The 104,721-nt window shown below is 36.1% G+C and overlaps 8 protein-coding genes across 8 annotated transcripts in view; 4 read left to right on the top strand and 4 right to left on the bottom strand.

Annotated features, from left to right (window-relative positions):
• The first annotated feature begins 31,596 nt into the window (after positions 1-31,596).
• Positions 31,597-32,786, top strand: LOC131658496 (F-box/LRR-repeat protein At3g26922-like). The gene is made up of 2 exons (XM_058927782.1): positions 31,597-32,541; positions 32,625-32,786. The coding sequence occupies exons 1-2, from the start codon at positions 31,597-31,599 to the stop codon at positions 32,784-32,786; spliced, it is 1,107 nt and encodes a 368-aa protein (XP_058783765.1).
• A 3,854-nt stretch (positions 32,787-36,640) lies between these two features.
• LOC131658495 (uncharacterized) lies at positions 36,641-37,564 on the bottom strand. The gene has a single exon (XM_058927781.1). It carries the CDS (start codon positions 37,562-37,564, stop codon positions 36,641-36,643), a length of 924 nt encoding a protein of 307 aa, XP_058783764.1.
• A 6,124-nt stretch (positions 37,565-43,688) lies between these two features.
• Positions 43,689-58,356, top strand: LOC131658494 (uncharacterized). Its single transcript, XM_058927780.1, has 6 exons — positions 43,689-44,037; positions 44,150-44,209; positions 45,759-48,004; positions 56,757-57,454; positions 57,763-58,062; positions 58,177-58,356. Exons 2-6 carry the CDS (start codon positions 44,175-44,177, stop codon positions 58,354-58,356), a joined length of 3,459 nt encoding a protein of 1,152 aa, XP_058783763.1. The 5' UTR covers positions 43,689-44,037; positions 44,150-44,174.
• A 1,269-nt stretch (positions 58,357-59,625) lies between these two features.
• LOC131658493 (uncharacterized) lies at positions 59,626-60,575 on the bottom strand. The gene is made up of 3 exons (XM_058927779.1): positions 60,209-60,575; positions 59,892-60,118; positions 59,626-59,793 (listed from the first exon to the last, which is right to left on the bottom strand). Exons 1-3 carry the CDS (start codon positions 60,573-60,575, stop codon positions 59,626-59,628), a joined length of 762 nt encoding a protein of 253 aa, XP_058783762.1.
• A 1,327-nt stretch (positions 60,576-61,902) lies between these two features.
• Positions 61,903-63,092, top strand: LOC131656301 (F-box/FBD/LRR-repeat protein At3g26920-like). The gene is made up of 2 exons (XM_058926044.1): positions 61,903-62,847; positions 62,931-63,092. Exons 1-2 carry the CDS (start codon positions 61,903-61,905, stop codon positions 63,090-63,092), a joined length of 1,107 nt encoding a protein of 368 aa, XP_058782027.1.
• Positions 63,093-76,027: 12,935 nt separating this feature from the next.
• LOC131658492 (uncharacterized) lies at positions 76,028-77,095 on the bottom strand. The gene has a single exon (XM_058927778.1). The coding sequence runs from the start codon at positions 77,093-77,095 to the stop codon at positions 76,028-76,030; it is 1,068 nt and encodes a 355-aa protein (XP_058783761.1).
• A 14,430-nt stretch (positions 77,096-91,525) lies between these two features.
• Positions 91,526-102,937, bottom strand: LOC131658491 (protein MAIN-LIKE 2-like). Its single transcript, XM_058927777.1, has 3 exons — positions 102,884-102,937; positions 101,915-102,500; positions 91,526-91,773 (listed from the first exon to the last, which is right to left on the bottom strand). The coding sequence occupies exons 1-3, from the start codon at positions 102,935-102,937 to the stop codon at positions 91,526-91,528; spliced, it is 888 nt and encodes a 295-aa protein (XP_058783760.1).
• A 1,393-nt stretch (positions 102,938-104,330) lies between these two features.
• LOC131658490 (uncharacterized) overlaps positions 104,331-104,721 on the top strand; it is a 959-nt gene continuing 568 nt past the window's right edge. The window contains exon 1 of the mRNA XM_058927776.1: positions 104,331-104,721. This exon is cut by the window's right edge and continues 458 nt beyond it. Coding sequence (XP_058783759.1) covers positions 104,331-104,721 — 391 coding nt within the window.

Genomic DNA, 104,721 nt, shown 5'->3' with positions numbered 1-104,721 from the left:
TCTCTAAAGAATGACGGTTTCAACTATTTCATTTTCTTAGAGAGAGAAATGTTTGTGCTGGCTATCTAGCAAAACATAAAATTAATAATATTATAGTGTGCCAATTCCTTTGAAGAATCTTCTGTTAGAAGCATCACTCTATTAGCTTAAAGGGAGTTTAATATAAAATCAGAATCATAGAGGAAAAACTCTAAGTCACCTTCTACAACCAGAATAATATGTATTTGTGGCACACTTCAACTAATTAAAAGTAACTACTAGTTATTCCTATAAAGTTTCTCATTTGTAAGACTCTTTCATACATATTCATCACATTCTTGGCTAAAATCAATTGTCTAGTACGCATGCCACAGCATTTTGAAATACACAATCAAGCACAGTCAAGCCAAACCAAACGCTCAACAATAGTATGGAAAAACACCACTTGCAGTATGAAAAAATCCTTTATATTGACCTTAACATCAATTAATAATAGTTGATTAAAATAGAAAAATGAAGAAAAACACAGTTGCAGTCGTAATAGACAATTTGTTTTGCACTAGTCACAATATCTGCTTTATTTGTGACCAAGGGTGCACCAGGCTGTAAAACATGAAACAAATATAAAAATAAAGTTAGAACTTTTTACACAACCAAAAAATCTATAAACATCTACATTATTTCTGTTAAATTAGTTGTCAGAGCTCTAATAGTAAAGAAACAATCTCTTAGAGAAATAAATAAATAATTTGTTCAAACTTTGAAGGCATGCAAGTAACATGACTTAATCTTCTCATCTATTACTATCTATAAAGTCTAGTAAACTTAAATTCTATATAGCACCGACACCTCTAAAAAAATGTGTGTTCATGTGAGTGTAAGTGTCTCAAATCGACACCGACACTTGAGATTATGTTTACTTTATTTATTTTTCAAATTATCTCCGGTGTCTGCACTTCATACCTTAAATTAACATTTCAGGTAACCAAAACTTTAGATCTCTTGCTGTCATATGTTTAATAACACTGTTAGCTGGTTCATAACAATTAACATATTGCTACATATTTGGTAGGCTCATCTTTAGCATGGATCATTATCAAGATTTTTTCAAAGCATAATGACATCACACAAGATTTTTTCAAACATTCAATAACTATATTTTCACAGTGTCAATTCAACTATACACAAAGGTTAGGGGGAAACAGAAAATAGAGAAGGTTATTTTTAAAATGTTGAATGCACACCTGACCTGACCTTAATTAATCAACAATGTTAACCTTTGCTGAGGGTGAGTTTTGAAGCAAAAACTCCACTAATCCATCATCGAGTATGGATGAAGAATATTTCTTTTTTACGTTCAGTGACTCCATGTTACATAATGAAGAGAACTCAGACTTCAATAAACGGGGAGCATGGGAAAGAACCTACGCAATCAGGACGAATTAGTATGAGTTCAATAATATTTTTCATAATTCAAAATAAAACAATTTTATTTCTCAAATCAAACATGCTCTAAAGTACCTTAAGAGTAGATGAAGTAAGTGTCAATGATTTGATATTAGCAAGCTCATCCAGCCAGTTGAGTAGAACCAAAGGAGTATTAGCCTCATATATCCAATACTTGACATCAATACTTACACGCTTGACCGTGGAGAGATTGCCATTGCTCTGACAGAGTTTCTGAAGAGGATGACCAATAAAATGAAAGGTAATAAGACTTGGGGTAGATAGCTCAAATCCGAAAGAGGCTGTAGGTGCCCTATCACTCATTATTATAGTTAAATTCACAAGTGTGGCACTTGATATGCCAAGGTTTTTGGCACCCAAAACTTCACATCTGTTAATGACCAAACTATTCAACTTGTTTAAAGCAGAAAAAGGCTCAACGCGTCCGTCATCGCCGACAAGAAAGGTGAATGACCTTAGAGACAAGCTGGTTAATGCCGGCAAATTCAGAGAATTAGGGAAAAACAATCTCTTAGTAAACATTGAAGGGAGGAAAACAGAAAGTTTAAGAGAAGTTAAAGTGCCACATGAAAATAAGCAACTGGGAAATTCTTGAAAACGACCTTTAAGATATATATCTAAATGCCGGACATTGTGTGAAACTGCATATTCTATTATCCATTTGACTTGGCCAGGCTTCCTAATTGCATAGCTGTGAAAATCAAGAGTGTGTAGAGTCGCTGAGGAATCCCGACAAGACAAGATTTTAGACATGAATTGGTTGGATTTCTTGACCGAACCTAATGTAAGGACGGGAAGAGACTTCCAAAGATTGTTCCATCTCTTGGAGAGAATGCAAGTCCGAACAACTCGTTCGGCATTCAAAAAGGAGAGTATGTGTAGTAAAAGGCAGTTTGGAAGGTCACTCAGTCTGTCTTTGTTTTCACAGTTTGGAAGACAGTAATCATGATTATGGCATCGTCTCTTCATTGTCTCAGAGAAGAAGAAGAAGAATCAAATTTGAAGAAAACCGGGGGTTGTGTTCTTTTATGAAGGGGAAGTTGAAATTATGATTAGGGGAAAAGTGTACCTTGTTTAGCTTTTGATTCTTCCTCTTCCTATATCTCCATACTGACGTAGTACCAATAAAACCCTAACTATAAAACCCTTTAACTCCTTCTATTATAAAACCCTCTTAATAATCCCTTCCTTCCTCAATCTATTTTTTTTAAATATACTTTTAATTATATTACATCTTTTTCAATAAAATATACTCTTTTATAAATATTTACTATTTCTCTCTCCTAAAATAAATTTATAAAATTATACAAATAGTTTAAAAAATCATGGTAATCAAAATTATATTGGATCGTCCTATTCAACTTGTTGATCTAACAACTAAAACTTTGACCGATTTATTTGGACCTAATAACCGACATGCAAAAGAACATGGATTTAAATCAGAAAATTCAAAAATTGGAAAACACAATGTTTAGAAAGTTAGATCGGATTTGACTTTTAATATTTTTTTTTACTAAAGGATAAAGGATGTCGTTTGGAATCAAAATGTTGTTCGATTTAATATTCTTATATTAAGTTAATTAAGATTTTTTTATTGAAGTTGATTTGACTTATCACACCTTTTTTTCTTATATTATATTTATAATTAAATTTTTTAAAATATTTAGAATTAATTTTAGAGGAATATAAGAATGAATAAAAATTAGGATTTAGACTCTGATTGTTCTCGATTTTTTTCTCTTATAGATACAATATTGAGTTGAATTGGTAAATAAATTTAAAAATAATTAAAATTTAATAAATAAAATTAATAATTATAAATTAGTATTTATAATTAACAAGGTAAAGAAGATTTTTTTTATATTATGTAATGAAAAAACTAATAATTAACTCATATATTTGATATATAGATATACACCATATAAATCAAATTATATTCAAAAGAAAAATTGTAGGTAATAATAATATCAAATATTTGGTCCAAAAATATATCAAATATTTATATAACTAATATGCAAATGTGATACAAATAATTTTTCGTTTCTAATTTAAAACATAACTATAAAAAGAAAACTCATTTATGTGACATTGTTTTAAATGTTTCCTTTTTCTATGTGAATTTTCAATATAGCGTAAAAGTAATTACTTTTGTAATTAATATTAGGCAAAATACCCTTTTTCGTCCCTTAACTTTTACTCGGAGTCCATTTTGGCCCCTCAATTTTTAAAAAGTTCACATAACTCCCTTATCTTTTAAAATGGTCTCACGTTTATCCTTTCGTTTGGTTCCGTTAGTTGTCTCATTATTTTATTATCTACGTGGCCTTTTAAGAATGCTTATGTGTCAAATACAGTATTATATAGTATTATATGTTTATATTCTACAAGTCTCATTTCCACAAAGTACCATTTTCCACAAAATCTCATTTCTCTTTTCCACAAAAGACGAAAAGCTTCAAGAAGCTCTGGGAACAAAACCATTTGTACATTGCAATTTGAAGGAAGAGCGAGGATTAACACCACAGAATCACAACAGGTTTTTCATTTAGGGTTCGTATTTATGGTTCGTTTTTAGGGTTCGCTTTTAGGGACCGATTTCAGTGACCGATTTTAGTGTTCATTTTCATAAAATAAAATTAAAAATTGTGATACCTAGGAATCAAACTTATGACCTCCGAGTATTTTGTTAACAACTTGCCACTACACCACTTAACAACTATTGTTATGTTTTATATTTAAACATATATACATATAATTTTTTATAAATATATTATAGGTTAAAACAATAAAAATATAAAAATTTTAGTAAAAATTTAGATTTGAAAGAGAATTAATATCTTTAAAAAAAATGGAAAGGAAATAGTAAAATAATAAAGAGGATTAAAAATTGAAAAAGAAAACAAAAAATATTAGTGACCAAAATTTTGGTCTCTAATTTATATATAAAAATTAAATTGTATATAAAAAAAAATTTTGTGACCGATTTAGTGACCACATAAAATTGGCTCATGAATATTAAATTTTGGTGGCTAATTCGGTCACTATAGTGACCAAAATTTCGGTCACAAAATATTGGTCTCTAAATCGGTGGATGATTTATTTTAGTGACCGATTTAGTGACCTCTTATAATTGCGCTCATGAATATAAAATTTTGGTGGCTAATTCGGTCAGTGACCAAAAATTTACGGTCACTAAATCAGTCACTAAAAGCGAATTTTTAGTAGTGTTTGAGGACACTCTACAAAGAATTAACATCTTATTTCACCTCTCAAAAGCACCAACCGAAGACATTGGTCGTACTGATAGCCATTCTGAAGAAAAAAGGAGAGTGTATTGAAGGATTCACCATTAAAGCCATAGAGGTTAAAGGGTCAAATGGCGAGTTAAAGTGTTAGATCATTAAAAAAGATTTGAGGCTCCTGATGGCCATGTTTCGAGAATGAAGAATTTTAAGTCATAACGAAGATAGTGATTGCTGAAACTAGTAGGAGTGTATATCTTCGAGACTTAGACAAATTTTACGAAATATGTTAAGTACTGATGCTTAGTGTATTTCCGTGGTATTTTAATGTTAAGTTATATTGCCACGCGTCGAAGGAGGATTCAGGCGGGAAGATTTGAAATTCGAAGAAGTTTGCATAACTGTCCAGAGACAGATGGCTTTCCGGGGATTCTCATGAGAAACGTGGCATTAAATTAGCGTAGGACCGTTAAGGTCGAAACTAGTATAAATAAGGGTTCTAATGTTAGGATTCAGTGTGTTCATTTTGTACAAATCACTCACATATTACTCAAGTATCAAGCGTTAAGAGAAAGAGTTCGCTGAGAAATGTACGTATGACACCACCACCATTTTAATACATGTGTATTTTCCTTTATTTTCAAGTATCTTTCGATATTATTGCATTTCGTTTACTTCCTGCCATTTGCATTCCTGCACTCTTTATTTTCATCTTATTTATCTTTGAAGTATTTAACATTTTTGCATTTTAAGATTCTTGCACTTTTACAGTTTTTATCTTATGTTTTATCTTGACTTACCTTTCGCTGAAGTTATATTTACGTGTATAACCAAGTGACTACTAACCTTTATTGTTTCGATTGAGTAATTCTTATTTTCAAGGCAAAATCATAAACATGGTTCGAATCATCATAAATAACAATCTTTTTGACTATGTCCTAGGATCAATATAGTCGATCCTGCGAGTAACCAAATCATATTTATTAAAATTTGGAAGACTAGCGGTTGTTTACCGGAAATCACCGTAAACAAAATGGCACGCCCAGTGGGACAGTGTCAAGAAGATTGTTTTTAATCAATTGTTTTATTTTGTCTAGACAATATCAAGACCTTGTATGAACCTTAGGAACGGTAAATTAACAAACAGTGCACAACCGATTCCCAAGCGAAGGTACAACAAGAAAATGGTCGTCACGACCAGTACAGGGGGAGATCAAGATACCCCACAAGGCTCAGGATCAGGAGCGGCAAATTCTATGCATGTTTCGTCTTCTACTCAAGGAGCGCGGGATACACGGGTCCAAATGGATCGAGGCCCACGGATAGTTCCCAGGCTATACCTGAGAATAATACAGAACCATCAGGGACTATTCCAGTTTCAGTGTCGACTACCGCACCTTCATCCACAAGCGCAAACGAGATACCACTTTTCTCGACAAATGCTGTAAATAACTTATTCAACCCAGGGTCGAACTCTGCATTCGAATGGAGGCCAAACTACCCATACGGAATGCCATATCCATATGGAACAGGCGTACAGGGGGCAGGACCTACATATGCTACAACTAATAATGCGACGTTTTCGCCAAATGTTGGTTCAGTGGGTCGAAGTGCACAAAATACTGGCTTCTCTACCCAAATACCCAATTTTACCACAAGTAATCAAGCAGCATTCCGACAAGAAATGGATGCAAGCAACCATGATATGTTAGGGGTCTTGGCCAAGGAACTGGCTTCAATTTTGAATCCACTAGCAACAAATATTACTAGTACGAATCGAGAGAATATGGAGATTTTCCAAAAGATATCATCTCAAATGAATCGAATGGCAGATTTCATGGGAGTTCCATACCCTAAATGAAAGGACAAACAGCCCTTGTATCGAGAAGAAGGACCCATTATGGAACGTATTCAAGATGTGGTCCCTCCGTCTAGGAAAAACTAATAATGTAGTTGCCCCACAAAGAACAGCGGCAATCGAAGGGAACCAAGTAATAGATTTGGAGGCTTCGAATCAAAGAGCTGTTCCCGTTCAACAGGAAATGGAGGAAGTAAGACCCAGATTAAGGATAGTGGGTAGGAATGAACATCCGGATGAAATCGTTCAGAGAGTCAGAAGAGAAAATCTGGCTACGGAAAATAACTTAACCGCCATGATAGAAAGGGTTATGGCCAATAACGGCCTTAGCACTGGACTTCAACGTCCAAATTATACATCCCCCATATCAGATTATATCATGCAGACAGAGTTGCCTAGAGGCACTAAAGTGCCCAAGTTCACAAAGTTTTCAGGCGAAACTAGTGAGTCAACTGTGGAACATATTGCCAGATATCTGACAGAAGCAGGAGACTTAGCAGAGAATGAGGATTTAAGGATCAAATATTTCCCTAGTTCGCTAACAAAGAATGCTTTTATTTGGTTCACTACTTTACCACCAAATTCGATAGATGCTTGGGCACACTTAGAAAGGTTGTTCCATGAACAGTTCTACATGGGCCAAACCAAGATAAGTCTGAAAGAATTGGCCAGCATTAAGAGGAAGTTTACAGAACCAATTGATGACTACCTGAATAGGTTCCGACTATTGAAATCAAGGTGTTTCACGATAGTCCCAGAACATGAATTGGTCGAAATGGCTGCCGGTGGTCTAGACTATTCAATTAGAAAGAAACTAGATACTTAGTACCTTGGGGATATGGCCGAGTTGGCAGATAGGGTTCGACAAGTCGAACGCTTGAAAGCAGAAAAAGCTAGAGCAAACAATGGATATAAAAAGGAAAGGGTAGCATACGTCGAGGCGGAAGACGCCGATGACGAATCTTTCAGCAACTCATATGGCATAGAAGAGGTCGAAATAGATTTAGCCGAACTGAAAGAAGCGCCACCTTATGCTTGCAAATTACTCAATCCTGCAAATGGAAAAAACCCAGTAGAAAACGATAAGAACGATAGATTCCCTAAGAAAACTTACACATTCGACGTCACTAAGTGTGATGAGATATTTGATTTACTAGTAAAAGATGGCCAAATGATACTGCCTCCAAATTCCAAAATTCCTCCGTTAGAACAACGGAAGAAGAGAGGTTTTTGTAAATATCATGGTTTTTTGGGCCATAAAACCTCACAATGTTTTCTTTTCAGGGATCTAATTCAAAACGCTATCAAGGATGGACGTTTGAAGTTTGCTGACAAGACTAAGAGTCACATGAAGGTCGACACAAATCCTTTGAACATTGCTGACGCTAGCCTTTGTGAACCACTGGATGTCAACATGGTAGATGTATCTGAGGTAGACATTGCGAAAGCTGATACAATGTTAACCGGAAAGCAGGCTACTGAAAGCCTAAATGACGATGCGGTCTTCAATACTGTTGTTGAAGAATCCTCTAAGACAGAGATAACTGAAGTTTCGAGAGAAAAAACCAGTGAGGCCACTGAAGACCTCAGGGTAAAACTTCAACAAATCCAAATTTCTGAAGCCCCCCCAGCAGTTGTTAACATGGTCAGTGCCGGACGACCAGTGTCTGAATTTGGCGAATTGGAGACATTGTTGACAAGGCAAAAGGGAAACATTGAAATCCCTCCAAGAGGGAAAAGTCTCAAAGATTATCTCTGGAATTTCCATGAAAGGAATGGCGGAAAACAATGGATGTGTCCAAGGTGTTCGAACATGCTGAATCGAAGGGTCGAAGCCAACTTCGAAAGGGCTCGACGCGAAAGATGGGAACACCCCGGGAGAGAACCAAACCCTTTGCTACAAGTATACCCAAAGATGGAAGAAAGCTTAGTAGGATTTTTGGTCAGATGTCACAGGCAAAACACTGAAGTTGCACTATGCCCCAGATGTGGGGCAGTTTATGATGAAATGCTGGCACGATCATTCGAGAGGGTGTACTGCTACATGGGTCGAGAAACTCAGGGATCACGTCCTAACCTGTATGGTTTCGATATATGGACCCCAACGAAGAGACCTGACAGCCCACATCCTAGGGCTCGAAGGGTAACATTCAAAGTCCCTGCAGAAGTACCTAGGGACAGATGGGTGCAAGCTGGTGCAAGAACCAACAAATGGCGAAGTTGGGACCAAGGAGGAAGGACTGCAATGGCATATAGGAAGCAATTTCAAAACTCAAATCGAGAGATGTATCGGTTGGAGAATTACAAGGGAAAAAATCCTATGTCCAGATCCCAGTGGAGAAGGCACCAGAGAATGAAAAAGGCTCAAAGAGAATACAGACCAAGAGAAGCTGGAGAGTCTAGTAGCAACCAAGTCCCACACCAGGGGGCGAAGGCAAGCAAACCTCCGGTGGAACGCAGACTATTCGAAGCTGAAAATATTTTAGAAGAAGAAGAAAAGATGCATTCCAGTCCTTGGAAGGAAGAGGATAGAATGACGAATGATTTCGATTCTGACGGGGTGTCATCTATAAACCTCAACTGCAACGTTGTATCTGTACTCCTTCATGAGTTTAATCAGGAAACTAAATTTGAAGACTGCGAAGAGGCTGATATCGAAGAAATGGAGAAACACAAACCTGTGTGTTACTATGTTCTAAACAACGGCGCAGTTAAAGAGCAGAACGCTTTCTTCGAGAGGCCTGATGAAGGTATGCGAAATCATTTGAAACCACTCTACATAAGGGCTAAAATTGAAGATGTTGGCATTAATAAAGTCCTAGTAGATGGGGGGCAGCAGTGAACCTAATGCCCCAATACATGCTGAAAAGAATTGGTATGTTCGATACCGATATAAGGCCACATAACATGGTTTTATCTAACTATGAAGGCAAGATAGGACAGACACTGGGAGTTGTTCAGGTAAGTTTAACAGTTGGCTCAGTCACGAGGCCAACTATGTTTATGGTTATACCAGCAAAAGCAAACTATAACCTTTTGCTCGGAAGAGAATGGATCCACGGGGTTGCCGCTGTGCCATCGACAATGCATCAAAGGGTAACCATTTGGAGGGAAGATGGTATAGTAGAGAATATTGAGGGAGATCAGAGCTACTACATGGCTGAAGTTAACCAGGTTAATAAAACTAACTTCGATAGGAACTTGGCAAACATAGGACCTTGTCATGCTGCAGAAGAGATGTATACCCCAAATAAAAATGCGTTGTACTACTTAACTCTACACCCAAATGGTTTCCAGTGGAATAGGGAAATAATGGATGGCCCAGAAGACACCCCATCAACGGAACATTATCCAACAATACGGCCAACAGGCTGGGATGACGAAGTTGATGATGTCTGAGTCATCATTTTTCAGAAAGATTTCGGCTTATGTAGCCGAGAATAAAAGAATGACGGCTCTCGAAGCCGAATTGACAAAAATGTTGTTTAATGAAGGGCTAAAAAAGGAAGAAACTCCAGATTTGGGGATAGATACGATCCCTCACCTGCCTGAAGATTCAGTCCAAGTGAAAGAGGTTTCAGGAGAAGAGATAGGTCAAAGATTGGATGCAATCTACGACGAAGAGCCTTTGGGATTCGAGAAGGACCCAATGGGATCAAATATCAAGATGCTTGCCCAAGATCCACTCGAAGAGGTAAATCTTGGAGATGGAGATCAAAAGAGGGTAACATACGTCAGTGCGAAACTAGAGCCACCGCTGAAGTCAAAAGTGGTCGCGTTGTTGAAGAAGAACAAAGATTGCTTTGCATGGGATTACGATGAGATGCCTGGTTTAGGGCGCGATTTGGTCAAATTGAAGTTACCCATAAAAGAAGGAAAGAAGCCCATCAAGCAAACTCCTAGAAGGTTCGCACCAGAAATTCATTCGAAGATTAAAGCAGAAGTCGAAAGACTCCTACGGTGTAAGTTCATCAGAACCACAAGGTATGTCGAATGGATTGTTAATATTGTACCAGTTATTAAAAAGAATGGTTCATTAAGAGTATGCATAGATTTTCGTGATCTAAATGCAGCAACTCCTAAGGATGAATATCCTTTGCCTGTGGCAGAAATGTTAGTGGATTCAGCCGCAGGTTTTGAATATCTAAGTATGTTGGATGGATACTTGTTGAATGCAATATAGGGCAAGCAACAAAAAAGATTTGGAAATATTGATCCAGGAATTATCGTCCTCAGAGATGGAGAGATGCCATTCAACAGTTTCTACGGTTTCGAACTTTGGATTGAATGTGAAAAAAGTAAACAAAGATATAGACAGAAAAAGAATAAACACATTCTTAGAAGAGAAATAACTTATCAGGAATGTAAATATATTCACTCTTCACAAACATACACTTACCAACCCGTTATACTCAACCTACGATACTCATCTATGTTATCACGTATCTCTCACATAAGCGTCCATCTCTGGAGCACAAACGAGATCATCTCACAACTAAGGTTATCTCTAACACGAAGTCACAAGAACATCCGTATTCTCGCGTCGGCAATCTCTCGCGCGCCGCTCAAACACGAAAGCATTAAGTACAGATACCCACAGTGAATGCTAGCTCTAAATCTATCTCTAGAGTTCAGAACCAACAGATTATCATCCTAGATAAGGATTCAAGATGTTTATCTCTAAAGCAACCCAAATCCCTAGCATAGAGCAAAAATCCAGGATAACATCAACACAGATTTGTAAAGCAAGTTAAACATAACATTATAATCGGTAAATATACATAAGATTCAAGTAACTATACAAACAAACCCAACACAAAAGAAATACCTAAAGAAGAGAAGAGATAAACCAAACATCTCGCGGGTTGTCAGCTCCGGTTGATGAGAAATCCACCTCCGATCTTCCAAGTGCATGACCCGGTGTTGTTTTCTAAGCTAATCTTAATCTAAGAATGAAAATGATGGAGTTAGAACCAAAAACTCTCCAAAACCATACCCTAGAAATGTTACAAATGAAGAAATATAAACACAATTTCTGCTACGGCCGCTTAGCGGCCAAACCTCGCTGAGCAGACTACACGTATTTCAAAAATATCTAAAACAGTAAACAGGGCTCCGCTTAGCGGCCAGAGCTGCCGCTTAGCGGCCAGGAAAATTGGTTCGCCACTGGAAAGCGCGCTTAGACGCCGCTAAGCGGACCTCTCTGCACAAATCTTGCTTATTTGATCCAAAATCGCGCAATCGGAGCCGTGCCTTCGACACTTTATTCCTCGAGGCTCCAATAAGCATGAATACCTATAAAAACAAAGGAAAAACTATTAAACACTATATAAAACATATGAAAACTAAATAATGGGAATATATACACAAAAGTGGGGATTTTATTACAAAAACGGAATGAATAGAATCGATAAGTGCCACAATTATATACTCAAAATAGCAACATTTTGGCACTTATCAAACTCTCCCCAACTTGAAACTTTGTTTGTCCTCAAACAATGTCAAATAAATTAAAGTATCAAAAGTAATAAACCAAAGAATTGTGAATCAACAAGTTTTGAAAACCAAAAACAAATGTATGGCTCAATACAAAAACGTATAAACAAAGTAAATACTTACCACTATCCTACAACGACAACATGTAAACGAAACACATCCTAAGCACAAAAAGCATACAAAACATTCTAACACAATACATGCTCACATCATGAATCACACCTAGCAAAAATTCATCAATGGATGAAGAACACACAAAGGTGAAGGACTTTTAACACTCATCCAACAATCTTGCAAACAAAAGATTAAATTATGCATTCATCCAAAAATCACATTGAAGATATAAAAGCAAGAATCACAAGGGCTTTTCAAGGTTGTAATGTGGCTTGGTTAACAAACAAGGGATATGTCCTAAGGCTAATCAAAACAAAAACTTGCATAAACCTAAGGGGGTGATCAATCCACAAAGTTCTAAGCAACAAAATCTCGATTAAACTTCTTCCTTAACCACAAGTTTCTCAAACCAATCACAATACTTATTAGAACAATTATTCATTTCTCTTTTCTTTTTGTTTTTCAAAACTTTTTCACTTTTTTTCTTTTTCTTTTTTTTCCCTTTTTTTTCTTTTTCTTTCTTTTCAACCTCATAGCAACAACCACATAAGTAGCAACCATTTCTCTCCCCAACTTGAGTTCAACCACACCATCATATGAATACTCCCTACTTTCTAAGCAAGGTAAAAATTCATACAACAACATAAAGTTGAGGGTTCAAGAAAATAAAGAATCAATCATCCATGCAAAAATGAGAAATAAACACTCAAAGATAAGCATTTAGCAAAAACAACATGGATATTGATAAAAAGGCTCAAAAGGGTTAACAGATGATCACACACTCACAAGGTGAATTGACTATTTGGTTATGGTGGTTGTGCTCAAAATGAAACAAAATGCCTTGATCCTTTTCATGCTTTCATAAAGTCAACATAAACAAAAGATTAAGCATAATGAAATCCAGTTAAAACAAAGATTGTGGCCTCCAGCATATGTAAACAATGGAAAGCTTCCTCATATTTATGGTTTGGGAACTAAAGTGATTCAATCAATAAGCAAGTAATGCAAAAGAATGAATGGTATGGTAATTGTACAAATAAAAAGTTTCCTAAACATGTTATGCTATAGAAAGCGATAAATGAGTACCTTGAATGATACAACTTCAAAAACAATATCCTACCATACATCCGCAAGTTGAAACACTCAAGCTTTGGAAAATCACCTTAAAATTACCGAACAAAATTTGAGTACAAACAACCAACAAAAGAATTAGAAAAACAAAACTAGTATATACTACTAATTAGCCTTGGTGAGAGTGGGAAAAAGGAGTGAACTAAGTGGAATAGGAATCCCACTGATACTAAGCAAGAAAACAAAATTTTACTGTCATCGCTTAGCGGATGACAGAAAAACCTGAAAAATCAGAACAGAAACACCTGTTCCAATTTTCCTCCACTTCACCTAAATACCTCAAATACTGAAATATAGACAAAAATTTACAACCGTTGGGGTGCCTCCCAACAAGCGCTTGTTTTACGTCGTTAGCTCGACGCCTTTATTGTTTTGGTGTTTGGAAAGTAGCTTCCTCCTGTCATGCCATGGTGACGTCTCACCGCACAAGCCTAAAGAAAGTGTCCTAACCAAAGCACTCAACAAACGTTACGGGTACAAATATATACAACAATTATACAAATATAAAAGAAAACGCAATTATACAATTTTGTGCACAAACCAACACATATGCACAAGTATGGAACACAAACAACTATTATCGTACAAAAAGAGAAAAGTGGTGAATGTAAACAAGTAAATATATACAAGTGAAAATATACAAGTGAAACTATACAATATATACAATATATACAAAGATCAAGACCACAGAAACTATTGCGATGCAATTCAAACAACCATCCCCGGCAACGGCGCCATTTTGGTGAATGCAATATAGGGCAAGCAACAAAAAAGATTTGGAAATATTGATCCAGGAATTATCGTCCTCAGAGATGGAGAGATGCCATTCAACAATTTCTACGATTTCGAACTTTGGATTGAATGTGAAAAAAGTAAACAAAGATATAGACAGAAAAAAAGAATAAACACATTCTTAGAAGAGAAATAACTTATCAGGAATGTAAATATATTCACTCTTCACAAACATACACTTACCAACCTGTTATACTCAACCTACGATACTCATCTATGTTATCACGTATCTCTCACATAAGCGTCCATCTCTGAAGCACAAACGAGATCATCTCACAACTAAGGTTATCTCTAACGCGAAGTCATGAGAACATCCGTATTCTTGCGTCAGCAATCTTTCGCGCCGCTCAAACACGAAAGCATTAAGTACAGATACCCACAGTGAATGCTAGCTCTAAATCTATCTCTAGAGTTCAGAACCAACAGATTATCATCCTAGATAAGGATTCAAGATGTTTATCTCTAAAGCAACCCAAATCCCCAGCATAGAGCAAAAATCCAGGATAACATCAACACAGATTTGTAAAGCAAGTTAAACATAACATTACAATCGGTAAATATACATAAGATTCAAGTAACTATACAAACAAACCCAACACAAAAGAAATACACAAAGAAGTGAAGAGATAAACCAAACATCTCGCGGGTTGTCAGCTCCGGTTGATGAGAAATCCACCTCCAATCTTCCAAGTGCATGACCCGGTGTTGTTTTCTAAGCTAATCTTAATCTAAGAATGAAAATGATGGAGTTAGAACCAAAAACTCTCCAAAACCATACCCTAGAAATGTTACAAATGAAGAAATATAAACACAATTTCTGCTACGGCCGCTTAGCGGCCAAACCTCGCTGAGCGGACTACACGTATTACAAAAATATCTAGAACAGTAAACAGGGCTCCGCTTAGCGGCCAGAGCTGCCGCTTAGCGGCCAGGAAAATTGGTTCGCCACTGGAAAGCGCGCTTAGACGCCGCTAAGCGGACCTCTCTGCACAAATCTTGCTTATTTGATCCAAAATCGCGCAATCGGAGCCGTGCCTTCGACACTTTATTCCTCGAGGCTCCAATAAGCATGAATACCTATAAAAACAAAGGAAAAACTATTAAACGCTATATAAAACATATGAAAACTAAATAATGTGAATATATACACAAAAGTGGGGATTTTATTACAAAAACGGAATGAATAGAATCGATAAGTGCCACAATTATATACTCAAAATAGCAACATTTTGGCACTTATCAATACTCTAGTTATAATCAGATTTTCATTGCAGAAGAAGATGTGTCTAAAACAACTTTTCGTTGCCCAGGGGCAATAGGCACCTATGAGTGGGTTGTGATGCCTTTCGGTTTAAAGAATGCTGGGGCAACCTACCAGAGAGCAATGAATTCAATATTTCATGATTTTATAGAAACATTCATGCAAGTATACATAGATGACATCGTAGTTAAATCTGTCTCAGATTGCGATCATCTCGATCATCTAAGCCAATCATTCGAAAGAATGAGAAAATATGGCTTAAAGATGAATCCCCTCAAATGTGCTTTCTTTGTGCAGGCTGGAGATTTCCTGGGCTTCGTGGTTCATAAAAAGGGGATAGAAATTAACCAGAATAAAACGAAGGCTATTATGGAAACCAAGCCTCCATCCACGAAGAAAGAATTGCAGTCCTTGCTGGGGAAGATAAACTTCTTAAGAAGGTTCATCTCTAATTTGAGTGGACGCACACAAGCTTTCTCCCCTCTACTTTGTCTAAGGGAAGGAAAGTTCGAATGGCGTGTCGAACATCAAGAAGCTTTTGATAAAATCAAGCAATACTTGATCCATCCACCAATCTTATCTCCCCCAAATGGGAAGAAACACATGCGCATATATATTTCAGCTTCAGATAATACAATAGGCAGTATGTTAGCACAAGAAGATGAAAATGGCATCGAAAGAGCCATTTATTATTTAAGTAGAGTACTCAATGATGCAGAGACTAGGTATAGCGCAATAGAAAAATTCTGCCTTTGTTTATATTTCTCTTGTATCAAACTCAAGTATTATATAAAGCCAGTTGATGTTTATGTTTCGTCTCATTGCGATGTTATCAAACATATATTATCAAAGCCAATATTGCACAGTCGAATTGGCAAATGGGCTTTAGCCCTTACTGAGTACTCACTGATATTTCAACCTCTCAAGGCAATGAAAGGTCATATTGTATCAGATTTCATTGTTGACCATGCAGTGGTTGAGAATCCTCAACAATATGTAGATTTGAAGCCTTGGAAGCTATACTTCGATGGTTCGACTCACAGAGAAGGAACTGGTGTTGGGATATTGATAATTTCTCCTGATGGAATTCCAACAAAGCTCAAGTACAAGATTGAAGGTCCTTTATGCTCCAACAACGAAGCTGAATATGAAGCACTAATTGCTGGACTTGAAGCTTTGTTAGAATTGGGGGCAACCAGAGTCGAAATTAAAGGAGACTCCGAACTAGTGATCAAGCAATTAACAAAGGAGTACAAATGCATCAAAGAAAACTTGATCATGTACTTTGTCATAGCAAATAGGCGGCTTAAAAAATTCGAATACGTAGAGTTAAACCATGTTTCAAGGACCAAGAATCAAGAAGCAAATGATTTGGCACAGTTAGCCTCAGGATATAGGGTATCAAAAGAAAAATTAGAAGAACTGATCAAAGTTAGAGGGAAAGCAATGGCTACCAAACTTTCCCCAAGTGACCTGGAGAATTCAAAATTAGGCTTTGCTGGCAAAGAAGAATTCGAAGTGTTATATATAGACTCGTTAGCAGATACAGATTGGAGGAGCCCAATTGTGAACTATTTAAAAAATCCTTCGACAGATACAGATCGGAAGGTGAGATATAAAGCCCTGTCATATTTCCTGATGGGAAACGAATTGTTCAAGAAAACTTCTGAAGGGGTCTTGTTAAAATGCTTGGGTGAAGCAGAAGCATATTTGGCTCTTTCAAATGTACACAGTGGAGCATGTGGTGCACATCAAGCAGGACACAAAATGAAATGGCTTCTGTTTCGTTATGGAATGTATTGGCCTTCCATGTTAAAAGATTGCATAGAGTTTGCGAAAGGGTGTCAAGAATGTCAAGAACATGCAGGTATCCAACACGCCCCAGCAAACGAATTAAGTTCAATAGTGAAACCATGGCCTTTTAGGGGATGGGCACTAGATTTGATTGGAGAAATTCACCCCAAATCATCTAAAGGTCAAAGATACATATTGGTAGGAATAGACTACTTCACAAAATGGGTCGAAGCAATACCACTCGCGAATGTGGATCAAGAGGCCGTGATTGAGTTTATTCAGAAACATATTATATACAGATTTGAAATCCCAAAAAGTATAACTACTGATCAAGGATCAGTGTTCACTGGGCGAAAGATGCAGGACTTCGCCAAAGAAATAGGGTTCAAATTGTTTACTTCTACACCTTACTATGCTCAGGCAAATGGACAAGTTGAAGCAGCAAACAAGATAATAATTGGTCTTATCAAGAAACATGTGGGGAAAAAACCCAAGAATTGGCATAAAACTTTGGACCAAGCACTTTGGGCTTGTCGAACATCTCCAAAAGAAGCTACAAATACTACGCCTTTCCAACTGACGTTTGGTCACGACACAGTACTCCCAATCGAGATATACCTGCAGTCAGTAAGGATACAAAGACAGGCAGAAATCCCTCCCAACGTATACTGGGAGTTAATGATGAATGAATTAGTAGACCTGGACGAAGATAGACTTCGAGCATTGGAGATGATAAAAAGGCAAAAGGAAAGAGTATCCAGAGCATACAACAAAAAGGTGAAAGGTAAAACGTTTATCAATAATGACTTAGTTTGGAAAGTTATTTTACCTATAGATCGAAAGAATCAGGCACTTGGTAAATGGTCCCCACACTGGGAAGGACCCTTTCAAATCTTAAAGGTATTTTTAAATAATGCTTACGAAATCGAAGAATTAGCAGAAGATCGCAGGATCTTAAGAGTAAATGGGAAGTATCTGAAGAGATACAAACCAAGCATGCATGAACTGAAGATTGCAAAAACGTAGATATTTAAGGTACTACGTAAGCCAGAATGGTTGAACTAATGCCAAAATGGCTTTGTGATCAAAATATACGATAAATAAAGTAAAGAGACAAAGAAACAGCAAAATATTTGTCATTAGAAAGTAAAAGATTACATGCATTACAAAATGAAGCCTAAAAGCATGACCCAAAATGTTGAAGAGTACAAAAGAGAAAACATAAACCAAAACACCTCCTAGTTGATCCTCTGGTCTAAACCTTCCAAAGCCAGCAGGGGCAAGCTCTCCGCTTCGAACATATCCATGGATCCAGAGCTGCGCATCCTTCTCACTATACCCTTTTTGAGGAATATGTAAGATAAGAGTCTCCCATATGGAAGACATGTCACAACCCCTTGACGAGCAGCAGCCATAGAAACTGCCTCAACAAGCCCTTTGAAGATCATCAAAGGAAAGTTGATTTTCTTCCCACGAAAGCCACAGAGTATAAACTCTAAATCTTCCACCATGATGCTATTTTGATCATGGTTTCGTGGACGAAAATTACCCACAAGGAGTTGATGCCAAATCCTGATGACCTTGGCGCTGAAAGGGTCATTATCCATGAGAGTCCTCAACAGAAGATGAGTGGTCATGTTGAAGTTGTTATCATCAAAGGTCTCCCCAGAGTTGTTGCATCTCATAAGGTTAGAGATAGTGGTGGGAGTGATCCTAATGTGGGCACCTCGAACCTCAGAGATTATGGTGGTTCTACCTTCTGGATCTATGCGTAAAGACGCAAACATCCAGAAATCAGCCAGCATGTTGGGATAAACTGGTCCTTCCAGGATTTCATAATAGAAATCAAGCTCTTGGTTAACAAAGAAAGCACTAATGCTTATGGAATTGCTTTCAAAATCTTCTTCAGAAACTTTGAATTCTTTTTTGATGCAAGCTCTGATATTGTTATAAGTGAGGGGTACTGCCATTTTGTAGAGAAACATTTGGAAATTTTTTTCTGGTTTTGTGTTGAAGAAAATGCAAAAGGAGGAACGAAGTTTCAAGATAAGGTTTTTTGGAACAAGAATGAAGAGAAGAAGTGTGATGCTAAGCCCTTATATAGACCTGGGGGCAGGAGTGGAACGGTTTAATTTTTAATGTGTGATTAGACTGCGTTTGGTATTCCAAAGAGGAGTTATGGCTTCCGCCATTTCCCACCCTTGAAAGTTGAGATGCAATCATGAAAAACTGATGCACGCACGTCTTAAAGAGATGTTTTGGAGAAAGTGACGTCATCAATTAATAATGATTACGGCTAAGGGAGTGGAAACGTCAAGTCTAAGTTAAAAGGTGCGAAGGATGGTCAGATCACGTGTTTTACATTAATTAAAATTACTGTGGCAAATCAGGAAATAGATTTTGGCGAAATCTGGAAGATTTGCTAAAAATACTGCTTGCGAGGATTGCAAAAATATGAACAAAGTGGAAGATAAAAGCTAAGCAGATAAAAGTTGAGCATACATATATATTCTACGAAGAGTTTGATTACAAAGCAAAAGTACAGCATGATAATGAAGTACAAGGTTTGAGATAACTAATTAAAATCTTTAGGGAGACTATCTTTTAGCTTCGAATATTGAATCTCCCAGGAAGACATGCGAAGTTCAATCAGGGCCCTTTGTTTCTTCAGTTCGTCAATTTCAGGAACTAGTTTTCGTGCAGCCTCGAAATGTTGGATTCCTAAACGTGCAACTTCAGTCAATTCCTGCTCACTGGATTGTTGAAGGGTTGCCTTACGAGATTCAGCCTCCTTTATCTTCTCTTCGAGCATTTTTATCTCTTGCTTCCAAGAGTTGATGCTCTTCTCACATTCGTCATATGCTTCCTGGTTCTTCGAATATTTAAGCTTAAGGGCTTCACCCTGTTTGGTTGCATCAATAGCAGGTTTCCATGAAGAATTATGAGAGGCCATTTTCGCAGTCAGCTGTTCGTCGACATTGTGTTTTCGAAGAATATTGGCCTGGAGTTGTTCGATCAGGGAACCTAGCAAAACAATCACCTCTGAGACTTCTTTCGAAACTAGGAGTAGATCCACCTTTTTCAGAAGTTGATTCAAGCTGTGACTTTTGATAGGATCCTTGCTAAGAGTTTCGACGAGGTTGGTTTCGAAGAACTTTTCCTTTATCTGATGAAGAAGGACAGAAGTATCCTCTTTATTACCAGATTCTGGCTGTACAGCTGGAGAAGTTTCGAGCTCAGAAGGTGAAGTATTATCAATATCCATCATAGCCTTGAGGAAGCTGAGAGGATTGGTTTGTTTAAGCCGCTCCAATTCTGAAGGAGTAGGCTTTGTTGGGGCAGGAGTCGAAGTAGTTTCAGGAGAAACTATGGTCCCAAAAGTTGTGGTTTCGTGAGGAACTACTGTGGTTAATTTGGAGGTTTCTTCCATGACATCTTGTTCAGATAAAGTGTCCTCACTACCAGTTGGATGACCAGCTGCATTGTTGCTACCTGAACATTGTTGGTCTGCTTTTTCGCTCTTGTGGGTAGGTGGAGAATCATCAGTTGAATGGCTCCCTTCGACTGTTGTACTAGGAATGATAGTCGCAAGAGGTTGAGCGTCTTCGATCACTGGTGAAAGCACATGAGATTTACCTGCATGGAATAATTAGAACATGTCATGGTAAGGAAAGTTGCAAGAAATTTCTTCGCTGTAAAAAGAATATGCATTTACCTTGGAGTTTATCAAGATCAATATTAAGAGTGAAGGATTTGAGGTCGGAAGTGGCTGTGCCAACATCATCCTACAATCATAAGGTAAAATGTTAACTTAATTATTTTAAGTTAAAAATTTATAAAGATGAGCAGGTTGGGAAATCCAAATACCTTAGTTAGGACGTTATCTGGGCTCGAATTGTGGCTCTCGACAACGAAAGCGTTACTACCACCTTTCAAAGGTGATTCTTCAGAAAATACCTTGTCACCCAGTGAAGTAAGTTTCGAAGACCCAGATCCCTTTTCTTTTCTTGAAGGAGTAGCGGCCTTCTGCCTTTTCTTTAGGGCTTGTCTGGTTCGAGGTGGAGATTTGTCATCCTCATCTGAGACAACTACTGGAGAGGTTTTTCGCTTCGAATGTGGTGGAGGTTTCGAACTCTGAAAATATAAATTGGGTAAGGTAAGGATGATTCATGTAACATACAAATGAAAGATAAAGTATGTATATACCGTGGTTTTCTTGTCAGCAGTGAAAGAGTCACTCTCACTGGGCTTGTTGCTCTGCGAAACTTCAGAAGCTTTCTGCGTAGGGAGCTGTTTAATCTTTCTCCTTCGAGCGACAGCTGTAGTTGGAACTGGAATTAGTATTTCACCAGAAAAGGAACGTTAGTCAAAGAATTTTGTCTGAACCCAAACCTTCAGGTATTGGAGTCAAGACCCGAACACATTCAAGATCTATATGGAGATGTCCTTTGAAAGTATCCAGGGTATGCTTAGTCGGGACCACTCGTTCAACGCGTTTTTTAGTACTTTCCTGAAGAATTTTAAAAGCATTCCCACACACAAATCACTCTAGGAAAGGAGGGCTTAAAGCCACACCAAAATCAGCGCTTGGCAGTGGAGGGAATTTTGGAGGATTAAGTTTGAAAGCCATTTCATAACGCAGTTCTGGTCGAACAGACGAGGGCAGTTTCAACTTATCCAGTTTAGCAGAAAACTTTTTGCGCAAAGTGACTGCAGCTTCACGAACGGTCCGACTAAGGTCATCAGGCCTGTAAATGGTTTCAAAGAACTTTTGAAAGGCTTGTATTTATTTAATATGAGTCGAAGTACCTTTTTGAAATTTTTCCTGCACATCAGCAAAAGCTTCAGTTAGTTCGCGAGTAAGGCTCTCAGCGTCAAAGATTTGCGTGGTGTAATAGTCCGTCCACCATTGTTGAAAATCTGGAGTAGAGTAAAATACGGGATTGAAAGGGATAGGCGAAAGATTGGTCACATCAGCATATCTAGCAATTTTTGACTCACATTCTTCTTCAGTCAGATATAAAGTGTGCAAACACATGTGGTTCCTTTTCTCGTATAGACACTTGGGTTTTATTTGAACCAATCCAAATTGCCTTGATACCAGATTTAGTTGGTAGCAAAGGAGAACATATTGGCTTTTGGAGGGGCGAAGACGGTGATAGAATAACCTTGGGGTAAGGAAAGCTCCCCAAATAGTCATAGATTCAGTCTCTTAATCTTGAGATGTTGGTGGAAACTTTCGAGTGAACCATTCGGGACCCACTGTCCTGTTTACGAACGGAGCCATCGAAGGGCTGAATTGATGACACCGAGCAAACATCATGACATATGCTAGAAAATGCTCGCGAAGTTTACCAGTCTCTTCTTTTGGAGTTAGCGAACCCAACCTGGTTCCTTCTACAGTTCGATTTTTAATATTTGGATCTTCTTCGTTCGCAACACCTCGAAATGGGAGTTGAGCCTCGAAAGTAGCATTGAGCCATAGTTGTAGCAGCCAGAAGGGGCCAGCGAAAAGCAAAGAACCTGTTTTATAATTCTTTACAAGGTTTGTTGCTTCACCTAGGTTCTCGTAGAGAAACCCTAGAATTAACTGGCTCAGGTTTAGTTTTGTTCCAGCATGGAGTTGATTAGCCATACAGAGATATCTTTTTGCTACTTGTATGGACCTAGAACAGAAGACGCACCTCGAAAGCCATAAGGCTAAGAAAGCGATGTGTTCTTCGTCTGAGACTACCTCATTATTTTCGTCATGATACTGTTGAATGAATGCAGTATAAGTAACAGTTGCTTCATTGAAGTTAATAGTATCAGTGTCCATGACGTTGGGGTCGAAGGGTTCTTCAGTTGGTCGAAGCCCCGTAATGGCAGCTATGTCGAAAAGCGTGGGGGTGACCATTCCACATGGAAGATGGAAAGTGTTGTGGGAAGCATCCCAAAAAGAAACTGACGCAACTAACATGGTTTGGTTGTATTCTAAACCAGTCTTGGACAGTTGGATTAAATCATAAATGCCCAGTTCTTTCCAGAAAGCAGCCTTGTGTTTCTCTACTCTTGGCAACCAGACATAGTATAGTTCAGGGTCTTTTGCTAAGGGAATTGACCTAAAAACTTTCACAAAATTGGTTACATAGTCTAACCTAATTTTCTCTAGGGCTGAAGGGTTTTCGGTCGAAGATTTTTCCGTATCATCAGGCTTTGCTGAAATAGGACGGCCATCTTCATCTATTTTGTTCTTACTAACTAACGGCCTAGTTTTATAATAAGCAGGAAAGAATTTATTCAGAGAAGGGTTAGTTTCTCCTGGTAACGGACCCATGAAAGCATGAGTTTTCCCAGAAAGTTCAAAAGGAATGATTACCTGAGAAGCGTAAATGGCGCGCACTTCCGCAGAATTTGGGTTTGGTACGCACTCTTGATCCCCCATCTGTGTAAATTGTTGAAGTTTCAGAGCTGGTTGAAGAACATTTGAGGAAGACGCCATGAGTAAGTTTGATTTTTTGGAATGGGTTTTGAATATAATCAGGAGTGTTCTTTTCTGTGGAGAAATAAGGAAATAAGAGGTGAAAGTTATGTGAAGGTTAAAGTTTCGGTATTTAAAGGTCTAATGGAAACCCTTTCAAATCTTTTGGGTAAAAGCCAAGAGACACGTGGCAGGCGTTGATTTCATCCAACGGCGGTCGAATAGTTATTAGCTTTACTCCTAGTATATAGGAGTAATGATCAGAAAGTAAGACCAGAACGTGGGAATGTAAGTTATGAGTAGACATCTTTGAAAATGACAAGACGTTTTGGAAATAGGGTCATCAATGATTATGACGTCAGTCAATGATCTTGGAACTCTAAAAACGAAATCTTATTACAGCAAGATACGCCTATTTCTCTTGTTTTTCGAAACAGGCATTTATTGGGGGCAATTTGTTAGCTGAAGATTTTGTTTAAGAAGAAATGTCCTTCGAAGGTCTGAAATTTGAAGGAGGTGGTTATTGATGACCATCTTTGAAGATAAAATGGCTCCTGATGGCCATGTTTCGAGAATGAAGAATTTTAAGTCATAACGAAGATAGTGAATGCTGAAACTAGTAGGAGTGTATATCTTCGAGACTTAGACAAATTTTACGAAATATGTTAAGTACTGATGCTTAGTGTATTTCCGTGGTATTTTAATGTTAAGTTATATTGCCACGCGTCGAAGGAGGATTCAGGCGGGAAGATTTGAAATTCGAAGAAGTTTGCATAACTGTCCAGAGACAGATGGCTTTCCGGGGATTCTCATGAGAAACGTGGCATTAAATTTGTAAGTTTAAGAGTGCGCCTAAGAGGGGGGGTGAATTAGGCTTTCAAAAAATTTAATCGGTTTTATGAAAATACTTCTAATAATTTTTGGTTGAATGTATGAAGGTTTTTGAGAGGTTCTTTTCTTTTCTTGGTAATGGTGATGAAAGAAATAAAATGCGGAAAAGTAAAGAACGCAAGGATATATACTGGTTCCCCTCACAATCCGAGAGTACTCCAGTCCCCTTTCCAACACGAAAGAGATTTCACTATAGTTAGAATTATTGGACAAGCCTATGCTTTACTATCTAACCTATAGGGTGATCAAAGGTTCTCAAACACCTTTAAGATCAAACAACATTAATGTGAATGAAGAACAATCCTCTTCAAACACAAACAACCCTTGCACCCAACAATCCTGGATAGCAAGTCAATACAATCTTATTTTCAGCAATCCTGAAAATAAGATATAACAAGAACTTTTTGAATAGAGATTTGAATAATAGTGATCACTTTAAGTGATGTATCAATTAAATTGATCTTCCCTTCCAATGACAATAATTCTCAATTCTTAAGTAATAGATTGCTCAAGACTTTTTCTGTTTTGGATAATGTGAAAGTATGCACAAGAAATCTTGAGTGAAGGTTGAAGAATGTAAGAAATGGATTCTGAAAATTTCTAAGAGTTTTTATTTATTGGAAGAGGTAATTTGTGATTTGAAATTCTTTATATTTATATGTGCATAACACCCTTTTGAAACATGGAAAATGAATGAAGAAATACCATGAACAATTGTCAAATTGAAATGAAATGGTTCCATGAAATGGTGTATGAAAGGGTGTCTAAAAAGTTGCTGGTTTTTCAATTTCGTACAGGGTGCAATCGATTGCACAAAGACAGCAATTGATTGCACAAGGGCTAACAGCTATATTTTTTTGAAAAAGCTTCAGCAAGCAATCTATTGCACCAATACAGCAATCGATTGCACTAATAAGACAAAAAATCTGCAAAGTGTTTTTAGGCCATATTTTTGAAAAAGCTTCAGGGAGAAATCGATTGCACCACTACAGCAATCGATTGCATGGTAAGGCAGAGACAAATTTTTGGCTTCTGGAAGAGGGAGCAATCGATTGCTTGAAGTGTGCAATCGATTGCACATAATAAAAAATGGAATTTTTGTCTAAGTCTTTTGTGTTATGGTTATGGCAAAGGTATGTAATGATCTTTGATGATTTGAGCAACCAAGACTTAAGTATTTTATGAGAGTTATTGTTATACCTTCTTTTTGATGCTTGAACCATAGTCTTGACTAAAAAGCTTTATGATTGAATAACATCTTTTCCTTCTTGATACTAAGAGTTTTGTCTTCATCAAAACAAAGTCTTTCATTGAGAAGCTTGAATTTACAAAATTAGCGTAGGACCGTTAAGGTCAAAACTAGTATAAATAAGGGTTCTAATGTTCGGATTCAGTGTGTTCATTTTGTACAAATCACTCACATATTACTCAAGTATCAAGCGTTAAGAGAAAGAGTTCGCTGAGAAATGTACGTATGACACCACCACCATTTTAATACATGTGTATTTTCCTTTATTTTCAAGTATCTTTCGATATTATTGCATTTCGTTTACTTCCTGCCATTTACATTCCTGCACTCTTTATTTTCATGTTATTTATCTTTGAAGTATTTAACATTTTTGCATTTTAAGATTCTTGCACTTTTACAGTTTTTATCTTATGTTTTATCTTGACTTACCTTTCGCTGAAGTTATATTTACGTGTATAACCAAGTGACTACTAACCTTTATTGTTTCGATTGAGTAATTCTTATTTTCAAGGCAAAATCATAAACATGGTTCGAATCATCATAAATAACAATCTTTTTTACTATGTCCTAGGATCAATCTAGTCGATCCTGCGAGTAACCAAATCATATTTATTATAATTTGGAAGACTAGCGGTTGTTTACCGGAAATCACCGTAAACAATGAGATATATTATATTGTCTTTAAGAGTAGGTTTAAAGATTTGCTCTAAATCTTAGTATCATATTTTATTTTAATCTAATGGTTTTATTGATAATTTATATTCTCAAGTGAGCAAAATGTTTCTACAAATGATCATACAAATAAAATTAACATCATATACATTTCAATCTTATAACTTTTATTTTATTTCTATATTTTTATTTAAAAAATATTAATTTAAAATGTAAAATATATGTTTGTTCAAGTGTGGGGAAATTTGTTCAGTGCATTTTAATGCACATTCTCCTATGTTTGTTCTTAAGCATTTCTTTGATTTTCTTTGTTTACTTTTATGTTTGATAATGTTTTTCTAATTTACTTTATTTTTTGTTTAATTTGATTTTCGCACTTTATTTTCAGCATTAGCAGTCTGCACTAAAATGATCATAACTGGAGCTCTGGGAATCAGATCGGCGCATTTTAATAATCGTCGGAAAGCTAAGAGAAAGAGCTACATCTTTCATGTTGGAGTCAAAGTCAGAATCGGAGCGCATATTTTTTAGAATTTAGTTTGAAGTTGCAGCATTAGTTTTATTTAGTTTTGGGTCGTTAGTTTTGGACATGGGTTATGTTTGTTTGACCCAGTTGGATTATGACCCGAATTATTGTTTCTCCCATTTACCTAGGGCTAGCCGCTAATGTTCATTGTTACATTTTTACTATTCACGAAATTATGAGGCAAGCTTGTACGAACTCCATGGAGAACTAATTCCTTTGAGACAATTTGCTGTATTCAGGTTCCGACCTTGAGGTTATTATAATTATAATTCAGTTCTATTCCTTTCAATATTAATCTATGTCTCTTGTTTGCTTAATTCGATTTGCATAGAATATATTGATTTAATTTGATTGGTTGTATGATCCTAACTATAGTCACGTTATCGTTTGCTTAACTCGTTATCGTGTCCGTTTAATTCATGTTTGCTTAATTCATGAAACTTAATCCCGTTTGCTTAATTCAGATAATAGGAACATACAACTTATACTATCAATTGCGCTTGTCAATGGATATTATAATCGAATAGGAATGGATAATCCGCTTAGGAGGTTGGAATTACAATAATCAATGATAGATAGGAACCGAATCAGCAAATTGTCGTTTCAGCTTATTTTATAATCACTTAATTCATTTGCTTATTTTGTCTAAAATTCCTAAATCAAATCTTAAAACCCCCAATCGAAACTTCAATTGGTTGATAATTTTACAAGAATCCTTGTGAGAACGATATCCGAGTTGTCGTTACTGTTAACTACAGTTTTCAAAATTACTGGTTTTTGATCCGTGTGCAACAACGAATCAAAATTGGCGCCGTTGCCGGGATAAATGATTCTCTCCCCCACACTTAAGACATACATTGTCCTCAATGAAAGAACGTAAATATAAAATAAGAGTGAGAGAAAGGAAAGAACACACCCGAGTAGTCAAGGAGGATATGTGATCACATAAGCAACCTTTCCCAAAGAGATATATTCTACACTTTCTTCTTCCAAAGTGGGGATCTCATGGAGTAGCTTTGGGTAATGTCCATTGAACTTGGAATTTTTATTAGTGCCTTCGCCTTTTATTCCAGGATCCAAGAAGAATCTTCGATAAGTAAAAGTGTCGAATTGGCACGTGATCTTCTTTTCCACAACATTAAAGCTCAAAAGATTGAGGGGCTGCCTCACTACTTTTGCTACATCTTCAAGTGAGATCCTATGCACACACATGGACGAACTAATATCATAAATGTCATCCAAGGTCCATCCAATTCCTTTCTTATGCTTCTTCAAAACCTGCAAAAACTTACTTTCTTGATCAAAATAAAGTTTAGAAGAAATTATAACCGGAAGTTTTTCATTCATCTCTAAATAAGCATATTTAAGATTTTCAGGAATTGGTTTCAGCTCTCGGGAAGGTGGTTGTTCAATGGATGGTTTGTTCTGGGCAGCCGGGATATCGAGAGCTTCATCTACATGAACAACTTCATTTGCAACCTCATCTGTAATAAGAATATCAACTTGCAAGGCAAGCTCAATTTCATCACAAACAGAGCAAATTTTAGTGTCAGTACAAACATCACAAGAGTAAACATCATCAAAACCAGACAATGATGGAAAATCATCTGCAAACAAATCAGTACAAGTATCATCAACAGTTTCAGAAAGCAACTCTATTTGAAAAACGGATTGCTCTTCCAAGGGTTGTTGGTTTGATCCTTGAGCTTGCTGCATGGCATTCATCAAAGAGGCAAGTTGTCCAATTTGTGTTTGCAAAGTATGAAGAGTAGAATCTATTTGTTGTTGATATTGGAAATTATTTGCGGCCATTTGTTTGACAATATCCTCTAGTGAAGGTTCGGAAGGTGCAGAGCACACAACCTGAAATTCATTCAGATGCATATGCAGATCCTCACCTGCAAAACCATTAAACCTAGGCAACAAATGTGTTAAACCATATTTCAATTCAAAAGGTGCATCAGCCGCAGGATCGTCAATACATAAACCATTATAGTTCACATTAGGGACAACCAACTACGTCAAAGTTCTTTGTTCAGCCATGGTTTCAACAAATACAAAAATACCAATTATGTCCTAAACAGGCAGAAACAAATAGAAAGAAGGAAAACGATTAAATTAAATTCAGAAAAATATAAAAACACAGAATTTCATCTAATTAAGACAAATAAGAATTTTGAGAATTTTTTTGGATTTTTTCGAAACCGAAAAAAGCAGTAAACAATTATTTAAAAATAGAAAAAAAGAGGACTTTGGAAATTTTGGGTTGAATTCCCTTACTCTAGGGAGTATTGCTTGCACGACTTTTCTACCTTCAGTTGGCAAAAAAGATTTACAATCGAACACAATTTTTCCAAAAATCGAATTTTTCGACTCTAAACGCGGATTGGCCAAAACCGTGAGGAACCTATGGCCTAAACGCACAAACACTAAACCTAAGACTCTAAAATCAAATAATAACGACAAGAATCCCCGGCAACGGCGCCAATTTGATCCGCTGTCGCGCGCGGATCAAAACGAGTAGTTTTTCAAAAACGTAGTACAGCGACAAATTAACTCCGATTATCGTTCTCACAAGGATTCTTGTATTGTTATTAACCAATAGAAACGTTATGAGGGGGTTTGGTTTAGGATCGGTTTAATAATAACAGAGTCAAAAGTGATTAAAATAAGTGATTATGTAAATAAGCTACCGATTACAACACCGATTAACAAGCGAAATTGACATTATAAAGTTTCATTCCTATTTTCCGAATAAAGCAAACGGACTAAGCACAATCACGAATTAAGCAAACGTGATTCTAACATACACACTTTAACGATTAAGCAACGATAAAGTACGATAAAAGTCAAGGAACATAAATTAATCGGTATAAATCAATAATATTCTATATAACTCGAATTAAGCAAACAAGACATATAGATTAATATCAAAAGGGAAAAGAAATTGAATTAAAGATTAAAAACCTCAAAGTATTGAAAACTGTAACCAGCAGAAATTGTCTTCGGGGATTAGTTCCTCATCATTCGTTCAAAGCTTTCAAAATTATTTGGTGAAAAGTAAAAAGTGATAAACAGTTTTTTTCGGCTGCTAGGGTATTAGGGAAAACAAGACAACCCGTTTACAACCCAACTGGGTCAAAAACATATTCCAGGCCCAACTAACGACCCAAAACTAAAGTAAAAAAATAATGCAGCAGCTTCAAACGCGATTCTGGAATATATGAGTAATGAATTTGACTTCGACTCCAACACGAGAATTGTAGCTCTTTCTCTTAGATTTCCGACGACTACTAGTACGCGTCGATGGAATTTCCGGAGCTTCAGTTATGATCATTTTAGTGCAGGCTGTTAATGCTGAAAATAATGTGCGAAAATCAAATAACAATAAAAATAAACTCAAATATATAAACATTACAAAATAGAAAAATAAACAAAGTAAAGTATGAAAATGCATAAGTATAAACATAGAGGAATGTGCATTAAAATGCACTTATCACCGCTCATTTGTTTTGAGTAGTAGACGTTTTTCGTTTTATATGTGGTTGGGGTATCCCCTATACTCCGGTTATATATCAATTGCCTATTAGAAAAATATGTGCGAAAAGTAACGTATTTTTACTTTCGCGGCCTTTCCATAGTTATTTTATATAATATTAAGTGTTTTCTACTAGGCAACAAACAATTTTTACCTCCCCAAACCAAAATCCAAATTCCTAAACAATTCGCATTTCTCATCCCAATCTTCAACAAGGATGAAAAATTAAAATTAAAATTCATCACAAATAGGTTTTGATTGGATTCGAGTTTCTCCGCCCCGCCACCATCTATTAGTGAACTCGATTTAATTTAATGAAATTTTTGATTTTTTTTATATTAAATTATATTATAAATAAAATATTCAAACAATCTTAAAAATTTTCATAGATATACTTCAAATATTTTAAATAATAAATACAAATCAAAATAACAAAATATTGACCAAATATCTAATACTATATAATTATTAAAACTAAATAATAAAAGGATAAAACTTAGACATACTTTCTTCATTGTGCTTTGTACTTTTTTTTCAATTGAAAATATAATAAGTGTATATTTTTCTCGTATATTTTTCTCCTATTTTTACTCTTTAAATAATATTAAAATAAGTTTATCATATTTTAATTGAACAAAAATAAAAATGACGTCTAAGAAATTATATCTAAGTTTTCTCCCTAATAACATATATAAAGAATAACCAGAGTGGGTTCAGGAGAAATACTTGTATGAATACGAACCTAAATCCATATTTTTAGGAACAATCAATTTCCTGTTGCAATGTCTATTCTCTACCGGCATGAATTCACCGTATTCATCTAGCCTTTCGTCTTCACAAATAATAAAAACAATTTCAACTTCTTTGAGTTATACTTTGATTGCAATTATTATTCTCACAAATTAAAGTGGTATCATTTTCTATATGAATCAGTGCATTAATTTAATGATGCAATGACAATTATGAAAATAATCTTATCTCTAAATTATTATACAAATTGCAAAGAAAAATCAATTACTAGTAACATCATAGTTTAGATCAAGGAAGAGGAAGGGGCATTTCAACTTTTCCTTCATAGAACAACCACTCCTCTTTTCTTCAATTTCGCTGCTTCTTCTACGAGACAATGAAGAGAGCAAGGCATAAACACAATTACTGTGAAAACAAAGACAGACTCAGTGACCTGCCCAATTGCCTTTTACTCCACATACTCTCCTTTTTGAATGCCAAGCGAGTGGTTCAGACTTGCATCCTCTCCAAGAGATGGAAGAATATTTGGAAGTCTCTTCACGTCCTTAGATTAAGTTCTTCAAACTTCAAAACAGCCCGGGATGCTTCAAACGTCGAGGCTGTTCAGAATTTCAACAAATTCATGTCTAAAATCTTATCTCTTCGGGATTACTCAGCCTCACTCCACACTCTTGATATTCACCGCTATGCAATTAGGAAACCTCGCCAACTCAAATGGATTATAAAATATGCAGTTTCGCATGATGTCCAGCATTTAGATATCTATCTCAAATGTCATTTTCAACAATTTCCGCCTTGCTTATTTTCATCTCGCACTTTAACCTCTCTTAAAATTTCTGTTTTCCGCTCTAGAATGTTTACTATGAGAGCCTTTTTCCCAAATTCTCTGACTTTGCCAGCATTAACCACATTGTCTCTACAGTCATTCACCTTTCGTGTTGGCGATGATGGACGCGCTGAGCCTTTTTCTGCATTAAACAAGTTGAAAAGTTTGATCATTGACAAATGTGAAGTTCTTGATTCACAAAACCTTTGCATATCAAGTACCACACTCGTCAACTTAACTATAATCATGAGTTATAGGGAACATAAGGCCTATTTCGGATTTGAGTTATCTACGCCAAGTCTGTGTACCTTTAATTTTAGTGGTCTTCCTCTTCAGGAACTATGTCAGAACAATGGAAATGTCTCCACGGTCAAGCATGTAAGTATTGATGTCAATTATTGGTTACATACGGCTGATACTCCTTTGGTTCTACTCAACTGGCTGGTTGAGCTTGCTAATATCGAATCATTGACAGTTACTTCAACCACTCTTAAGGTACTTTATAGCATGTTTTGTTTGAGAAACAAAATTGTATCATTTTCAGTTATGAAAAATACTAATTCGTCCTGATTCCTTAGGTTCTTTCCCTTGTTCCCGATTTATTGAAGTTTGAGTTCTCTTCCTTATGTAACTTGAAGTCACTGAAAGTAAAAAGGAAATATCCTTCCTCAGTACCTGATGGATTGGTGGACTTTTTGCTTCAAAACACACCCTTGGTGGAGGTTGACATAGTAGATTGATTAAGGTCAGATGTGCTTTCAGCATTTTAAAGAGAGATTTTTTTGGCTTGGTTAACTTTATTTTTGCATCCTTCTCTATTCTGTTTTCCAGTATTTATAGTAACTAACTGCACATGTATACTACTATAACATGATTTATTCGGTCACAACCTAAGTGGATGCTATATAGAAAATATTAGAATTGATTGAATTGAATGTAAGAAAGTTATAGGTATTTGGAGAAACAAACTATAACTTTTGTGTATAGTTTAATTGACACTAGGTGAAAATGATGTAGTTATTGATTGTTTGGAAAAAAATCTTGTGGGTGATGTAAAGCTATGTGACTTACATAACATTTGGTGTTATCAAATATCTGTTATGGTGGCGCTATGGCGGATATACATAGCTGGTTTTGGATTCACCGCAATGGAAAATATCAATTGATATTGTAGATTTTCTACCATAATGCTCTATAACAGAGCTGCAAAACAACCTGTATGTCAGGATTTTGGCTCTCCGTCATGGACCGCCATTCTCCGTCGACAGCACTAACATTATCCTTTTATAGGTAAGGATTAGCTTGACAAATATATAGTTATGCTATTTATATATTCCTGAGGGAGATGATGTTTATAGAGCTCTTTGGTAGTATGTAAGAAGTGCTAATTTATTTTAATATTTGTTTCATGTTTTACAGCCTGGTCAGCCCTTGATCACAAACAAAGCAGATGCTGATGCTGTGACTAAATTTATGAAAGTGCTGTTGAAGGTTCCCAATGGATATGCATACATTAACTTTGATGATCTCCTTTACCTTGCTGTCACTAATTCAAAACAAATTGTTCTATTCTATGGTTCTGTTTTTATATTCCCTTTTAGCATTATAAACTCCTTCAAAACTATCATGTAGAAAATTAAATATAAGTTTTCACATACACAATATGACTGCGAGTTGGTTTGGGAAAGATTTTGAAGGGAAGAGATTTGCCGAATCACATCTATAATTCTCTAAAAATCAACTCACAAGTCACAAAAACCACTCACGATAATTATGCTCTAACTCTCGGCCTCCATATTATTTCACTACTTAATGTTAGCACAACTCAATTCAGTCTCTTGTGATGCAAGAAAATAAATACATACAACAAGATTTTTTTTTTATTTTTTTTTTTGTGTAAGCAAGATTCATTAAAACGGAGAACTAAATATTCTCAATATCTGATTACACAGACGAGGAAACCCCGCAAAAAGAAATTACAAACCAATTTAGAATTACGATAGGAATAACAACGGATCTTTGTTAAACTCGTAAAAGCTACAAATGGGATGTGTAATTTCTCCAATAAAAGACCATTTCCAAACCAAAGATTTAATCTTCCACAATGTATTATTCACATCCCAACCTTCATTTCGAAAACAAATACCATTCTTACTAAGCCAAAGAATCCACATAGTAGCTAGCCACACCACATCTAATTTACCCTTCTTCACTTTGTTCTTTTTACAAAAAGAATACCAATCCATAAAACACGTTTTGCACTCTTCTTCCATCGCCCTCCAAGACTTCCCAATCCAAGAAGAAATTTCCCTCCACACCACCTCCACACCTTTACAAACCATAAAAGAGTGTCCCCGGTTTTCCGGATTAATACCACAAAAAACACACTTTAAATTATCCGGAGTTAAAACTATACTTCTAACCAAAAGTAAATCCTTAAAAGGAAGCCTATTCACAAAAAACCTCCAACCAAAAGCTTTGATTTTGTAAGGGACATCTAACTTCCAAATCAAAGACAAGACCTCGTTGAACTTCTCAAAAGGCCCGCAAGGAATCCGCTTAGTAACAAAATGTCTATAACAAGATGCCACGGAGAAAAAGCTATCACCCGAACCCTTCCAATAAACCTCATCCCTCCCTATACAAGACGGCCCCCTTCCCACAAGAGAGTTCCGAAAAGAGACCCAAATCAAATTCAAGGGAACACAATTAATTTGAGAATCCAAAATGCCACAATTTCCCCATTCCCAAATACCGTTGTTCCACCCTCCCATACCCGCCACCGACACTTTTTTCAAAGCCGAAAGAAAAAATAACTCCGGAAACTCCTCTTTTAAACTCAAGTTATTCCTCCACTTTGCCTCCCAAAAAGGAGTAGCATACCCATTACCCAATTTAAAACCACAATTTCCGGAAAAACGAGCCTCCCTCTCAATGCTACCAAGCGAAAGTAAATCTTTCCACCACCAAGAAAAAGAAGGAGTAGATGAAGAGAAGATAGAAGAGTTATGAGAAGAAAGAGTAGAAGACATACCTCCACAAAAGCTTTTTATGGTGATGTCACCATAACGGGCTTTCAACAAGTCGTACCAAAGCGAGTTCTCTCCCTTAATAATTCTCCACCTCCATTTGTTAAGAAGAGCCATATTAAAATCCGCAATATTTTTTATTCCGAGACCTCCGTATTCAAACGGAAGGCAAACATTCTTCCAACTAACCCAATGAATACGTCTTTTATTGTCCTTCACCACCCCTTCCCAAAGAAAATTACTTTGTAATTTTGAAATCTCCTTCACCACTTTTAGAGGCATCTTATAGAAAGACATCGTGAAAATGGCAAGCAATCAAGAATAGATCTCAAAAGGGTTAATCTTCCTCCCAAACTAAGAAAACGGTTCTTCCAACCCGCGAGGCGCTTCTTCATCTTCGATAAAAGAGGCAACCAAGAAGCGTATTTCCTTGGGTTGCTCCCAATGTTAATCCCAAGGAAAAGAAACGAACTATCCTCCACTTTACAAGAAAGCACATAAGCGGCGGCCTCAAGAAAGTTTCTCGATACATTTAAACCTATCAACTTACTTTTATGATAATTGATCCCAAGACCCGACACCATCTCAAAAGCCTTCAAAACCACTTTAATAGCTCACACTTGTTTCTAACTTCCCTATCCTATCAATAAAGTATCGTCCGCAAATTGAAGTATATCCACCGCAATATTGTCATTAAAATCCACTCCTTTAAAAACACCATTGTTTATCGACTTCCGGACAATACCCGTAAGGCCTTCGGCTATAAGCACAAAAAGAAAAGGCGATAAAGGATCACCTTGCCTTAGACCTTTCTCAACACAAAACTCCTTCGTCGGACACCCATTAACTAAAACGGACATATCACTATGAAAAACCAACCTCTCCATCCACTTCCTCCATCTCTCTCCGAACCCCATTCTTCTTAACATGTATCTAAGGAAATTCCAAGAAACTTTATCATAAGCCTTCTCGAAATCTACCTTAAATAAAAGACAACCTCTACCTTCTTTCTTCGCAAAATCCACAAACTCATTAGCAATCAAAACCCCATCAAGTAGATGTCTATTCGGAACAAAAGCACTTTGACAAGACGAAATAATAGAATGAAGAACCCTCTTCAATCTTCCCGCCAAGATCTTCGATACCACCTTGTACATACAACCCACCAAACAAATGGGCCTATAATCATCCAAAGAGAAAGGATTAGATGACTTAGGAACCAAAGACAAAAAAGAGGAAGTAACCGCCTTAGAGATGAAACCACCGGAATGAAAATAATTAAGAAAGTTTAAAGAGTCTTCCTTGATGAAACTCCAACACTTATTTATAAACATAAAGGAGAAACCATCCGGGCCCGGACTCTTAGAAACACCGCAACTATCTATGGCTTCCTTAATTTCCTCCTCTTGAAAAGGCCTTTCAAGAAACATCGCATCATTAGAACTAATGCTATTAAAGGGAATGCCATCCAAGAGGATTCTATCCGAATCTTCTTCTAAAAATTTATTAGAAAAATGCTTCCATACTTCCTCCCTTACTTCCTCAACCTTTTCCACCATCCCTCCTTAAGTAACAATGGGACCTATATGATTAAATCTTCTTCTTTCTTTAACAACTTTGTGAAAAAACGCACTATTCGAGTCACCTTCATTTAACCATTTAAGTCTAGATTTTTGAACTAGCATATTCTCTTTTATCCTCAAGTTCAACCAAAATCTCTTATTGGCCTCTTGCCTACCTAAAAGAGACTCTCCAATCAAATCCTCCATCGTATCCTCAAACCTAGAATCCCCCTCATTGATATCTCTAACTCCTTCCTCCACCTCCAAATCAATTCTACCAAAAACCGTCTTGTTCCACCATCTCAATCTAGCTTTAATCTGGGAAAGTTTTTCCTTGAGCACATAATCACCTCTTCCTTCCACAACCAAATCCTTCCATTCCTTTTCGACAAAAGGAAGAAAAGAACTAAAAGTAAACCATTCATTGTTGAATTTAAACGGTTTAGGTCCCCAATTAAGCTTATCCACCACAAGCCACACCGGACAATGATCCGAAATATCACGATACCCAACTAATTGCCCAACAACTCCCCAATCATTAATAATTTTGCTCGACACAAGGAAACGATCAATTCGACTCATAGATCTACCATCTCCACTATACCAAGTAAAGTTTTTTCCTTTGCTAGGAACGTCCACCAACCCACTATTATCAATAAACTTTGCAAAGAGCTCTGAACCCGACTCCATATCCCTAATCGATATTCCTTTCCTTTCATGAATGTTTTTAGACGCATTAAAGTCCCCTCCAAAGATCCACTCCCCATCCGAAAAAGAGCTTTTCAACTTTAACAAATTGTCCCATAAATCCTTCTTCTTTTGAAGAACACAAGAAGAATAAATGTTCACTACATAATAAAAATTCTCCTTCCACTTCACCTTTATCCCTAAGAAGCCCTCTCCTTTAAAGCTATTAAGAACTTCCATCCTATCCTTCCTCCAAAGAGTAAGAATCCCTCTCGATCTACCAATCGAGAAGATGAAGGTGTGATGAAAGAAAATGGATTATAAATTAATCAAAATTGAATTACAAACAACTTAAAATAGCTTGTTGGTTACATAATCAACCCAACTAACTAGTTAGCTAGTTAGTTTTTTTTAGGAAATTTCTTTACCCACCTCCTAACCTTCTTGGTCACCTCTGGTGAATTTACTAAAATACCCCTTGTTTCGGAAGTTCATTTCCGAAAACGTACTTTTATTGAAAAAAAACGTGTTTTCGGAAATGTATCTCCGAAAAGGTGTTTTTTTAATGAAAAATATTGATTTCGGAGATGCATCTCCGAAATAAAGTTGTTTTTCAGAAAATTGGTGTATTCGGAAGTTCATCTCCGAATTCACCCCCCTTGGAGGAATTCGGAAATGTACTTCCGAAATATGGTCTGGACAGAAGAAAAATAACAAACAAGAACGATTCGTTTTATTTAATCGGATGAAGATTACATCGATCACATTACATAAGATTAAAGTTACATATTGTTAAACATGGGTAAGTGGGGATGAGTCAACATTTTGATAACGTCGTCCGCCGATCTTTGAAGTTTCGCGTCCAACTCGATCGGGCCCTTCGAAGAAAATTGGTCGAACATTGTCCACAAACCCGCTAAATATTCGTCGTTCTTGATCTCAAAAGGTGTGAACTTAATGCCTCCCTCGTCGTTAAGCGATGGCGAGCGGTACTCGAGCTTGACAACCTTTCGATTTTCGGGATATTGCAACAGCGTGTTAAGCGACGTTATCAACTCCGCAAACGGCGTGTCGCGCGAGAAGCAAAATTGGAACGGCATCGGGTAGCCGGTGGTGAAGTAGACGAATGCTAGGTGGAGGTAGGTTTGTGTCATTTGTGTTTTCTGGTGTGAAGAGGATGAAGAAGAGTGTGTTGTATTTATAGACTTATTGGAGCAATGATGGCCCAACAAACCTTATCCTGCTCAGTGGACTTTTCGGAAATGAACTTCCGAAAATTGGAGGCAGACTAGTATATTTCGGAAGTTCATTTCCGAATTATGCAGAAACAGATGTAAATTTTGCATTTTGTTGATTGCTTAGTGTTTTGTGTAAAAAATACAAAAGGAATTCAAAATAGACATAAATTAGACAATGATGACATAAAACATACTTATATTATATATGTATTGAATCGGTCCGATTTTACATGATAAACAACAATACATACAAAAATGGTCATTACAAACAAAAAACGATCCGGAACAAACTAAAATTCACCGAACCAATCGGTGGATCCTAAGTCCAAGATAGGTATGTTCTTCGACCGCTCTCTATTTTGCTCGCGCTCTTGGCTCATCATTTCTTCAAACTCCGCCATTCTTGAAACGAAAGGATCCGGCCAAGTCTCCGCCTCATTTGAACGATGTGCCGTCCATTGACAAGAAGTAGCCGGTATATGACACCCCGGTTTCAAAAACACTTGGACGAAGTGCCGCGATCGTAGATACCCGATGCATATGATGCGGCTCGACGTGTCCAATGGCGGTCGACTATGGAGTGGAAAGAAAGTCTCACTTAGTCCAAACCTCGTCAAATCGACACACACCATATCATATGCACTTGCTATTAGATGACCCATATCGGGGAATGACATTCACTTCGAAACCGGAGCGATACCGGTAAGTGATGGAACAAGTGAATCATGAATTTTCGCAAACTTTTCTTGATTTTCATATATTCGCCCGTAGATGTCCCGATACGAAGTCAACTCCGCAATAAGTTCCCGTCGGACTAAAGTGTGATTATTTTCCCCTTTACCGAGCAAACCCGCAATGGCCCGATATCCACAATTGCCGTCGCCGCCAATATCAACGATGTTATCGATATATTTGTGCATAAAAAGTGGCATCTCATCAATGTAGACAATGGGTGATTTTTTGATCGGCGGTGTGCGAGGTGGCTTCGAAATACGGGCTCCTTTGTTACCACTACACTTGGACTTCGGTGTCGGTGAATCCGGGAATGATGCATCAACATGTTCAAAGTAGGAAGGAGATCGTTTTGTTGATGTGTCTTCTTGTGTAATTTTGGACTTTTTCGGTGCACCTTTCGTTTTAACCGATTGAGATGGCGGTTTCAAATCGGTGGTCTCCAGAAATGCAATTTTTCGCAATTGTTCTTTTATGTGCATTTTCATTGTGTCATCCGCTTTAGCAAACTTCTCCATTATCACTTCCAACTCGTCGGAGATGGTGATTTTGGAGTCATTTCCTTTCGGCGGGTCAAAATCATTAAAACAAAGCTTCTTCCAATGGTCGGCTACCTCATCCATGCGTATTGGTGAATTCAACTTCTTCTTTTTTGAAAGTATACAAGCACATGGAAGGCCGTATGTCTTTCTAATGGTACACCCACATAAAGAACTATCCGGCCCCGTGGTCTCCAATCGCTTCGCTTCATGAAACAAAAAATTCAAACCCGATGGGGATATGTTGTAAATCAATTGGGAGAATAAAATTTGGCCCTTATACCGGTGTTCCATAACCGTCTTGCTCCGACCGAACGATGTTTGAATTTCATTGTGTTGATTTTCAAGCATTTGGTTCACGGTGTCCGATCCCCGACACAAATCTCCCTTGCTATCACCCAACCACCTCTTGAAGACCGCATTTGCGGATTCAACTCGGTTCTTCGTAGTGCAACCAAGATGTCTAACTTGATTTGTCCAAGCGCACACAACTTTTTCTCTGACTTTGTCAAGAATGGTGGATTCGACATAATGACAAAAAGTCTTAATGGAACCACACAAAGACCTAAAGTGTACCAATTTCTCGGTATACACCTATTCGGAGTATGCATCCAAAATTTCCCTCCATGCCGCCATTATCCTATCAACCACAACACCGGCTTTGATAACTTTACCGTTTTCATCCGGCCTATCTTTTGTCACAACCGCGGGTTTCAACTTACTTCTCACGTTGCAAGTTATGTGATACCGACAAAGTAACACGGTCGATGTCGGGAAGACGGTATCAACCGCATTCATCAAAGCATTATCCCGGTCGGTGACAATGATGTTTGGCATAACCTTTTGATCAACTAACAAAGACTTGCATATTCCCAAATCCCATGTAAAGTTATCTTCTTTTTCACACTCCAAAAAAGCAAACCCGACCGAATATGTCTTGTCCGTCGAGGTCACACCGACAATCTCTAGAAGAGGAAGCCTATACTTGTTGGTCTTGTCGTCGAATCCATCACAAGAACGGTTGGAAATGTGTTGAATAGCTTGATAATTTCGGGATGAGTCCAAATAATATCACGCACCCTAACTTTCTCCTCAGACGTTCGGAAGCTTGACACATATTTGTTATCGCCTAATAGTTTGAAAAGTTGTTGCATTTCCGACCGAGGGCCCATTTTCAAAACTTTGAGATTGTGTCGTTCATTGTAAACTTGCTTGATATTTGACTATCGTTAAATCCGAAATCATGTTCTTCTCTTCGCGGGACAAACGACACGCCATTGGATGTGCGTGTAACTTGGCATCCAAGGCATGATTATGAATTCCACAAATTACGGTTAAACGCCACAAATCATCAACCCTCCGAGTCGCGCGCAACTTAAACGGACACCCGCACTTTCTCGATCCCATGTCTTCGTGTTTTAGCACCCGGTTTGATTGTGCATAACTCCCACCCCGTTCGCAATTCAAAACAACGAAAGCTTTCCGCCTACTATTTCCATTGTTGGACCTTAAAATAACAATACCAAATCCAAGTTTACTAGCTTCGTTCCGAACCCAATCAATCAATTGTTCGCGACTACCAAAGCTCCGATCATTTGTAAATTGTTGTCGAACATCAACCACATTGATCATAGGATTAACGTCGATAACCGGATCGTTATTAACGTTGACAACTGCCGGAACTACTGCGTCATTGTCTTGCACAATGTTGTCCGGATGCACCATACCTAACATATGCAAAAATTAGCAAAATTGGCCAAAACTGTTTTTTTTAACTGCCAGGGCATATTTTGGAAGTTCATTTCCGAAATTTGTTAGGTAATATATTTCGGAAATGAACTTCCGAACCATCGCAGGTTTCAGCATAAATTTGTTGAATCAATGTAGTGAAATAGGGGATGAAATGAGAGATGTTTACCTTAAATTGTAGCTTTCTATGCTCCCTTTAACGTGATCAACGGTTTGAAACTTGATTTTAGGACGAAAAATGGATGGAGATTGATTGAGTTTTGGAGAGGGTTTCGAGAAGTTTTGGAGAAAAAATGATGAAATAGTGAAGGAGGGAAAATTGTATATGTAGCAATATTTTCGGAAATGAACTTCCGAAATATTCACGGTTTTGAATTTTTTTTTACTTCGGAAATGCATCTCCGAAAACACCACTTTTTTGGTGTTTTCGGAGATGCATTTCCGAAGTAAAAAAAAATTCAAAAAAAATAATAACTTCGGAGATGCATCTCCGAAGAAGGGGTAATTTTGGGATTTCGCTGGGGGTGACCCCCATAGGGAGGTGGGTAAAGAAATTTTCTTTTTTTAAGCAACTAATCACGAATCAATATCAAGCTAGAACAATTATTGTTATGGATTAACAACTAACTCAGCATTATTGATCCATAAACCTAAGCATACATCATCTTAGTTGTTCTCTTCAGAAAACAAAGCTATCAATAGATGACTTTGAATATTCTCTTCATGACTTGTTCCTTAATAAGATAGAACATAGTGTAAAGTTTCCTTGGCTTGAACTAAGAAACTTTCTTGTCTGATGCGATGGGGTTCCTAATACATTCAGAGGTGAGATTTTAAAATCACACTGCAATTGCGGTATGATGCGATTGCGAAGGCAACCCACGATTTTTGAACTAATAATGTCGTTTGTTTTGTTTTATAGAAAAATAACGAGATTGGTCAAAGTGGAGGAAAGTAAGTTCCAAGAAGGTTTTCATGAGCCAATTTTGAAAGACATGGGTAAAAATGAAAGCACTAAGTAAAACACCATTCCAAAACTCCTAAAAACAACCATTTTTCAAAAAATCTAGTGACAATTACGGGTGGTTCGTAAGCAAGCCTCGCACCTCTAATTGTTACGAAGTAGAAATAACCCAAGTTTGAATGGTATCTATACTGCTGAGGATGGTTAGAAGTGGCTCATTAGAATTTAATTTGTTAAGAATACAACATATCATAACACTTGGAAGTTGGTGTGGCATATTTCTATTCTCGAGAAGGTGAAATTCTTCCTTTAGACGTGGGTGTGGCATATTTATGCTAATTTGTTGACTAAGTATTTTCTCAAGCATAATTTATCTCATCCAATGAAAACAATTACGTGGAATGCACAATAAGGTAGTATTTTGATTTTGAATATTGATGGTAGTTGCCCCGGTTATCATGGCGTTTTGGATTTTGGTGAATTAATTCAAAATGTTAATGAGTTTTGAGTTTATGATTTTGCGGGTAATATTGATTATTTCAACATCCTTCTACTGAGTTTATGACGCTATTTCTTAGATTGCAGATGGCCTGAGAACTTTACATAAAAAATCTGATGTGTTATTCTAACTCCAAAATTAACTATCAAACATATCTCAAAGTTTTTTAGTGTTTGTCATCGTTGTGCCACAGTTCTTTAAAGAGCTTCTCTCTCTAAAGAATGACGGTTTCAACTATTTCATTTTCTTAGAGAGAGAAATGTTTGTGTTGGGTATCTAGCAAAACATAAAATTAATAATATTATAGTGTGCCAATTCCTTTGAAGAATCTTATGTTAGAAGCATCACTCTATTAGCTTAAAGCACTACAAAAAAAAGTTGAATTTGCCAGGGATATTTGCCAGGGGTAAAACACCTCACAAAAAACTAATGTTGCTTGGGGTAAAGCCCCTCGCAAAGATAAATTCAGGTTAACAGAAAAAAATTAATTATAGCTTGGGGAAACCCCTCGCAAAAGAGAAAGAGGGAAATTTAAATTTTGAAAAAACCATTTTCCGAGGGGCAACCCCTGACAAATGGGAATGGCGCTAAAAAGTCAAATTAGGCATAGCATTTTGGCAGATTTTAGCGAGGGGACACCCCTCCCAATAAACCACTAGTACATTAGCGAGGGGCTACCCCACGCAAAGTTTACCATTTCTGCTTTTACAGACTGCGCGTGCAGTTTATGTTTCCAACGTTGCTTTTTAGCGAGGGGCTACCCCACGCAAAATTGTACCGTTTGATTAGCGAGGGGGTGCCCCTCGGAAATTATAACACCATAATTAATTCACGCAACCACCGCTTTTGTTACCGTTCCAGATTTTTCTTTATCTCTTCTTCCTTCCCTTCCTCATTCACTTATAATTACTTCTCCAAATTTTTTTCTTCTCCAAATATTCATTTTCTTCTTCTTCCCTTCATCTTCTCTTCTGCAAATATTGTTCTTCTTGGTGAGTAAACATAATTATTCTGTTATGTGATAATTTTATTTTTATAGTTAATTTGTAATCGAAATTTTAATATTATTTCTTGTTTTTCATGTATCAAATGATTTGCTTAAAGGGAGCAGAATTTTGGAACTAAAAGCATGAAGAAACACAACCATTTGTTCATCAATTCCAGGTACACATTACTAAACTTTTTATATATTTTGTATGTATTTAAAAGGTGCAGTAGATATATTTGGTGTTTATATATTTGATTTTGTGTGTTTTTTTATTTGTATAATAATAATATAAACTATTATTTTTTTAAAAAGTTAATTTCGAAATTATTATTATTTATTAGATATTTATATATTATTAACTGTATAACAATATTTGGTGTACATATTATATAAACTGTTAAATTAAAAATAGTATATAAATTTATTGTGTTATGTTAGAGATTTATTGTGTTAATTTTAAAGAGTGTATATTTATGTGTATTTATGTGTATTTTCGTTTTTTTAAGTAAATATAAAGATTGTATATTTATTAATTTCAAAAAATGATATTTTTTTATTTTAGAAAAAAAAACTGTAATTTTATATACTGTCAAAATATTTATTTATATAAAACAATTTTTTTATATTACTTAAATCAAAACAAAAAACAGTATATAATTTATAGTTTATATAAAACAGTTTATTTAATGCTTAAAATAAATAAGAACAGTGTATAAAAATAATCTGTTTTAAAAAAGAGTATATAAAAATATCTTTTATATTTTAAATAGTTTAAAATAATATATAAAAAACAGTGTATAAAAACAAACTATGTGTTTTTAAAAATTAAAATAGAATATTTATTTTGTATAGTTTATAATATATATATATATATATATATATATATATATATATATATATATATATATATATATATATATATATATATATATATATATATATATATACAAAAACAAAATTTTAAAAAACAATGTATAAAAAAGTAGTATAACATTTTGCATAATATAAAAAATAATATATATGTTTTAAAAAGTATATTTTATATATAATATAAAAAAGTACTCCACAAAAACAATATGTTTAAAAAAACAGTATATAAAAAAAATAGTATATTACAACTCCTCAAAATTTATGTGATTTTTTGTATAAGTTTTTTTAAAAAGCATTACAAATATATATTCATATAATAGTTTTAAAAATAGTATGTATTTAAAAAATTAAAATTACAATTATATTTGGTAGTTTATATATATATATATATATATATATATATATATATATATATATATATATATATATATATATATATATATATATATATATATATATATATATATATATATATATATATTTGATAGTTTATTGTATGTAATAAAAAATAGTATATAAAAACAATATATTATATTTGATAGTTAAAAAAAATCAATTTTGTACTTTTAAAATTAAAATTATATTTGATAGTTTATATTATATTTAATATATATATATATATATATATATATATATATATATATATATATATATATATATATATATATATATATTTGATAGTTTATTGTATGTAATAAAAAGTAGTATATAAAAACAATATATTTATTAAAACGGTATATAAATATTTTAAAAGCAAGTATGTATGTTTAGGATTAAAAACAAGTATATATATAGTTTATATATGTTTAAAAAAGACAAATATTTAATATAATTAAACATGATTTACATGTGCAGTATGGAACATTACCAATTCTATCGTAGTTGGATGTACGATAGAATGTTTCCTGGACGACGTGGGTTTAAACCACTTTTTATGGAAGGAGTTGTCGCGTTTCTCTCGTTTGCGTTTGCTCAAGAATGTTGTCGCAGGGAAGGAGGGGTAAGGTGTCCGTGTTTAAAGTGTGGTTGTAGAAATATTATTAGTGACCCTAGTGAAGTGAAACGTCACTTGGAGAGAGTGGGTTTTAGGCCAAATTACTGGGTTTGGACATCTAATGGGGAAACAATGCAGGAGATGAATAGAGAGGCTTCTAGTAGTCAAACACATATAGAACCAGATATAAATAGAGCTGATCCAGGGAGTAGTTCATCACAAATGCAATTCCAGGAGCAATTTAATCTCGTCGAGGAGATGTTCACTGACGCATTAGGGGTGAATGTGGAGTATGATGAACCACAAGACATAGATGGAGAAGAGCTCCCGAATGAGAAAGCTCAAAGGTTTTATCAGTTGTTGAAAGAAATAAATATACCATTGTTTGAGGGGTCTTCTGACTCTAAGCTATCAATGTGTGTGAGACTTTTGGCTGCGAAGTCAAATTGGAATGTTCTTGATCAGTGTTTAGAATTCTTTGCGAGAATGATGTTGGACGCGACTCCTGTGAAAGAAAACATGCCTATAAGTTATTATGTTGCAAAGAGGGTGGTGTCGAAGTTGGGATTAGAAGTAAAAAAGATTGATTGTTGCATTAGAGGTTGCATGTTGTTTTATGACAACGAATTTGGTACAAATGATGGGGAATTAGAGGAATGTAAGTTTTGCGAGAGTCTGAGGTATTTAGTTAGCAGTAAAGGAGTTGACCAAAGGCAAAATCGCATTGCAGTGAAATCTATGTTCTATCTACCAATAATACCTAGGTTGCAAAGAATGTTTGCATCAATGCACAGTGCAAGCCAAATGGCATGGCACCATACAAACAGAATTAGATCAGGCATGATGCGACATCCATCTGATGGCGAGGCATGGAAACACTTTGATAGAGTTCATCCTGAATTTGCACTTGAACCAAGGAATGTCCGACTTGGATTATGCTCAGATGGTTTCACTCCTTATAATTTTTCAGGAAATGCATATTCTTGTTGGCCAATTATTGTTACCCCGTACAATCTCCCTCCTGAGATGTGCATGACGAAACCTTACATGTTTTTGACATGCATCATTCCGGGACCGTCGAGTCCAAAGGCGGGAATCGATGTTTATTTGCAACCATTAATTGATGATCTCAAGAGGCTGTGGGTGGGAGCGTGGACTTATGATGTGTCTCGTAAACAAAATTTTAATATGCGAGCGGCTTTGATGTGGACAATTAATGACTTTCCTGCATATGGCATGTTGTCTGGATGGGGTACACATGGTCAAATGGGATGTCCGCATTGCATGAATCACACAAAAGCGTTTACTTTGGACTTTGGTGGGAAAAGTTCGTGGTTTGACTGTCATCGTAGGTTCTTACCTACCAACCATGAATTTAGAAGGAATAAAGATGCTTTTAGAAAAGGAATAAAAGTAAAAGATCTACCTCCCCCTCGATTGTCATCGACTCAAGTATGGAATAATGTTTGTGACCTACCAAAATTCACAGACTATGGTGAAGCACGTAGAATTAAAGGATATGGGGTTGACCATAATTGGACAAAAAGAAGTATCTTTTGGGACCTCCCATATTGGAAGGATAATTTGTTGCGTCATAATCTTGATGTTATGCATATTGAGAAGAACTTTTTTGATAATGTGCTTAACACGGTGATGGATAATGAGAAGACAAAAGACAATGAGAAGGCTAGGAAAGACATGAAACTTTATTGTAATCGAAAAGAATTGGAGTTGAAACCTCGACCAAACGGAAAATTATTAAAACCCAAGGCTTGTTACACTCTTACTCCCCAAGAAGCAAAAGCTGTATGTCGGTGGTTAAATGAATTGAGGATGCCTGATGGTTATTCTTCTAACCTGGCAAGATGTGCTGACGCCGACACTGGGAAATTGCATGGAATGAAAAGTCACGATTGTCATATTTTCATGGAACGATTACTTCCAATTGCATTCAGTTCACTGCCCAAGAATGTGCTTAATCCACTTACTGAGATCAGTCAATTTTTTAAAGACATTTGTGCTTCAACTTTAAGAGTAGACCACATCATTAAATTGGACCGAAATATTCCTGTCATTCTTTGCAAGTTGGAGCAAATATTCCCGCCAGGTTTCTTTGATTCTATGGAGCATCTCCCGGTGCATCTTGCTTATGAAGCTTTTCTAGGTGGACCTGTTTAATATAGATGGATGTATCCATTTGAACGATTCATGGGTGATTCAAAGCGATCAGTTAAAAATAAGGCACGAGTTGAGGGATCAATTTGTGCACATTATATACATCGCGAAACATCACATTTTTGCTCTCATTATTTCAATCACATGATGTTGTCTCCAAGAATCATAAGGAACGAAGTTCACTTCAGTGAAAGAAGTCAATTTACCTTATCAGTTTTCGGTCGTCCAGGCCGTCCCGCAGAGAAGAAGAGTGAGCATTGGCTTTCACAAAAAGAAATGCAATCTGCTCATGTTCATGTGCTGATTAACTGTGTAACACCCCAATTCTACCCAAAGCATTTAGGCAAGAAAATATCAGAGTATTAAAATTTCATACAACACAATTAGGATGTTACACTAAGTAACCAAACAAACACCTTGAAAATAAACGGACATCACTGATGCCAAAAGCATACACACCTGCCAATAACATGATACATAACACACGGAAGATATGAACATATATATATATACGTATAGCTCTCACTCTCAAAGAGGAGTTTTCCAAAATAAAGTGTTTACAATACACAATGGCACGTCATCACATAAACATATTCAAAAGAGTCATATACAAATAAATAACAACAGACTCCCGACTACCCAGTGTTACATATCAGAGCGACCGACAAGACCAACTGGAGAACTACCTCTTCCAAAAGACTCCCAAAGCGGCTAATCTGCAGGATGCCACTCAAGCATCAAATCAGCAGAAGGGTGAGAATATAATTCATAATGAAAGCATGACAATTATAGTAATGCCAACAAGTATCATCAATAATCATACAACAAAGTAATCCACTCATTCAACCACAATCAATATATAAGTAATGTGACACATGAATGATAACATAAATTATACAGACAGACAATGATGAATGAGACTCGACTATGCATATGCATGTGGTACCAAATCCGGAGTAAAACTCCTCCTTGTCATTATGACAAATACACCTTTGCCGAGCATTATGCTAGGACTTCTTTCCCTCAGGAAAATACACCTTTGTTGAGCAGTAAGCTACGACTAAATGTCATCGAGCATTTAGCCCCCACTGATGACCTCTTGCCACTCGGGCAAATACACCTTTTTACCGAGCATTAAGCCCCCACTGGTAATAATTGCCAATTCAGGCCACCTGCTAATAGCATTCCGCCATTAACGTAATGAAATGTTATGTTGTGCAAATATATGACTCTATTACACGACAACAACATCATCTACAATATAACACGGTCACATACCCACGTTACACCGTTTATATTCTATCCAAAAGGATACATCACCAATTAATAACATCGTTATCAATATATCACACCATAATTACCACACAGGCATTAATAAGCACACAACACACATTCACCGTTAAAACATACTAGCCACATCGGCATAAATGATCGCATAATTGCATCACATCAATTAATATTGGCCATTGGCCCACAATTCCATCAATACATCATCAACAAGTTGTAATAACAACATTTCAACAATGATAATACATCGTTCTCATAACAACAATTACTTGCCATAAGACCACACATCATGTTAACAACAAACAACCAAACATCGTCACATATCAAGTATGGACATTCATTAATAATTAACACATCATCATGATTTATCATGCACTAGTTCACAAAACCATTTATGAAAATCAATCACCCACTACTACATCCTACATCATTAACAATTACCACCAAGCACTAGGATTATTTACCAATCATATCGCGTATATAAACAATTATGTGTTTTCATCAACAACACCTCATAACCAATTAATAACAAGCTAACCAAGCCTATACTATCATATAAAACATCCAACTAGCTTCCTAACACTTCGAACGACGTACGAAACGGAGCTACGGATCAAAAGTTACAAGGTTTCAAAGTTTGGATAATTGAACATACTACACAACTCATCACTTGATCCTAATAAAAATAATGGGATACTACATCCTATGAATCATTTAATTAGATAATAATATAGGTTATTGCGTTAGCTTTCCAACGCTTCGAACGGCGACAAAATCGGAGTTACGGTTCAAGAGTTACGAAGTTTCAAAGTTTTGGAAAAACAGAAAAAGCTGTTGTCCGCTTCAGCTCCGCTCAGCGGACCTTCGCAGAGAATTTTCTGCAACAGAACCTCCGCTCAGCGGACCTGCGTAAACCCAGAAAAAACCAGAACGAACCAGAACGGTTCTAACCCTCTTATACCCACCAAAACCACTCCAAAACATCATTATAACACCAATACAACATATACGAACCATAGAAACAACCTAACATCAAACTTTTCATGGTTGATTCATCAATCTATCTCAAAACCTAACTTTTATCCAAACTCAATCAAGCCATAGAAATGGAAAAGAAAGCATGATCAATGAAGGTATATATCATCATACTACACATACACACCACAAAATCATGTTTATAACTTCTAAACTCACAAAACTCACAAATCCACCATTGTTGGTCAAGCATAGAAATAAACAAGAACAAGAACAAGAACAAGACTATAAGAATCATACATCCAAGATAAATTAGATTCACCCCCTTACCTTGCTATTGTGACGATCGGCAATCGATTCGGTTGAGAATCCTCCACTTTCTCTTGTTTTCCCCTTTGCTCTTCTTCTTCCTCTCTTCTCTTTCTTTCTCTTCTTTTTCTTTCCATCCCTTTTCTCCTTTCTCACAATATTTCTTTCTTATAAAGAAAATATCTATCCCGCGGAAAGACCAAAATACCCCTACGCTCAAATATCGTTCAAATGCCCCAAAACGCGGAATATTACCTTAATGATATTTCTAGTACCAAAAATATGAAAACCTTCAATTAAATATTAGCCCGCCATCCCGAACTAATACCGACTGAAACAACTACAAAAACGGTAAAATTCCAATAAACGTCCAAATTAAGCATATACTTATTTTCCGGGCGTTACAACTCTCCCCCACTTAGAAGATTTCCGTCCTCGGAAATATCCCAAACGCAAACAAACTTGGATACGCTCTTGTATCCGACTAACCAACTATCAAGCCACGGAAGCAACGACACAATCAGCACCAACAAAGAATCACTCTAGTTAAAAGCCAAACAACCAAAACACAACAACGACAACGAGATGCAATGCCCATACAATGCACTCATCGACTAACACCAAAACACAAGAAATAGCCAAGACACAGACAACAACCCGGTCGCACAACATCCAAATAACCATGCCAAGACATAGCAGTCAAACATGTAACCAAAACATCTGGTGGTCTTATAATTCCTACCACATCCACTGTCCACAATTTGAACTCTAACAATTCATACACACACATACGAACTGCGTCATTTCACGCTTCCGATGCGCACTCTGATTTCCCACAACAAAAAGATTTACCAATTTCATAACCAACTTCCAACTCCTTCTAGTATTCACCAGAAACTCATTGTTCTCTCTTAACATACTCAACCTCTTAATATGCTGTGTCAGCTTGCACACCAGACAAAAGTCTTTGTATTATCCAATCAAAGGCAAAAAGCTAATCCAAACACATCCTTGTTTCACAACACAAGCCTCATAGATCCTTAAGTGACCAAATCGTCCTCTCAGTCTGACCATCCGTTTGAGGATGATACGCCAAACTCAAACGCAACTTCGTACCCAAAGTACCTTGAGAACCTTCTCAAAATTTCAGAAATAAACCTCGGATCTCAATCTGAACATTACCTTACGAAACACCATGCAAACAAACAAACCAACAAACAATTTTATCAAGATACCACTCGCCAGTACTTCCATCGGTTATTCCATTCTTATCGAAATAACGTGAGCAGACTTCGTCAATATATCCACAATGACCCAAATCGCCTCACAATTACTCGACGTCCTCGGCAAACTAGAAACAAAATCCATAGAAATGCTATTCCACTTCTACTCAGGAATGGATAGCAGTTACATGAAACCAGACGACTCCTGACAAGTCAAACACAAATAAACAAATCCCTTCATATCCTTCTTCATTACCTTGCCACTAAAAATGACCTTCTCAAATCTTGATACATCTTAGTAGCATCAGGATGAATACTCAAATCACTACGACACACCTCATCCAAAGTTCTCTTTTCAAATCCGAACATTAGGAATACAAACTTGATCATGACATCCCATGACATTGCTCTTATCAATCCGAAGATCACCATCTTTATCTTTGACTAATAAATATCATCTTATCAACCCATTCAAATCCGATTTCTGACCTTTTCTAATCTCATCAAGAATACCATAAGTAAGCTTTCACATATAAAGCTCAACACTTGAGGAAGTCACTTTACGAACCAAACTCTTGTAGTCACTTACACACACAAATCTCGATCCGAATAATTAGTGCCTTCAAATTTCCCAAACAGAAATAATAACTGCCAACTCTAAATCTTGTGACAGATAAATCCTTTCAAAAATCTTAACTTGCATAAAAGCATAAACCTCCACTTACCCCTTGAACATTCACTTCACTCAACCAAAAACTCACATAAGGAGACTTAACAAACAACTTCTTTTTCCCAACACAGACAAAACAATTCTCAAATACTTAGCATGATCATCTTCACACTGATGATACCTATACCTCAAATCAAACTTGCAAAACAAACAAGCTCAAACCAACTTGATCCATCAAAATATCAATCCTCGAAAGTGGATACTTTTCCTTAATTGTCACTTTTCTCCATTGTATAAAATCGACACACTTGAACGAACAAACCTCTTCTCAAGAAAATCCTTAAGTTGACTCCTCAACTCTTCCAACTCAGAAGTTGGCATCCGATATAGAACCCTCGACAAAACAATAGTTCTAGGAACTAAATCCGTCAAAACAGAACTCCAAGACAGAATTCCTCCTTTCGACGATGAATCACTTAAACCTTCAAGAAACACTCATACATATGCACAACTATCCGCAATTCCCACAATTGCTCTTTCTCAAGGACATCCAAAGTCGTCGACAACATAAACAACGTCGTACCACCTTGCACCAACTCATTCACTTCCAATATTATCAAACTAGCCAGATAAGCCTATCACGTCCAATACGATCCCGTCTACTATCAACAAGAGATTAAGGGTGATCAAGTCCTCAATTTGTCAATAGGTAGCCGACAATCATAATAGAGTATAAACTATCAGTACTAACATTAATAATATTCTTTTCCAACTTTTGCTCATAGCACATAAGCACTATGATTCCATAATTCACAACTCTCTCAAGATCATCTGAACCAGCTAACATAGACGTCCGGTAGCTACGTACCAAAACACTTCTAACAAATCCCAAGAATAAAATTCCCGAGATCCTACTCAACTCTTCATACTCCTAATTCTCACTCGAGTTCCAAAACGTTTCCAACAACGTCAATAACTCCTACAACAAAGTCTACCACAATGCTTTCCTTAATCATTGATCCAACAACGACACTTCACACAAGGCTACTCAAACAACAACTTCATAGTCCATCAGTAGCGTTAGAGCATCACAACTCTCTAAATTCCATTCTTTAGAATTAACCAACATCTACTCCGAGACACTCCAACTTGATTAACAACCAAAGTCTTAAGTCCAAGTCGCCTTCACTTCAGAAAACAACAAATTCCAACAACACTAGTACTGCTGCCCTCGGTAGCACACTAACATCTTGCAACTGAAACATATCCGAGAAGCATATCTTCTCCCCCACTTAGCTTCAAACCACTCCTGCATACAACCGACTAGAGGCACAACAAGTACTGAAAGTGCTCCACACACTTATCACGTACTGAGGAATTAAACAACATTAGACAACACTGGCCGCACAGACCGACCTGCTCTGATACAACTAATATAACACCCCAATTCTACCCAAAGCATTTAGGCAAGAAAATATCAGAGTATTAAAATTTCATACAACACAATTAGGATGTTACACTAAGTAACCAAACAAACACCTTGAAAATAAACGGACATCACCGATGCCAAAAGCATACACACCTGCCAATAACATGATACATAACACACGGAAGATATGAACATATATATATATATATATATATATATATATATATATATATATATATATATATATATATATACGTATAGCTCTCACTCTCAAAGAGGAGTTTTCCAAAATAAAGTGTTTACAATACACAATGGCACGTCATCACATATACATATTCAAAAGAGTCATATACAAATAAATAACAACAGACTCCCGACTACCCAGTGTTACATATCAGAGCGACCGACAAGACCAACTAGTGAACTACCTCTTCCAAAAGACTCCCAAAGCGGCTAATCTGCAGGATGCCACTCAAGCATCAAATCAGCAGAAGGGTGAGAATATAATTCATAATGAAAGCATGACAATTATAGTAATTCCAACAAGTATCATCAATAATCATATAACAAAGTAATCCACTCATTCAACCACAATCAATATATAAGTAATGTGACACATGAATGATAACATAAATTGTACAGACAGACAATGATGAATGAGACTCGACTATGCATATGCATGTGGTTCCAAATCCGGAGTAAAACTCCTCCTTGTCATTATGAAAAATACACCTTTGCCGAGCATTATGCTGGGACTTCTTTCCCTCAGGAAAATACACCTTTGTCGAGCAGTAAGCTACGACTAAATGTCATCGAGCATTTAGCCCCCACTGATGACCTCTTGCCACTCGGGCAAATACACCTTTTTACCGAGCATTAAGCCCCCACTGGTAATAATTGCCAATTCAGGCCACCTGCTAATAGCATTCCGCCATTAACGTAATGAAATGTTATGCTGTGCAAATATATGACTCTATTACACGACAACAACATCATCAACAATATAACACGGTCACATACCCACGTTACACCGTTTATATTCTATCCAAAAGGATACATCACTAATTAATAACATCGTTATCAATATATCACACCATAATTACCACACAGGCATTAATAAGCACACAACACACATTCACCGTTAAAACATACTAGCCACATCAGCATAAATGATCGCATAATTGCATCACATCAATTAATATTGGCCATTGGCCCACAACTCCATCAATACATCATCAACAAGTTGTAATAACAACATTTCAACAATGATAATACATCGTTCTCATAACAACAATTACTTGGCATAAGGCCACACATTATGTTAACAACAAACAACCAAACATCGTCACATATCAAGTATGGACATTCATTAATAATTAACACATCATCATGATTTATCATGCACTAGTTCACAAAACCATTTATGAAAATCAACCACCCACTACTACATCCTACATCATTAACAATTACCACCAAGCACTAGGATTATTTACCAATCATATCGCGTATATAAACAATTATGTGTTTTCATCAACAACACCTCATAACCAATTAATAACAAGCTAACCAAGCCTATACTATCATATAGAACATCCAACTAGCTTCCTAACACTTCGAACGACGTACGAAACGGAGCTACGGATCAAAAGTTACAAGGTTTCAAAGTTTGGATAATTGAACATACTACACAACTCATCACTTGATCCTAATAAAAATAATGGGATACTACATCCTATGAATCATTTAATTAGATAATAATATAGCTTATTGCGTTAGCTTTCCAACGCTTCGAACGGCGACAAAATCGGAGTTACGGTTCAAGAGTTACGAAGTTTCAAAGTTTTGGAAAAACAGAAAAAGCTGTTGTCCGCTTCAGCTCCGCTCAGCGGACCTTCGCAGAGAATTTTCTGCAACAGAACCTCCGCTCAGCGGACCTGCGTAAACCCAGAAAAAACCAGAACGAACCAGAACGGTTCTAACCCTCTTATACCCACCAAAACCACTCCAAAACATCATTATAACACCAATACAACATATACGAACCATAGAAACAACCTAACATCAAACTTTTCATGGTTGATTCATCAATCTATCTCAAAACCTAACTTTTATCCAAACTCAATCAAGCCATAGAAATGGAAAAGAAAGCATGATCAATGAAGGTATCTATCATCATACTACACATACACACCACAAAATCATGTTTATAACTTCTAAACTCACAAAACTCACAAATCCACCATTGTTGGTCAAGCATAGAAATAAACAAGAACAAGAACAAGAACAAGACTATAAGAATCATACATCCAAGATAAATTAGATTCACCCCCTTACCTTGCTATTGTGACGATCGGCAATCGATTCGGTTGAGAATCCTCCACTTTCTCTTGTTTTCCCCTTTGCTCTTCTTCTTCCTCTCTTCTCTTTCTTTCTCTTCTTTTTCTTTCCATCCCTTTTCTCCTTTCTCACAATATTTCTTTCTTATAAAGAAAATATCTATCCCGCGGAAAGACCAAAATACCCCTACGCTCAAATATCGTTCAAATGCCCCAAAACGCGGAATATTACCTTAATGATATTTCTAGTACCAAAAATATGAAAACCTTCAATTAAATATTAGCCCGCCACCCCGAACTAATACCGACTGAAATGACTCCAAAAACGGTAAAATTCCAATAAACGTCCAAATTAAGCATATACTTATTTTCCGGGCGTTACAAACTGCGTTGAAGTTAAACCATATCTTGAGTAAGTATATTTTAAATTAAGTGTATATGTTTAATTGGTTAAGATTTACCTTCTCTAACCTTTTTTTCTTTTCGAAATAGGGCATTTGGTACCTACTATTATCAAAGCACAGGCGAACAACCATCAGCTGGTTACACACATGCCTATTTTCCAACATGGTTTAAGCAACAATTATCATGTATTGTTACACTAAGTCCTGACTTAATACATTTGCGAAATTTGTCTGAAGGCCCTAGTCAACGTGTAAATGAATGGCACACATATTTTGTAAACGGTTTCAAATTTCACACTGAGGAGTGGAGTGTAGGGAAGAAAACCGTAAACAGTGGTGTAGTCGTAAAAGGAGTTACAGAGGGTGGTGAGGACGACTTCTATGGGGTTATCACACATATTTACGAGTTGGTTTATAATTATATGGACTCGGAAAATAAAGTTGTCTTATTTTATTGTGATTGGTATGATCCATCTTCTAGAGGAACAAAAATTGATAAAAAGTATAACATTGTTGAGATTCGAAGAGATAGAAAGTACAAAGAGTATGACCCTTTCATTATGGCACATAATGTTAGGCAAGTTTATTATGTACCTTATCCTTCAATTACCCCACGGAAACGAGAATGGTGTGTTGTAATCAAGTCCAACCCAATGAGTCACATTGAGACTGATGAGTTAATGGAAGATGTTGCATACCAACATGATGAGATTTCACCTGTTAATGAGGTAATTGAAACCGAGGAGATTGTAAGTTTGTGTGATACTGCAGTTGATGGTCAACAAGTTGACGCAAGTATCTTGTTGTCAACAAATCCTATGGAAGAAGAGCATGAAGAGCTAGGAGAGTCTGAAGACAATAATATCAGATGCGATGAAGACAACGAAGATTATGATGATGAATAAATTGAATATGTAATATTATCTTGAGTATTTGACTCAAGTAAGTTATTTTTATATCAAAGATATTTTATTTATTTCTTTTATATGTACATAGTTTTATTTCTTTTATATGTAATAGTTTATTTGAATCATGATAACATTTAATTTTTTTATAGGAGAATTTTGATAAAGAACTTGCCATAAAGTTGTCAGAGCATCCTGAAATACCCCAACCACCACCAGGGTATCCTGTTGACCCCAGTATTGGTTTTCAGACTTGGTATAAGGTTTCAGGTGGAAAGAAGAAAAATGGGAGAGTGTATTGTACTGGAAGGTATTCCAAAAATATCAAGCGGCGTAGTAGAGATTTCAAAATGAGATATGCTGATGGAGAAGGATCATCCACTCCACCTATATTAACCGCCGAAATGCTTGAAACTGTGAGAAACTTGGCAAATACTGAGGCAGCACAACAAGTAGCAGCAAGAAATTTGGAAATTGAAGAGATGAAGAAAAAACAATTAGAGATGCAGGAGGAAATGCAAAGAAGAGAAAGAGAATTACGGGAAGAAATGAGGAGAGAATTTCAGGAAGAAATGAGGAGGCATGCACAAGAGTATCAAGAAGCAATGCGAATTGCAAATGAGCGGTCACAAAGGTTTGATCAATTTTTTGCTTCACAAAATATGGGTGGTGGTGGATTTGGAGGAACTAGTGGATATGGAGGAGCTGATGAAGAAGAGGAGGAACAAGATGGGAGGAATAATTAAATTTACATATTTAAGTTTATTTTAATTTGTATGGAACAATTTGTGTTAATTATTTTGAACTTATTTTTAAATATTATTGTTATTTTGTATGGAGTTTAATTTTTAATATATTTGCTTAAATATTAATTATTATATGTATTATAATAATTTTGTTTTAATTTGAATTATTATATATATATTTTAATTTAAATTATTATATATATATATATATATATATATTATATATATATATATATAAATTATTATGTACGATTGAAAATTATATTTTTTTTCAAAATATAAACATTTTGCGAGGGGCTTATCCCCAAGCAAAATAATAAATGCTGCATTTTGCGAGGGGCTTATCCCCAAGCAAAATACCTGACGCAGTCTGCCCCCTTGCAGACTGCTAGCTGGTACCTATTGCAGTAGGTTGCAGAGTACAATTTTGACTTTTCATTTAGCGAGGGGGGTAGCCCCTGGCAAATTAGCGAAGTGTAAAGCCCCTCGGTAATGGATTTGCGACCTCCTGTTTTGAGGGGTTTTTGTCGTTAGTGAGGGGTTTAACCCCTGGCAAATTGCAGGATTTCTTGTATTGAAGGGAGTTTAATATAATATAAAATTGCAGAGTACATTTTTTGTTTTTAAAAATTTTAAAACGAGGGGTAATTTGGTAATTTTCGCCTGAACCCGGGAACTCGGCCGTAGCGGCTGCTACACCATCTCCGCCACCGCACCCTGCATCTCGCGCGGGTGAGGGCCGATCCGCTCCATACCGCCGCTATAGCGGCCGGGAATGACATCTCTAACATGAACTTAAATTAAAGTATCATAAACCTAATTAAAGTATCATAAACCTAATTAAAGTATCATAAACTTAAATTACATCCATCAATTAGAATGAGTTTATTCATAGAATAACAAATAACATATATTATTTGTGTCTTCCATGAACAGAAAAACAACCTAGTCTAGAGATTTTAATTACCAATAAAGAAGACAAAGCAGATTACCGTACTATTAGCGCTTAGTAATTTTACAACAACTTTAACTCAGCCAGAGCCACAGCCAAACGGCCAAGTCCAACCCTTGACCAATTTGAATTTGCAAATTCAATAGTTAATACTTTTTATCTTTAATGACAGCAAGATTTTTTTCACACAATCAATAACTACATTTGCAGAGTGTCAATTTATCTATACACAAAGGTTAGAGGGGAAACAGAAAATAGAGTAAAAAGGCAAAAAAATCTATCTTTAAAATGTTGAATGAACACCTGACCTTAATTAATCAATAATCAACAATTTTAACCTCTGCTGAGGGTGAGTTTTGAAGCAAAAACTCCACTAATCCATCATCGAGTACGGATAAAGAATATTTCTTCTTTACTTTCAACAACTTCAAGTTACACAAGGAAGAGAACTCAGACTTCAATAAATCGGGAACAAGGGAAAGAGCCTAAAGCAATCAGGACGAATTAGTATCACTTCAATAATATTTTTCATAATTGAAAATAACACAATTTTGTTTCTCAAACCAAAAATACTCTAAAGTACCTGAAGAGTAGTTGAAGTAATTGTCAACGATTCGATACTAGCAAGCTCAACCAGCCAGTTGAGTAGAACCAAAGGAGTAGCAGCCCTATATAACCAATTATCGACATCAAAACTTACATGCTTGACGGTGGAGAGATTGCCATTGCTCCGACGGAGTTTTTGAAGAGGAATACCCTTAAAATTAAATGTAATAAGACTTGGGGCTGATAGCTCAATTTCGAAAGAGGCTGTCATGATTATGGTTAAATTGACAAGTGTGGTACTGGATATGCCAAGGTTTTTTGCACCCATAACGTCACATTGGTTAATGATCAAACTATTCAAGTTGTTTAAAGTGGAAAAAGGCTCAACGCGTCCATCATCGCCGACACGAAAGCAGAATGACTTTAGAGACAAGCTGGTTGATGCCGGCAAATTCAGAGAATTAGGGAAACACACTCTCTTACTATACATTTGAGGGAGGGAAACAGAAAGTTTAAGAGAAGTTAAAGTGCAACATGAAAATAAGCAACGGGGAAATTGTTCAAAACGACATTTGAGATATATGTCTAAATGTCGGACATTGTGTGAAACTGCATAATTTATAATCAATTTAACTCGGTGACGCGTCCTAATTGCATAGCGGTGAAAATCAAGAGTGTGTAGAATCGCTGAGGAATCCCGACGAGACAATATTTTAAACATGAATTGGTTGGATTTCTTGACAGAACCTAATGTAAGGAGGGGAAGAAATTTCCAAAGATTGTTCCATCTCTTGGAGAGAATGCAAGTCCGAACAACTCGTTTGGCATTCAAAAAGGATAGTATGTGAAGTAAAAGGCAATTGGGCAAGTCACTGAGTCACTCTTTGTTTTCACAGTTTGGAAGGCAGTGATTATCATTATGCCTTCGTCTCTTCATTGTCTCACAGTTTGGAAGAATCAAATTTGAAAAAAACTGAGGTTGTGTTCTTCTATGAAGGGAAAGTTCAATCGCTCGTTAAATACATGAACACCAAAGAGTACCCCGGTTCGCTTTTGATTCTTCGCTCGTTAAATACAGATGTAATATCTAATTATAAAACCCTTTAATTCCTTCTACTATAAATTAAAACCCTAATTATAAAACCCTCACTTTTATAATACCTTCCTCAATTAATTAATTATTTTTTAAATATAATTTTAATTATATTACATCTACATCTTTTTCAGTAATATAAAATGAGGAAAGGGGTCCTGCACTTACATGTCAACCAATAACTACCATATATTTAATTAAAACATTTTTTATTTTAAAAAAACTTTAATGACATGGCAGATTGATGACTCTCTTTTGAATGACTATTTTAAGAAACTATTTTACACGGCCTGGCACTACCTTTTAATTCATATAAAATATTCTTTTATAAATATTTATTATTTCTCTCTCCTAAAATAAATTTGTAAAATTATACCAATAGCCAATAAATAAAAGAGTTTAAAGATAGTGCACTGTTAGTGTAAATCAGTTTTACACATACAACCAATCAAAATGCTTTAATTTGCCATGTAATTACAGTTTTTTAAAATTAAAAATGGGCTTTATTCTGATGCATGTCTCTCATTGGTTGACAGTGTAAAAATACTTTACACTGTCAGTGCATTTCCTTTTTTCCCTAAATAAAATTTCTTTATTAGGAGAAGTTTGGGAAACGGATTATCCATTTCCTGTTGCATGAATTCACCGTATTCATCTAGCCTTTCGTCTTCTAAACAATTTCAACTTCTTTGAGTTATACTTTTATTGTAATTATTATTCTCACAAATTAAAGTGGTATCATTTTCTATATGAATCTGTGCATTGATTTAATGATGCAATGGATGACAGTTATGAAAATAATCTTATCTCTAAATTATTATACAAATTGCAAAAAAAGATCAGTTACTAGTAACATCATAGTTTAGATCAAGGAAGAGGAAGGGGCATTTCAACTTTCCCTTCATAGAACAACCACTCCACTTTTCTTCGATTTCGCTGCTTCTTCTATGAGACAATGAAGAGAGCAAGGCATAAACACAATTACTATGAAAACAAAGACAGACTCAGTGACCTGCCCAATTGCCTTTTACTCCACATACTCTCCTTTTTGAATGCCAAGCGAGTGGTTCAGACTTGCATCCTCTCCAAGAGATGGAAGAATATTTGGAAGTCTCTTCACGTCCTTAGATTAAGTTCTTCAAGCTTTAAAACAGTCCGGGGTGCTTCTAGCGTCGAGGCTTTTCAAAATTTCAACAAATTCATGTCTAATATTTTATCTCTCCGGGATTACTCAGCCTCACTCCATACTCTTGATGTTCACCGCTATGCAATTATGAAACCTCGCCAACTCAAATGGATTATAAAATACGCAGTTTCACACAATGTCCAACATTTAAATATCTACCTCAAATGTCATTTTCAACAATTTCCGCCTTGCTTATTTTCATCTCGCACTTTAACCTCTCTTAAAATTTCTGTTTTCCGCTCTAGATTGTATCATATGGGAGCGTTTTTCCCTAATTCTCTGAATTTGCCAGCATTAACCACCTTGTCTCTACAGTCATTCACCTTTCTTGTTGGCGATGATGGATGCACCGAGCCTTTTTCTGCGTTAAAGAAGTTGAACAGTTTGATCATTGACAAATGTGAAGTTCTTGATTCACAAAACCTTTGCATATCAAGTACCACACTTGTCAATTTAACGATAATCATGAGTTATAGGGAACATAGGTCCTACTTTGGATTTGAGCTATCTGCCCCAAGTCTTATTACCTTTAATTTTAGTGGTCTTCCTCTTCAGAAACTCTGTCGGAGCAATGGCAATCTCTCCACGGTCAAGCATGTAAGTATTGATGTCGATTATTGCGTTCTTGCGGCTGATACTCCTTTGGTTCTACTTAACTGGTTGGTGGAGCTTGCTAATATCAAATCATTGACACTTTCTTCAACCATTCTTAAGGTACTCTAGAGCATGTTTTGTTTGAGAATCAACATTGTTTCATTTTCAGTTATGAAAAATACTAATTCGTCTTGATTGCCTAGGTTCTTTCCCTTGTTCCCGATTTATTGAAGTTTGAGTTCTCTTCCTTGTGTAACATGAAGTCACTGAAAGTAAAAAGGAAATATCCTTCATCCGTACCCGATGGATTAGTGGACTTTTTGCTTCAAAACTCACCATCGGCAGAGGTTGACATCGTAGATTGATTAAGGTCAGATGTGCATTCAACATTTTAAAGAGAGACTTTTTTGGCTTAGTAACTTTATTTTTGCATCCTTCTCTATTTTCTGTTTCCCACAGTGTCTCTGGTTATAACTTACATTCAATCTATAAATTTTATAGTAACTAACTGTACATGTATACTATCATAACCTAAGTGGATACTCTATTGAAAATATCAGATTGCTTTGAATGTAAGAAAATTATAGGTAGTTGGAGAAAAAAACTATAATTTTATGTATTGTTTAATTGACACTCTCTGTGAAAATGATGTAGTTAATATAGTTATTGATTGTTTGGAAAAATCTTGTGGGTGATGTGAAGCTATGTGACTTATATAACATTAAGTGTTATCAAATATTTGTCATGGTGGCGCTATGGTGGATACACATAGCTGTTTTTGGATTCCCCGCAATGGATAATATATCAATTGATATTGCGGATTTTCTGCCATAATCCGCTATAACGGAGCAAAACAAATTGTATGGCAGGATTTTGGCTCTCCACCATGGTCTGCCATTCTCCATCGACAACACTTACATTATAATTTTATAGGTAAGGATTAGCCTAACAAATATGTAGCTAGTATGTTATCTAACATTATGCTTTTTGGTTGGACCTGAAATGGTACTGTATATCAGTTGGATGGCTATGGTATTCTAATTGATGAATATGGTTTATGAGACTTTATATATTTCTGAGAGAGATGATGTTTATAGAGTTTTTGGTAGAATGTAAAAAGTGCTAATTTATTTTAATATTTGTTTCATGATTTACAGCCTGGTGTGCCCTTGATCACAAATAAAGCACATGCTGATGCTGTGATTAAATTTGTGAACAAATTGACTTTACCTTGCTGTCACTAATTCAAATCAAATTGTTCTATGATTCTGTTTTTATTTTCCCTTTTAGCATTTTAAACTCCTTCAAAACTATCATGTAACTACACAATATGATTGCGAGTTGGTTTGGAAAAGGTTTTGGAGGGAAGAGATTTGGAGTCACATCTATAATTTGATATGTACTTTTTTTTTTAATCAAGAAATATTTTAAAGAACCAAAAGTTCTACCAAACGATTACAAAAAGACGAGACTAAGCTCGAAGCAAAAGAAAATTAATCACCAAATACAACCTAGGAAAGGTATAACAAAGGGGATTTGCTAAACTCATAGAAGTTATAATTGGTTTGATTAATTTCCCAATAAAGGACCACCTCCAAATGAGCGCTTTGATGCTCCAAACCGTGTCAAAAATATTCCAACGGTCATTCCGAAAAAAGATCCCATTCCTAAGCGTCCAAATAGACCAACACGTTGCCACCCAAATAGTCCCTTGTTTTCCCGCACTCACTCGCGTTTGCAAAAGTCAAGCCAACCCATAAAACTACTTAAGGGGCTATCCAAAACATAACCATCATAACCAATCCACGAGACCATTTCTTTCCAAATCAAAATGGATGCCCGACATTTAAACAAAAGATGAACCAACGATTCCGCCTCCGTTCCACACAACCCACAAGAATATCCCGAAGAGAGAGAAATACGTCTCATGAGAAGAAGATCCAAAGTCGGCATTCTATCAATGAAGCACCGCCATCCAAAAGATTTGATCTTAGAAGGAATATCTAACTTCCAAATACGATTAAAAGCTATAGAAAATTCCAAATCCGGACCCAACGGAACATGAAAGCAATTGGATAAAACATAAAAGCTTCTTACCAAAAAGCCATGGGCCGGATCCGGCAACCAAACCACGCCATCCCGCAAGCCCCGAACAGGCTGCCAGTCGCGAAGGCACAAGTGCAGCCGCTGCACTTCAACAACAACAGCGGGGCTGTTTTGGCTCCTAATTCCGCAGTCCTCCCACCTCCAAACCTCATCAATCCATCCTCCCATGCAAGCTATCGGCACAAATTTCAACTCCGAAAGCTCGCACGCCACCGGAAATAATTCCCTTAAGCAAGATTCCTCCATCCACCTTGAGTGCCAAAATGAAATATTGTAACCTCTACCGATAGTGAACCTACAATTGTCAACAAAAAAATCATCGGAGTAACAATTTTCCAAAGACAAAATATCCATCCACCAAGATGATTTAGAAATCTTCTTAGAATTTTTTGCGTCAAAGGAAATCACATGAAGATTAATATCTCCATATCTAGCTTTCAACGCCTCATACCACAAAGCCTCCGAACCACCAAGAATCCTCCACCGCCATTTAGTAAGAAGAGCTAAATTAAAATCTTTAATCCTTCTCAAACCGAGACCGCCCTTTTTTTTTTAATAAGCAATTGATTATAAGAACTCGCACTAGGGGTGCAACCCTTACAAACAGAACAGACTAAACAGAATTAAAACAATCCAAAGGTACTTTGTACCAATCATAAAAACAACTTGACGAGACCGCCCTTTTCGACTGGTAAACAAATATTCTTCCAACTAACCCAAAGAATTTTTCTACCTTCACCCGCCCCTCCCCAAAGGAAATTACTTTGTAACCTCGTGATATCCTTTAAAACCTTCTTCGGAGCCTTATAGAAAGAGAGCATAAAAATCGAAAGGCTACAAAGAACGGATTTAAGAAGAGTAAGCCTACCTCCGAAACTAAGCAACCGAGCCTTCCAATCCATAAGCCGAGATTTCAACTTACTCATTATCCCATTCTAAGATGAGATCCTTCTAGGATTAATGCCAATGGGAATACCGAGAAAGATGAAATGATTTTCCTCCTTGATATTTAAAAAAAATAAAAAATAAAAAATATGATACATTAACATATAATGTTATTTTGTATTTTTTTTATTTTTAAAAATATCAATTATAATAGTGGCCCTCCAAAACCTCTAAAATTCTCTAAAAATCAACTCACAAGTAAAAAAAAATTAAAAACCCCTAAAAGTATAAAAACCATTCACTGATAGTTATGCTGTAACTCTCGGCCTTCATATTATTTCACTACTTAATGTTAACGCAACTATCAGTTTCTTTACCACATTAATGTTAACGCAACTCACTTCAGTTTCTTGTGATGCAAGAAATTAAATACATACAACAAGGTGAAGGTGCGATAAAAGAAAATTTATTATGAATTAGTTAAAACTGAATTACAAACAGCTTTAAATAGCTTGTTGGTTACATTATCAACCCAAGTAACTAGTGAGTGACTTAGTTTTTGTAAACAACTACTAAGTACTAACAAGCTAGAACAATTATGGTTATGGATTAACAACTAACTCAGCCTTATTGATCCATAAACCTAAGCATACATCATCTTAGTTGTTCTCTTCAGAAAACAAAGCTATCAATATTTAAAGCCTCTGTGAAGTCATGCAATTTTGTTGGACAATAGATGACTTTGAATATTCTCTTCATCACTTGTTCCTTAATAAGATAGAACCTAGTGTAAAGTTTCCTTGCCTTGAACTAAGAAACTTTCTTGTCTTACCTCATGTAAGGACTTCTCTTTAAAATGCTGCGGCGCCTAAGTGCTTCTCTCAATGCATGACAAACATCTTGTGAAATAGAACTTACCTATGTAAATCTCCAAGTTTGAGCCTAATATAAGTAATTATACTTTCTTTGAACACACTACAAAAAACCTATTACGAACTACCTTTGAGTTTGTATAAATCGTCCCTATCTTGTCTTCAAGTAACCAGTTGTATCACAGTCATAAGACTCGGTCTTACAACAGTCCACAAATCCCTCTCTCTTTCAGTGTTTCGCTCACCTAGTAACGTCATTTCCTCCCATTGATCTTCACAACCGATTCTTGCTTAGGCACCCACCAGTTTGGCCGCCTTAACCTTTTGTTAAGGTTGTTGTTATCTCTCTACCTCTCTATCACATTGATAAGCCGCAAGTTTACGACAATACTAAAGTAATACAATAAAATAGTTAAAGCGGTTGGAATTTTAGTTTTGGAAAAATGATGTTTGACAAATAGTACTATGCTAAAAACAAGACCTAGGGTACCGGACCATTCGATAAAAATTGACAAGTGTTGGTTGGGATTTTCATTAGGTAGTCCAGCAAACTGATTTTGCTGCACCATACCTACAATTGCGAGCTTAATTTTGGAATTATCAAGCCTTACAACAGCATGGACTACGCTACATTGTGGTTGTTCGTCGGTGGGAAAAACATAATCCTTAATGGGTTTGGTATTATTCAGCCATAACTTGCTACTGTCTTAGTAATCAACATCTCTCGTGTAAGAAATGGTCGATTTTGTTTATCGATTCGTTGAGATATCACGCAATACAGGACCTTTGCATAAAATCAAAATTGTAAAGGGTGGAAGAGAATTTTAACAAAAAAAGAAAAATGATTTAGTCTAGACAGCAATTAAATAGAATAACAAAAGTAAAACATTTTGTCCCCAACAACGACGCCAAACACTTGATATGCCACAAGTATACGACAATATTGAAGTAATATAAAGATTATAGTTCCACAAAAACCAAATTCCTAAGTACCACGTTCTATTTAATCTATGTTTAGCTAAAGCGATATGACTTTTAGTTTTGGAAAAATGACGTTTGAACAATTTTAGTTTAGAAAAAATGAAGTTTGAACAAATAATACGATGCTAAAAGTAGGACCAACGGTATTCAATTTCTATCTTAAACAATATCACATAAACTTATGAACTCAATACAAGAAAAATCTTTTTATAAAAAATAGAATTATTTGGATAACATCTAATTTCATAGAGTGTTGTCGTATCTTAAACAAATAACATATCCACTTTTTTTTTTTTGTAAGCAAGATGTATTGATAAGAACCAAAGTTCTAAGGGACTTGATTACAAGAGGCAATAGCAACAGCACTCCAAAAAGAAGGCCACAAGCTACCCAACAAAAGAAAATTACAATACCAAAAAGAACCTAACTTAAGTAAAACAAAGGGTTTTTGCTAAACTCATAAAAATTACAATTTGGTTGAGTAATTCTCCCTATGTAAGACCATCGCCAAGCAAGCTCTTTACAACTCCAAACCACATCTCTCTTGTTCCACGAAGAGTTTTTAAAAATGATATCATTTCGGTGCAACCAAATTCTCCACACTATAGCCATCCACACAACACCTACCTTCTTATGGTTGACTTTCATATGGGAACAATAAGAGCTCCAATCCCAAAAGCTCTCTTTGAAATCGAGCGTTACTTTAAAATTCATCCCAATCCAATCCGCCATATCTTTCCACACCTCCCTCACCAAACGACAAGATAGGAAAGAATGGATCAAGGATTCACCTTCCTCATTACAAAAAGCACAAGAGAGATTTGAAGAAGAGTTAAGAATACCTCTTAGATCGAGAGAGTCTTTTGTAGGAATTCTATTTAAGAAACATCTCCATCCAAAAGCCTTAACTTTAAGAGGAACATCCACTCTCCAAATAGTCTTCAAAACTCCGTCAAATCTATTTGCCGGACCACACTGATACAAGACTTTGCGCAACTCTTCAAAACACGAAGAAACGGAGAAAACCCGACCCTCCGACGGCTTCCAAAACGCGGAGACAGCCGCTGCCCCACCACTCAAGGGCGCTGGCAGCAGCTCTGCTAATGCTGCCCTGTCAGATTCAGCCCCCGAATAAGCACCGGGAACAACTCCGAAATCACCCCAATGCCATTCCCCATCCAACCAACCTCCCATACCCGAAACCGAGACCTCCTGCAAATGAGAAAAAGCATATAAATCCGGAAAAGATTTTTTGATTATTCCCACGTTCGACCAATTAGCATACCAAAAAGGAATAGTATGGCCTACGCCCACACTAAAATTGATATTCTCAACAAGAAAATCCCCCGGAATATTTTTCTCCATCAAAGTGATGTCCGCCCACCATATGGATTTATAATTACTCTTTCCCGACTTCTTTTCACCGATTAAAGCTTTAGAATTAATATCACCGTATCTTTCTTTCAAGACCCTATACCACAAAGAATCCGTAGCTTCTAGAATTCTCCACCTCCACTTCAAAAGTAGCGCTATGTTAAACTCTTCCAAACTTCTTATGCCAAGACCGCCTTTCTCCTCCGGAAGACACACATCTTTCCAACTCACCCAATGAATTTTCTTCTTGTCTTCCAACCCTCCCCACAAGAAATTGCTTTGAAGTTTATTAATTTCGGAGATTATCTTCTTAGGGGCTTTATAAAAGGAAAGAGTGAAAATCGCTAAACTACTCAACACCGATTTCAAAAGGGTGATCCTCCCACCGAAGCTAAGCCACCTCGTTTTCCAAGAATCCAATTTTTTTCTAAAACTATCCAATAGCGGTCTCCAAGATGAGACCCTTCTCGGATTCGAACCTATATAGATACCAAGAAATTTGAATTCTTTTGCCTCCGTACTACACGAAAGGAAAGTTGTTGCCACTTCCAAAAAATGCGGGTTTATGTTAATACCAATGTTAGCTGAAGATTTCGTTTCATATTATTTATCCTTCGAAGGAGTAGAAGATCGAAGGAAAGATGGTTACTGATGGCCATCCCTTAAAAATAAAAATGACTACTGATGGTCATGCTTCGAGAGTAAAGATTTCTAAGTTCACTATGAAGATAATGAATACTGAAAGCTAGCGAAAAGTATGTGTCTTCGGGGACTTAGACAAATTTGTAAATATATTCAAGTATTACTACTTAGCGTGTTTTTTAGTAGTGTTTGTTTAATACACTGTCACGCGTCGAAGACAGACTCAGGCGGGAAGATTTGAAATTCGAAGACGGTTTCGTAACTGTCCAAGTAACAGATGGCATCGCTAGGAGTTTTTATGAGAAACGTGGCAGCAGATTAGTATAGGACCGTTAAGGTCGAAACTAGTATAAATAGGAGTCTTAATGTTAGGATTCCGGGTGTTCATTTTGTACAAATCACTCACATATTTACTCAAGTATCAAGCGTTAAGAGAAAGAGTTCGCTGAGAAAATGTACGTATGACACCACCATTTTAATACATGTGTATTATCTTTTGTTTTTATCTTCCAGAATTACTGCATTTCGTTTACTTCTTGCCATTTACATTTCTGTATCTTTACTTTAACGTCATTTACTTTCGAATTACTTTCATGCTATTTACTTTCAAAGTCTTTTACATTTCTGCAGTTTAAGATTCTTTACGTTTCAATAGTCCTTTTAATTTTCTATGTTATGTTACTTATCTTTTCGTTGAAGTCACATTTATTGTCAAGACTATTTGTTCTTTAATCGAACAACGCTTATTGAAGAAGACAAATAATGAATACGGTTCGAATAAACATTGATAAAAATCTTCTTGACTATGTGTCCTAGGATCAATCTAGTCGATCCTGCAAGTAACCAAATCATATTTATTATAGTTTGGAAGACTAGCGGTTGTTTACCGGAAATCACCGTAAACAAATTGGCACGCCCAGTGGGACAGTGTCAAGCAGATTGTTTTAATCAAGTGCTTTATTTTTGTCTAGACAAAATCAAGATCTTGTATGAACCTTAGGAACGGTAAATTAAAGAACAGTGCACAACCGATTCCCAAGCGAAGGTACAACAAGAAAATGGTCGTTACGGCCAGTGCAGGGGATGGTCGAGATCCCCCACAAGGTTCAGGATCAGGAGCGGCAAATTCGACTTCTACTCAAGAAACACGAGATGCAACGGGTCCAAATGGATCGAGACCTGCAGATAATTCCCAGGCTTTGCCTGAAAATAATACAGGGCCTTCAGGGACTATTCCAGTTTCAGTGTCGACAACCGCACCCTCATCCACAAGCGCAGAGGACGTATTGTTTGCCTCGACAAATGCTGCAAACAATTCGTTTGGTCAAGGCACGAATTCTGCTTTCGAATGGAGACCAAACAGTTCATATGGAATGCCATACCCATATGGAACAGGCGTACGAGGGGCAGGACCTATATATGCCCCAACTAACAATGCGACATTTTCACCGAATGTTAGTTCAGTGGGTCGAAGTGCACATAACACTGGTTTTTCTACCCAGGTGCCTCAGTTTACCACAAATAACCAAGCAGCATTTCGACAAGAAATGGATGCAAGCAACCATGATATGGTAGGGGTTTTGGCCAGAGAATTGATTTCAGTTTTAAGCCCACTAATGGCAAATATTACTACTACAAATAGAGAAAACATGGAGACTTTCCAAAAGATATCATCTCAAATGAATCGAATGGCAGAATTCATGGGAATAACGCCACCTAAAAGGAAAGACAAACAGCCTTTGAATCAAGAAGAGAGGCCCATTTTAGAACGTGTACAAGACATAATTCCGTCATCTAGGACAACCACTAGGGATGTAGGCCCCTCACGAAGAACAGAGATATTCGAAGGAACTCCAATAATTAACTTAGAAGCTTCAAATCAAAGAACCGTCCCCGTTCGACAAGAAACGGAGGAAGAGCGACCCAGATTAAGGATTGTGGGTAGGAACGAACACCCAGATGAGGTTGTTCAAAGAGTCAGAAGAGAAAATCTGGCTACAGAAAACAACTTAACTGCCATGATAGAAAGGGTTATGGCTAATAATGGCCTCAGTACTGGACTTAGACGTCCAAACTATACATCCCCTATATCAGATTATATCATGCAGACAGAATTGCCCAGGGGCACTAAGGTACCCAAATTTACAAAATTTTCAGGCGAAACGAATGAGTCAACGGTGGAACATATTGCTAGATATTTGACAGAAGCAGGAGACTTAGCGGGAAACGAGGATTTAAGGATCAAGTATTTCCCTAGTTCGCTGACAAAAAATGCCTTCATTTGGTTTACTACTTTGCCACCAAATTCGATAGATGCATGGGCATACTTGGAAAGACTTTTCCATGAGCAATTCTACATGGGTCAAACTAAGATAAGTTTGAAAGAATTGGCCAGTGTTAAAAGAAAATTCACAGAAACAATTGATGATTATTTAAATAGGTTCCGTCTGTTGAAATCAAGGTGTTTTACAACAGTCCCAGAGCATGAACTTGTTGAAATGGCTGCAGGTGGTCTAGATTATTCAATAAGAAAGAAACTAGATACCCAATACCTTAGGGACATGGCCCAATTAGTAGACAGGGTTCGACAAGTCGAACGATTGAAGGCAGAAAAAGTTAGGGCGAATAAAAGTTATAAGAAAGAGAGAGTAGCGTACGTCGAAGCCGAGGACGCTGATGATGAGTCTTTCAATGACTCGTATAGCCCTGAAGAAGTCAAATAGGCGCCACCTTACGCCTGCAAATTGCTAAATCCTGCCAATGGAAAAAATCCAGTAGAAAACGATAAGAATGATAGGTTCCCTAAGAAAACTTATACATTTGACATTACCAAGTGTGATGAAATATTTGATTTATTGGTAAAAGATGGCCAAATGATACTACCTCCAAATTCAAAAATTCCTCCGTTGGAACAACGGAAGAAAAGAGGTTTTTGTAAATATCATGGGTTTTTAGGCCATAAAACTTCTCAATGTTTTCTTTTCAGGGATCTAATTCAAAATGCTCTCAATGATGGAAGGTTGAAGTTTGCTGACAAGACCAAGAGTCATATGAGGGTCGATACCAATCCCCTAAACATTGCTGACGCTAGTCTCTGCGAGGTGGAAGATATCAACATGGTGGAGGCTTCTGAAGTCGAAGTTGTGGAGACTAAAGCAATGTTCAATGGAAAGCAGGCTACTGAAAGCCTAAAAGGTGAAACAATCTTCAACACTGTTGTTGAAGAATCTCCCAAGACAGAAATAACTGAAGAAAACAGTGAGGCCACTGAAGACCTCAGGATGAAACTCCAGAAAATCCAGATCTCTGAAGTTCCTCCAGCAGCGGTTAACATGGTCAGCGCCAGACGACCAGTGTCTGAATTTGGCGAACTAGAGACATGGCTGACGAGGAAAAATGGGGGCATCGAAGTTCCTCCAAGAACCGAAAGCCTCAAAGAATATCTCTGGAATTGCCACGAGAAAAATGGTGGTAAGCAATGGATGTGTCCAAGGTGTTCGATCATGCTGAATTGAAGGGTCGAAGCCAGCTTCGAAAGGGTTCGACGCGAAAGGTGGGAACACCCAGGAAGAGAGCCAAATCCCCTACTACAACTGTACCCAAAGATGGAGGAAAGCTTGGTAGGATTTTTGGTCAGATGCCACAAAGAAAACACTGAAGTTGCTCTATGCCCAAGATGTGGGGCAGTCTATGACGAAATGCTAGCACGATCATTCGAACGTGTGTATTGCTACATGAGTCAAGAAACTCAGGGGTTGCGTCCCAACCTGTACGGTTTCGACATACGGACTCCAACAAAGAGGCCTGATAGCCCACACCCCAGAACTCGAAGGGTAACTTTCAGAATCCCTGCAGATGCGCCAAGGGATAGGTGGGTACAAGCTGATGCAAGAACCAACAAATGGCGAAGTTGGGACCAAGGTGGTAGAACTGCAATGGCATATAGGAAACAATTTCAAAGATCAAATCGAGAGGCGTATCGATTGGAGAATTATAAAGGAAAAAATCCTATGTCTCGGTCCCAGTGGAGAAGGCATCAGAGAATAAGAAAGGCTCAAAAGGAATACAGGCCAAGAGAAGCTGGAGACTCTAGTAGCAACCAAGTCCCATACCAGGGGGCAAAGTCAAACAAACCTCCGGTAGAACGCAGATTGTTCGAAGCTGAAAAACTCTTGGATGAAGAAGACAAGATGCGTTCAAATTCTTGGAAAGAAGAGGATAGAATGACAAATGATTTTGACTCTGATGGAGTGTCATCTATAAACTTGAATTGCAATGTTGTCTCTGTACTCCCTCACGAGTTTAATCAGGAAACTGAAGTAGAAGACTGTGAAGAGGCTGATATCGAAGAAATGGCAAAACACAAACCTGTGTGTTACTATGTGCTGAATAACGGTGCAGTAGAAGAACATAATGCTTTCTTCGAAAGGCCTGATGAGGGTATGCGAAATCATTTGAAGCCACTCTATATCAGGGCTAAGATTGAGAACGTGGGCATAAATAAAGTCCTAGTTGATGGGGGAGCAGCAGTGAACCTAATGCCTCAATACATGCTAAAAAGAATTGGTATGTTCGATACGGATATAAGGCCACATAACATGGTTTTATCTAACTACGAGGGCAAAATAGGACAAACACTGGGAGTAGTTCAAGTCAATTTGACAGTAGGCTCAGTTACCAGGCCAACCATGTTCATGGTTATACCAGCAAAGGCAAACTACAACCTTTTGCTTGGTAGGGAATGGATTCATGGGGTAGCAGCTGTGCCCTCAACAATGCATCAGAGGGTGACAATTTGGAGAGAAGATGGTATAGTGGAGAATATCGAAGGTGATCAGAGTTACTACATGGCTGAGGTCAACCAGGTGAACAAAACCAACTTCGACAGGAACTTGGCAAACATAGGCCCTTGTCACGCTGCAGAAGAGATGTATACCCCAAATAAAAATGCATTGTACTATTTAACTTTACACCCAAATGGATTCCAATGGGATAGAGAGATCATGGATGGTCCACCAGATACAGCACCATTGGAGAATTATCCGACAGTACGGCCAACAGGCTGGGACGATGACATTAATCATGTCTGAGTCTTCGTTCTTCGAAAAGATTTCGGCCTATGTGGCCGAGAACAAAAGAAAGGCGGCTCTCGAAGCCGAACTATCAGATACAAAGATAGATGCAGTTTCAACCAAAGAAGAAATAACAGAATTGGAGATACGTGCGAGTTTCGAACTCCCTGAACACACGACTCCAGACGAAGAGATCATAAGAGAAGAACCAAACCAAAGGTTGGATGCAATATACGATGAGGAACCTTTGGGGTTCGAAAAAGATCCAATGGCGTCGAATATAAAGATGTTGGCCCAAGATCCACTTGAAGAAGTAAACCTGGGAGACAATGGTCAAAAAAGGATAACATATATCAGCGTGAAACTAGAACCAGAATTGAAGGCAACGGTCATCAAAATGCTGAAAGAGAACAGAGACTGTTTTGCTTGGGACTATGATGAGATGCCTGGTCTAGGAAGGGATTTAGTTGAACTAAAATTACCAATTAAAGAAGGGAAGAAGCCCATAAAGCAAACTCCCAGAAGATTCGCGCCAGAGATTCACTCGAAGATTAAAGCAGAGGTCGAAAGACTCTTACGGTGCAAATTTATCCGAACTACAAGGTATGTTGAGTGGATTGCTAATATAGTACCTGTAATTAAAAAGAATGGCTCATTAAGAGTATGTATAGACTTTCGTGACCTTAATGCAGCTACTCCGAAGGACGAGTATCCCATGCCTATAGCGGAAATGCTAGTAGACTCAGCCGCAGGTTTTGAGTATTTGAGCATGTTGGATGGATATTCGGGATACAATCAAATTTTTATAGCAGAGGATGATGTATCCAAAACAGCATTTCGTTGCCCAGGGGCAATAGGCACTTACGAATGGGTTGTGATGCCTTTTGGTTTAAAAAACGCTGGGGCAACTTATCAAAGAGCAATGAATTCTATATTTCATGACTTTATAGAAACATTCATGCAAGTATATATAGATGACATTGTGGTAAAATCTACCTCGGGTATGAGTCATCTCGATCATCTGAGCCAATCATTCGAAAGAATGAGGAAATATGGCTTGAAGATGAATCCCCTTAAATGTGCTTTCTTTGTGCAGGCAGGTGATTTCTTAGGATTCGTAGTCCACAAAAAAGGCATAGAAATTAACCAGAACAAGACGAAAGCCATTAGGGAAACCAAGTCCCCGTCCACGAAGAAAGAACTACAATCATTATTGGGCAAGATAAACTTCTTAAGGAGATTTATCTCTAACTTGAGTGGACGCACGCAAGCTTTCTCACCTCTACTTCGGCTTAAGCAAGGAAAATTCGAATGGCGTGCTGAACATCAAGAAGCTTTCGATCGGATAAAGCAATACTTGACCATCATTTAACCATCATTTAACCACTTTATTTTAGCCTTTTGAATAAGCATATTCTCCTTAATCTTAAGGTTCAACCATATCTTCTTGCTAGCCATTGATTTTCTAGCTTGCTCCTCTTCATCCCATCCCTCATTATCATCCGAAGCGTTCAAGACCCTCACACCTTCCTCTACTTCCAAATCATACTTACCAAAGATGTTTTTATTCCACCATCTCAACCTATCCTTAATAAGACGAAGTTTCTCCTTCAAAACAAAGTCCCCTCTCCCATTTAACTTCAAAGCCAACCATTCTTTCTTCACAAAAGGAATAAAATCTTTATCGGAGAACCACTCATTGTTGAACAAAAACGGTTTAGGTCCCCAATCCTCTTTATTAATGATCAACCAAACCGGGCAATGGTCCGAAATATCCCTCGAACCAATCATTTGACCAACGACTCCCCAAGATGAAGCAATGATGTTGGATATAAGGAACCTATCTATTCTACTATTTGATTTACCATTACCACAAAACCAACTATACTTCTTCCCTTTGCAAGGGACATCCAACAAACCACTTTCTTCTATAAATTCCAAAAATTCCCTCCATTCCACATTGTTTCCTCCTGAAAAAACACCAACTCTCTCACTCCTTTTCTTAACCGCATTAAAATCTCCCCCAAAGATCCACTCCCCATCTTTGTGACTTTGTTTCAATTCCAATAATCTAGCCCATAAAGTACGGTTATAACATAATGTACATGCAGAGTAGATGTTAACAATGTAGTAAATACCTCCCTCCCACATAACTTTATTACCGAGGTAGCCCTCTCTAGAAAAGCTCGAAACAGCTGTCACCGATTTGTTCTTCCAAAGGGTCAGAAGGCCTCCCGATAAACCGTTCGCCGCTGAAAAAGAATAACCTATATCCTCCTTCTCCCAAAAACTATTAGCCATTGCTCCAGTAACCTCCTTCAATTTGGTTTCCTGAATAAGGAATAAGTCTGCCTTCCCACCTTGAATTATACTACTAATCCTCTTCCTCTTGATCTTACTACCGCCTCCCCCTATGTTGAATGTACCCACTATCATTTTAACCTTTTTAATTGAACCTCCCGCCCTTCCAACACTTCTTGTTCAGTACTGTTTATCAACATAAATTTCGAAGGATCCCTCTTGATATCTCCAGTTACAACGCCTAGCTTGGAGACCAAACTCCTCAATTTTCCTTCCGATGCTGAACCAAAATTTGAAAGTATACGGTTATTACATCTCAAAATATCAGACTCAGCCGGTTTATTATCTGGAGAAAAAAATTCCTCCTTTTTATTTGCTGCAGAACTCACGAAAGAAGAGGGAGGAAAATTAGATTTTAGGTGCATTCCGTCCAAATTGCTGGGCCCCACCAATGGATTTTTAAGAGGACACTTCAAAAACTTCTTCCTAGACTTGGGCTTGGGTTGATGTCTAATAACAGGCCCATTTAATTCTGCCAGCGGTTTAGCCCTAAACAAATACTTCCTGTTCTGAATTTTTTTAGTGCTTTTGATACGTGGCAGTTTTCCTTCCTCTACCTCTTCCTCTGAGCCGGTTTTCCCTACCGTATCCCCCACAAAAGAATCCAAGGAGTCCAAAACCCCTCAACCTCTAAATGTGTTTGGACGTTATATGTTTCTCCGGCAAATTGAACCTCCCCAATGTATGCCTTCTTCCACCTCTTCTTAATCGCTTCACTTGAGGTATAAGTCAGACACTCTTTCACCTCCTCCTTCTTATGGTCTTTATCCTTACCCTTTTATCGGCGTAACTTATTTGTTTAAGATCAATTATTGCACACCTATTAAAATAGAACTTTCTTAATCGAGGTTTGAGACACTCTCGTCGCCTCAAACTCGATTGTCCAAAATAAGTATTTGGATATCGATTCATTCCCTTTCAGCGTATGGATGATATATAAATTAATTCGACTTTTGTAAAAATATATATAAGTTAAAAACTCAAATTCTAAAACAAAATTTAATTTGTTTCTCGTATTAAAGTTGTAAAGAGTTTACACAAGGTCTGTCACAAGACATTCCTCATAACTCGTAGTCCTTAAGTGACTACTCTAACATGGTAATCATAAACATAGCATAAACTAAAGCATACAAGATATACACGGTAATAACGATAAAGTAAAATTTGGAATAAGCATAAATGAGACTTGAATAAAAAGAGTGCTCCAATGGAGTATTTAATCGAATAAAAAAACAACAACAACAACAACAACAAGAAAATAAGAAAAATGATTGGAGACGAATTTTGTTCCATGATTACAATCGTTATATAGGCTTCAAATCCACTTAATTTCGTATTAAATGCCCTAAATGATCTCCAAGAAAATCAAGAAAAACATAATAGAAACGGGGACATCCCAAAGACCAAAACCAAAATATGGCAGAATTAGGTTGTGAGCCATGCTTACAGGCCACCCGTAATCCCTTTGGCGTGCTAAGGTGGGGTTCTTCTCTATATGGCCATTACAATCGTAATGCCTCCAGACTGGCTGGCCGTAAGCTCTGCTGCTTGCTCGCCCCTTTTTATGCCTTTCATAATCAACTAATTTCCTTGTTTTACTTGAAACATTGATAAAATACCTTCTACGAGAATAAAATGAAATAAAAACGAGAAAAAGCATACGAAAAACTTAATTAAAAAACGGTAAAAACACTAACGATCACTCATCTCACCTCTTTTAGGAGAAATTACATTCACCTCATTTGAGGTTAAATAATATATCATTGACACCTATTCTTGTTTTATAATATGCACCATTCACCTCTGTGGTCTAATAAATTGGCACAGACTTCTTCTTTAATTTTTAGTAAGAGCAAAAAACTGTAAATATATATATGACATTTATCTATGATTTTTTGTTTGTCACTAAAAAATTTTTGTGGGTATATGTAAACTTATGAGAGGTTAGTACATATTTTAAAATTAGAGGAGATGTCGATGTCATTTTAACGAAATTAAGAAGAGGTGAGAGTAATTTTTCTTTTAAATTATTGTCCATTTACTAACCTTTACTAACCTAAAGTGTAAAATTATTCAATATTTTTTAAAACATATAAATTGAAATGTGCTAATATTATATGATTAGCATAATGTGGAAAAAATATCTGTATTTTATACAACATAATGCATTAAATTAAAATTTATATTTAATTATTACTAGTTAAATATGTATATAATTTGTCTTGTTAAGTCAGTTCACTTGGTATCTGTTGATATTTACTTACATGTCATAGTCCTATGCTGTTGGAGACCTATTGATGAGTCATGCTCTTTTGGAGGGGAGGTTCGTCCTCTCCTTGTTCCAAATAATGGGCCAATGCTTATTGGGCATCTTCACACTAACAAGTGGATTGGGCCAATTAAGACAATAAGGCTAGTCCAGAACAACATCCATACAATTAACTCTCAATTTAACAGTAAAATTACATCTAATTAATTTCTCACTTTTTCCTCAAAACATAATAACATCCAAACATAATTCCCATACATTTTATTTTTAACGAAGACAAATAAAAGATATTGTGATTATGAGTAAAGATGAAAGAGCATACAACAAACGAGTAAGAAGAAAGGCACTGATTGGACAGAGAAATGACGATACTGGTTGATGGATGATAAAATTATGGAATTGAGGCCTAGAGTCTTGAAGAAGTTTAAATATGAAATGGTCAAATAGAATTTGTATAAAATATTAAAGGTTTTTCTCACCAAAAACTTCAAAAAAAATTATAAGACTAATTTTTTTTTGAAGATGAAAAAGATAGAGTATAATAACTAATTTATTAAAGGACCCGAATATATGTATCATTATTAAACTCAAATGCCAGTGGTTCCAGCCCCCTCCCGATCGCAGTTGTCGGGGATAGAACTATAGTTCTCCCTACCAAGTTCAACGCCAATCACACTAGACCAACTAAGGATTGATAAATATTTATTTATTTTATCCGTGAATATATATTGAATCGCTCTATATTTGTGACAAATGATTTATTTTTGTCATCTCTAATTACACAAACAATCAAATTAATCTAAATTTATCAAATAATTTTTTGTCTTTTCGAATTTACTTATAAAATTATTAGTTTACTATCCCACAAAAAATTCAACATTCATTGTGTTTAACACTTTTTGGATGATTTAAAGAATTCATAACCGATAAATAAAATTAATTTATTGGTGTCTTCAATCCAAGTTCAAAACCGTTTTTATGACCCAAAATTTAGGTAAAGTAGTTATATTGGTTGAATTATTGGTGAGTCACTGTCAGTTTGGGTAAATAAAATTAGAGTGAAAGTCCATTTTAGTGCCTCACAAACTTCTTTTTGGAATTCCCATTTGATTGAAGGGGGACTCCTTAAAGACCGATTTCCTCTTTTGTTCGATGTGTCTCTTTTGCAGGATGCGTCTATCGCTAGCTTTGGTGGATGAAGGAACGGTTCTTGGGGCTGGAATGATTTCGGCATTCCTTACGCTGCTGCCAGCATTACTGCTGCTGACAGGGGGCTGCTGAACCGCTCCCTCCCAACCGTGTTTCCGTCTCGGTTCGGCCGGGACAGTGTGGTTTGGAAGCTGTCCGATGATCAATCATTTTCTGTGTCTTCTTGCTACAAGGCTTTATGCAAGAATCATATCCCGTTTTGTCCGACGAACCGTTTTGATTTAGTCTTTTCTCTTGTGTGGAAGAACCAAGTTTCCTTGAAGGTTCGTGCTTTCGGTTGGTGTTGCTTTTGGAATAGGATCCCAAAAAAGGATTTACTCAATCAAAGAGGTATTCTTCCTCCTTCTTTCAACCTTCTTTGCGCTTTTTGCAACGCTCATTCCGAATCTTCTTGTCACTCTTTCTTGGATTGTCAAAAAGTTATTGGGATTTGGAAGGATATTGCCGGATGGTTGGGTTTGCCTCATGCCATTAATGTGGGATTTAAAGAAAGTTTTCTTTCTTGGCGTGAATTGTGTCGCTATTTGAAATTCAAAAGAGGTAAGGAGGGGTGTGCTTGGCTAGCCGTTTCATGGTCTCTTTGGATTTGTAGGAATGATATTTTTTTCAAGGATGGCGAGTGGAATGCTAGAGATGTTTCTTGGAATTGCAAAGCTTTGCTTTGGAGGTGGTCTTATAGAGGGAAAATTACCCATTCCAATTACAATTTTTATGATTTTAGCAAAAAACCCTTTGCTATACTTATCTTAGAATCTATTTGATGTGTAATTTTTCTTTTTTGTGGATTTCGCTTTGGCCATCTCTTGTAATCGTGTTTTGAACTTTTGTTCTTTCTCAATACAACTTGATTACAAAAAAAAAAACTACAGAGGTCAAATTAATCCCTGAGAAAAAAATTCTCAATTAAATCTTTTACAAAATTTAACTGAGTCATGTTAGTCTCTCTACTAATATTTTTTCAAATCGGCTTTTTTCTTACTTTTAAACTGTGAGTGAACTGGCAGTGAAGACTCATTTTAGTCCCTCACAAAAAAGGGTGAGTCCAAATTAGTCTCTGAGAAAAAAAATCATCTATTTAATCCCTTAAAAAATTTAACTAAGTCATGTTAATCCCTATTTTAATATTTTTTTCAAACGATTTTTCCTATTTTTAAACCGTGACTGGACTCCTATTTTACGACAGTTGATTTAAAATTATATTTGAAGGGGTTGTAGATAAATCACCGTGATACCACGATGTTCTTTTTTGTTGTGTTTATTATTAGGCTTATGGGTGAGTGACTACAGTTTTTCTTGTTATGTATTCTTGTGTATTAGGTGTTGTTATTGTTTCAGTTGTTAATGATCTTTTAGGAAGGTTTAGTTCTGCTGCTAGGGTGATTTAGGCTAATTTCTTACTTATGTAAATAATATTTGTGGCGAAAATAATACACATGATATATGTTGGAAGAAATTTGGTTTATACCATATTCCTTAAGTTTTGATGATTTTTTCAATAAGCAATGGGATTAATCAACGGAGTATAAGGGATACTCCAACCACCATACAACAACGGAAAACTCCTACGGCTCGAAACAAGCGAGCGGTAAAATATTCCAATAATGAAAGAATAATAACCGTCATACATTCAGAAAAACTAAAACGGTCTTGCTTGAAGATTATAGCATTCCGCTTCAACCATATAGTCCAAAGGGTAGCCAACCAAATAGTTGCCATTACATTTCTCTTGGACAAACCCTTCACTTTGTCGCAAAAGATAAAGAAATTAAGAAACTCCTCGAAAGAAATATCCAGGATGATTCCTATCCAAACGTAGACCTTCCTCCAAATACAGTTAGAAACCTCGCAATCACCGCATAAATGAGTTAAATATTCAACCTCCTTATCGCACAAAACACATAACAAATCGCCGCTATTCACCAAAACTCCCCTTTTTTGGAGTTGATCTTTAGTAGCTAACCTATTATGTAAACACCTCCAACCAAAATAAAGGATTTTAGAAGGGACATAAACTTTCCACAAATAATTCAGCGCTTTAACAATGACCAAAGCAATATCCGGACCCGACAGTTTGGCTATGAACCGCTTGTAGCACTGGCTGACAGAAAAAGAACCTGCTGCATCTTCTCTCCAAGCATATGCGTCTCCACCAGCTTTGTTTGTTGAAGCATTGATAAAAAACTTAAGTTTTGATGATAACAAAGTATTTAATGAACAATTATGTATACTAGGTAGCCTAACTTCTGGTGGAAACTCAGACTCTGAAGACCATGTGTAAACAAATTTAACCTCTTACCCGTACTTAATTTCTGAAAGCAGGTCTATCTTATCAGTCAAGTCAAGTCACGGTTTTAAAATAGGAAAAAATCGTTTGAACAAAATATTAAAAGAGGGACGGACATGACTCAGTTAAATTTTATAAGAGATTAAATAAAGACTTTTTTTAAAGGGACTAATTTGGACTCTCTTTTTTGTGAGGGACTAAAATGGGACTTCATTGGCAGTCCAGTCATAGTTCAAAAGTAAGAGAAAAAAAACGGGTTGAAAAAAAATTAGTAGAGGGACTAATATGGCTCGGTTAAATTTTGTAAGAGATTTAATAGAGACTTTTTTATTCTCAAGGACTAATATGGCTCGGTTAAATTTGTAAGGGATTTAATAGAGTTTTTTTTTTCTCATGGACTAATCTGACCTCTACAGTTTTTGTGAGGGACTAAAATGGACTTTCACTCATAAAATTAATCTATTTAGATAATGGTTTTTTTAATATTATATTTATACTATTTCTTTATCAAATAATCATTTTTAAATTGTTTTAATGTAAAAAAAATCACATAACTTTTCTAAATAAATATTTCAATAATAGTTTAAAAAAACTATTTAAAATAACTTCAAATTTTAATAATGTTTGAAATTCTAAATATTTTATAAAAGTAAAATGTTAAAAAATTTAAATCAAATTTTAATGAAAATCTATTTAACCTATTTTTTTATTCAAAGTTTTTATTTTTTAAATTTTAAGTTTTTTTTTCTTTGATAAATATAATAATGCTATAAAACATATTGACAAAAACTATAACAAACAAATATGTTCCTTAAAATACAATTATTATTATATATTTGAATAACAATATTTCATATAACTATCTCTATAACAACAATATTTCGTATGTTTATTTTAAGATAAACTATGAATCCGAAATTTTACATGATATAGTTTAATGGTTATAATTGATTGTTTTATTTTTTTCATAAAATCCAAATTAAAACTAAAGGAAAAAGTATTTCATAAAAATTTTGAAAAATATTATTTTGTTTGAACTAAATCATCACCCAAATAGAATAAAAACACTAGATGCCATACTTCTTTTAGGTTTGAATTTAGTAGTAGATTCTAACATAGCCTAACAATCTGAATCGATCAAATTAAAATTAAGAAATAAAAATATAAATTGAGTTTCAATAAACTAATAATTAAAGGTTTATTCATTATTATAGAATACTGTTTTTCCAATATGTAAACTAAAACTTAATTTCTTTTCTTCAACTTGATGCATAAAAGCCTTAATTACTGTCACTGCTGCAGCTACTGCAATCAGCTTCATATTGATCATCAATGTAGCTTAACACATCACTGTCAATGCTAAGATTATCATCAGAATCAGAATCAAAATCACTACTATCACCCAAACTAGACTCAGAATCAAAAGAAAAATCACTACTATAGTCACTATTAGATTCATCATCTTGGTAGTGATACGAATAATTGTCCATAGATTCAGTCTGATGACTATCATGATCACTACTAGAATCATGAATAAAGTGTATACCACTGAAAGCACCATCTTTCAAACCTTGTTCATATCCTTCTGCATACCCTTTTTCATATCCATCTTCATAGCTTTTCTCTGCCTGCTTTTTGTCCTTCAACTTCTTCTTCTTCTTCTTCGCACTATTGTTATGATTTCCCTCTTTCTCGTCATTCTTTTGTTCCTCATCAGATGAATCTCCATCATACTCGGAATCATATTCATCTTTATTCATTGGGTATGCCATTGTATTGTTTTTACACAATTATAATGCCAACTTATAATGAGAGAAGTGATAGTAAGTTTCAAACCCTAGTGGAGAAATCGTGAGTGTGGTATAAATAGATAATAACGGGTTTTATTTTGTTACAAAACAATCTTTGCGCATATCTTTTAGTTTAAAAAAATCTAAATTTCTGTGAATATCTTTTACTTAATTAGACCTAAAAAATTTCGCATATCTTTTACTTAAATTTAGGATCATATCACTTAGCCCTCAGAAAATTTGATATTTGGCATAATAATTAGCTGCAGGTTTATATATGAGAAATTTTACATTCAAATTTATCTTATATTGTTTTTGTAAAAAATAAATATTTTTAATTTTTTGAAATAAAAAAATTTAATTATATCATTCTTATATTACTTTTCAATATTTACATTAAAATATTTCTAAAATTATATAAGTATAAAGACCATCAATCACATTTATAATATTGATCATAAAAAAAAAAATCGATCACATATACAATATTTAAATTTCGAAATAATCTAATTGAACATCTTATTTAATATTTATTATCTAAACAGTTAATAACATTCATTAAGATACAATGTCAATTTATTTTAAATAAACAAATATTATCTAAAAAGAATAGAATATTTTATTGATTTATTGAAAAAATATAATTCAATCTTTTATTGTCATATTAATAAATTATAAGACATTAGAAGGCTTGAAAATAATTTTGCGAAGTGTGTTATTAAAAAAAAAAACGGTTACAAAGATATATTTTATATAATATAATATCTTTGTAACAAATTTTTGAACAACACACTTCGCAAAATTATTTTCAAGCCTTCTAATGTCTTATTCGAAGAACAAGAATCTTAAGTTATGCAAAGAAAGAAGAAGAGTTTTCAGTATACCTACTGAAATATTATTTTTAAGTCGGAAATTTACTCTTATTCAGTCTTTCAAATTAAGATTGGTGATTGATCCAATCAATATATAGGGTCAAAGGTTGGATCAGTGAGTCACTAACTAAGTTGCACAATTGTTGACTTGTTCTTTAAAAAGAAATAAAAATTACACGGTGTTTAAAATAGATCTTAAAAAGGCCTATGATCTTGTTAATTGGAATTTCTTAGAATTTTGTTTAAATCAAAATAGGGTTCCAACTAGGGGTGGGAATAGGCTGGGCCGAGCTAGGCTTTGCCAAGCCTGAGCTTGGTCTGCTAAATATTTCAAAGCCTAAGTCTGGCCTGTTGCCTATCATAGGCTTAATTTTAGGCCTAAGTCTGGCCTTTTCGAATGACTGTTTGGCCTATTAGCCTATATAAAAGCCTGTTTTATTTGAACATTTGTGAATAAGAAATTTAACTAATGTTTAAATAGCTTAGCAAATTACAAGATCAACGAGACTAAATGCTTATTTCATTGACTTATTCAAATTTACCTATTAACATAAGTTGTGATACTATTTGTTTGAGAGAACTTATGAAAACGACTTATGACATTGTTCATAATTTTTTTTCAACTTATTTTCACAAGTTCTTCTAGATAAATAAACTTATTTTTTGTATTTTAATTCAAAGTACAAATAAAATATAATAATAATATTAAACTTATTCATATTTATTTAAAGAGACCGGCCTGGTAGGCTTAAAAGGCTTTTTTCATGGCCTGAGGCCTAGCCTTTTTAACTAAATAGGCTTATAAAAAAGCCTGGGCCTTTTCTATTTATAAAAAAAGCCTAGCCTAACATGGGCCTATGTAGGCTAGGCCGTGGGCCCCTGTTAGTTGGCATGGCCTATTCCCACCCCTAGTTCCAACCAATAAAGTTGATCATGCAATGTATAACTAACTCCTTTATGTCTATTCTTTGGAATGGAAAACGACTGCCAAATTTTGTTCTTATTAGAGGCTTACGGCGAGTTGACTTCCTTTCACCCTATCTCTTCGTCATCTGCGTTGAATTCTTGTCGCAGACAATCACCAGGGTGCTTAATGAAAGTCATTGGAAACCTGTCAGGTTATCTCGTAATAGACCCCCTTTATGCAAAGATTTATAACTACCAAGCAAGGATCATTTATGATATCTTGAATCATTTTTCCATATTTTCTAGCTTTAAAGTGAATGTTGTTAAATCAAAGGTGTTCTTCTTAGCTACTACTAAGAGGAGTAAAATGGATTTTAATGTCTCTAGCACATGTATCAATCAAACTCTTACTCTAGAGAAAGATTTGGGTTTCCTTATGTTGCATGGTCGTCTTCAACGCAAGGACTTTGAGTTTTTAGAGGATAAAATCAGTTAGAAGTTAGCATATTGGTAACATAAATTGTTAAACAAGGATGGTTATTTGCCTCTAGTTAGGTCTTCCATAAACTCCATCCTAAATTATTATATACAAGTGGCTAGGAGTTTTTTGTGGCTAGGAGTTTTTTGTGGAAAGGTAATTCAAAATATGGTGTGCATCTTGTTGGCTGGATTAAAATCACTAAGCTCAAAATCCTATTCTAGTAATCGAACCTCTGACTTTTACCTTTTACTACGGCTATCATAAGAAATCGTAGTGATAAGTAAAGTGCAACTATGTTTTTACCACAGGTTCCAACACGTGGTTGTAAAAAGGGTACTTACTACCACAGCCTACTTTACCACACAACTCCACCCGTGGTAATATCCTTCATCCAACTGTGGTTAAATGTTCTTTCCGTAGTAACGTGTACCTGGAAGAATGGTATCTTAGGCTGTCAAGTTGTCTGAATATAACATCAAGTATATTCGCATGGGAAGAATCAAACCACATGTACTGGAGGATTTTCAAGCAGAGTTCAGTGCACCAATTAGCAAGGAGGTTTCCCTTGCCTGGATCATTTTGATGGCCAGAGCCTTTAATGTGAAAGGGAGTAGTCCTAGAATAGTGCTAGAAGGACTAAATGGCCTATTGATTGAGCAATCATTAAGGTTTGAATTTAAGGACGACAACAATTAGGTCAAGACGAAGCTCTCATTGTCGACATGTCCTTCGCATAGGATGTTGGAGTAAGCCCTAATAGCCGATCAATATTGACTTAATATGCTTTTGTATAATGACCTTGATATATATTGTTTGTATATGACATAATAAAGTCCTTAGAATAATTAATCTATTAATGACCTATTAAGTGTGTCTTAATCGTGAGACCTCATTAACCATGAGGACGTTATTCTTAAAGTATCTGTTGTCAAGCTTTATTGTCAAATAGGACATCAGTAATGCATAGAGACTATTATGTGGGTAGACTGATGATCGTATCTCACGGGTCATGGATATGAGATATCAAGTCTTCACATAGTTATAAATTTTAGGAGTAATATTTATACTGGATTGACTCACCATGAGAATATTACATAGTTTGTTATGTAAGTGTCATAAGTTATTCTCAAACCACTATGGACCTAGATGTGGAGTTGGGTACTTTATTGCCAATCAAATATTGTTCGTAATAGGATGACCATAAAGATGGTTGATGAGTACTTTACAAATCATGTTGAGGGACATGAGTGACCTAGATGGCATTTGCTCCTCCTACACATACGGGAGTAATATCTGTGGGCCTCTTGATAGAGTATGACTGCAAAATGCTTGGTCGTGCTCAAATAAGTCGATATCAGATATTGGGCTTATTTGTTGTAATCAAGTATACTCGGAATCAAGGAATAAAATATTGAACTATACAAGGGTGACACATTATATGTCTTGTGTTCAATATAGATATAAGGTCAATAGGGTAATTATACACATAATCATTATCACTGAAAGGTTATGTCAGATCACACGACATTCTCGTCACTTGGGTAGCAGTGATGTGTTGCTAGATACCGCTCATTGTTTTTAATATTAAATAGGTGATTTAATATTATTGCCAACGTTACGAGAACCTATAGGGTCACACGCATAGAGTATTTATAGTAGAATGGATAGTTAAATATGATTTAATTTAAATATGTGTTAATGGTATTTAAACTATTTAATACATTAACACATATATAATTTATTTGATTAAATATAGTATAATTAAATAAATAAGGATTGAAATTTAGTTAAATTAAATATGAAATTTAAATTTATTTTATTTAATTAAAAGAGTTTGATTAAATTAAATAATATTTATTTAATTAAATAGTTTAATTGAATTAGATTGGGCTTATTTTGGAAAAGCCTAAAATAAGAGAATTAGGGTTTTAGAAGCTCTCTATAAATAGAGGAGCTCTTTACCCTACCAATGCTAATTGTCAATTTTCTTAGAGCAAGAACGGCTAGCACCGCCTTCCACTTTGCACTCGCGTTATTTGAACCCTTATTGATATTTGGTTTGTGATTAATGATTTAATCAAGATTCGTTCATCGGATTAGATTAGTTCATCAGGATTGTTCCGCTAAGAGGATCAAAATTTTTAAAAAACCCTCTTAAAATCCCAACATAGGAAACATGCACGTTGATTATGAAGGCTAAGAGCGACTCTCAAATGATAGCGAAGCAATTCTCCGGTGAGTATAAAGCAAAAGAGCCACAACTCATCAAATATTTTAAGAAGGTACATGACTTATCTGAGCGTTTCAAAAATATGGAGATAATGCATGTACCTGGGGAACTGAATTTCAGGGCAGACCTATTTTCTAAGCTTACCAGATCAAAGAAAACATGGTTCAACCGCACTGTAATACAAGAGACACTCTTCATACCTATCATAGAGACGTGGGAAGCAAACATTGTCGACATCACCCTAACTGGTTGTTGGATTACGCATATAATACATTGCCTATAGTCATGCGAACTTCCACTAGACGAGTTAAAGACCAAATAAATCTGCAAGCGCTCAACGAAGTACATTCTAATGTTAAGAAGACTCTATAAAATGGGAAGGGGCTCTCCTATGTTAAGGTGTCTAGGTGAACATGAAATCGCCCTGGTCTTAGCCGAAGTTCATCAAGTGGCTTAGGGAAGTCATATTAGTGGGCGAGCCTTGGCCCACAAGCTATTAAGAGCAGGTCACTACAAGTCTTCACTAATGAGGGACAACAAGAATTTTATCTAAGAATATGACAAATTCTAGAGACATGCTAATATACACCATGCACCAACTAAAGTATTTTATTTGTTGACAATTCCATAACCACTTAATAAGTGGGCGTGGACCACTTCACAAAATGGATATAGACTGAAGTTGTATCCAAGATTATGAAAGAAAAAGTTTGTTGTTTTTATTTGCAGAGGATTATGTCCAAGCTCAATTTGCCAGGAAATATTGTCTTAAACAATGAAACTCATTTCTCCAGTACAAGCATGGTCAATTTTTTCAAATACTTAAGAGTGCAAACAAAAATCATATTGATTGGTCCCTCACAAGTGAACAGACAGGCATGATCATCAAATAAGGTGATACTAAAGGGGATAAATAAGAACCAAGGGCTTGTGACAGTGTTCACTTACGAATTACCTCTTCCTTGACTACCTCGTCCATACACGACATATGTATTTCCTTCTTTCCTTCTAGAATAATCCTCAGACGGTTTCTTGCCACCCGCGGCACTAGAAGAACTTCCCAAATGTATATTTCCCATCATGAGGCCCATTCCAACATGTTCGCTGCATCTGACCCTCTCAGCAAAACTCATAGAAGTACTTCAAGCCAAATATTAATGCCCTGAGAACGTGCTTGTAAACATATCGATCATCTCCATTTCAGTCATTGGCGGTTGAACTCTTGCGGCCAGTTCACGCCACTTCTACGCATATTCCTTATATGACTCTTTAGAACCTTGAACTAGCCCTTGAAATTGAGTCCTGTTTGGTGCCATATCAACATTATAATGGTAATGTTTGATAAAATCTTCAACAAGATCTCTCCAAGAATGAATATGGGTACGCTCCAACTGCATGTACCACTCCAAGGAAGCTCCAGCTAAGTTGTTATGGAAGGAGTGCATTAGGAAACCCTCATCTTCTGAGTACACCGACATCCTGCGGCAATAGGCCTTGACATGTGTCATAGGACACGTAGCACCTTTATATTTATCAAAGGATGAAACCTTGAAATTTGGCGGAACTCTCACCTCGGGCACCATCCCCAAGTCAGTGAAATACATAACTATCACACCCTTTCCCTCAACAACTCTGAGGAGTTCTTCCAGTAGACAAATCTTTCCACCATCATCTTGGACACCTTCAGCACTCTGCCTCGATAACTGATCAACATTTTCGAAATCAAAGTCTTGATATCTCCTATTTTGATGACCTCTCCCCCCCAGCAAAGAGACAAGACGGAGGCGGTGGTGGAAAATTCCCTTGATTCTGATTGAACGGATTGTACGACACATTAGCAGGCTGCCTGAGCTCATTCTCATCATGATTATTCTCAATTAGGCCCTACACATTATCATACAATCCTTCATGGTTTTCAGTCCTACGAGAATTCTCAACGAAAACCTTCAAATCCTCCTAACCTCTGGTGATGTTAGTCAACGCCTCCATGAATTGACCCTTCTACATGTTCATCTGCTCCACCAACTGAGCCTGTATCTCAGCCATCTGTTCCATTTGACACTGTTGATTACTCTGAGTCGAATACTGGTGAATTGTCATCTTCAGAAAATTTCTGGCACTAAAACAACAAGATATAAGAGAGATGATCTGCAAACCTGTTATGCATGAAAATGTATGATATGCATGATATGAATGCAATGTTTGTCAATTTCCAAGTATCCAAGAGTTTATCCAATCCTCGGACATGGTACAACCAACAAGATACAACAAATAATCAAATAACAAGACATTAGAATATCAGGCAAGAAAGCACTGTTTCATTCAAAAGACCAACAAATGATGACACAAAGCCGTAGAATAGAATAAGTGCTCATAAAGCATACAAAAGAGATAAAATACATCATAAATGTGACCCCATATAATAATCATGGAGGTGGTCGCATATCAACAGTAATCAATCAAACTAAAAGTACTCCTCTGGATCAATACGCGACTCAAGGTACTGGCAGTGTGCTATCAATGTCTTGCATTCCGGACAATCAGCCAATGGGACCAGTGCACCTTTTCTCTCCCTCTGCTGAGCTCGAAGTCTGGCTTTCTCTTCATTGATTCGAGATGACTTGGCTTTCTCATTTGCGATCTGCTTCTCCAAATCTCTGATTTTAACCTTGTCTTTGTTCCTGTCCTTTTTTCGCCAAATCTTCGACTTTGCTGACCAGAAAACTAAAAAAAAAAACAAAAAATGTCTCTGCTTGACTTCCAATTTATTTTCACATCTTTCAAACCCAAATGAAGAGCTTCGGCAATCACTTAGCACTTCACAACCTCAGGCACCCGGACAAACAGAACTTCATCGACTATCCTGATGTTGAGGAGATAGGAGTACTCTTAAAGTGTTAGAACCACTTGATAGTCTTGAAAGGTAAACCATTGCAATTGCGGATCATAGAACTGAAGGAGTGTGATCAAGGCCATCAGATCAAAATAAGTATTAAGGATCGATAACAAGTTGCCAAGATCATGATTGAATTTTTGCAGAACTTTCCCCGTCAAATGAGAACTTAACCTCTTCAATTCAGATAAACCGGTAACCGAAATCTAGTAGACATATGTATGTCTTGTAAGCTCTCTAACAATGCCCATGTTGATGTCCATCTTTTGGCATAGACAACTCTTGAATGACCTTGGAAAATGACATGCAAATGCTCCTTATTTTTTGTGCATCATTTTTTATAAATAAACATGCAATGATGCAAATATGGCGGGACCCAAAGTCTCTACACTGGTCATGTCTGGGCTTCCGCATAATCATACGGCATAGGTTCAAAGGTTTGATGCAGTTTTGGATCACCTCAAAGAACATGGAACACTAAGGCACCATTAGAACCGAGAATATAGTCACCATCAGATCATAGTCACCAACGGTACCCGTACTTTTAAAAATGATATCATCCCTCCCTGCTCACGGGTGTAATCTAGGCCAAGGTAGGTCTAAGGCCAATCTGAGGATTTGCATGAAGGTGCTATCGTACGATATTACCTCATTCGACCCATGCTCTAAAACATGGCTGGATGATCAGACTAGTAAGACATACGCCTCATAGCTGTCATGGCCACTCTATTCCTAGTTTCCTATGGTTCACTCATAGCCTGGATACAAGGCCTTTTACCTCATGAAGCAATCCCATCCGCCAAGGAAAATCCAGACAGACCAGAATTACGATGCAGAATGTAAAAGCACAAATAGGATGCAATGTAAATAGATAAATATGTAAAGCAATAAAGAAATAAACACCCAAAGAAAATAAACAAGCAAGCATTAGAATTGACTCTCATAAGGAGTGGACTAGCAATAGGTCAAACATTATCCCCAGCAGAGTCGCCAACTGTTGCTGCTGGGATTTTCATCCAAGTACAAATGGGAAAGTGGCGCAAGAAATAGAGTCGCCATCCATGTCTATTTATCCCAAGAGAGGGAAATGAAACACAAAATAAACCTGAGCGAAGGAAAAGCATGGTCGAAGCGAACCAGAGAAACAGGTAAGGGAGTTGGTTACACGAGGGGAAAGTGTTAGCACCCCTCACGTCCATCGTACTCGATAGGATCCACGCTTGTTGTCTAATTTATGGGTGTGTAAAAAGTCTTTTTCTAAATTTAAGAGCTTAAATGCATGCAAAAACGTAAGGAAAAGAAAAACTTGTGCTCGCACAGGCCCTACCCCGCTGCATACGTATCCTTTTTTAGGAATCAGAGTTAGCATAACTCAGCTAATTAATTTATGTTTGTTTTGTGTTTTTTAGGTGAGCAGTTACATTCGCATCCTACGACAGCTCAAACTTTGGAGACTTATTCCAGGGAGGTAGGAAGGAAATAACGTGATCTTCAGCGCCGTTGAGGCAAAATAAAAGAAATAGTATGGTTTGTGTTTTAAAAATGCATGAAAGAAAGTCCTGATGCAAAGGGAAACATCTACCTAAGTTGACATGAAAACAGGAACTACGCTAAGTCTAGAAACCTACTGGGGAAGAAGCAAAAGCAAGAAATATCACACAATCAAGCGCGACATGAGAAACAAACAACTATTGAATTAGCGACCTGGGGACAGGGTAAAAGAAAATAAAACGGGAAGCTTTTAGCCAACATGGTCGAAATGACCGAGGAAAACAAAGCTACTGTGATGGATAAGGGTGTCTATACCGTGGTATCATGTCACTAGATAAATGACGGAAAAATGGGGAAAGTAAAAATCGTGCGTGCACGAAGCATCAGCGTCGGGCAACGCGAGCTAAACAAAACATGTGGATCCGACTACAAGACACTACCACTTGCCTTTGTCAGATCTTAGACTCGACTCGATAACAGGAACCGAGGACGGTTCAAAAGCAACGGCGTGTAACACGCGCTAACTGAACCAACTCGATGAAACATGGCGGGGGTCTATTACGAACCCTCTCCGCTTGCCTACCATGAGGACTTAATGGTGTTTCCTTTGATGAGGTCTTATGAAACCATTGACTCCCTGCCGCAAGCACAAAGATAAACAAACACAAGCATGGCCTCCTAGTGAGGACTTTCAGAATTGTCGGCCAAGTGGCACGGACTCCCAATCCTACATCTCATGTTATTGAAAGGGAAAAATGTGAAGAAAAAAAGGAAAAGGGAATAAGGAGCAATACCAAACAGATAGTAATCCGTAAATAACAGCAAACAAATCAAACTAAACCCAGAGATCTACGTGCAAGCTAGCATCAAGCAACAAACAATTTCAGAAGTCTGATAGAAGGCATAAGCATCATCAAAACGCAATGACAACACGAAAATAAATCGCGTGTCAGAGTCGGAGTGTATGTCGACACGTATGAGTAATACACCTGCAAGACAAGTCACAATACAGACATGCAACAAACAAGTATAAATGCTCGTGTCTCAACGGGTGAGACGAACGAATAGCAATCAAGAAAATATCATCGTGTCTTGCAAATAAAGCAAAGCACGGAGCAAGTACTGCCTCCGCCGAAAATCGTCCTCAAAGTTTCTTGAACAAGCTAGCACACTTTATTAGTAACAAAAGGAATCGCAACCGAAGTTGCACAATTGCATTACGAAACAAAATATAAGTGAAAGACGGAAAAGGAATGAACAACTCGCGTTGGAAGCGCAAGAAAACACATGGGGCAGAAATGACACAAAGAGATAACACATACGGAAAATCTAGTCAAACGCGCATAAAACGGAAAACGGTTATGTCAAATCACCAAGTATGTACATAATAGATCCAAATCAAAAAAACTGAAGTGCATTAGTAGTAAATTAGATAAACAAATATGCATACAAGTCAAGTAAAAGTCAAAACACGAAATACAAGTCAATCGGAGGCAAAAAACCGGAAAATCGGGAAATAAGGGTCAAAATCCATCGACTCATAATGGAACGAAAATCACTTGGTTGATTGAAAATGTGCCAACAAACTCAAAAACGAACTCGGTTTGAATTAATTCTGCACGAAAGTGGGACTTTTAAGCCAATTTCAGTGGCTGACAGTATCGAAACATCGGGAAAAAGTTATCTAAAACCGACAAAAAAGTTCACTATTGGCTCCGAAATCATCAACAAACTCGAGTTACATTATTCACAGAGTTAAAAACTCACTATGGTTAGGAAATTATGACTAAAATTAGTTTATGTCAAGTGTTGGAAAAAACAAGAATTGTCATGAACAAGCAACAAAAGCTCTCAACAATTTGAAACAACAAGCATTGATTAAATTCAAGAATCAATAACCACAACTTCATTATCTCAGTTTCAACAATTAACATCAAGCATCATGAATTAATCATCATCAAACAAAATTAATACCAACACTTATGAGCAAAACAAAATGAATTCAAGAATCATGTTCAACAATTAATATCAACATTCAAATTCTATTTGTTCATCATCAACACTTTGTTTCAATTGTTTCACAATCAAGAACAACAAACATTATTTATGAGCAACACCAATTTATCATCATCAACATCAAGCAATAGTAACCACAACAATTAACTTCCAGCACTTAGTAGCAACCATTAAGGCTCATCCTTCACATTCAATCTCAACAATCAAGCATAAACCATGTACAACAACAACTTATCATAAAGATTCACATTTAATTGTCAACAACAACCAATAACAATCAATTTCCAGCACTTGTAACAACAATTAAACTTTATCATTCACATTCAATTTCATACTACAATAATTCATTATTTAAACTCAAACTACCATTAATCACGAACCAAATACTTGCACAATTAATTAATCCTCATTATCCACTTCAACTAATCATCAATTTTCATGAACAATCAACAAGTGAGAATTAGGATCAACCAAAATTTCCAAATCAAGATTGAAGAGAAGCTTGGAACAAGAAGAATCGTGCCAGATTCAGAGAAGGAGCACGACCGAACGTATGTCGACAAAGGGAGGCTTGAAACCGCGACGATTCACGGTGGATAAAGGCCGGAGATCGTAGATTGAAGCAGGGAGAAGCGCGGTCTCTTTGCACGCGGACGGGAATCGGGATGCTTCGTCGGCGGGGAAATTGAAAATATAGGGGTGCACGGCGGTGGATCGGAAGAGGAGAGATGAAGTTCAAAGAATATTTGATTTTGGTGTTCTTGATGAGTTGATATGAACTTGATGAAGTTGTTGAAAAAATGAGAGAAAATAAGTTTTGATTCTAGAGAGAAGGAAAAGAAAGAAATTTGGGTGTTTTGTCTGAGAAAGAGTGAAAGTTGGTGAATGAGTGTAAAATGAGGGAAAAGAGTATTTATAGTTAATTCAAATTTTTCTCCTAAACACCTTTTTAAGCCCAATTTTCTAGAAAACGCGTCTCGGTGAGAACGTAAGAAACGAGACCAACGACAAATAGAATATGACGAAATTTATGAACCGTTGCCGCCGGAACGGACTCAATCTGATAAACGGTGAAGAAGTTATGCCCGTTTGAACAGCGAGAAATTCATTTGGTCATCTGAGGTGGAAAACTTGACAGTGCAAAATTTTCGTGCATACCACTGAGAGAACTCGATGAAACTAGACCTTTCGATCAAAATTCGAGCCCGAGGTCTGAAGATAAATTGAAGTCAACAACATTTGTGAAAGAATGCCGCCGGAATGGGCTCAATCGAATAAAAACTAGGGAAGTTATGTAGTTTTGAATCTTGTAAGACAATGATCGTATATGCATTTCGAAGGTAAAATCATGATGCTTTTGCAATATTCTGGAATTTCAGGTGCAGAATTGGCCTTAGGTCCCAACATACGAAATTTCGGGACATCGAGACGAAATTTTTGTTAAAATTGCAGCCCAATCGGATAAACAACGTGATAGTTATGAATTTTTTAGCGTCCAGAATTTTTTAGCGGTTCAGCATGTTTTTGCATTGTAAAACTTTAGGTAATTGCGAATCCGGGGAACTTCCTTAAAGAAACAATTATCAACCCTAACATGTGAACTATAGTAGACTTCGAGACGGAACTTTTGGCATATGGCTCGCTCATAAATAGTATCCCGATCAGAAGTTATGAATTTTCAAATATCCGAAAGACAGTGGAAAGGTAAATCCAAATCTCAGTTAACTTGCACTTTTGGACATCTTCTTCAAAGAATTGACTTCCGGCCTGAACACGAAAGATGTAGAGAACCAAGCCCATATGACCTTCTAGTCAGCAGTTATGAATTTTGTACTTGCGTCGTAAACAGACTTTCACACCAAACTGTCTTGAAATCGTGAAAACTCTTTATTAATTTTCTCTTGCTTTTCGAATGAAGAAATAAATGTCTAGCATAACTTATACCAAAAAATAAGAGGGCAAATTTTGGGGTGCAACAGCGAGGAATTATGTGTATTTTGGAAGAACATTGTTGTAAATTCACTATGGAGTATTTAATATTGGTTGAATAATTTATCCATAAGGAATTGTATATTTGGGTTTGGGGATTTAGATTCTAAGTTGCCATTTAGGTTCGTAAGCTAAGTCTGGTTAAAAGATTATTTTGGTTCGAGATCAGCCTGATTCAAAATCTCAAATTGGCTAATGATTATCCTGGTAAAAACCTCAATTCAATAAGTAAGCTCAACCAAATCAAAAGCTTTCTTTGGTCAAGATAAGCCTGCTTTAAAAGCTCAGTGCTTCGTGTTCATCCTGGTTAAAACCTCATTTAAGTTCGCGATTTCTACTCGGTTCAAAAGCTCACCTTCGTTCGGCATAAGCCTTTGGAAAATATCAATTTAGCTTAGGGACTAACCACTTTAAGTTGTTGTATGGAAATAAGACTAGCTGCCTCAATCTTCTATTTGGAAGGAAAACTAATCGCTTATATTCGGTGTTCATTGTTTTTTTAGAAGTTAGCATGAAACTTCATATTTCCTTGTATAAGGGTTTCCGAGTGTTCAACCTTCAAAAAAATCTTAATAATTATTGGTTACTCTTAAGATTAAATCTTGGGGAGAGGATTAGATTATATTGTTTCGGTCGAACCTCTATAATTCCTGATGTTACTTTTCTTACCCTTAACTCTTTATTTCCTACTTATTTATCCTTTTAGTGCTAGTTTATTAAAAAGTTTTCAAAATGGTTTTAAACTCTGAAAATAATTGTAAAAGTTTTTCAAACTACCATTTTCTAAAACTCACAATTCACCCCCAAATATGAAGGCGTATGCTCAATAATTGAAGGATCTTCCGCAACTTCATCAAACTCTTATTAAACAACTCTCATGGTATCCTTAAAAAAATATACTTAATAGTTGAACAATCCTTAGAATACTCAACATCAAATGAGGAAACCTCATCAGCGAGAGGATATGAAGAAGTATCATCTAGTAGAATCTTCAAAAGAAGAAGATAATACCGAGCATTCATAAATAAAGAAAAGCAAGCCTCAAGAAGAACCATAGAAGAATCATCTCCCAATGAAGATGATGAAATATGCTTGAAATAATCTTACGAGGAAGATGATTATGAGGTAACTAATTCATCCTACAAACAATTGTTTAAAATTAGTGATAAGTTGGTTGAAGAAATTGATAGGATTAAAAAACAAAACATAGACTTTAAGGAGTATTTAGAGTTTCTTGAAGAAAGCAATAAAACGCTTAAGTTAGAAGTAGCCAATATTGGAAGCTTAAGAGAAACATGTGAGACTTGGGTCTCGTTGAAAAGGGAAGTGACAAATTTGCATGAAACACTAAGTAAGTTTACTAAGGGGAAAGAAAACCTTAATTTGATCCTATAAAGTCAAAGGCCTTCCTTAAATATAAGTAAATATAAGTAAGCAAGAATATTCAAATTAGCACCTAGTAAAGACTTAACTAATAAGAAAAAGAATCGTCTCATTTATAAATGCTCTCATTGCAAGAAATTTGGGCACTTGGAGCCTTTAGGTTTTGATAACTTAAAAATTTCTAAAGGTAACAACCTTAGACCTTTTGGAAGACCTTCTGGTGAATGTAAAAAAAATTTAAAGTAACATGTATTATTCTTTTTTCAATTTTGTACCATTTACCAATTTATTTGTATGTTACAATATTGAAAACAAATCTTTCAAGACCTTGTTTTGTGAAACAATAACAATGCTTGCAATATATTATCAATATGATTAAGAATAAATTTTTCAATATTGTCATCCGATGAAAGCCATATATTATACAATGTTTTTTTTGACTGACAACAATGAGAAATTATTCCAAAATATAATAATAGTCTTACAAGAGATGGAAACAAAAACAATAACAGCAACAGTATTATGTAGGATAGATTAGAAGAACAGAAAAATGATTTGTTCAAGGTTGACAAAATTAGTTCCTCAAATATGTGTATGGAAGAACAAAAACACACAACCTTGAAAGATTTCATAAGTAATTAAAAAAATTCGAAGATTGCTTGTATTGCAATCAATTCTTGAGAATGATGTTTACGAGTTTGGAGCAGTTGTATATGAGTTAGGCTTAGGGCCAAACTTAATGAATGAATCTGTTAAACCTAGGTATCAAACTCCTCGATTAATATTGTAACCGAAGGGTTGCGATTAGTACGGTATTGAAACGACCAGATATGGTATCTGCGAAGCGTTCAGACCCAACCCGCCTCTCGCCAGATCTGACTTGCTACACACCAAAACCCCAACCCACAACATTGCAGCAGCCCATATGGCTTTGGCCGACCTACTAGACTGTCACCACCGCCGCTGGTTTCCACCCATTCTTCCTCCTTCAAGGCCCCAATGTCTTCGGTTAAATTTTCAACTACTTTTTAGCGTTTTAACTTATGCAAATCTCAAAATATGTTTTCTTTCTTTTTATTGATTAAAATTTAAAAAATATTTACATTCAGTTCATTATATATATATATATATATATATATATATATATATATATATATATATATATATATATATATATATATATATATATATATATAATTTAATGGAAATATACCGACAGTGTAAAGCAATTTTACACTGTCAATGAAATCCAAACTGTTAAATTTTATAAAAATTTGAATTTTTTTCAAATTAAATATAAAATATTTATTTTTAAAGGTTGTGATGCATTGATCGTGTAAAAAATTTTACACTGACAGTGCACTACCTTTAAGCTCATATATATATATATATATATATATATATATATATATATATATATATATATATATATATATATATATATATATATATATATATATATATATATATATATATATATATATATGTGGATTTTTGACCGTACTGCCACCCTCTTGAAAAAAAGTTCTGCAAACGCCACCCCCCCCCCCCCCCAAAATTATGTCCCAAAATGCCACCTTTTTTCCACTTTTTCAGAAATTCTACAGAATCTTTTCTGGCCGTGGCAGGTGGCCACCGTTTTGAATGGAAGCCTTATAAAGCCCTTCATGTGGCCGCCATTTCAAAGGGAGGCCACCAATTATTTTATTTTATTTTTCGTTTTTTGTATTTTCTTTAAATTTAAATGTTTTTTAAATTATAGTTAATATAAATAATTATTAAGTAATTATAATTTAATTATTTAAATTATTAAAAAAAATTAAATTTGTCAATAAAACTGAATTTATTTTAATACATAAGAGAACAATAAAATTTAAAAAATATTATAAAATAACATTTAATAACAGTCGGAGTAATTTGAGCTAGATGGATGTAATTTGAGCTAGATAACAGTCGGAGTAATTTGAGCTTGATGGATGTTAAGATGAGTATGTTTGGTTGAAGTTGGGGTTAGAGATTGGAGTGAATTGGAGGGGTGGACGGAGGTATTGTTGTTGTGTATTTTCATACATGAACTGTATTGGTTGATGTGGTGTTTGGAAAGGGTAATTGGTTTGTTGCAATGGGGTGTACTGAGTTTGGTGTTGGGTCGGATTGTATGAGGATTGTGGTTGTTGTGGTGTTTGGTAATTTTGGGATGGTTGGTTGTATATGTTGGACGAGGAGGGTTGTGCGAATGGTGGGTTGTTGAATGTTTGGGGTTGGGTAGGCGGCATTTGGGAGGAGGAAGGTTGAGTGCGTAGATCAACAAGCCATTGATTTCCAGAAGTGTACGTATACGGCAATCATCTATACCAAGTCATATAGTCGTTAGTTGGCATCGAATGTGGGTCAACCGTAGGTCCAGTCAGGCAATGTCTGGCCACATTTCTCCATTTTTGGTGCTCCCTGCGGTACAATTGAGTATACGGAGTTCTCCATGATTCTTTCATCGTCATTTCATGGTGTTCTTTTAGGCAACGTGGTGGGGGCGGTACTTCTTGATGGAACCCAAATTGCAACTTCACCCTATCAGACTGATGCCATTCGACAATCCAAAAGCATATGATCGGCACGATTGCATTCCAAATTGTGTGGTCGTTATTATCCAGGGGCGGTAAGTTGATATATGGTCTCCATATAAACTTTTGCAGAGTAAAAATCAAATTTAATTAATAATAAAATTGAAGTGATTTACGGTGTAAAAAAATATAGATAGATATTTTACGTTTCCATGGACCATGTGATCGATAAGATTACGGTATCCAAGGAGAGAATGTCTAGGGGTATCCTTCATTTTTTTCTTTTTTGCAGTCCACCTATGTAAGAATAAATTAAATGTAAGAATATATAATGCTAAAAAATTGTAATATAATAAGTAATAAAAAAAGATGGTTAAAAAAATACGAAGCTCGCAGCGTACGGAAATGATGGTAACTCCGAAGTGATGGGTGCCAAAAAAAGCCAATCGAGTATATCCCCAAGCTTGGAGCAGTTCAACACACCCTCCCATTCCATCGACTTTAACGTTTACCGACTTACATATTTCCCTATAAAGATAGGCTAACACGGCTGATCCCCAGCTATATGTATTGCATATATCCAAATCTTGTAGCAATGGCACCCACATGAGATGCACATATTTACTAGTTTTACCGGGCATTAAGGATAAGCCAATTAAAAGCAGATTAAAAATTTTAGTGTATGTAGTTAAGTGTCCCACAGTTGAATTTTCATTTACTGGATTATTAGCTAACAGTGATTTAAGCCAAGATATTAGAACCATCCGACCTTTTAAAGCTGTACGTGGTGGTTGAACACCCAAAAATTCTTCCCACATGTCCAAGTCTACTTCGGTAGGACCGGCTACAGCATTACCGTTGACACGTAGACCCAGTAACATAGTCACATCTTCCAACGTTATGGTACACTCACCAGTTGGAAAATGAAATGTATGTGTCTCGGGTCTCCATCTTTCGAGTAAGGCCATTACGAAACTTGTGTCTATATGGATATGTGGTATCCTTGCTACGGTTGCAAAACCCGATCTCGCCAAATAAGGTAGAATAACATCAGGAGCATCTAATTTTTTATGGGTTCTTGTTCTAAACTGTTCAGGATCAGCAAGCTGTAAAAAAAAATTATATAAATATATAAATATATAATATAAGTGATGAGAGTATAAAAAAAATTATATAAATATATAAATATATAATATAAGTAATGAGAGTATAAAAAAAATTATATAAATATATAATTATATAAATATATAAATATATAAATATATAAATATATAAATATATAATTATATAAATATATAAATATATAAATATATAAATATATAAATATATAAATATATAATTATATAAATATATAAATATATAAATATATAAATATATAAATATAAATATATAAATATATAAAAAACATTATCTAAATATATAAATAGAAACATTAATATAAACATAAACATTGATATAAACATGAATCTAAATATATTTAAATCAGTACCGTAGCATGATCGGGTGTTCCCCTATGTTTATCACCAAACCAGAGGAAAGACATTTTATATGAAGAGAAAGAATTTCAAGGAAAGAGATAAGTGATGAGAGTGTTGAGATTGTGATGATGAAAATGAAATATGAACTACCTATTTATAGAAGAAATTGGTAGGTGGTTGTGAAGTTATAATATTTAATAGTATGGTTACATATTTATTGCACTTGGTTAGATCCATTAATTAGGATTTTTACACATTGATAAAATTTCTTCAACTGTTCTACGAAATTTTACATACAATTCCATAGGACATATGTTGATGAAAAATAAAAAATTCGCAAACATTTCCCGTACGTCTTCATCAGTTTTGATCTTCATCTCTGAATATAACAACAACCCATTTGAATTCAAATAGGGTTTTCTGTAGCAAATTTCAACAATTTCTCGGTCAATTGCAGTGACTTGATGTATCTGAGACTTAATGTCAGAAAAATTGAACGACTCCATCAACCGCACTTATATAGGATCAGATAAAATATTACCGGAAACAATATCATTTGAACAGCTCGAAGCAATAATGTGCACTACTCCAATAAAGATAGCCATATGGAGAACTATTGTGTAATAGGTTGCATGCAGCATGTCTGCATTTATACAGAATTGGATTAGACTTGGCATGCATGTGCACTCCGTTCAAATTGGCGGTCACATGCTATAGGTGCCCTCCATTCAAAATGGCGGCCACACCCTTCACATGACCTCCATTCAAAACGGCGGCCTCAAGCTAAGGGAGGGACATGCAGAATTCCCACGTGTCTTGCATGCGTGGGTCACATGTAGTCTTATATTTTTTTCCATTGTGTATATTAAGCTCAAACCAGTCTCATTTTGTGACACAAGAACAAAAATGTCTCCAAATAATTTTAACATTCAAGTCCACTACAACAGATTAATTTTTCCCGACATCAATGTTGGGGTCGTATTTCAAAACACAGACTCACAAAAACTCAAAATCAACCCCAACGCCAATTGTTCTCATCTCAAAGATCGTATCCAAAATAAACTTCAAATGATCGTAACCGACATTTTTTATCGATATCCTTTTTTTAGTCCGGTTGACGGTAGCATGTCCTATACAACCACGAAGATCGAAAAAGACAACGATGTTCGGTCTATGTTTCAATGCCACATTACGTATAATTGTTCAGATGTTATTGAACTATATGCGTGTATTATGGAGGCACATCAAGAAACACAACCAATGTATCACGCTGAGCCATCTCAAACCCAAAATTATATGAGTCAGGAGTCTATCATTTCAATGTCACCACCCCCTGTAACATAAAACGAGCCTTTTCTCCCGAACGAAGAGGTTGGAGACGACAACGATGCTGAGGAAGTCAGGTACGTAAATTCTCAAAATCTTTTTAGTGGCGATAGTGGAGATTCGGGTGATGAAATGGATGTGGGGAAACAACAGGTTCTTATGGATCTGTATAATCCACCACTTCACATGAGAAATGTCAGCTTAGATGATGAAGATGATGGTTCAATATTTGAAACACCACTGCCAATGCAAATTGAAGGTGGTTTATTTGGAATGAAATTCGCAAGTAAAGAGGAGTGTATGTTTGCTATTGCTCAGTACCACATCAAACACTCTCTTGATTATGATGTTTATAAGTCTGATTCTAAAAGATATATAGTCAAGTGTAAGAATGACGATTGCACGTTCAGATGTAGAGGTTCTTTGGGGAAAAAAAGTGGTACGTGGATGATCACAAAGGTAAGTGGACAACACACATGCACTTCGGTTGCAATTACTCAGGACCATCGGAAACTAAACTCAA

This window comes from Vicia villosa, linkage group LG3, assembly GCF_029867415.1.
Source record: "Vicia villosa cultivar HV-30 ecotype Madison, WI linkage group LG3, Vvil1.0, whole genome shotgun sequence".
Taxonomy (NCBI): Eukaryota; Viridiplantae; Streptophyta; class Magnoliopsida; order Fabales; family Fabaceae; genus Vicia; species Vicia villosa.
This window is presented reverse-complemented; position numbering and strand designations above follow the sequence as displayed.

Excerpts from the sequence above, each read along its gene's own strand:
- LOC131658492 (XM_058927778.1), bottom strand. The coding sequence starts at position 77,095 with ATGATAGTGGGTACATTCAACATAGGGGGAGGCGGTAGTAAGATCAAG.
- LOC131658491 (XM_058927777.1), bottom strand. The coding sequence starts at position 102,937 with ATGTCTTTCCTCTGGTTTGGTGATAAACATAGGGGAACACCCGATCAT. Across the intron at positions 102,501-102,883 it reads GAACACCCGATCATGCTACG|CTTGCTGATCCTGAACAGTT; the intron begins GTACTGATTTAA and ends TTTTTTTTACAG. Across the intron at positions 91,774-101,914 it reads CTATCTTTATAGGGAAATAT|CAAAGTCGAAGATTTGGCGA; the intron begins GTAAGTCGGTAA and ends TTTTCTGGTCAG.
- LOC131658493 (XM_058927779.1), bottom strand. The coding sequence starts at position 60,575 with ATGTTTAAAATATTGTCTCGTCGGGATTCCTCAGCGATTCTACACACT. Across the intron at positions 60,119-60,208 it reads CACTTTAAACAACTTGAATA|CCTCTTTCGAAATTGAGCTA; the intron begins GTTTGATCATTA and ends TAATCATGACAG. Across the intron at positions 59,794-59,891 it reads TTACTTCAACTACTCTTCAG|GCTCTTTCCCTTGTTCCCGA; the intron begins GTACTTTAGAGT and ends TGATTGCTTTAG.
- LOC131656301 (XM_058926044.1), top strand. The coding sequence starts at position 61,903 with ATGAAGAGAGCAAGGCATAAACACAATTACTATGAAAACAAAGACAGA. Across the intron at positions 62,848-62,930 it reads TTTCTTCAACCATTCTTAAG|GTTCTTTCCCTTGTTCCCGA; the intron begins GTACTCTAGAGC and ends TTGATTGCCTAG.
- LOC131658495 (XM_058927781.1), bottom strand. The coding sequence starts at position 37,564 with ATGGAAGTTCTTAATAGCTTTAAAGGAGAGGGCTTCTTAGGGATAAAG.
- LOC131658494 (XM_058927780.1), top strand. The coding sequence starts at position 44,175 with ATGAAGAAACACAACCATTTGTTCATCAATTCCAG. Across the intron at positions 57,455-57,762 it reads TAATTGAAACCGAGGAGATT|GAGAATTTTGATAAAGAACT; the intron begins GTAAGTTTGTGT and ends ATTTTTTTATAG. Across the intron at positions 58,063-58,176 it reads ATACTGAGGCAGCACAACAA|GAAGAAATGAGGAGGCATGC; the intron begins GTAGCAGCAAGA and ends AGAGAATTTCAG.
- LOC131658496 (XM_058927782.1), top strand. The coding sequence starts at position 31,597 with ATGAAGAGAGCAAGGCATAAACACAATTACTGTGAAAACAAAGACAGA. Across the intron at positions 32,542-32,624 it reads TTACTTCAACCACTCTTAAG|GTTCTTTCCCTTGTTCCCGA; the intron begins GTACTTTATAGC and ends CTGATTCCTTAG.